This window comes from Petromyzon marinus, chromosome 7, assembly GCF_048934315.1.
Source record: "Petromyzon marinus isolate PM22_M1 ecotype Great Lakes invasive population chromosome 7, UKy_Petmar_22M1.pri1.0, whole genome shotgun sequence".
Classification (NCBI taxonomy): domain Eukaryota; kingdom Metazoa; phylum Chordata; class Hyperoartia; order Petromyzontiformes; family Petromyzontidae; genus Petromyzon; species Petromyzon marinus.
This window is the reverse complement of record NC_133673.1, coordinates 5,183,656-5,327,834: the sequence shown is the minus strand read 5'-3', so window position 1 is coordinate 5,327,834 and position 144,179 is coordinate 5,183,656. Positions and strand designations below refer to the sequence as shown.

The 144,179-nt window shown below is 47.5% G+C and overlaps 1 protein-coding gene across 1 annotated transcript; it reads right to left on the bottom strand.

Moving 5' to 3' along the window:
- Nucleotides 1–61,337: 61,337 nt before the first annotated feature.
- LOC116939871 (uncharacterized) lies at nt 61,338–131,986 on the bottom strand. Its single transcript, XM_032948818.2, has 4 exons — nt 131,079–131,986; nt 109,930–110,423; nt 102,623–102,751; nt 61,338–64,466 (listed from the first exon to the last, which is right to left on the bottom strand). Exons 1-4 carry the CDS (start codon nt 131,443–131,445, stop codon nt 64,026–64,028), a joined length of 1,431 nt encoding a protein of 476 aa, XP_032804709.2. The 5' UTR covers nt 131,446–131,986; the 3' UTR covers nt 61,338–64,025.
- Between the last annotated feature and the right edge of the window lie 12,193 nt (nt 131,987–144,179).

Below are 144,179 nucleotides of genomic sequence, written 5' to 3'. Positions count from 1 at the left end.
AACATCACTTTCGACGTTTGCGTTATCCACACTCTGGGTATGCCTGCTATATTCCCTGAGTGTTTGTCAAATGTCAATCAAACCGAAATGTCAAATACGCAGAGCTGGAATGCGCCGCATCGAGCGAAAATCCGGATTTAATGCGATGGGGGTTGATTGTGCAAGCCATTTGCGGTCAGGTTGAGGCCATCAATTCACTACACTGCAGCACCAGGTGCCAATCACGTGCGGCTGAATCCCGGATTCCAACCCATGATTTCGGCGGTGCCAGCTCAGCGTCTCTGACCTCTGAGCCACTTGGCCACCACTGGGCCCTCCTCATTGCCACAGGAGGGATCGTGGGCCGAGTCGACCGCTGAGCGTGGATTTTTTTTTCTTTTCTTCTAAAAATAAAGTCGCGAGTTCCAGTCCCAGCAGTTCGTTGGCTGGGCCCCTTTCACGTGGGAATGATTTCGACTGTGGGGGCGGTGGTGAGGAGCTGTGTGGTGGATCCATGTTGAGTAGCTAAGGGACCGATGAAGGATATTAATCGAGGAGGCACCGCATGTGGCTTGCTGCTTCCCCTATCGAAAAGGTTGGGAGGCAGCTGCCTGCCCTGCCATGTGTGTTTCCACACCCATTTCTCAGCTCCATCATCATCATCATCACCCTTCTGCGCTCTCGCACAACAATTTTTTTTTTGGGGGGGGGGGGTGCGGGATTACTGAGGCAACGTACATTATGCGAGCCCTTTGAACTTGTCCTTCCTGTCTATTGTGTTTATTAAGATAGCCGTACCAACGGTAATCCCTATTGAAGTACGCTGCCCTTTGTAGGCATGCATTTAAACAATGTATTATTTGATGATTCGCTTCCACGCAGCACTAAGACGGTAGCTATCCGAACGGTTCAAGCTATTTTTATTTCTTTCAATTTCGATAGATTCTCTAATTAGTCTTGGCCAGTAGTAGCTAATTTTGCACACAACTTCAACATTGTCACAATCAATTGAGTGTCCTTGTTGGCACGCATGCTCTGCTACTGCTGACAGTGGCATTTGGGATGATTTAATATTTCTCTGATGTTCTTTTAGTCCCGTGCTGATCATTCTCCTGTTTGCCCAACATAACATTTACCACACGTGCACTTAATCCTGTACACAACTTCTGTTGAAACAAATACAGCCCTACATCGGTAGGACCTCTTCGTTAATCAAAAACTCTGAACAGCTCGTAAATATAATTAAATATATTAAGCTTAATCCTGATGATATTCTCGTAAGTTTTGATGCGACCTCTCTGTTCACGAGGGTTCCGGTCAACGAGGCAATTAAATTACTCGACACTCTGGTAACGAACAACGGTTTAGCCAAAAATATCCCAAGACTAGCTGAACACTGTCTAAAGAACACCTACTTCTTGTGGCAAGGTGACTTCTATAAACAGAAGGAAGGAGCAGCAATGGGCTCTTCTTTGTCTCCTGTGATAGCGAATTTGTACATGGAAATTTTTAAAACAAAAGCAATAGCTTAAAGCAAACTAAAACCATCTGCTTGGTTTTTGATATGTGGATGACACATTGGTGGTCTGGCCACACGGCAAAGTTACACTGAACGCATTTCTAAATCATCTCAACTCGCAAAACCCATCCAGAACTCTACCATTTCTGGATATTCTGCTCGGACGGGGTAGAAATGGTAAAATAAGACAGTGTTTACCGAAAGAAAACGCATACTGTCGCCTCTCTAAATGCAGAGTCACACCATCACCCCGCACAGAAATCTGCTCTTATCAAGACGCTCATTCATCGAGCTAAGAAAGTGTCAGATAGTGACAGTCTGAGAAGTGAAATACCAACATGATAAAGAAGCGCTGCAAATGGACGGTTACAATGATGCACGAATCAGCATGGCATTGAATACCAAAACCAAATAAAATAACAAGAGCATTGAAACTGCCCGAGTAATTAAAACGATCAAAATCCCCTAAAATTGCAGGAGTAACTAATAAACTAGCCAGACGTTTGGAAAAACAAAGCATCCGAGTCAGATGTGGCACGATACATACAATACACAAATTCATATCTGGTACAAAATATGTATTACCGAAGCTATCAACAGAAGGTGTGTACAGGATTAACTGCACGTGTGGTAAATGTTACGTTGGGCAAACAGGACGAATGATCAGCACGAGACTAAAAGAACATCAGATAAATATGGTAAAATACCAGCACTGGTTCTAGGGCCTGTCCAAACAATATTTATTGACTCTTGGCGCCACCGCAGGTGGCCACGAGCACCGTGTCCGCCTTGAGCGGCGAATGGGATGCAACCGCACGGGGTACTCGTCCGGCACTCCAAGTGGCGTGGTCGCTCGCTCGCACGCTCAGTCGCTCGCTCGGTCGCTGCTCATTATTTCTGGCAGGGTTCGTTTAGCGACAAAGTGCTCACAGCGGTGCTGGTGAGCAAGCGCCGCACGTTTACGTTCATGGCTTCTCCCGGACATAAAACACCGCGCTCGCAAACAGGCCAGCATTATTCTCACTGCACAGTAAAACTAAGCACGCGAAAATATTGCATTAATGTATTCGACCGGAAGGAAATCACAATTATTGCATCGTGCCGTCTGTAAAAGGCATTGCGACGATCAATCACCGTTGGGTTTTTGTTGTTGTTGTTGCGAAATCATAATTCTGTACGAGTGGATCTCGGTCCATTATCTTCAGCGCAAAGAATGCTTGGGAAATCATAGTTGCACAAGTTCAAAGTGTCTTCTTTTGGATACGAGCCTGGTGCTCCATCTTCACTGACAGCCCTCAGCCCTTGCTGACTTCACTTTATCACACACACACACAAAGCAACCGTCCACATGTCCCAACATAATAATATGGTGAACGCGTCTGCAGTGTGAAAGTGTTCACAGTGGGCATGCTAATCTAGAGGTCGCCAGTTCGATTCGATATCTCGACGCTTGCGTTGTAGCAATGCGGCACGTTTCTTAAACCCTCTCCACCTCTGTTCACCCAGCAGTGTGAATGGTTACAACTACAGTTAGTTGATGAGCAGGTCGTGCGTGGTGGTGTGAAGTGTCGGTAAACTTCACACCTCTTCCAAGATGTCTGACCAGCATGGAACAGCAGGAGGACAAATGCCCTCTAAAGGGAGTCTACAGCTCGCTCGAGTGGAGGACGTTCGACTAACAGTGCAGTGGACAAGAAATTGCAGGGCTGCACTTTTCGCCTGAACAATATTCGCCAGGTGGCACTGGCAGAGCGATCGACTCGGCTGGGTGGTGACTCAGCCCATCATCTCTTCCAGGGTGGATAATATAAACGTACCACATTATGGGGAATCAAAAAGTATTTTGTCCTGTGCCAACGTTGGCCCTGGCCGTGAGAATGTGAAGTCTCCACCGCTGGCGTGTTAGGGTGGCACTCAGCTCTGGGTTGAGACGCGTGCCACACCCGCTTGCTCCACGTTCCATGTGACAGACAGGGCAGTTGTGTGTGGGCAAAGCGGTGGAAGTGCAAGCATCGATTCTGATATCACTCGCCACCGATGTTAGGCGTGGCCGAGAAATGGAATTGGCGTATTACTTTCCGGAATTATAGCAAGCGTATGTATTCATCTTCTACTTCTCGTTGCTATTATTCAATTCTGGCAAATCGCATGATGAGACTGGCTGTAATCACCGGTGAACTCAGATCGTAGTGGGTTTACTCTCCAACGAAATCGGTGTTTTGAACTAGTAACTAATTGGCACGTTTTGTTAACGTGACAAAGCTTACTAATTGGCTGTGTCGGGTGGTGGTGGGTTACCAACACATTTTATATTTATTACGGATCTTTTTCATCGTTTATATAACATATTTGTAAATTTTGATTTAAAGCTTTCGTGACTGCAGTAATTCATATTCTTAGTTTTTTCGGTAAAGTCACGTTGAAGAGAAACAACAAAATAACAAAATATATATAAAACAATACATTTTTATTGTAAATAAAATTTTTTTATATATATTTTGTTATTTTGTTGTTTCTATATAACATATTTGTAGTTTATATATAACATTGGCGCAAGATGCTCCTTGCAATTGTTTTATGTTCTTCTTGGCCTGATAACGTATGAGAATATCAGCTGCTGAAAACGACCGCGAAATGAATTCCCCTCCCATAGGAATCATTCTCCCTCCGTCTACGCCCAGACAGCGAATCCGCCCCACCACCCATCACACCCCAGCCCCATCCATGCCGCACCACCGAGAGGGAGAGAGCGAGGGGAGGAGGGAGCACGCTACAGCGGCCAGAGTAAACACTGTCACACCTCCGCCCTCCCGGCATCTCAGCCGTCTCTCACAGAAACACAGTCTGCAAGACGCCATCACGGCTGGGGAGTGCAGGGAGAGGCAGCCACCAACAATAACAGATAAATACTCGCACGCTGACAGCATCGGCGCTGCGGTGGTAGACCCGGCACGCTCCGCTCTGCCGTCATGCGGCATTCGTGCGGCCGCCGCTGCTACTTCTGCAGCAGCTGCTTCATTGCCCCGCTTGTATGGATTATTTTCTGAACCGGTCCCGGGCCTCCTCTAGGTCGACTCGGACTCAAATGAGTACCTGGTGCGCTGTGCAAACATCGCCACTCGAGGAGACAAAGGCGGCCGGACGTGGTGTTGGCCACTCACCCCGTCGTGTGCCTTGCCGTCCTCTATAGGCGCTCGCTGACAGCACTTGTCCCAACAGTCTGTTCAGGGCTATACGAGGAATCTATGTTTTTGTATTTCCCATGATGCCTCAATTGATTCATGTTAATATATATGTAGTGTATAGAGGGTGGCCCAAAAATGGGTTATTTCATTTAATTTAACACTGGCAATGAAACATGGGCATTGTTTATTCGCAAAGTTCATGTTTCGTCTATTATTTTAAATACTGTATTTGTCGTATTCCTTCTTTTCAGAGGACGTTTAAAAATGTAAAGAAAGTTGACTAAAGACAAACAAGTTCACTTAGTTTTTTCATCTTTTTTTACGTCCTAAATTAATTGCAAAAGATAACTTCATACGTGTATGTTGCACTTATTTCACAGCGCACGCAACCAACTGTCCTCATCGGAGGTGCGGGCGAAGGACAACAAACTATAACACAAAAAGCAGTTTTAAAGAAATTCGTTTTTTTTTAATTAGATTTAAAAGTGCATGGCTCAAGTGGATTCCTAATATTGGAAGGAAGAGCGTTCCAGACGGCCGCAGAAGCGCATCTGAAAGCGCGAGAGGCAGTGACCTCCATTGACATCAACGCACGATGCATTGGACATCTTTGCAAAGATGTCTTTGCAAAGATGTCTTTGTAAAGACGGTTACTATACTCTTTGGTTCTTTCGGTAAAGTCAGGTAGGTATCAAATAAAATAAATCACGACGTTTCGGTCGCAGCAGCAGACCATGCTTTCCCACCTGATGACGGACGCGTGTGTTGCGCCCGAAACGTCGTGATTTATTTTATTTTATACCTACGTGACTTTACCGAAAGAACCAAAGAGTATGGATTCCTGCAGTCACGACAGCTTCAAATCAATACGGTTACTGTCTTTGTGAAGACTATGTCAATGGAAGTTAGTTTGAACATTTGTTAAAATAAATATAATAATTATATGTGTCCTGACTGTTTGACCACCCTGTATAAAACTAGTGCATCTGTTTTCACGGTTGTGCTGTATAGCTCTAAGATGGATTATGTATGTTAGTTTTCAATTCGGGTTTTAGCGTGCACTATTCAGCACGATGTCAGGAACTGAATGAGCTACGTGGAGCGAAACGTCAAACGTCATCCTTAACACAGCTTTAGTCGCATCAATTTATTTATATGGCGAATGACACTGAATTATTTAATAATCCACTTATTTCAAATTGTTGTCACGTACATTCGTTGTAATTGGCCACAAAACACAATTTATGCCACTTCAGGTGGTACAGGCAAGAGCAATGTCTTGGTCTGGGCTCTTGAACTGAGGGTTTGAATCCCAATCATGGCTTCACTTGGCTCACCATCTCTCTAGAGCAGTGGTTCTTCTTAACCTGGGGTGCACGCACCCCCTGGGGGTGCGTGATGCCCTTTCTGGCGGTCCGAGACGTGCCAGATTATTTTAGAAGGTAAATCGTCGGAACACCATTAAGCAGGGCACGTAAGTACAACTGATTTGTTTCATCAAACATGTGTATTTTATTAACGTTATAATTTTTTCTAACGGTTGAGAACCCAAAGGGGTGCAAAGCTGCAATAAAAGGTGAAGAACCACTGACATGTACTGAACACCACTTTGTAGGAAGCCATCAGCAGTCATTGATCACAGAGACTGACCCCTGCCATGATACTGTGGAATGCCCCCACTCTTATGGAACCAACTGCATTAAATGCCTTCATTTTGCACGCTTGATGTCCTTTAATATATTTTTCGTCTGGTACAATATCGATATGCACACTGAAAAACACGGAGGCGTCATCCGCTGTTGACCAATCCTAATTGGACAGCAGTGTGAATCAAACATTATTTAGCATAGGGCCCTTCACAATAAAAAAAATACATTGTCACAGAGCGCTTCACAGATGGACACATTTAAAAAACTTAAATAACATTACATCAATACAAATATAAATAACGCGACGCAATAAAACATCAGTTAAACTTTAAAAAAAACGGATTTTCAGCCCACTCCCCCGAGTGGGTAAACAGGCCCCATGAACCGAACATCAACAGTGGTGCCGAGCTGACAGACAGAGCAACCCACAGGGATTTGTGTCATACCGAGGAGATGTGTCTTCAGCAACCGTTTAAATGTTGCTTACCGACTACCCGCTTCTCCTATGTCAAGGGAGAGGCCTGGGAACTGCGTATTTGAAATGTTGGCCCCAAAAAAAAAAGTTTAAATCCTAAAATACTCGAGTTGATCTTCAGTCATACATAACAGGCACATTCGAAACATCTACACCTCAGATGTTAGCAAACGCCTGGGACTCTCTCAATTCACGAGATGTAATGTGTGAAGCCAATACCACGGATGTGGTAATTGTGAGGGATTTTCGTACGGCTGATGTTGACGGTGGAGCAGCTACCATTATACTCTGATGTCGTTGAAACCAGCTCTTTTCAGGACTGAAACGCGTACTATAATATAATTATATGAGCAAGCGTGTGCGTGCGTAAATGTATCCTCGTTCATGCTGCCGGATAATTATTATATTCATTTAGAAATAGATGTGTCTATGGACAACGTATAATTTACATTTTTACAAGCCTTTAAAAACAATATCCATGCTTACGTGAGAGCACTGCGCCATGACTGCTGGAGTCTTGGGTGCGACTCTTCGGTGTTGACCAGATGTACAACAACATTGTTGAGCGTAGGGAGCTCAGTGGCCCCAGGCCGGTCACTGGCTATCTGTGAAAAAGAGCTTCATTGCTCATCGGATTTCTCCAGGATAAATAAAAACTCGGGTCAAAGTGTCTGCCTCATCAAAGGCGAGCAACTGGGCTGTATTCAGCACTGTTGGCAGCCTTCATAAATAAGTGGTAAAATTCCACATTCTCATGGCAGGGGCCAGTTTATTAATAGGATGACTGCTATATTCTTGGTTCTTTCACTTTTTTTGCTGTGGTTTTCACGCCTGATGATGATTGCTTGTTTTGCAGTCGAAACGTCGTGAGAATTGTATTGTTTTATGTTTTGATTATTTCATTGTTTCCCTGCTACGTGACTTTACCGAAAGAACCAAGAATATGAATCCCTGCAGTCACGAAAGCTTTAAATCAAAAGGATGACTGCTGTTGATTTCCTTTAACAAAACGTGGTACTGATTTTATTGAGCCTGAAGAGATGATAGGCGAAGACATCGTCATCGCTGTCGTCAATTATGATTCGATATTGCATCTCACGCAAGCAGATTAACATGTCGTGGAGCGCCAATGGAATTACGGAGCACAGTCTAACAGAGCGCTGCACATTAGCAGCAGAACAGCGGAACTGAGAATCACACGAAATACAAACTTTCCAAGACAGCCAATGACGCTGTATAACAATGGACACACGATTACAATTTAACGCGAAGGATTTCGCCAACACTATTATCATTCATAATTAGGTTTGTTGGCGGGATCGTGGCGAGTAATATGTCTGTCGTAAACCCTCGGCCACCAGACATAGCCAACTAATAAAAGTTGTCACGTGAACAAAAGTGCCAATTTTATTTCTGCATCAGCGAACCAGTGTGTGGCAGAGCAATCTCACAACATTCAAAGGTTATTCATTGAAATGTAGGCTACAATAATATTGGATTATTAATAATAGAGGTACCGTGAACTCTATCGGTCGTGCCTTACGCCGACAATCTATATTCTAAGCCAGCATAGTAGCAGCATTCCAGAAAACATGGAGTGAGAATGAAGTCCTACTGGCGTAATAGTATTTTTTTTTCAAGACTCACAAACATTGGTTCAGGCTCCCAACCTTGTAACTGTGATTTGATGGCTCTAACCATAGCAGCACCACATGGCTGGATAGCATTTCACAGTAGCAATGAGTTCACTATGAGACCTCCTTTGCCAGTAGCACGATATAGTAATAGGTTGTTACCCTTTTATCTGGCACCAAAACTGACACTTTTATACAAGGCATCATGTTTGCAATGACCACAACACAAGCAGTCAAAAATGCAAACAAAATAGAGACAGCTCTGATAATGATATGCACTGTCCTTGAAATTTGATTGGTTCACACCCGAGACGGCTTTTCTTAGAGCCTTAGTCTCCACTGGTGTTGAACCAGATGACGCCAAAAGGCAATGAGTTCATTACAGAAGTGGTCACTGTGACTTGTTTCGCCTTTACTGAGTCTTATCAGCAAATTGTGGTTTCCATAGCCGGATGCCACTGGGCAGCCCGATGCGGTAATGAGCCATCACCAATGGACACTTTTATTGGACAATAATTCACTGAATAACCGTAATCATTTTAAAAAGAACTACATTTTGAGTATTTAAGCAAAGCAAGAAAAAGCTCATTTTCCTTAACAGACAGTTCGCGGTGGCTGTGTTTTTGGTGACGCGACACGTTGGGTAAACACAACACTGTTGTGTATTTAAAGTCTTCCCTGCCAGCGAGTTTTATGACATCATTAGAGAGCCGACTTAAACCTTGACACGGCCCTTTTATTGTTGGCCTCATGCTGGGCGCTGCCCCATAAATGCGAACATCACACTTTCATCCCGGCGTTCACGAGGAATTTATTAATGTTGAAGCTTGCACGCAAAAGGAAAACCGTATCCCCCTCTGAAGGGACCATAAATTATTATTAGAGCTTTGACGGCAATGTGTTTTCAATTGTCTGCACACCGGTTTTGCTGTTTACTTAGTCTTAACTAGTTTAAGCTTTCCATTACAAGGATTTATGCGCCGAAGACCCGAGGGGGGGGGAGTGCAGGAAACTTGCGTTACAGTCGGACAAATCCATTCCGAAGGCCCCCCCCCCAGACCCCGGGCCCTAAGTTGGTGTCGCCTCGGATGTGCCGCCGTGCTGACGAGGACGCGTCACCGGCGCGCATGGCCGCCGGTCCACGTGCTGCGATGGGAGCTCGCAATGGCCTCTGAAGGGTCAGGTTTGAAAGCGAGCCAAGTCGTCATTGCTGCCCGTGATTCGGGGTTTTTGTTGTTGTTGTTGTTGTTGTATGGAGTAAGGTGAAGGCGCAGCCCTGCAATTTGATTGCTCACGCCAATTTTCCCACTCGCGGGAGCTCAATAATGCCCCCATCTAGATCATGTTTTGACATACTCTTCCACTCCTGAAGAGGTTGGGGGTAATCAGAATTTACCCCGACAAAAGTGACCAGCGCATCGACGGACTGTGGCGGGTGCCGTCTACGCTGCTGGGTGGACAGAGTCGAGCTGAATTTAAGAAACGTGCCCCCATTGTTTCAACTGTAGAGGCGGGAGACTGAACAGGTGACATCTGGATCGCAAGTCGCGTGTGCTAGCAATGACCCCACGGCAGCATCCCAGAGAGTATGTGCACAGGTTTTAATTATATGACTAATTGTGTCACAATTGTGCCAGGTTGGGTGGTGGTGCGCCTCTGGTACAGCGATTCGAAGGCAAGGGTTGGTCCATCACACAGAGTTCACTCCGTTGTACAACGCTTAACACTGCTAGAGGTGTTGAAGAGATAACAGTACAGAAAGTAGGTTCGGGAGACTTTTCTTGCGCGTTTGCACAGGTTTCTCAGCGTACTCCGGTTTATTTTCGCATGCAAAAGATGCTTCGAGATCGGGATTGGCCAAACAACGTATTCATGATGACGATGCTTGTTTACCTGAGAAAATCTCACCGAGTGAAAATAATGTTTTTCAGGAGGGTCCTGCCAAATATTCGCAGCCGCGGGGTGATGTTGCTGATGTGTGTAATCCCAATAGAGTAATTTGCAGGCGATTTTTCAGCATTTGGATGTTTTTGGCAATACCAGTTAAATCGTTTTTTTTGTTGGACAGAAATCAAACAACCCTGAAGGAAACCCCTGCTGAACAGGGAGAGAACATTTAAACTCAACACAGAGAGCACCCATGTCAGGAATCAAATCCAGTGCCTTTCTGTGAGCCACAAGTGGTTACCACAGCGCTGCCCTGCCAATCAACGCTTTCCTTAAGACCATGGTCAGGTAAAATAGTCTGCATGCTGCAAAAAAGCAATGGGCATGAATAATTTCCATTGGTGGTCTTAAGGCATTTGTGTAAATTCCACATTCCCAAGGCGGAATCAGTTTTTTTTTTTCCACTGGAATGTATGCTATCAATCCCAGAAGTATGCTGGGCTGGATTGACACTGGTTAGGATTTGAACTTGCAACCTCGTTGCGAGGAAAGTGCTCTCCCATGTGGGCATCAAGGGTACAACTGAGTCCCGTGTCTCAGCTGGCCCATGCAGACTTATCTTCGCTCTTATGTCTTTGCTTTGGTCCCCACTTATTTTGAACAGATGATGATGTGTGTACGTTGCACTTCTTTCGCTCCATACGTAGCCAACCGTGCTAATCGGAGGTGCGGGGTAAGAGACAACAAACTAAACACAAACGTACTTCCTTCGATCATCAGATGATCCCTTCAGAGATGTAAATGACTCTCCCATTCCTCATATATAAAGAGATTTCACTCTTGGGCCAGAGTACAAATTTCATTTGCAAGATCACACTTTGTTTGTGGATTGACTCAGCCCACCATCCATTTGAGCTTCATAAACTGTGTAACACTTTCTGAGACGTCACCAGTGGTTGTCTGATGGATATGCCCATCCCTGCCATTGGAATGTGGAATTTCCACAATTGACTCAATGTTGTGTAACAGGAGACGACGAGTGTCACAAAATGAAAATATGAGCAAGGCAGTTTTTGTTGTTGGTTTTAAATCCAACTATAAGCTTCGAAGATCTGGCATCTGTTGTTGTTTGTGACCCAGCGTTGATCCTGAAGCAGCAGCGGTGTTAGTTTTGTTTTAGGCTGCGTATTGATCTATGTCGTCATTACACGGACACGCTTTGTAAAATGCCGTGAAACGAGCGTGATATAAATAAAGCGGGGTGGTAATGATGATGATGGAAGCAGCCATCTCTGTAAAACAAACGTCTTCACTGGGCTGCTCCTCGCCCGCTGCTTGTTAGGGGCCCCGCTAATGGAACAAACATTTTCTTTCCCCTTTGACTTTTTAAGACCCCCGACTGTGTAAACAATGAACGTAATTAGATGCCGCTAGTTATTAGCATCCTCATCATCAGCAGCCATTGTCTCTCCACTGCTGGATGAAGGCCACCGCACTCCGTCACCGTCACTCAGTCCAGTGCTGCTTACCATCCATAAACTCCCGCACATGAACTTAGCCCACCGCTCGATCTCCACGTTTTTCCTCCTTTGGCTGCCATTCCATCACCAGTCTTGTTCATCAACCATCATTCTGCCTCGTGATGTGTCCTTCCCAAGGCAATTTACTTCTCCTAACTGTCAGTATGATGTCTCTAATTTAGGTTTGTCCCTTATCAACATATTCCTGTTTCAGTCTTTCAGTTTAATTCCTAGGAGGGATCTCTTTGCACGCTTAATTTTGACCGCTCTTGAGTATTAACTCCCTTGGAGCAATGCATTCATCTCACGTGCAGGGGCTACATGGATTGTTGCATCGCAGGATGGTGATTGCTATAAGCAAGCACCGTTGAAATCCTGGGATTGAATCTGGGTTCAGCCTCCAATTACCCAGTGAGTTAATATCCTCCTCTGATAGTTGTATATATATAGAGGTGGCTGGATGGATCAGGGGGCTTCTGATTAGCAAGGTTGGTGACGTACGGTGCGAAAGAAGTTCGACATACAGAGCGCCGTGCCAGCTTTGCTGAGATCCTGGGATTGACTTTAGGTAAGCGACCCTGTAATAAAAACTTGTGTCCATCAGTTTGTTTGTCCTTTTTACATTTTGATTATTATTTGAAATGGTTCGTTTTGTGATGATGATGATGAAGTGTAACAAATTATGGTCTCAGCCTGGTCGAAAAAGAATACACAAAAGCCACCCGTGTTAAATTGTATTAATCACAAAAAATGATAAATAGAACAATAATGAATATTTGATTGAAACAGTTCATACTGAGCCAAAGACTGTCCTCGAGTAACTAAGCTCTACCACAATGTGTATCGTACTCATTTTATCGACCGTATAAGAATTTTCAGCAGTCGCCAGATAATAGACATTCTGGGAAGTCACAAGTGGCTGCATTATGTATATAGTGGCCCATACCATGGGAATGTGGAATTTCCACCAGCGGCTCACGTGACATGAGTGCGACAACATTGCTTATTTGAACAGGGGCCCGCCACATTGATTGACCCTTCAATGAGTTTCCACTTACTCGGAAAAGGCACCGCTTGAGTCTTTTGACCACTTCAGGAAAGGGGGGAGTCCTCATCACGATGCTGTCGCTTGAGTTACCCATGGGAGGAAGCCACCGTGCCACGTGTACAATATACAGGCGAGAACGCAGCAACACTCTGCGCTGTAGAAAAGCCCGGTTAAACTCCTACCTGCCCCAGCGATTTCCACAGGCGCGCCCCCGTCAACCTGTAGGTGGGGGAGGCGCGCGCACGCGCTGCTGATTCCACCTCTTCGCGTTGCCCGCTGGGCTGCGCTTGCTCGTTTGACGCCCACTGCAGGTGCCTTCACCCCCCCCCCGCCGCCGCCCCCTCTCTCTCACCCAAGCGCCCGTCCGCGCCACACTTATCTATTTACACCGGCTGAGCACAAAGCGCGACAATTATCGTAAATCGGGGCGTAAGGGCCGACGTTTATGGATGCGGGATGTACTTTAAAAAAAAACAAAAAAAATTGTAAACGGTCTTTGTACGTACGCAACGGCAACACAAGTCGAAATTAAAGCCGAAGGAAGCCAATTTTATGGGTTCTTCAGTTTAGAAGCCAATAAAGGCCGTGGTATTTTTTTTTTCTAGCCCTGCTCTGCCCGCCGCTCCGCTTAAGATAAGGCTTCCGACTGGGGCAGTAAACCTCGTGGGTCAGCTCCTGCGCCACGGGAACCAGACTCCTGGTGGGAGTGCCGAAAATCTGCTGTAACATTTTAATAACTCTGCGGGCTCCTAAACCGCGGGATTGCATTACTTGGGTGGAAGAGCCCTCCCTCCCCCCCCCCCCCCCTTATTGCTCTGGTTGTGGGGCACACACACAACACAAACGGAGGCGGCGGTTTCTGGGGGGGAGGGGGGTGGCTTCATTTCATTATCTCGATGGCCGTGGATGTGACAGCACATGCAAGCCACATGCAAGTCGCCGCACGGAATTGTCCGAGCGGGTTCTGGAGGACGGGAAGCATGACGAGCGACGTGCAAGCGACGCCTACGGATGGGGATATTCGTGCGGCTAGAGGTTTATTGTTTTTTTACAAAAAATGTCTATTCTATTTATTTATTTCCTGCGGTTCGAGATTTGTTTTAATTATCATTTTTAAAATCGTGTTTATTCTATTTATTTATTTCGTGCGGTTCGAGGTTTTTTTTTAATGTCAATTATATTTCGATTTAAAGCTTTCGTGACTGCAAGGATTCATCTTCTTGGTTCTTTCGGTAAAGTCACGCAGAATGAGAATCAAACAATAAAAGAAAAATAAGACAGTAAAATTCTCACGACGTTTTCGGCCACAACACACGTGGCCACAACACACAACACAAGTGGCCGAAACGTCGTGAGAATTTTATCGTCTTATTTTTGTTTTCTTGTTTTATTCTCATTCTGCGTGACTTTACCGAAAAAACCAAGAAGATTATAAATGTTATTTAGTAAAATATATTTATTTATTTGCGGCTCCAGGTTTGGTGGCTTGCAGGTCGTGTCGTCGGCCCGGCTTTGCGGGATCTTCCGGGCGAGCCTGCGCAGCGGCTGCAGAGCGTTCGCGCGGTCGCTTTCACAGCGCGCGGGGCGGTTGCCGGTTTCGAAAGGGAGGAAATAATAAACGAGCGCGTGCAGGAACATACAATAAACACGTGAAGTGTACCCGGTTTATTTTCTTTTTTTTGTACCGCTTTGCCGGATTTTGTTTGGCTGTTTTTTTGGAAAGCTTAGATAAACAACACATGCGCGGCGCATGAACTGGCGCTTGAGGCTGCCCGCGCCCGAGCTATTTTTGTTGCGCCAGTGCAGAAACTTTCACAGTTTCATCGCGGGATCCTCCCAATAAAGCCCGCGCAGGCGAAGGTGAAGGCGCAGCCCTGCACGTGCGTTTCCTCGCACTGATTTTAGTGGAAGGGCCTCCACTGGAGGGAGTTCTGGAGAGCCCCTCTCGAAGGCATTGTCGGTCCACTCTTCGACAATGGCCAGTCATCTTGGAAGAAAGAAGCGGGAATACCCGGTTACAAAATAAGATCAATGTACATACACACATACATGCCAACATTTTACCCCACCACACGCGATCTGGATGTCTACTGACCATCGTGTAATTATTTATATGGCCGAGTGGACAGAGGCGGCAGGGATTTAAGAATCCCGTCCCATTGTTTCAACTGCTGCAGCAGCAACCGATGACCTTTGCATCGCAAGGCTAGTGCTGCTGACCATTACTCCAATGGCAGCATCCCCAAGTAGGACCCTCATGCAGAGAGTCTTGGCTCTCAGTTCAAGATTGTTCTCACACAAAAAAAGTACTATCGCTATCATTGAGCAAAGAGGCGTTTACGTTTTTAAAAAGAGTATTGAATGGGTTGGGAGCGCGGTGGTTAGCGCAGTTTGTGATGTATCCAGCAATGTGAGTTTCATTCTTTACTGGATCAACGGTGAGCGATATCTGAGCCAATCCCGGGCCTCCTGCTTCATCATCCCAAACTGACCGGCGTGGGTATAGTCATACAGCCCCCTCGCTGACAAAGTATAGGGAGGCCTTCAACCCCATGTGCCACGGTTGCGAGATGTTATCACCCTCGCCTGGTATGCAGGAGGTCGTGGGTTCGATCCCAACCATCACGCCTGGATATTTGGAGTGTGCATGTCTCTCTCCCCAGCGTGGCGTAGATTTTTCTCCGAGACTTCCGGTTTCCCCCTCCGCATTTAGAAACACGCGTTTAGAGTATTTGGTGGCAATACATTTCCACGTGAATAGCCACTAAGTTGAGCTATGATTTGTGGCCAGGTCGTTTCTGAAAAAGAGCCATATTGCTCAGTGGGCCTAACCTGCTAAAATGAAAAAAAAATGTTTAGTTTTAGATTCCTTTGGTGATTAACAACGGACTGTAAATTATGGCATTCTTAAAAATACCGGCCATTCATGAATCAGATATATGAAAGAGAATTATTCTTTTAAAAATTAATTTGCATCGAATATTAGCACAGACTCAACTCCTAATAAGCACGAAGAGCTAATTACTCTCCAAGTCACACGCACATCCCGTCCGCATCCTCTCTCTCTCTCATCAATTCCAACTTGGGCAGTGATGCGGCACAGCGTGGCGCGTTCGCCGTTTGTTTCCGAGGTTCACGGTTCGAATCCAGCAGCCGCCCTGGTTATCACTGCGGCTGTGTATTGATCGTAATCATACACACCGTCTGCTTCACGGGGGACATTAAAGTACCCATGATATTAATTCACAAGAGTAGGCCTTCGTGCGCCGGTGTCACTGTATAAATTTGACAATTTCGAGAATCACCTGCAATTTCCTCAACCGGGAAATATACGCAGCAATCACCGCCCTCTGCTGAAAAAAGAACTTGTCAGGACCCTCATAAAAATGAGTCACGAGGCTCTCCTAGGTAAAGAATCATAATGATAATTACGTTTGTCTCTAGTCTATAACTCTCATTTCACTGCACCTCATCTGTATTGTTCTTCTCTCATCTGACTACATCTCTATCTCCTCTCGAGATCTAGTGTCACCTCACTAAAAGTGAATAAATTGAAAAGGAGGGCCTCCCAAAACAACTTCTGATCAGGGACCCCATTTGGCTAACACCACCACTGCCTACAATCCCAGTGGTCTGAGTTGAGCCCCCTGGTCATGCACACTCATGGCTGACTGGACTTACTCTGGCCCTCATCTGGGTTGACACAAACTCTGTCTTGGTGAAGAGCACCAGAGGATCAAAGGTAGCCAGGCGTGGTGCTGCCCTCACATTTCTGTCCTTCTGAGATATTACTTGGCCTTAATAGGTGCTCACTAACGAACGCTGTTCCAATAATCTTCCATTCCAAAGGAGGGAATATCTCTTTAATCACTTTGATATGTGCGTGTGGAAATATAATTTAACTATGTAGGAGCCAATATAAAAATCTGAATCTTTATTTAGACTGGAGAAATCCGATGAGCTATAACGCTCTTTTTCACAGATGTTATGAACTCATGTTTCACCTGCAGCGATGGTTTGTGTACGAACACACTCAAAACGGTTTATTACAGAAGCCACGTATTACACGTGGTTTATGGGTGTGGGAGGACCTTTATTGCGTTAGTAATCAGCTGTAAACAATTAGGCTACTGAGCAGCAATTATTGTGATTTTCTTTATGGGACCGGTAGCTTGAAGAGAAGCGAGGCTGCTTGAGTTTTACGACGTTGGATAAGTCCATATACACTTTATGTATTGAGCACGTCACTTAAATTTAGTCCAGTTCAGGATCAAGAGCTCTGGCTGAGCCTCGCGCACTTAAAATAATAATAGGCTTTCCTACAATAAGAATAACAAGGTGGCTGTGGCGTGATTGAGAAGTCTGTGGCCAAACTTCGAAAGCACTGAGTGGCTGAGACGGAGAAGTGTTACATCTCCACGTGGTTCCCTTTGAAGTGGAATGCAACATCTTCATCACCAACATCTTAATTATCATCATTATCATCATTGGCAATATGCCAAAGATTTTAATCCCCACCCGTAAAACCTCTTTGCTCTGTTGCTCAATTTCCTCTTCCACAGCACACGCCACCATTGTGACTGCGTGATGTAATGCTATCCTTTACCAAAGGGCGATTCTTGAACTCTTTGTAAACATGTGAAAGGCACTGGGAGCGACTTTGGGTGGATCTGAGTTTTCTCCAGATTCATTCGGCTTTTCTCAATAGATTTCGTTACACTTTAGGCCCGCTTGTATGCCGCGCAAGACAATTCTTATCCTACTGCTGAAGCTGTATATTATTTTAATCGAGGTTGTTAATGCGGATTAAAAATCGTTTTTTTTATTACAAAAGCAAACAGACAATGAGAAATAATGACGGCGAATTGATAGTTGACCTATAATCATAAGCTTGCAATCCATTAATGTTTAATAAAAATGCATGTGTTATTTTTTTAAGTCGACAGCGTTCGTGCTCTACACCGATAACCATCGTGGTGGAAACGTGGAACTTCATACAGTGGCCTGGGGCTGCCTACAGTGATGAGTACCACCCAACGAGATATGAGAGGGGGGAAAAAAAAAACCTGGAACGACTTAACCTGCTATAGATGGGGAACATCGACGAAGGACGCTCTGTAGAAGAACTCTGCCACTCTGACAAAGAGGAGGGGAGATATTCCTAGTAATAGGGTCGGCTCAGCGTGGCTGTGAGATTCGGGTGTTTCCACTGATATTCGAGGAAATCCTTCAATTTGCTTCAGTTTAGCTCCGAGCCGTGGGAGTTTGTGATTGAGTACGTGGGGCTGGATCACGCGTTCCTAACCTCCGGGTCGCCTTCCACTGTTTTCGTGACTCACTTTGTATGGAGAATGCTTCAGCTCCGTTTTCGTGAATGGAATTGGTTCTATCGGGTTAATTTTATAAACGCTACGGCTATAAATTAGAATGTACTTTTTTTCACAGTCTAATGAATGATGATGAATGATTATGAGACTGTAATCATGATCATTATCATTATTACGATCGTGATTGGTGGTGTTTAATAGGGATTTAAGCCAGACTAAAGTGTAACTTTGCCTTGAGTAATAAATGGAAAAGTATCTGCACCCTCAAGTGAGCATAGCCAATGCTCATCTCCATTGGCAGCCCTGAGCCGAACTAGTGGTGGAAACTCCACATTCCTGTGGAGTGGTGTGCTTCCCTCCATATGCCAACTACTGTTGCATTCCCACAAAGTAGTCATTATTAAATTAGACTGTGAACAAATTATGAGCTGGACCAATGTAACTCTCGGCTGGATGAGTACATCATCTTTTTAGATGCTTATTTGAACGGTATGTAAATGTAATTTTTACATTCATATGTTTAGTAGTGATTACTTCATCGAGTTGGCATAAACGGATGCGGCCATTATGACTTCCTGATCTTGATTCATCTTTGGGATTTTTTGGATTCGGCAGAAGCACCCAATAGTCGGAGCCAAACTAAGGCAACTCTTTTGAGAATTCCCAAGGAGGGGGAGAAATCTCCTAGGCAGGTCTGTGTGGTTTCCTTGTGTGTGCGTGTGTGTCTGTTTTTTTTTCTTTCTCCTCTATATAGATTAGTCAAGGGAGCTCCTGGTTTTTGCAGGCCCAGGTGGTTCCCGTCGAAGTACAGAGGCAGCCGAAGGAAATTTGAGTCCTGGTACCAAATCATTAGGAAGGTTCCCTCTAGCCCACGAGGAGCGAGATGAACAATTGCACCCATTTGACCTCTTGCTCTGCTCTCACCTTTTCACACAAAACGTTCTTCTTAGATCGAAGAGAATGGCCTACATCGCATGGCTGCACCTCAAAAGTGGCACTCGGTAAAAAAAGGCCTTAAATTTGAAATAATTCGGCAAAATAGGCTTTAGATCGTGTTGAAATACAGCCACATGCACATCTGTCATTTTCGTGGAAAAAAAAAGTCCTTTGATGAACAAAACGTTGCTCTCTTTGATGAAAATAAATGCGACGATGAATCTTTTTTTGCGATATATTAAGCAGGCGCGTTGTTAAAATGCAACCATTGCTGGTATATGCCCCGCGTAGGAATTTGAGGGAGTTAGAGTTGATTAATTGTGAGCGTTGTGGTGTAAAATTGTGTAGGAATATTATTATTATTATTAAGCCAAGAAATGTGGTTCCGGTGTTATTTTTTGTTATATAATAAGAAAAAGCTATTTTGCCCCAGTGAAATATTACAATTAACTTTTTGGTAACATCAGGTTAGGCTTACAGCGATGATTGTAACAAAATGTTCCTATGAGTACATGTTATTTATTAAGCAATTCTTTTCCAAAAGTTTACATGATCAAAACAATGCGTGCTCGAGACCAATTTGTCAAGAAAATAACTGCACTCTTATAAAGCCAAGCCGTTGATATTAATGATGGATTTTGACATATATACAAATTAACATTATTTTCTAGTTATTTTTTACAATTTACTACACGTGTTGAAAGTTTCACTTACAGTACATTTTATATCTAATTTTATATGCAAGTTTGATATGTGCTATTAGAATTTCAAATACCGTTAAGCACGCCGTGGCATAGTGCTTGAAAATTATCTTAAATGGACTTTAACGTCTACAATAGACAAATAGTCGTTGGTTTTTATATACACATTGATGGAAAATAATGGACAATGTAGCCGTCAACTTAAGCGATGAAATTGTTTATGCAAGGATAACCGGAAGTGAAATGTAATGAGGAAAAAAATCACTTACCAAATATTCCCTGAATATAATAAAATACAATTCAATAACGCGGAAGACAAATAAATATTACAATTTAAACAGCGAAGATTTTTTTTTACACCAGCAAATGTCAAGTCAAGGAGTCCTGGTTGGTGGAGCAATGCAAAACTCGTTTTTCACTCGCAGGAGAATGATTGTTTGAGTCAACTTCTGGCTGACATTTTGACTCACAAATCTCCAGATTGTGAGTTGAGCGCTATGCAAAAGTGCTGCCCTACCAGTTTACAATTTGGGAGGCAACGGTGCAGCCCTGCAACTTCTTGTTGACGCCACTGCCCGTGAAAAGCTCTGCACTTAAGGGGGCTCTAGAGAGCCCCTCAATCGGGTATTTTTGCACAGACTGTTCCACACTGGCCTGATGTCTTTGAAGAGGTGGGAGTACCCACACTTGACCTCACCGCACACGAACTGCCGATCTACTAACTTCTGCGGCGCACCCATTTACATCGCTGGGTAGACATATGAACGGGGGGGGGGGGGGGTGGTTGGGGGGTGAGTTGAACAAAACACAAAACTTGCCCCGTTCTTTCAACCCCCACACCGGGAGATTGAAGCAGCAACCTCCGGATTGCAAGTCCAGAGCGCCGACTATTTCACCGCAGTTGGCAGCAACGCCACAACAAGTTCGCACGACGTCACATTTTTTAATAATGTAGCACTAACAGAGATGAAAGTGCTGATGCTATTGCCTACATCGTGCGCTTTTATTTTTTTTATTTTGGGCCGGGGCGTTGGAGTGTGCTGGGGGCAACACGGCGACATCAGAGGCAGGAACGCACGCAGAGAGGTACAAGCCAACTGGCTTCTGAGATCTCCTCCATCTCATTCCATGAATTCCACCGGAGCGGGCGCGCTCCCAGGTGGCATGTCATCTGAAACGAAGCTCACCGCGGTCACGCCGTGAACATTACCCGTGGTTGCCAATGAGCTGTAGGGCCCTATCCGGCGACAAATGCGGGAGAAGAGGTAGGGGGTGGCGGCGGCGGCGGGGGGTGAAACAACTGCCGAACCCCACGGCGGCGAGTGCCCTTTGACGACAACTGGCGCGAGGTTGGGGGTGTCCAGGCTAATTGCTGAATGGCTCCTACGAAGATGGAATGCCTTGGACGATGATGGGGAGCACGTGTGTCGCGGCTTCGCGGAGCCTGCCGTTGGGGATGCGGTAATCACGTCGGCTTGGGGCGCAGCTCCATCACCCGGCTCCTTGTACAAAGAGGGCTCCACTTTGTTCCCTTCCAGCTCCGCTCCTATTAAGCGGTGGCCACCCGCAGTGGCAGTGCCCTTGGATGTGACGCTTATGGCCGGGCTCAAATTAGACGAATGTTTTATATGTTGCGCGTGCGTGAGTGCGTCGGGTCGACTCAGCCTCAGATGAGGACCCGATGCTGCGTGCGAGCGTCAGCGTCGGGGAAACGAAGGCGACCGGGCGTGGTGACCGGCCGCCTACCCCCTCGTGTGCAGCGCCGGTCGTAAGCGCTGCCAACGGCACTTGCCCCAACAAATCCTTCAAAGGCTATACGGGAAAAAAGTATTTGATCCCCTGCTGATTTTGTACGTTTGCCCACTGACAAAGAAATGATCAGTCTATAATTTTAATGGTGGGTTTATTTGAATAGTGAAAGACAGTTTAACAACAACAACAAAAATCCAGAAAAACGCATGTCAAAAATGTTACAAATTGATTTTCATTTAAATGAGGGAAATAAGTATTTCAGCCCCTCTCAATCATAAAGATTTCCGGCTCCCAGGTGTCTTTTATACAGGTAACGTGCTGAGATTAGGAGCACACTCTTAAAGGGAGTGCTCCTAATCTCAGCTTGTTACCTGTATAAAAGCCACCTGTCCACAGAAGCAATCAATCAATCAATCAGATCCCAAACTCTCCACCATGGCCAAGACCAAAGAGCTCTCAGGATGTCAGGGACAAGATTGTAGACCTACACAAGGCTGGAATGGGCTACAAGACCATTGCCAAGCAGCTTAGTGAGAAGGTGACAACAGTTGGTGCAATTATTCGCAAATGGAAGAAACACAAAATAACTGTAAATCTCCCTCGGCCTGGGGCTCCATGCAATATCTCACCTCGTGGAGTTGCAATGATCATGAGAACGGTGAAGAATCAGCCCAGAACTACACAGGAGAATCTTGTCAATGATCTAAAGGCAGCTGGGACCATAGTCACCAAGAAAACAATTGGTAACACACTACGCCGTGAAGGACTGAAATCCTGCAGCGCCCGCAAGGTCCCCCTGCTCAAGAAAGCACATATGCATGCCCGTCTGAAGTTTGCCAATGAACATCTGAATGATTCAGAGGACAACTGGGTGAAAGTGTTGTGGTCAGATGAGACCAAAATGGAGCTCTTTGGCATCAACTCAACTCGCCGTGTTTGGAGGAGGAGGAATGCTGCCTATGACCCCAAGAACACCATCCCCACCGTCAAACATGGAGGTGGAAACATTATGCTTTGGGGGTGTTTTTTCTGTTAAGGGGACAGGACAATTCCACCGCATCAAAGGGACGATGGACAGGGCCATGTACCGTCAAATCTTGGGTGAGAACCTCCTTCCCTCAGCCAGGGCATTGAAAATGGGTCGTGGATGGGTATTCCAGCATGACAATGACCCAAAACACACGGCCAAGGCAACAAATGAGTGGCTCAAGAAGAAGCACATGAAGGTCCTGGAGTGGCCTAGCCAGTCTCCAGACGTTAATCCCATAGAAAATCTGTGGAGGGAGCTGAAGGTTCGAGTTGCCAAACGTCAGCCTCGAAACCTTAATGACTTGGAGAAGATCTGCCAAGAGGAGTGGGACAAAATCCCTCCTGAGATGTGTGCAAACCTGGTGGTCAACTACAAGAAACGTCTGACCTCTGTGATTGCCAACAAGGGTTTTGCCACCAAGTATAAATCATGTTTTGCAGAGGGGTCAAATACTTATTTCCCTCATTAAAATGCAAATCAATTTATAACATTTTTGACATGCGTTCTTCTGGATTTTTGTTGTTGTTATTCTGTCTCTCACTGTTCAAATAAACCTACCATTAAAATTATAGACTGATAATTTCTTTGTCAGTGGGCAAACGTACAAGATCAGCAGGGGATCAAATACTTTTTTTCCCTCACTGTACATTTCCACATGATAAACCACTTATTTGAGCCCACTGAGCTAATAGAAGCTAATAGCTATTACAGTGTAATCTAATAGCTCAATGAGTTTTACCTGCTAAGATAAAAAACTATAGTTTTTTAAAATATATAGTTGTATTGGTATATACTTTTTCAGTGATTTGTTAACCTTTCCTATACTTTGCACTCCTATCTTGTTTGTTGTTGTGGCGTTCTCACGCGAGCCTACTGGACAAAGGATCTATTACACCCCGTCGGATTCCTCCAGCGTAAATAAATATTCCGATTCTGTAAACGTCAGCCCTGGGGCAGACAAAGGCGACCGCGTGTGGCGCTGCAACACCTACCCCTTTGCGTGCGCTATGGTGCTCGCTAGTCTCCGTCCTTTGCCACGCGCGGGGCAGCAGTGGCATGGCGATGGCACACCTCCGCAAGGCGGGCCCACCAGGCTGGGGCACGTGTTGTTAGCGAGAACCGAGTAAACGTCGACAAGGAGCTTTGGGGGGGGGGGGGGGGTATCCCTTCGCCACGCTTGGTCACATTTACCTCCCCACTGCTCGTGTTCACAACAATTGATCAGGCGCTCATTTGAGGTTGAGTAGACCGAGGAGGGAGGCCCAAAAACGGTGGGTTATGTACGGGGAGAAAGAAGTTCAACATACATATCTGTCACTGAAGTTGGTCGTGAGTGGGAATCGAACTCATATAATCAGTTTTAAAGCACAATGACCCACAGCACCACTGCACCCCACTCCGTACAAATCAGATCCCTCTTAACAAACTGAAGGGGCAAGTGATGTTAGCGAGAACATATTCATGCTTACACGGCACACAAAGGGGTGGGTGGCCAGCACCACGCACAAATACAAAGATCCCCCGTTTAGCCTTAACAGACTGCGGGGCAAGTGCTGTTAGTGAGCAGCTCTGACGGCCGGAACGGAACACGAAGGGGTGGGTGGCCAGCACCACTCCCGACCGCCTTTGTCTCCCTAGCGGCGATGTTTACACCAGGTATTCATTTGAGGCTGAGTCGACCGAGGGGAGGCCCAGGACCGGTTCAGATAATCCTCACTGGTGTTCGCCGTGAGCGGGAATCGAACCCGGGTCGCCAGGTTCGTAGTGCAGCGCGCTAACCGCTACACTACCGCTCCCCACCACGCACACACACACACAACAACAACCGCCATTCGCCACTAAGTGGCGGTGACGTCACCACGACGCTTGTGCCAGGCCATGTGCACCTTGAGGCCACGTGAAGTGTTGAATGCCCGCTGGCAGGAGGTCACAGGGCAGACCCAGGTGCCACGGGTCGACTGACTGAGATAAATGGCTGATGCACCACCTGTGCCCCCTACTGTGCCAACCTGCTGTGCTTTAGCCACCCGGCGCTCCGCTCGTTGTTGTGATCGTCGCTCCTCTGCCCTCCGTTGTTGTTGGAGGGCGACTATCTCAAACTCCCCAGTAGCGTGCTTCACTAGCCTCCTCCACAGAGGCCGATGTTGACACCGCTGGTACCAGTCATTGGCAAGTCCACACAGCTCCACGTCCTCCTGTACCACATCACTCCATCTCTTCTCTAGCTAGCCCGTGCCGCGCCCGTTTAGCCCCCTCGTTCCGGCCAAACAAAATCTGTTTCGGCATGCGGTGGCTGGGCATGCGGGCTACATGACCCAGCCAACGCAGCCTTGCCTGCCGGAGGTGCTCACCGATGGGACCTTACGCAGACACAGACCCACGCACACACTTTCACCCACCCACAGAACCCCCCCCAAAAAAAAATGAATAGAGCAGTGGTTTAAGGGCCGGCAGTGGCTCAGACTGTGACCTCCTGACCTTCGGGGCCATTTGGTCTCTGCCTTGGCACCATCACCAGCGGCGCGGGGCGCAGCGCAGACAAGTGAACGCCGTGCTGTCTGCCCCGTGATCGCGCAGAGACCTCCTGGGGGACAGGGCCAAGGCACGGCAAACGCTTTGCGGCAACGGTGGTGGGATTGGGGGAAAAAGTTCTGGAAAAGGCTGACATTTTAAATATGTACGCGCAACAACAAGGAATACTAAAGCACGTTCGCCGATAACGTTGCCTTAAAAGGAAAACGGTATGCGCTGCGAAGAAAGTGTTCGAATGTAGGGCCATTTCCCGAAACGTCGCCTTTTATAGATTTTGTTTTCCTGTTTAGGAAACTAATCTCGAATGTTTTTGCTTTGTTATTTGTGCACCTTTTGCCAAGGCAGTATCACTCAGGAATTCGTATTACATATTTATATACACTCTGCTTTACCCACATTCTCAGCTCCTCTGATTTGGCTTTTGTTGATCATTTTTAGGCCTGTGTGTGTCTATCTGCGTGTCTTTGTGTCTGTGTATCCACACTGCATGGGGAGCGGTAGTGTTGTGGTTAGCGCATTTCACGAAGAACCTGGGGACCCCACTTTAATTCCCGCTCATGGCCAACATTGGCGACGAATATCTGAACCGGACCTCGGCCTCTCCTTGGTTCACTCAGCCTTAAACGGGTCCCTGGTGCAGTGTTTAAACATCAGCATGGGGGAGACAAAGGTGGCCGGCTATGGTGCGGAACACCCACCCCTTCTGTGCCGTTACAGCCTTCGTAGGTGCTCGCTAAAAGCACGTGCTCCAACCGTCTGCTCAGGCTAGACGGGGGATCTGCAGCAGAAATAGTTATTCATTACGAGTTGGATAAATTGACTTTCTACACAAAGACTTAGCTGACACGCTAATGCACTTGGGTAATCGTAATGTAAATGCAATGTGTTATTTCTTTTTTGTTTTGTTTTTAACTGTTAACATTACCACAGACGTAAAATAAGCACTTCGAATGCGATTTCTGGCGGCAAATGCACGTAACTGTTTATTATATTTTGCCACTTTGAAAATAATTTTTTGGCATGGTCTGTGGAAAAGAAAGCCTGACTTGTTGTGTGTCCTTGCTCCAATCAGCAAGTCCTGGAAATCGTACGCCACCTAAAATTTGTCATGAACACCCATCACGTTACAAAGCATTCCTGTGCTGTTCTTAGGTAATCACAATCCACGGGTCGTTTCGCCTTCAAATCACGTAGGTCATTAATTACCAAAAGTGTTATGTCACAAGGAAAGAGGAAGAGTGTTTTAAAAAAATCTGGTAATAATAATGCCCATAATGATTTGTGTTTTCATAAGCGTTCTATGCACCGAGCAAGTCTCAGAATGATTTGTATTGCATGTCATCTCAACACATTTGCAACGACACCCAATGGCAGCTGACCCTGTGGGCGCTGGGTGGCTCAGCACCTTGCCTAGAAATGGGGAGGTGGGTGGGGTGGCGATGATTGCTACGAGAAATCCCAATTGAGCTACTTTTGCGGATATTTTGGGAACTTGACAAATTTGAAGTCAAAGTGGTTTCCTTGCACAGATTAGCAGGATGAGTCGCTCACGTCCTATTCGCAGTGGTGGAAATTCCAAATTCATATGGTCGGGGGCGGTGGGGGCGGGGGGAGGATCACGAATCTCCCCATAACCCAACCACTGTCGACTTGCTTAACCCCTTTTGATTGAGCCTTAGACCGTGTCCACTGCAATTCACCCACGTGGCCCACACAGCGGTCAGAGTAGACCCACACGGACGTCTTCTCCCACGTGCTCTGCTTTAACATTGGGTGCCGTACTGCTCTGTGAGTGTTCTGAACGGGCACCCCATCTCGACGTGGTGCTTAGAACGCACCTTCGGCATTAACATGAGGGTTGATGAAACTAGCAACGCAGTGGTAGCCAGCAGTGGTTGTCAGCCGACATCCTTAAATTCTCAACCCATCAATTGAAATACCACAGTTCGCTGCTGAGTAGTTTCCATGTCGTGCGATGATTATTACCGGCCAACTGTGTTATTTCCTCTTGTACGTTCGACATGGTGGTCACTGTTACGAGATGTGTTTGCATGTGGTGTAGTCTGGGGAGAGACCGGACGTGCAAATGTGAAATTTCCACCGCTGACTGAGTCCACAATAGATACGAGCACTGCCCGATGCACTTGAGTAAAGACGACTATTGATTATTTTGAAATGTTTTTATTACTTTAAAATCCACAATGCTTTATACCAAACTATGACGAAAAGACCAGCATGCACCCAATCTCACCAGGACTTTGGAGATAAATGGGGTCGAGTCCTGCCAGCGGGCAACTGCCATACATACCAGGTGTTATAGGCTGTGGGGTTGTGGGTAAAGCTTGGCTGTGCAGAAACACATATTGTTGCACTATACTTCTATGCACCCACGTCTATGCTCAGTACCTTCACCAATCCACACAGGCCAGCGTGGGGTAAAGTTACTACCTGTTAGCTACCTCGCCTGTCAAATACAGGAGGACGTAAGGTTCGATCCGGACCCTGACGCCTGCTGGATGTTTGGAGTCTGCATATTCTCCCCCTGGTGGCGTGCATTTTTCCTCCGGGTCATCCACTTTTTTTCCCGCCCCATTAAGAAACATGCGTTTATAGTATTTGGGCTGCTGTACATTTTCACACGATAAGCCACTTTGTTGAGCTATGCTTCGTGGTCAGGTCGCCTCTTGAAACAAGAGCTTTCGAGCTCAGTGGGTTCCTAACCTGGTCAAGTAAACACAGACAAGTAACGATAGCGAGCATGGTCAGATAACCCCCCCCCCCCCCCCCAAGAAACACGCGGCGCGGGGGAGGATCTCATCCAGCAGTGGATTGACAAAACGGCGAATCGCGTTGCGGTACTCTGGGCGCGCCATCGTTACACTTGACTCCGCAAGCTGCCCTCGTTCGGATATCCTCACGCGGCCTCACCGCGTGGACGGTCGGAGATTCCAAATCGGCCGCCGCGCGCTTCTGAAATGCAAGCCAGGGTTACATAATGACAACAACATTGTCTCTCTCTCTCTCCTGTTTCTTTTTTTCCCCTTCTTTTTCCGCCGTGTGATTTACAATCCCCGACGGGCGAACGCATTCGCGGGCCTCTCGGCGCAAGCGGGCATTGGTAAGGCGCTCTTCACGATACTCAGACCTACCCGACCACCCCCTCCCACCACCAGCCGCTTCCCCAGCACTTCCACACGCAGGCGAGGCAGCGCTCACCGCGGATGCTGGGAGCTCCTTCTTCGGGGGATTCCTACGCGGCGTTAATCACCGAGAATGTGCCGCGCAGTGGGATGATGTGCGGAGTCGGAGGGCGGTGGCGGGGGGGGGGAATAAGAAGAAGAAGGAGGAGGAACAGGAGGAGGAGGGAGGAAAAACACACAGTGGCTCTGCCAAAGTTTCGGACAAACGATCTGCTTTGGCTCGCCGATGCGCAGCGCGCGCGTGGGTCCAGCCTCGTCGCTCCGTGTGCTGGGAGCGTCTTCAGGAATGTAATTCCACCTTCTGGGTGGGTTGCATCTTCCGGCTTGGTGGATGCGAGAGAGCGGAAACCGTTTGCCGCTGGAGCAGAAGTGCAGCTATCGTTCCGATGTGTTGTCTGCGCAGGTTGAACCGCGCGTTGCTCGGCGCGATGTCCGACGTTTTGCTCCCAGCGCTGAATTCAGTTCCTGAAGCGCATCCGAGCATGTGTTGAGTGTCTGTGAGTGTGTATGTGCACGTGCGTGTGTGTGTGTGTACGGTAGTGTAGCTGCAATATGAACCCGGCGACCCGGGTTCGATTCCCGCTCACGGCCAACAACAGTGACGACTATCTGAACCGGTCCTGGGCCTCCCCTAGGTCGACTCAGCCTCAAATGAGTACCCGGTGCGGTGTGTAAACATCGCCACTGGGGAGACAAAGGCGGTCGGGCGTGGTGCTGGCCACCCACCCCCTCGTGTACCGTTCCGGCCTTCATAGGTGCTCGCTAACAGCACTTGCCCCTACAGTCTGTTAAGGCTATACGGGGCATCTATGTCTTTGTACGGTAGTGTAGATGTTAGCGCGCTGTGCTACGAACCCGGCGACACTAGTTCGATTCCCGCTCACAGCCAACATGGTGACGAATACCTGAATACGTCCTGAGCCTCCCCCAAGCCGACTCAGAATCAAATGAGTACCTGGTGCGCTGTGCAAACATCGCCACTGGGGAGACAAAGGCGGCTAGGTGTGGTGCTGGCCACCCACCCCCTCGTGTGCTGTGCCGGCCTAAATGGGTGCTTGGTAACAGTACTTGCCCCAAAAATTCGCTTAAGGCCACACAGGGGATCTTTGTCTTTGCCTTCTGTGTGCAAACATTCGCTGAATATTTCGCCCGAAGCCTTATAGGTATGCAGAAAGCTGGCATTCACTTTGTGTGACCAGTCTCAATGACGCTTCGTGTCATAATTCCCGCGTTAGGGAGTATATCTGTAAAAGCGAAAGTCCTCTTATCCGATTTCACGTTTGGGGTCAATGGGGAACGCTCCTATTGTGAGTGTAGCAAAGTGTGCATAAGCGTGGGATATTAGGATGACGCTGTCATCACTTCTGGGTAACCCACGTGAAGGCTCGAATAACGGGATGATTCTCGGGCCACGGGGTCACTTCTGCGAGGTTGACTTGTACCTGAATGTACCACATCTTCCGCTTGGCGCCTCTTGTTCACGAATTCAGTTTTGAAGATAAAGGCGCAGCCCCGCAAGTGCTTGCTCGCGCCACTGCTGGCAGAAGACGTCCACAAGAGGGAGTTGTAAGGATCGGAATCAAAATCATGATTTACACTGGACGAATCCGATGAGCTATCAAGCTCTTTTTCACAGATGTTCAGTGGGCGCGGGTAAGAATGTCACACAAACAAACAGTACAAAAACACGATAGCAGGACGCCTTATAGAGGGCATTCAGTCTTCTCTTTCACGCTGGCCTCGTGGAAACAGTGGGAGTACCCACACTTTACCCCACCACACGTGACATGCCAATCGCCTAACGGTGGGGCTACCCACTTATAATCCTGTGTGGACAGAGGCGTGGGGGATTCCAGTAAACTAGCGCCGTTTCTTCACCCGCCGCACTGGGGGATGGAATCGGACTGGCGACCTCTGGATTGCGAGTCCAGCGTGACCGTTACACCCAGACGGAATCCTGTATCCGTCAATAGTTTTGCATAATAGGTGGAAGTCATTGACTGGGGGTTGTGGGTGATGTGAGTATCGGATAACAGGGATTCAGGCGAGAGGAAGCTCACATGAGATGTGTTGAACGAGCCGCGTTATATTTTGGCCAAATTTGAGAGTACGCATAAATGGCTAAGTGACCATGTGTTTTTTTTATTATTATTCATGTTGTTAAAATTATATTTCCATGTTGTTATTGTGTCCGTAGCGTTCGGCTGTCGGATGAAAATTACGATTTGTCAGGTCTCTTTTTTTTTCCAGACTGTGGGAAAATTCCAGGAGAAACCCAAGAGATGTGACCGCCGGAGTTAAGGTTGGGACCCATTTTGCGAGGAAATGAAATGGGTGGGAAACATGGCATGTTTTGTTTAAAATGTCAAACGCATTTCTATCACTTTGTCATCATCATTGTCACCATTGCTGCATTCATCATCAGCAGCAGCGATAGCAGCAGAAACAAAAGTAGCATCATCATCATCATCATCTCCATGATACAGCAATGAATAGGCATGGGGTCAAGTTTGACATGGAGGCTTTCATGAACTATATGAATGAGAAGAGGTTTTCCACTTTTTTCTGGCAACAAAACAGGTGTTAAGATGTTAAAACACCAAACTGAAACCTTTTACAAGGAACCATGTCTGCATTAACCACAATGCTTGTGGTCAGAATGCAAACAAAAAACGTAATCTGATCATATATGGTGCATTGTCCTTGAAACTGATTCATCCACCCCAGAGACAGCTTTCTTTTGAGCCTTGTCTCAAAACGGTGTTAGACCAGAGGACGCCAAAAGACACGATTCTTTGTAAAAAGTTTTCAGTTTGGTGTTTTAACATCTTAACACCTGTTTTGTTGCCAGAAAAAAGGGGAAAACCCTATTGTCATATTTTGGTACTGGCAAAGGAGGTCCCATGATGTAGAAACTATGTGAATCGTGGTGCTTTGGGTCAATAATAATCACACTTCCGATTAGCGTGCAAACATTGTTGGCTGCGATTACAATTGCAATGCCACTGAAATTGCAGATCATTGCGAATTGTAACCATTGCTTCCTCAGGTCTAAATAACATATTCTGGTTATGATATTGCAATTCTAACTGATCCCCAAGGTGCAATAAGAATACAAAAAATACGTTACTTTAACGTTATCTTCATGGCAGTGACATCTAACACTGTGATCATAATTTTTGAATCACGATCGCAATTTTGCAAGTTCAAATCCACGCCGACGGTCCGCTCATCCTGTCGTTTGTCCCGCATCGTTAAAAATAATTACCGCCTTGCGGTAAAAGCAAACGCAAGTGCAGGTTGGATGGACCGGCCCCCGACATGTGAATGCGGAGTTTCCATCTCTGGCATGAGCAACAACCGCCAGTGGAGAAGATATTGTGCTCTCCCCCAAACAGAAGGAGGGAGACACTTCGGCGTTCTGCCTTGACTCGCTGTGCACATTTCAACGGCTCGGTGAGCGATCTCACGAACAGCCAGTGACGCCGAGGTAACCCCTCCCATTGCAGAGGTTAACAATTCCTCTAGCTTAGCGGTTCTGCTCAACTTTCTGAGACAATAAATCCGACGCTACCGAGGACATGCTTTGTGTGGCAGAAGGTTTCGGTTACACTTTGACGGCAAAAAAAAGAAATTCACAAAGAACAGTGAATTCGATGGGAGAAGCCATTGAGATGTGTATGCGTGTATGTATGTATGTCTGTGTGTGTGCGTGTGTAGGGAGCGGTGGTGCAGCGGTTAGCGCGCTGCGCTACGAACCTGGTGATCCGGGTTCACGGTTGTCCTCCATTTGAGAGGAGTTGGAGTCGAGTCTGGTGCTACGGGTTATTCGGTTCGGCGTGTGCCGTTGTTAAAGTGGCACCTCTATTCCAGGGGGTTTAAATCATTGGGGTCGAACGGTGAGACGCGTGTTCCTTGGATAAGAGTTGGTGGCTACCTTTGAAGTATTTCGACCTGAAATGTAAAACTCAACGTCGTCAAATCGGCCACATCGCAATGTTACATCGGTTGAGGTACATTATTCTCACAATACGTGAATAGAATCGTGCGATTTTCATTGCGTTCATGTGGTCTGTTTTAGAGACGTGACAATGCACGAACGTCGTTAATCATTGCTGGCTTAATTGTTTCGCTTGAACCTGAGAAGGAGGTCACTGACTTAAAGTTAATCGATGTCTGTCTGCTCAAACCGACATCTGGTGAGGGTAATCTTCATTGAAGGCTGCAAGAGCTTGAAATTACATATTTCTATGGCAGGGACAGTTTCTAGTGTGCATGTGTGCATGTTTGCGTGCGTTAAAGTATGTGCATGTGTGTATGTATCTGATCTTGTACATGTGTGGCTATTTGTGCGTGTGTATTCGTGCGTGTATTTTTGTGTATTGGTGTATTTCAGGAAAACGTGTGTGTGTAAGTCCGTCGACTCAGCTTCAAATGAGTACCAAATGCACATCGCCACTTTGGAGGCAAAGACGTGGTGCTGTCCAGCCACCCCTCGTGTGCCGTGCCGGCCTTAATAGGTGCTCGCTAACATAACTGGCCCCAACAGTCTGTTGAGGCTATAAGGGGGATCTTTGCCTTTGTACGTACTGTATGAGTGTTTGTATGTATGCATGTCCTTTGGCTCCCACATTATTTAACATCTATTTCGACCAAGTAGTTCGTGAAGCCTTCAAAAGCTGTACCCATTGGCGGAGCCAGGATTTCAGGTAGGGGGGGCAACCCCTCCAGCAATTAAAAATGATAGAGGAGTTGTTAGTGAGTAAGGAGTTGTTAGTAAGTAAGGAGTTGTTAGTGAGTAAGGAGTTGTTAGTGAGTAAGGAGTTGTTAGTGAGTAAGGAGTTGTTAGTGAATAAGGAGTTGTTAGTGAGTAAGGAGTTGTTAGTGAGTAAGGAGTTGTTAGTGAGTAAGGAGTTGTTAGTAAGTAAGGAGTTGTTAGTAAGTAAGGAGTTGTTAGTAAGTAAGGAGTTGTTAGTGAGTAAGGAGTTGTTAGTAAGTAAGGAGTTGTTAGTGAGTAAGGAGTTGTTAGTGAGTAAGGAGTTGTTAGTAAGTAAGGAGTTGTTAGTGAGTAAGGAGTTGTCCCTTGTTAGTGAGTAAGGAGTTGTTAGTGAGTAAGGACTTGCCCCTTGTTAGTAAGGACTTGTCCTTTGTTAGTGAATAAGGAGTTGTTAGTGAGTAAGGACTTGCCCCTTATTAGTGAATAAGGACTTGTCCCTTGTTAGTGAGTAAGGACTTGTCCCTTGTTAGTGAGTAAGGACTTGTCCCTTGTTAGTGAGTAAAGACTTGTCCCTTGTTAGTGAGTAAGGACTTGTCCCTTGTTAGTGAGTAAGGACTTGTCCCTTGTTAGTGAGTAAGGACTTGCCCCTTGTTAGTGAGTAAGGACTTGTCCCTTGTTAGTGAGTAAGGACTGGTACCTTGTTAGTGAGTAAGGACTTGTCTCTTGTTAGTGAGTAAGGACTTGTCCCTTGTTAGTGAGCAAGGACTTGTCCCTTGTTAGTAAGGACTTGTCCCTTGTTAGTAAGTAAGGACTTGTTAGTAAGTAAGGAGTTGTTAGTGAGTAAGGACTTGCCCCTTATTAGTGAATAAGGACTTGTCCCTTGTTAGTTAGTAAGGACTTGTCCCTTGTCAGTAAGTAAGGAGTTGTTAGTAATAAGTAAGGACTGGTCCCTTGCTTTTTATTCAACGCGTGTGCGGCGATGGCACAGCCATCGATCGAGGGTCGAATTGGAACCGCGTTGTGTGATCGGCATCGCGCTCGCTGAAGGTGCTGATGCCTTCAGAGAAGTCGTGTCCTGTATACACAACTGCGCATAATTCTGAGTCACTTATAACTGCTTTGCCATTACTTATTGACAATAATGGACTCAGACTATTGTCCCATCATCTTATAGAGTCCCTGACACATGATAATATTCTACACCGTGGCAGTGGGGGTTGCAAAATGGCGATTTATTATTAATAAACCCCAATGATCCGATCGAAATTAGGGATTTCGATCGGATCATTGGGGGGGCACGTGCCACCCCACGCCCTCCACTGGCTCCGCCAGTGGCTGTACCAGAGGAATTTCCATCTGGTAGATACAATGGGAGGCTGATCGATGCCCATGTGTGGTCAAGGGATGGCTCCCTATTGCTCAACCAATAGAGAGCAAAGATCTGGACAAAGTCCCATCGGTGAGCTCCTCCGGCAGGCAAGGCTGCGTTGGCTGGGTAATGTTGCCCGCATGCCCAGCCACCGCATGCCTAAACATCTTTTGTTCGGCCGAATCGAGGGGGCTAAACGGGCGTGGCATGGGCTAGAGAAGAGATGGAGTGATGTGGTACAGACGGGTGTGGAGCTGAGTGGACTTGCCGATGACTGGTACCAGCGGTGTCAAGATCGGCCTCTATGGAGGAGGCTCGTAAAGGACGCCGCTACTGAACAGTTGAAGGCAGTCGCCCTCCAAAAGCAATGGAGGGCGGAGGAGCGACGCTCACAACAACGAGCGGAGCGCCGGGTGGCTAAAGCATAGCAAGTTGGCACAGTAGGGGGCACAGGTGGTGCATCAGACACTCATTTCAGTCAGTCGACCCCTGGCACCTGGGTCTGCCCAGTGACCTCCTGCCAACGGGCATTCGACACTTCACGTGGCCTCAAGGTGCACATAGCCTGGCAAAAGTGTCGTGGTGACGTCACTGCCACTTAGTGGCGAATGGCGGTCGTTATGTATGTGTGAATATGTTCACGTTTGAACACATGTTCGCGTATGTACGTACTACGCATGTGTGTGAAGTCACGTATGTAAGTGCACATTTTTTTTCGTGTGCGAATGTAAATGTGTGTGAGTGTGCGTGAGTGTGCGTGCCAATATGTGCGCGTGTGTTTGCCTTTATAAAACTTGTTTCTTTAGCCTCGCAAAAGCCAATGGGAGTACGGCTTGGGTGTTTGATTATTACTGTCTGAATATTACTGTCCCTCTGGGTACCAGCTCCCAGCATCTGGAGGCCCAGAATAAATTAAGCGGCTGACAAGCAGCGCAGGGAATCCGCGCAGAGCCATGGGCAGGAGCTGGTAATTTATAGCTTGGCTCTCACGAGCGCAGCATCATAAAATGCTATAAGGCTTCACTTAAGAAACGGCTAGACCTCTGGAATTTATATATGCGCAACAAGTATTTTATTTATTAAAATAAGAGCCAACGTGTCTCCACGCTCCAATGAATGTTAGGCGGCGCTCATCTCCTCTATTGCCCTGAGCCAGTGGTGGAAATTCCACGTTTCTATGGTGGTCAGGGGTACGGTGGGGGGGGGGGGGTCCTGTTTCTCTGTTGACTTACGACAAAGTCGTACTCAATTCATTGTGTGCGGAAGATGCTGGGCTGCATTGTTCTTGTCTGAAACGATCCTGGGCATACCCTAGGTCGACTCAGCCTCAAATGAGTACCTGATGTCGTGTGTAAACATTGTCACTAGGGAGACAAAGGCGGCCGGGCGTGGTACTGGCCTCCCACCCCCCCTGTGTGCTGTGGCGGCTTTAATAGGTGTTCGCTAACAGCACTGGCCCCAACAGTCTGTGAAGGCTATACGGGGGGGGGGGTCTTTGTCTTTTATATATATGCCCACACAATAGGGGATCGTTTCAGACAAAAACTAAAAATGTATTTCAGATATTTCAGGAAAATTTCTGATTTTCTTTTCCAATTTTTGCAGCTTTACATTTTGTAATAATTTAAATTGTTTCCGTGCTGACAAATGTAACGTCATCCGAAGGCCACTTGAGTTTTGGTGGGAAAAGCATGCAAGTGACGTGACAATTATGAATTAATTGAATGTGACGTCATTTCCCGTGGCGTCTCAATTTCGGATCAATCTTAAACAAACAGCATAGCTGTAAACCCATACGGTTTACCCCGTATTCCTGTACAGGGAAATTGAGTTTTCAGGTCCACACGGCGGACAGCCGTTTCAACACGGGCAGATTTTTTTGGTCTATTTGTGTTTCTCCGTTGTGAATGGACGCTGTAGGATGAACGTTGAGATTTATAAGGGCACGGGGTTACCAATAATATCTCAATTGTTCTGTAATAAGGTAGGCGCTGATAAGGGGTTGGCAGGTATAAAACAGATATAAACTAACTGATGAGTTTTGAAATTCTGATGATTAATCTGATAAGTAGAAACATCCCCAATGTACACGAGTAACCGACAGTGGCATTTGCTCACATTCCACCGACTTTAGTAACACACTCTTTACAATATCACCATAAACAGATTGTGCTATCGAAAATCTAATTTCATATTAGGATCCAAAACGAAATAAATAAATAAAACCCTGTGTGCGCAAGAACTATATTGCTAAATCAAATTAAAAAAAAAGATTCAAAAGTGTGCGTGGCACGTATGCTGGTTTATGGAATTCAATATCTGGTTATGGAATTGTATTCATCAACTTTCACTACAGTATGTCTAAATGTTAAATTGCGTATGCTCGCATGAAAAATGTAAAAACAAAGTTGAGGCGTGGAATACCGAGAACCCATATTCCAAAATGATGATGTTTGTATTTTGCGAGTTACACTCAGACACTTAATTATGTTTGTGCATTTCTTTGGCTCTCAAGCCGTACTTTTGAGGTCAAGGAAAAGGTGACGCCTGAAATTGCTTGATCGTGCCACTGCTAGCTGAAGGGCCTCCAACATAGGGAGCACTAGTGAACGATTCAAGTGTATTTGGTCTACTCTTTCACACTGCCCAGACGTCTTGGAAGGGGTGGAAGTGCCCATACTTTACCCCACCACAGGAGATCTGCCGGTCGACTAACTGCGTTGTATTCTTAGTTCTTTCGGTTGAATCACGTAGAAGAGAAACAATAAAATAATAAAAATATAAAACAATACAATTATCACGACGTTTCGACTGCAACACAAGCAATCATCATCAGGTGTTGCAGTCGCAACGTCGTGATAATTTTATTGTTTTATATTTTCATTTTTTTATTTTTATTTTATTGTTTGCCTTCTACGTGACTTTACCGAAAGAACCAAGAATATGAATCCCTGCAGTCACGAAAGCTTTAAATCAAAATTTAACTCTGGTGTACTGATGTATTGTTTCTATTGCTGCATCAGCGGGTCGAACCGGTAACCTCTGCATTGCAAGTAATCTCCGAGCCCTCTTAAGAACTTTATTACAATTTGCATCACTCCTTCACTCAATTGTGGTTAAATAAATTGATATTGTATGTTTACAATCAAATATAACATTAAAAGCCAAACTCTTGTGGGTTTTTTTTTATATTTACACACATTAATAACACGTAATACTAATCATTACGCTACAGATTTTCGTTCAATTATTACAGCATACATTTTTGTTGTATTGCGTCCGTGCATCTGGCAATATGTCTAGGAGCTAAATGTCAATGTTGAAGTCTGCTCGACACAACGCGAAGGCTTCAGGAGAGGGTTCGTGTCCTTTCTCCATTCCTCCATTGAAGGAGTGCAGACGACAGTGGTTTGCTATATGGTCCATAGTTTTGGTTGCATGGCAATATTTTCACTGCTGTGGCTTGTGTCTTTAATTTGCCATTGATAGAGGAGATGCAATAATCGGCCTGTTGATGTTCTGATGTAGTAGTTGATAGCTCCACTTATTTGGGGAATGTAATTGCCAGGAGGTGCGATGTTTTTGATCTTGAAATAGGTGTTGTTGTTTTTTTTTTCCCGACCTCCGCGTTGTTCCTTGTTGTTTGCCAGCTTTCTTCCTGATCCGGGTGAGATGTTATGACAGTGACAGTGCGTTGGGACATCAGTTCGTGGTGCGAAACATTCTTGAGGCATTGGTGATGGGTAGGTGGTTGTCATTGGCAATAAAAAGCATAAACTTCCTTGCAGTTTGCATCTCTCGGCATATACCTGTTGGCTGAATGTTCAGCAGAACAGTGGGTCGGGAAATTGGTGCCGTGTTCCGGTTGTGATGCGCTGTGGGTTCATTTAATTGTGCATCTTGCAGTTTTGTGTACGAGCTCTTGGAACGGATTGGAGCGCAACATTCTGCTCCTGAGTACATTAGTGAGAGGGAGGCAGTTCGTAGGACTCCATCAATACCTGAGTACGAATGTTGAACTTCTTTCGCACCGTACGTAGCCAACCGTGCTAATCGGAGGTGCGGGGGCAGGACAACAAACTAAACACACACAAAAAACAGTATAGGCCCACTGTGTGTGGTGGCTATTGAAGTCACCCGCATCTATCGCTGGATCAGTGACTGATGGCAGTGGTGGTGACGGCCATTCCCGATTCGGGGCTCATGTACATTGATGACCGTCAAGTGACCAACTGTGGCGAGTATTGTCGATGTGCCGTCACTTGTGGCGGTGGACTTGTGAGCGACGTGGGCCTTTAGGCCTTGCCTGCCGAAGGTGGTGTGAGGAGGCAATGTTTCGGGGAGGCAGACGGGAGCAACGTAACTCGCCGTCCGCTCGCTCTCCGCAAGGAGCGTCTCCTGCGAGGCGGTGATGTCCGTGTCGTTTCTGCCTCGGGTTTCTGGCCAGGAAGTAACATTTAGGTCTTGAGAGTGCCTCAATGTTTCGTTGGTCCACTCGAAGGTCTCGCCTGATTGGTGTCTGGCCATGAGAAGGGCCTTTCCTTTCGCCTTAAGCTCTTCCGATCGTCATCTGGGTTCGAATTATCGACGTCAATTGTAGTAGTTGTGTTCAAGGTGACACAAAAACACGAATGACATAACAGGTGGGCCCACCAGGAGAAGAATACCGTCTCCCTCCCACATTCTTGTCATATTTATTCATAATGAATGCATGTTTTATTGTGTTTTTTTGTTACAGTCTGCTGTATTACCCCTGTGCAATGTAACGTCGTGGATTATATATCGTGCATGATGTATACATTTCAAAACAAGTATAAATCTATACGCCGTATTTACACATTGTACACTGCTGCACATGCTCGAGTTTAAGAAGATTTGTATACAGCATTCACACCAACTACATGGCTCCGCTATTGTTCTTCGCACTTCTGCCAAATCTCCGTTGCAATACGTGTCCCAATGAGCACATACTACATGGTTTAAGAATACCGACCCGCCTCCTCATCTACCTACCTTCATACCTACATACCCACATACCTACTCATAGAACTACCTGTTCGCCTACCGATCTAGCTGCCGACCTACTCTGATACCTTCTCATCTACCTATCTTCATACTTACACACCCACCTACCTACTTTGATACCTTGTTACCCAATTACTTACAATCCCTACATATAGATCTACCTACCTACTCACCTACTTATCTACTAAATACAAACCTACCCACCAACCTACTCCATACTTATATACTTACAATCCTACATCCACCTACCGACTCTCCTACTAACTTCTCACGTAGCTACCTACTTACGTACCTACAAATCATCCTATCTACTCACCTACCTACCTAGCTATACACCTACCTACTTTGATACGTATCTTTCAACCTGCAAACCCACCCACACCCTCATCTGCTCAACTTGTTGCCTACCCAGCTACCTACCGACACACTTTCTCACCCACGTATTCACCAATGTACCGAGCAAGTAGGGATGCATTTTTCGATGGTTCTTTCGGCAAAGGCACTTAGATAGAAAACATAATAACAATAACATATGAAAATAAAGTTAATTTAAAAAAGGGATGCATTCATTCATCGATTGCAGTCAACTCTTAAAACAACAATACATGCACCATCACGTGATGCAAGTGAGAATATTGTTCACGTTTTTTTTTATTTAAGTTATGCGCAATTGACATTGCGACGTTACATTCAGGGTAATGGAGCAAACGGAATTACAAATGCGACAGGAGAAACGAGAAGCAAAGCAAACGAACAAACACGAACGTATGAACGTGATTTGATTTTTAAATTGAATCGAGTACCTCGATTGTGATATTTAATCACCTTGCTCGAAGGGTGAATTATTCCCTACCTTCTATTTCTTATCCTACCCACATATCAAACGTAATAATCTCCCTATCAACCCACCTACCTATCAAGATAGCCTATCTTTCAACCTACCTAGACATCAACAAAATAACCTACCAATGTTCATATTTACCTATCGACGTATGGCCTATTCTGCCACCTACCTATCCACAAACTCAGTCTATGAAGAGCATGCAATCTACACCGACGTGTAAGAGACACTTGAAGGCCCCAACACATTTTCGCACGGCTATCAACTGACGTCGAGGCTGGCTACGCGCCTCAAAGTCAGGCTCATTTACGTCTGTGAAACGTTGCACTGTACGGATTATACATTGCATTATTATCATTACTACTACTACTACCACCAACATCACCTATCAGCCTACTCACCTACCTATTGTCCGATCTATCTACCCACACAGCTACAATGCCTGCCCGCGCACACACGCGCGCGCTCGCACATCACGGCACACGTATGCAATACAGCACGGCGATTGAATGTGAATATTTCAACGCGGCTAGACATTTTCGCTGCGGGGAGTGCTCTTAGCGAGTAACTTACGAGTGTCGGCCAGTTTTAGTCGGCGTCCCAGCATTTCTCTTACTATCGCCTGCCATTGGGGGAAGACTTCAATCTCAGAGTAGCCCCCAGGGTCTCCCTTGATGCACAGGGGGTGCGGCGGGGCAGCAGCGGCGGCGGCGGCGGCGGGAGGTTTTGGTGGCTGTGGAAGGGAGGAATTGTGTTTACACAGGTGCCAGCCACATTTCCCCCGAACCGCTAACCTACCCATGCTACCCCCCACCCCCACCCCCCCGAACAGACATTCTGCTGATGAGCCCAGAGCTGACAGATGCGTACTCATGGTCGTCGTCGTCGTTGGAAGCTCTGAGAACTTCACATCGCTCCTGCGGCGTTAGTCAGGCCTTTGTTTCGTGCGCTCCAAATCCAGTGGTGACATCCAAGGCAAGCAATTAGAGCTTTAACGTGCCTCGTTTCACCAGTGCGAGAGACCAGATGAAGGTCGATTCGTTATACAATTTTGCTGGGGAGTTGTATGCAAGCACCCTCGCAATAAGGTGCCGTTTATATTATGCTAGTTCATAAAGTCTGTCTTCGCCAGGCAAACGTTTTCAATGTATAATAATTAACCTGATTCGATTGTCTTACAAACTGTACTTACGATCAGACACTAACAACTGCTCCAACAATGTGGATTTTTCCGCAAAAATAATTAAATTGTTCACGACTTGATTCAGCTTCTTATATTTAAAGACGTACTGTCGGAAACCGCTCAATTTAAAGATTCCGTTCTTTTTTTATATATATCATAATAACAGAAATTAATGAACTTAATACTCTTTGGGGCGGGAGCTTCTATCTTTGACTGTTTTCGAATTATTACGATTTTAACACTGTAAAATGCGCATTTTTTCGTTCGAAACCACTTTAATCCGAAATATAAAAAACAACAATGGTTTTCACTTTCATTTTAATTGCTGTTTAACGCTTTATTTAAAACCCGCAATCTTATATTTTGAACGGTTTTTGAATGACACGCACAAACCACAAACTATTTCATGGGGCACTTAAAATCGAGATTTGGGGGCCTTAAAATGAAAAATCTCAGAATTTTAAGATTTTTCCTGTTGGGGTTTTCCTAAAAGCTACACATGTACCAAATGTCAGCTTTCTACCTTCTCGGGAAGTACTCTAGACGTTTTTGAGACACGCAGATTAAGTTTTTTTTTTAAATATAGATTCACAATTTGCTTGCGAGGAAATTGTCTCAATTAAGGTTAAGATTATAACACTCCACACAGACAATAGCCTAGGTTGTTGTTGTTGTTGTCGTTGCGAAGAACGTGACAAGGTACGGCTACTACCGCTGCGTAGGTGTTCGCGGTTGCAATGTAGAGTCCCCCGATGTGAATACATTCGGGTCGGCCCCGCGTGTCATTCGGCAATGTCCGTCTCTTTGCCCCCCACCCCCCCCCCCCCTTGTGCTGGGGGCTTCTTCAGAAACCGATTTCTTGAACGTGCAGCAAAACGTCGAGCACCATTTCCGAGCAACACGCAGTCCAGCCCCGAGAACCATATCGGGAAGTTCTACGCAACCGGAGTTTTAAAAAATCCACGTCACGGCGCTTTTGTGATGGCAACGGCGTAGAGTCGAAACGTCTCCCCAGCTCAAACACACGTCCACAATACATGTTCTTTGGGGTTAGATCGTGTAAATATTGAAATGTGTCGTTACATGTGTCAAACAAACGTGCCGCTCGTTTCCACCGGCGGCTCTGACCCCAGTGGTGGAAATTCCACATTCCCATGGCGATGACCAGTCTCTTGCATGGGACAATCACTGGCTGATGACTTCCAGCGAAGTGGATCTCGCAGGACGAGCCAATTTCAGTGCGCTGAGCACAGCGCCCGCTGACTTGGTGGTCGCTGCTGAGAGTGATTTAAAATGCGTCTTTTGGGATCGTTTTCACCAGGAATGAAAAGCGTCGTTATTTAGAGCGAAAACAGCTTCACTCAGTCTCGAGCCTAAGGAGGAGGGCCACTTGGGTTGCGATGTTAAAGGCAGCTCTCTCGCCGAGTACAAGTATTTTATTTTGAATGCGAGATCGTGGCCGAGTATTTGTTTGCTTTATTTAAAGCTTGGGGATGTGTTGGTGAGGCTTAGCGGGGATGCCTAGGACACCACGGGAGAGCCGCCTTGATGCGGCCTTCAGGTGGTCCGAGGCTCGGAGCTTTGGGCAAATCGCGCCTTAGCTTGAAGTGGTCGGGCACCTAAAGCACAAAGCCGAGATGTTAGAGAACCTGGGTTTGACTCCAGGTTTGGTGTCAGCCGCCCATGATCAGTCCAAAGAGGTGGTTGTCTCAACACAGTCACTGATAATTGAACACACACACACACACACAAACATTGGCTTGTCACTGACACTAATTTTGGCCTATTTTACCTATATTGTTTCCGTTTAAATGGCCATGTGCTTACTTTGTAATTTTTAAAACGTAATATCTCTCGATACACATTCTTGGTTCTTTCGGTTAAGTCACGTAGAAGGGAAATAATAAAATAATAAAAATAAAACACAATATAATAAAATTCTCCCGACGTTTCGGCCACAACGCAAGCAGCCGAACCGTCGTGAGAATTGTATTATATTATGTTTTATTTTTATTATTTTATTGTTTCCCTTCTACGTGACTTGACCGAAAGAACCAAGAATATGAATCCCTGCAGTCACGAAAGATTTAAATAAAATAAAAAAAATCTCGATACCTTGCTTAGCACAATTATTTACCTTCATTACATAACATACATTATCACTTCATTGGTCACTGTGAGCGTTTACCTTTCACTTGCAACTCTGTTATATATTTTTTTGTTTTGTTTCAATTGAGCCAAGAAATTAACAGTAGCACAGACCAGCTCAGGATTATTTCACCTGATTGTTCGCTTGAGTTTTCATTTGTTTTGGGTATTTTCTCAGAATCCCTGTAAAACGAAAAATAAGAAAGACCTTATAAATAGACTTCAACTTTTTTCTTCAAGATTTTGCACGTTAAAATAATAGGTAGAACCCCTTTGTCTCCCTGGGCTGTGGACCTTTCCACTGAACCACAGGGATCTTCGATGTCAGTTGTTTTTGCTTCTTTGAGCCTTGGCCATTTTTCACTAAACATTTGGCGTCATCTGGTCGAGCACCAATTGGGTCGACGCTCAAAAGAAAGCCGTCTCTTGGTGTGGACCAATCAGTTTCAAGGACAATGCACACATTATCATAGTGTATGTTTTGTTTGCATTTTGACTGCAGGTATTGTGGTTAATGCAGACATGAATCCTTGTAAAAAAAGGTTTCAGTTTTGTTGCCAGAAAAAAGGGGAAACCCCTATTATTTTATTTTGCTACTGGCAAAGGAGGTCTAATGATGATTTGGGAAACCCATGCATGCACACGGAGACTGTGCGCTGCTCGAACAGGAAGAGCTGTAGCCCTGCAATTCCTTGCTCACACCACGACTGGTGGATGGGCCTCAACTAGAGGAAGCTTTAGCAGAGCTTCCTCTAGATAGTATTGGGCCTCCTCTTCCACGCTGACCCAACACCTTGGAAGGGCTGGGAGGTAGCCACACTTCCAACAAACTGGTGACCTATCAATCGACTACCTGTTGTAAATCCATCTATACTGATTCGTGGACAGGTGGGGGGAATTGAATAAACTTGCACCATCGTTTCAAGTACTGCGCCTGAAACATCAAAACTGCTGACTCTGGATTGCAAGACCACGATACTCACCACTGTCCCATGGCATATGAGGTTAGGGGCAAGCGCTATTAGCGAGCACCTACGAAGGCCGAGACGGCACACCACGGGGTGATGTGGCCAACACCACGCCTGGAAAATCCTTCGTCTCCCCAGTGCTGATGTTTTGACACCACATCAGGTACTCATTTAAGGCTAAGCTGACCTAGGAGAGGCGCAGGATAGGTTCAGATATTTGTTACCGATGTTGGCCGTGAGCGGGGGATCAAACTCGGGCCGCTAGGTTCTTAGTGACGTGCGTCTTATAATCCGGACTATGCATTTATCGATGAAGTCGATGCGTCGTTCCTTCTCTACTGCCAGCGCTGCAACCTGGTGGGCATGGCCAGGTGTCACACCGAGAGGTGATGAGAGGTGAGTTTCGCCAGGTGAGTTATGCCGGGTGAGTTTCGCCAGGCGAGTTACACCAGGTGAGTTACGCCGGGTGAGTTATGCCGGGTGAGTTTCGCCAGGTGAGTTTTGCGAGGTGAGTTGAACCAGGTGAGTTTAGCCAGGTGAGTTACGCTGGATGAGTTTCACCGGGTGAGTTAAACCCGGTGAGTTTCGCCGGGTGAGTTATGCCGGGTGTGTTACGCCGGGTGAGTTACGCCGGGTGAGTTACGTTGGGCGAGGAAGTCATTCATTGCGAGAGGAACCCCCGTGCCCTCTCGGAGCGGGATAACATACGGTACGGCAGTGAGTAAATCTCCACACAAGCAGCTGCTGCTGCTGCTGCTCGCAAGCCCTCCTCGGGCCCTGCCACGATAGCCTTGCTGATTTATGCTCCCCTTGCGTGAGCAGTGCACTTCCCAGGGCCGGCCGTTGCCACAGCAGCGAAGGGCTCATTCTTTATGAGAAAGGTGCGGTGGAATTTCCACGATTCGCTGGCAGGAGACCGGCCTTCACCATGAAAGTTGTCCTCTGTTGATCGGCATGATGTCCCACATTTCGCTTATTGAAGAACCAAATTAAGTTCTTTGGGAGCGAAACGTCGGACTCGGTCTGATTTGAAAACGCATTGGAGAGCGAGCATAAGAAACAATTGGCAGGAATGAGAAGACCATCCCATTACTAGGATGGGCAGCATAGACAGTGGAATACTCTCACATGTAGGGATTGATCGGAACATTTGAGAGTGAGCAGTTGAACTATTTTAAACGATAACCTATTTAAACTTTTATCAGATAAAGCCCAATGAGCTATTAGCTCTTTTTCAGAAGCCACCTGGCCATAAATAATAACTCAAGAAAGTGGATTATCACGTGAAAATTTACAGCAGCCAAATACTCTAAACGCATCTGTCTAAATGTGGAGGGAAAAACCGGATGACCCTGAGAAAAGTACACGCGACCACGGGGATAACATGCAAACTCGAAATATACAGCAGGCGTAAGGGTCGACATCTAATACAGAACCTCCTGTATACCAGGCGAGGGACATAACATCTGGCCACCGTGGCGCCCCCCACGATCTGCCGGAGTGGGTGACACGGTGGTTGAAGGGCATGGCCCATAATCGGCACAAATAACAAATGAGCACCCATTTATTTTGAGTAGAGGCACCAGTAGCCACCCTATGGAGAGCCAAAATTATTATTTTTTTCACAAAAAGACGAACTGAAATGAAGTGGACGAAAAATAGCGCAATCTCAAGCACAAGTTTCGATTTCAATGTATTTTCATTTGCTGTTCGTACGACTACACCGCATTGTGTGTGTTGTCTGCAATCACTGCCTTGCTGAGTAATTATCTTGAATTCCCCTTTGTAGTGGCACTCTGTGATGTACTTCATGGGAGGTATAAATAATTAAAACAGATGATGATGATGAGATTTATCCGGGCAGAATTTAAATCGCTGGCTCAGGGCCGCTAATGCAGACAAGCAATATGGTACTGCTCATTTGAGACAAGAGTCACTTAGGCTTGATTGTGAATTACACTGCGTGACCGGACTAGAAAAAAATGTGAATTGAGGTCACATCTTTACACAATAATGTTTGTTATCCTGGCTTCAATAGAACAAAAAAATCAAGCTCTAGATTTTACTTTGTAATTTACAAAGTATGCTCGTGTTTTTAAACACGTTATGAACGTCTGTTGCGCCTTGTTGCTTCGGAAACCTTTCACGGATGAATTTTGAAATCGAGACAGCCATGAAAATTATTATTAAATTACCGCCGCCTTCAAACTTGTGGATGTAGCAATTCCCGGCGGTTTATAACACGCCGTCACGAATATCGGAGCCGCTGATGCGAGCCGGCTGGAAACATTCACTTTGTGACGAATTGTTATGTTGTCGCTGTGAATCTGACAGTATCTGTCTGCGAAGCGGCGCCATCGTTCAATCGCATGCACGATCGCTTCGCACCGAGGAGCAATTGACAACGGCCACTGCCCAATTTGCCCCCATAGGCATTCCTGCGAAATTCCGTGCGTTGATTCATTAGAGTTTTCCGCACGCATCGCCGGCGCGAATTGCTTGTTTTTTGAAAGTGTTGAGTGTGCAGCGGGGGAATTGCTCGCGCTTTCGAATGCCTTCGTTATTTGAAATTTCCCGTGCAAAATCCCACGGGCCTTTCTGTGACGGCAAAATAATGTCGGAATATAAGTCAACGCCATACAGAACATGAAACTTGTGTGTGTGTGTGTGTGACATCTGCATTGAAGGTCGATAAAATATTTATCCATTTGTGAGTGATGCTTGCCTGGCGCAATGGGGATCCTCGCGAGTAATCCCGAGGTTGCCGGTTCATTCTCTCAACGTCAGTACGACACTTGAAACGTTGGATAATTTTCTTACTCCACCTGCTCCCCCCCCCATCCCTGTCCACCCAGCTGTAATAAATGTGTACACCACAGTAAGTCGTCGCATGTGGTGGGGTTAAATATGGGGATTATCACCTATTGCAAGACCAAAATACAATCGACAGGAGCTCTCTCCAGCTCACTCTGTTGAAGGCCCTTATGCCCGCAGTGGTGTGAGCAAGTCATGGCAGGGGCTGCTCAATTACTTTCTGGGAAGACCGCAGTGGTTATCCTATGGAGACAATGGCCTCTCACGGGAATTGAAAATGTACACCGCTTTGCATGGGTTTCTCTACTCCATTGATCACAGATGCAAACTTATTCCCATTAGCGTCTTTGAGCCACCAGTGGAATTTCCACATTTCTACGTGCGAGGCCATATCACTTTCATTCTACTGCCATCGATGACCTCCCAATGAGTGCTCCGCATTTTATGAACCCAGAGGCATGCTGATTGGCCGAGTCGACGCCCCAATGGGATTTGATCAAGCGCTTCCAGTTGCAAGTTCGAATGCTCTAGCGCAGCACCAGCCAAACCGAAAATTAAGAATAATCCTGGCATTAGCATGGGATTTAATTTGGAGAGCACAACACCGCGATCTCCAGAACTCCTGCAAGCACGTGCGGTGGGTCCGTGCGGGCTATTAAATACGCTCCCGTGGGCTTTCGGCTCGCGCAACGGAGTCGCGGAGATTACGGTGACAACCTCTGAACCGGGCATTCCCCCGCGAGAGCATAAAAGCCTCAAAATGACAACACGTTTTGTCATTCGCCTCCGCGCTAGCTGTGGTTATGACTTTATGATTGTGGCTGTCGCTCCCAGTTGAATGTGGTTTCGCTGTAATTCGCGCCGACTCCGCTGCGCTCTGCTGGGATCTGCAATTTAATTTTTTTCTCGCGCCGTTCGAGCCGCAGCTTAACGGAGTTCAATTGAGACCCGCGGTGTTTCGGGGGAGCAAAAATAAACGGGCGAACCAGTTGCTCCGCTTCCCGCAGTGGATTCGCCAGCTTTCAGGTGAGCCCCGCGCGTTCTGTGTTGCGCGGCGATTGATGGCGTTCCGCTTAACGTCCGTGAAATCTGTTCACTGCACTCCAGGTTGCCACGCTTCAACGACCCTCTCATTTCTTCCCGGTTATTATGATTTGTTGTTATTAATTATGACGCGCGTTTACCTAGGGAAGTCTCCCCGAGTCTCGGGACTTACTTTTTGTTGTTGTTGTTGTTGTTGTTGTCGCAAGAAGGCCCTGCCAATACTTCGTAGTGGAGGGCGATGGTGTTGTTCTGTGTAATCTCAATTGAAGTATTTGCAAAGCAATTATTATTATTCTTGATTTGAAGCTTTCGTGACTGCAGGAATCCATACTCTTTGGTTCTTTCGGTAATGTCACGTGGGTAGAAAAAATCATAGATCACGACGTTTTGATCGCCACACAGGCAATCGTCCTCTCCCACCTGAGGACGATTGCTTGTGTGGCGATCGATGCATCGTCGCCTATTGCACGTGTTAGTTTAACTATGGGAAGAAAGCGATGAGCCCGGAGGAAACCCACGCTGAACAGGGAGAGAACACACAATTTCCACAAGCAAAAATATGCCCAAGTTGTAAATCGAACCCAGGGACTTGGTGCTGTGAAGCATGAGTGTCATCATTGCGCCAATCTGCCACCCACAATAATAATAATAATACTCACTACGTGTTATGGTCGGGTGTGCACAGTTGGGTAATGGTTTAAGCCATCATGAAATGTTCCGAATAATCTATTTTTCAAGAGTTTCTCATCTCCTCCGTGCCGCACTCTGGGCAAATGGGGGTTTGGGGATCTTCCGTGCAGTGTTATGGCCGCTATTTACCCGCAAACAATCTGGCTGCCCCGGTTACAGCAAGTTGGTTCAGTTCCCTACGGGGTGGATGTACAGCACGGTGATCAGCCCACTCAACACTGACTTGAGCCAAAACTGCCCGGTGATTGATGTGCTTCCCGCATGATATGCTGTAAACATACAATGGCTATTAAGGGTCCTGTGACTTTAGTCACTGGAGTGCATATCACGCATTAATCATTGTGGAGAGTGCCAGCAACAAAATACATCAGCAATATGTGTCCCTCAACATCCCATTGGCCGCACAGCCTTCTGGGAGTGCATCATCTTCTCAGCAGCATTGGTTTAATACAAGCAAAGTCTGGACCGGTTTTGAGGGTCAGTGTCTCAGCAGCAGCGTTGAGGCTTGCATAAACCAATGCTGATGAAGTGTATGATCTTTTAAAGACTAGCAGCCTTTCTGTTAGCAATTGATAATTTCATTTATAGCCATATAGATCCGACATCCATGACAACAAAGGTTACATTGCTTTACGATAGATCTGAATGGATTATTTGTCTCGTGAAATCACGCTGATCGCACAATCGGGATAAAAGTAGGGGGGGGGGGGGAGGAAACGGAGCTTGTCCCATGTCAATCAACTGCCCTGTAATTCTGAACCACATTGCTCATTCTGATCGTTTATCCGCTCCGTTCAAACATGCGCAACGTGTCCACCAGAAAACCTTTCCTGGAACAAAAGTGTTCTCATTTTTAGGCAAGAAGCATGAGGAGTGCTAATCTCAGGCAGGAGTCTTCATAGAGAGTGATGCAAATGCAGCATTCCCACGATTGTGCCAAACTCTCCATACGACAATCACCGTTGATTTTGACAAAGTGGTGCTGCTCACACTTTATTGAGCCTGAAGGTGATGGCGACGTGAGCCTGCGCTCGACTTAGATTTTAACTCATGGCTCCGACTGTGAGTCTGGCGCTCTAACTACACGCGACCTTCTTCTTTGATTCTTTCGGTAAAGTCACGTAGAATGAGAATAAAATAATAAAATAAAATAAGACAATAAAATTCTCACAAAAAACTGTCGACAGTTTTGTTACTTCACCTGAAGAGGGCTACTTGTGTTGTGGCCGAAACGTCGTGAGAATTTTATTGTCTTATTTTATTCTATTTTTTTATTCTCATTCAACGTGACTTTACCGAAAGAACCAAAGAAGGTGAATCCTTGCAGTCACGAAAGCTTTAAATCGAAATTTTACACGCAACCTCTCAAGACTTCCCATTTTAAAATGTATTCTCAAGCTCTGAGTGGATTCAAAGCGCATCCCCTTTGTCCCATATCTCTTGCCCTGCAGAAGAAGCCATTGATTAAAAAAAGCACATGCTCTCCTACGCATTTGTTCCGCTACGAGGCAGTGTCAATGCTGTCCGCGAAAAGACCTGGACATCGCTGGCTCGTTTGCTTTTTACCCATACGCAACCATCGCTACGGGCCTGCGTTGCAAGTGCCAGCCACGTGGCCACTTCTTGCTTATTTATTTTGAAATGGCAATCGCGCCGCGACAGCTGCATCCCAAAGTCCACTCTAAGCCACGTAAACTCAGGGAGCAATACATCGAGCGCACATTGAGCGGCGGGGAGGGCCCATGTGGCCGTGACGTGTACGTCCGCCGGCCTGTTGGGAGATTGGGGAGGTTGGGGTGATTTATGGCGGCAGGAGGATGAGGATGAGGAGTTGGAGGGCGGGAGGCAGCTGTATAATGAATGGACCCATTCGCAATAGTGGCCCGGCCATGTGCTCCGCATGCGTAGGGATGGATTGTTGTGTGACACGAGATGCCGTGCGCGTGAATTACCGCGGTGAAAACGCCGCCCTGCAATCTCTTGCACCGCGCCACTGCTCGAGGAAGCGCCTCCACTCGAGGAGAGCTCCAGAGATCTGCTTCGAAGGAGGGAATTTTGGCCTTCTCTTCCACGCTGGCCATCCCTTCGCTCGCCACGCAAAGCCAGCGACGGGCCGTTCTGCGCCAAACGTGTGACCTCTTGCGACAGAACTCGCACACACCGCTGTTGCTGCCGCACCGACGTGTCCAGTGGTTTGTTTAATCCACGGATCACGGCGGCGGTAGGGGGGCACGGGGGTGGCGCCGTTCCTTTGAGGGTGGGGACGCAGTCCACTTAAGGGCTGAACGATTAATCGATTTGAAATCGCAATTTGAAACAATGCGATTAGCAAATCGCAAAGGCTGCGATTTCTTGCAATTTGAAAAGTCCTATTACTTTTTGATTGGAATTGTTTATTTTTTTATTATTATTACAACTTTATTTATTTAACTTAATAATTGTTGATTGTTCTATTTCAATAAAACATTTTTTTTATAAATACATGTTGGAAGAAATTCATATATTTTAAGTTCTCATCCTTGCATTGGAATATATAGAGCAGTTCATATTGTTGACGGTATCACGTGGTAATGCTCCATCACCTGTTTTAAATCTATTACACAGTGAATATTGAACTGAAGCTTGACTTAAAAAAATAATAATCGCAAACCAAATCGCAGTCGCAATATCTGTCAGAAAATTCGCAGTTAGATATTTTCCCCAAATCGTTCAGCCCCTAGTCCACTTCGAACGTCCGAACGCCAGGAGTCTTGGAACAATGTGGAGTACCCACACTTTACCCCACCACACGCTCACTACAGATCGACTGTGGGCGTAACCAAGGTCTGCTTGTGTCTGGTCGGAGGTGGATGTAAGCAATGCGCCTCACTTTTGCAACGTCCACGCAGCTGGAGTATTGAACAGAACTGGCGACCTCTGAATTGCAACTCACACCACGGCTTGAACCCTCCTCCCTGCTTCCTGTCATGAATTGATATCTTAAACTTTTCACGTGACGTTTATATTAGCGTGCCAGTGTGTCCATGCTCACATGAATGGGGGCCAGCGCTCCTCTCTGATGACAGCCCAATATCCCGCATTGCTGCGATCCATGGTGCCGGCTTACCTTGCAGGACGAAGCACTGTTGACTTTCCACAAAGAAGGACCCATTTAATCCAACGGATGGGCCCAATTGACACCGCCTTCACCTCCGACCAATTCAAGCAGCATTCACACACACACGACCCTCCGATTGCCCGACCAGCGCGCCCTGGCCGTAATTTCACTCGGCCCAAAAGTCTGTCGTGGTCGTCTTCGAACGGACGCCACAAAGCAGCAGCGGCTACAGACTCGGAACGTCGTTGGCAGTGCTGGATGAAGCTAGGTGCAGGGTCTGTAGAATATGTTATGAAGGGACCCTGAATATTAAAAAAACACGTAAATATTCAAACACGAATTTTTAACTTGCACAGTAAAGTAATTTGTATTTTCTCATTTGTTATAAAGCCAGATAATACGAGAAATCGCTCACCTTAAACACCCAGTCGTTTATAAAAAAAGTTGAAGGCAGTATAGTACTATAGTAATAGTGCAGAATCACTGAACCGGAATTGATAGCATGAAAGCATTTAGCGCGGGGCCCTTGAAAGTGCGGGGCCTGTAGCTACTACATGTGTAGCTGCTTTTGCTACCGGAATAATCCGGCATTAGTCGTTGGTGACATCTTCGGCTAGCGCATTCGCGCCCCCAGCCTGGTCCGCGCCCCTCAGTGCCAGCGCCGCACAGAGAGCGGGCGTCTCTTCCCCGAGAGATTTGTCTGCACGGGAGCCCCCCTAACCCCCCTCTCCCTCCCACGCGCGCTGACCGACGACCTTCGGTTCAAGTGGCGTGATAGGCGATGGGGCGAAGGGGTCGACGGATCGCTCGCGCGCGGCCCAGACACATGACATGACGGAGATATTGCGGTTGTCAGCGGCCGGGGCGGGCCGGGCGGGCGTGCGGCTTGGTCGGTGAGGAGGGAAGAAGGGAGGGAGCGGTGGTGCGGGACAGGGAGAGAAGTAGGAGGAGAGGGGTGGAGGAGGAGAGGGAGGAGGAGGAGGAGGAGGGGGAGGAGGAGGAGGGGGAGGAGGGGGAAGGGCAAACGAAAAAATAATAATACATCGAGAAGGCCAACTTGCCCCTTCTGACCGAGGGTGCTTGGAGCAGTTGGAAACCATCCGTCATCGAGAAGTACTTAAACAATCATCCTCTTCTCCTGGGGGCGATCCTGTGGGGGGGGGGGGGGGTGGGGGGTGGTGGCGCCCTAGGTAATGATGAGAAAACGGGGAGCGCTTTTGGCCTCTTAACTCGGAAAAAATCCAAATCTCTTCACGTCTTCCAACTTCAGCTTCTCATACGAATAAGTAACTACGCAAAGACAAAGTTAACTTCGGTGCCTGTTCTCATCCCTGCCGCTGGTCCTAAGCCAGCAGTTGTATTTACACATTCCTGCGGTGGAGGTTATCTTATCCATAAAACAACAACTGCTGGCTCCCCACAAAGCAATGCCTATTTTATTGCTACTGGTGAGATGATGGGCTGATGCAACCGCCAATAGGGATTTGAGCTCAAACTGCGGTGCACACCCAGCGCGTTAACGTATGTACATTGAACTTCTTCTTTCGCACCATACGTAGCCAACCGTGCTAATCGGAGGTGCCGACTTTACCCAAATGAATAGGTTACTTTATATGCAGTAGCATCTGGCAGCCCAGCAGCATTTGTTTTACATGCCTGACTCTGCTGATGCGACCTAGAAGGGTTAAAACCAGTCCAGAGCTTCCACGCTTAAACAAATGCTGCTTGGTAATATTTGTGTGGAAAGCCAATTAGGCTAAAGGGCGAACAAATATGTGTGTATATATATACAGTACTGTGTGTGGAGACACAAAGCAGAGTTCTGCTGTATTTCCCCTTACCCATAATGCTCCATTGGCAACGTGTAACGCATTCGTTCGCCGGATTGAAAATGTAACATTTAGGCTCAGCACCGTTGAATCCCGATGTGGGGCCAACGTTCATATCCATAGTTTTTAAAAACAACAAAGTTTAACATAAACGCCTGCCTCCCACCCTCCCTCCCCACAATTTGGGGACAAAAATTAGAAATGTTTTAATTCATCGCCCTGCAAAATATTCACGGGGAAATGCTCACAGAGACAGGCTGTACATTTGGTTTGACGTTTTCCGCCCAAATTATGGGCGGGTCCAAAACCCACAAGGTTAGGGCCAGGGCTTTTAAAACCCGGTGTCATATTTAGATTGATCATCCTTCAGAATCTCCAGATAAGAACATTAATACACCTGGGTTAGGAATGACAAAGTGAAACGTTTTTCTCTCAGTTTTTAGGCAGTCATTTTTTTTTAATATAACGGTTTGTAAGATTTGTAGTCACTTGGCTGGGCAATTACAACGACGGCCAGGAACGGAAGACAACGGGAAAAGCCTTGGCCCAACAGTGGGAAGTTAGAGGATTACAACAACCAGAGTCATATACTCAACTATATTTGTGCCCAATTTCAGCGTCATAATCCCTAAAATAACATTATAAAAATGAATTACTTGCTCACAACTGGCCGGACGGATGCATTGTGCGCTGTGCTGCTACGTATAATCCGACCGCCCGTTTCTGCAGTTTCGTTCGGAGGTTAACTGAGCCCATGAATCCCTACGGAGTCAATAAAATATGGGACGTCAACAGCGGCCATCCTGTGGTGAGCCCAGCCCACGGACACGCTTGGACTTGACTCTCACTCTTAGTGGGTATTGTTACCATATTTTCAGATAGGGGCGCCACAGTGGCGAGATGTTAACTACCTCGCCTGGTATGCAGGAGCTCGTGGGTTTTATCCCGACACTGACGCCTGTTGTATATTTGGAGTTTGCGCGTTCTCACCGTGGTCGCATGGATTCTTCTCCGGGTCCTCCGGGTTTCTCCCTTCACATTTAGAAACATGCGTTTGGAGTATTTGGATGCAATACATTTGTGGCCAAGTCGCTTCTGCAAAAGAGCAATATACCACAGTGAGCCTTACCTGGTAAATAAATAAATAAAGCTTCGCTTATCGTTTAATCAATTGGCTGTTGAGCGTGTTGGCAATGTGCTCACATGCATGCGATGATTTTTGGATGAATACCTGCTCTGAGAATCAAAGTCAAAACATAGATTTGGTTTGAGTGCAATGCGATAAACATTACTCCCGAGTTGCAGAGCGGCAGGTCACGAGCGGTGGGATAAAATGTCGGTACTCCTACTAACTCCTCCAAATTATCGCCCCAGTGGAGAGTAGGCCAAATAACCTCGAGATGGGCGATCTACAGCTCGCTTGATTTTTGGCCCCTTCTACCAGCAGTGGTGTTAGCAAGCCATTGCCAGGCTGCACCTTTACCTTTTATGATATCCAAACATGTGTTGGGCGTATCAAACGGCACTGCGATATATGTTTTTGTGCAGGGGCGTCTGCGAGGTGAGTTGCGATGATTGCCTCAGTTTACATTCCGGTTAACGGGAGCAAAGAAACCTCTAGGAATGAGAAGGTAACAATTAGATCAAGGATTATACATCATTGCGTGGCTCCTTGAGTGCGAGGTGGGGGGGGTGTGAATCTTCACTTGCCGTCTCATCTCTTGTTGAGGCCCGCAAATCAGAAGTGGAAGTTTCACATTCGTCCGATTCCGGGTCGCCCTTGCCATGCGAGGCGTTGCCGTTTCATGCATCAACATTGGTTCATTTAATCTCCTGGTTGCATAAAGGACGCATACTTCCATACACGTTGTGAGTCAAGCGCTCGATCCACGGCGCCACCAGGTGTAAAAACAATGTTCAGCTCTTTGCCAGTCCACCGCTGGATGAAGGCCTCCACGTGTCTACCGCGTCAGTCCTGGGGGTAGTTTGAACATACTTCACCCACGCTAGTCAGTGCGCATTGGTGGAGGCGGGAGGGGGCCCGGACCGGGAGTCGAACTCGGGTGGCCGGACTCTTGCGTCAGTGCAGTGCTCACCTCTGCGACGGACACCGCTCCGCCGGATTTCAAAATACGTGAAGGTTTTCTCCGATGTTGACCTTCACGTGGCGTCGTCAGGCCCTTACAATAACTCTCTCTCTCTCTGTCTCGGAGACTTAACAAGGCAGACCGGACTCAAGACATGTGCACAAATAACTTTTATTTCAATAACAAATCGTCTTTATTTTTATAAAACAAAAAAAAAATAACTTTCAAATGTTTCTCCTTTTTTGGTTGCGGCTTTGGAAAATTATTTTTCTTCTCTGATTTTAGGAAAATAATGTCACTGTTGGCCTTGCTTATTTTTACAGTTAACTGTCAAGTTCACTGCCAATTGACTTCTTTTTTTTGTAGTAAGTCCAATAGAGCTGTATTAGCATAATGAAGTGTGCTCGATACATATTACATTACAGTTGCCCTAGAGCTAAATTAAATTTACCCATGTAATCCCTGGCAACAGGCACCGGATGAATGTAACATGTGTGTGTGTGTCTATATATAGTGTATATATATACATAGTGGGAGCGGGAGTGTAGCGGTTAGTGCGCTGCGCTATGAACCCGGTGACCCCAGTTCGATTTCCGCTCTCGGCCAATAACAGTGGCGATTATCGAAACGGGTCCCGGGCCTCCCCTAGGTCGACTCAGCCTCAATTGAGCAGCTGGTGCAGTGTATAAACATCGCCACTCGGGAGACAAAGGCGGCCGGGCGTGGTGCTGGCCACCCACCCCCCTCGGGTGCTGTGCCTGCCTTAATAGGTGCTCGCGAACAGTATTTGCCCCAAAAGTATGTTTAGGCTAAATGGGGGATCTTTGTCTTTGGTCTATATATACATACATACAATATACACAAGTCTAAAAGTCCACGTCTCCCTGCTCACACAAGCGTGGGTGTTACTCATCTCTGTTTGCAGCCCTGATCCAGTGGTGGAAACTCCACATTCCTATGGGAGCAGTCAGTCTCTCCATTGGACAGCCAGTGTAAACACACACACACACACATATGTTGTGGGTCATGTTCTCTGCCCACAATCCCTTTACAAGAAATTATATGTCTATTGAACTGATGGGATGTTACATTTGTGGAGATACCAGTTGCTCGTTCCTTACAATGATTTTCTGTTGGCATAACCTCTTTCTGATTGGTCAATGTTTGTGTATAAATTGAGGCTGGTGAAATGGGAAGTGGTTGTAGTAGAGCTCCTCTCCAGATGATGAGCATCAAGACATAGAGCCGGATCCCCAAAACCTGTCGAACTGCACTCAGAGGTTCTTCTCTACCGAGGCTGACAGCAAGACCCTGACTGCCCCTGGAATTCCACTCTCATCACACACCGCGTGTCATGAAATGTAATTGTCACAGTCAAAAGTGGTTTCACAACATTGCAAGTATACGTGCGCCTGTAAGACACCCATTATAAGAATGCCAATTTCATGAAGCATGCGAAATAACCACGAAATATGTTTTTGCAGCTGTGCTGTACAGCTCTCTGGATGTGGCTTCCCGGCTGAACGACACTTGCGGTAAAACGTGAACTATTTGTTTTTTTGACAAGAGCGCTCTTGATATTCGCCAGGTTGTCTCATCTCAAGCTTTTGATAGGGCACCCCCAGTGGCAGCTGTCCCTTTGGACACAATGTGACTCGGCGCCTTGCCTGCAAATGGCCATCATTAGCCCTGCCAGAGGGGTCGATGATCGCTCCGTATAATCCCGATAGATTACAATAATTTGCGATGTCATTTTGAAACTTGGCAAGAAAATGTTACCCTCACAGCGGCACACGATACCGCGACGGAAGTTTAAGGGATCTTTAACGTCCACAGTGAGGCAGACGCCGCGTGGCGGTGTGAGCGTTCTTGCACCCCGCAGTATTAATCAGGGTGGCTGCTGGATTCGAACCAAACGCGGGGACGGCTATGATCCAAAAACACACACCAGAGAGCTACATTAGCCACATTACGACGGCGATGTATTCCTAGACAATGTGTATTGTTTGACAATTTTACAAACCCATTATAACGTACGATGACTTTTGGTGCTGTTCAAATGAAAAAAAAAAGTCAAAATATCTCATGGCGCTGCGCAACTCTATTGGATGTTCCTTGATGACCAGTGAAAATTACACATTCCCATGGCCAGAGCCAGACTATACATATAATGACCTCTGGTTAATTGCAGGTGCATGGATTGATCAAAACAAATTGTTTCTTATGCACACGACACATGCATCGATTTGCGAATTTGAGAATCCATTATCTTTGGATCCTATATATTATATGTGACGTGGTATGTTTACTCAGAACCCTGCAGCCACTAGAGGCACTACATTGATGATGATGATGTAAGAAAAAATTAACTCCAAAGACATGTTGACATTGAACTGTTACAATTCATCGAATCCCTAGGAGGGATTAAACGTTGCATGCCCAGTACTTATATTACCACAAATTCTACCTAAATTCCACACTCTATTGATACATTTCGCTGTTAGGAATTAACTTTCTACACATACACGCGCATCAGCGGTGATTTTATTGTCGTGTGTGCATGTATGTTGAGCTTATTTCGCACCGTACGTAGCCAACCGTGCTGATCGAAGGTGTCGGGGAAGGACTACAAACTAAACACAAAAATCAGTTCTAAAGAAATACGTTTTCAATCTTGATTTTAAAAGTGCATAGCTCCAGGGGCTTCCTGATATCGGAAGAGCGTTCCAGACGGCCGCAGAAGCGCATCTGAAAGCAACGCGCAATGCAATAACCGCCTCTGCGAGGATGGCCAGAGTTTGTGACGGTTTCTGCTCCTTGACGATACCAGAAAGGTATCATCGTGGTTAATTTGTGGCGAGCACTTTATGTGTACAGATTGCGTCGTTTTACAGACACACGGAAACAAATGTATCGTTCGGTTTAGATGAGAAAACGTCGAATGGAACGTTTGAAAATACGTTAGCCTGTCGATGACAGAAGTCCAATTTGCACTTTGAATAAGTAAAGAGCATTAATTCTCAGTCCTTAAACTGAAAACGTGTCTTTCAGCGATACGGTGATTCACTTACATAAAATGTTAGATTAATTATTTTCTAAGTGCTCCTGACAATTTTACCGTTTTATTTATTTTCACTACGGACGTGGAAGTAGGATTTTGTGTTTGTTGACGCAGCGGATTCTAAATGCTGCCCGAGAGCGAAAACGTGTGCCATGTCAATAAACAGTCACGCGCACACGCAGGTCTGCGCACACACCATAAACACCTGCCCCGCTCCCCATGGCTCTAACTCATGACACACACGGAGGTGTGCAGTGTAAATCAGCGCACACACAGAGAGAGAGGCGTGCTGCTTCATCCGCGCAGTGACTCGAACAGCTACAACGAGCAGAGCGACGCTGTAAGTGAACGTGCGCAGCAGTTCCTTTCGTCAATCCACAGCTGGATGAGAGGTAGTGAGGCTCGCACTGCCGAGCCGGCTGTAGTGGGTGGGTGGGGGGGTTAGCCAATCTTCACCGTAATAGAGGTTTTTTTTGGGTTAGATCGCGTAAATATATAAATGTTGTGTCATTAAAACCCGCCACCACCCGACACAGCCAACCAGTAAGGGTTGTCACGTAAACAGAACGTGGACAATTCCTCACTAGTACAGCACACCCGGTGTGTTGGAGAGCCAAGCCACAACATTTACAATCTGAGTACGACGTTTCGCCAGTAATTACAACCAGTTTCATCAGGCGACAGCCAGATTTGTGGAGAAGTCCACCTGTTTCGTTCCTTCTATAGAGGCGTAGACGTGTTGGTCAGTGAGTCCCGGTGAACGCAGGTAGCAGCAGACGCGCGAGCATAGTACGGTACAACAACCATGGACCGTTGATTGCTTTGTCGTCCACGGGTCGCGTCGAATCAGAAGGTGAAAATGTAGATTTGAAATGGGGATTGGCTCAGCCCGCCGTCCCCTCTGTTGCCCATAGAATGAGCACTTCAGTGCGGAATCAACACTGGCTGTGTTATAAAAAAACATTTTTACCTTCACCGTAGAAATGTGGAATTTCCACCGCTGGCTCCGGGCGGCCAACAGAGGCGGGAAGTTCCTGATACACGTTTGAACGGAGAAACGGCGTGAACTTGTGCTTTTTTGATTCAAGATTTAAAGCTTTCGTGACTGCAAGGATCCATACTCTTTGGTTCTATTCGGTAAAGTCACGTAGGTAAAAAATAAAACAACAAAAATCACGACGTTTCGGCCACTTGTGTTGTGATTTTTGTTGTTTTATTTTTTACCTACGTGACTTTACCGAATAGAACCAAAGAGTTTGTGCTTTTTGATTCAACGACGGGGGCAATTTGCACAACAATTAAAATGCTCCACTATACCAGGGTACACGCTTCGTGTCTTGTGTTTACATGCCTTTGGTAATTCAGGGCATGAACAGCAACAGGTCGATGCATTTCCCACGAGCGGCATTCTCAAGGCTGCAGCGGCATCAGGCGATGCCGCTCGCGCGTGTGTGTGCGTGCACGTACGTAGCTCGCACTATGCGTGTGCCGCATTCAAGGGGAAACAAAGCAATTATAAATGAATAGAGCCACCTTGAACCGCTTTGTATAAACAAGGAAAATGCATTACCATGCACTCCGCAAAAAAAAAAAGGTGCAGCACTTTAGCAAATGTGTTTCTGCCCGCCCAGTTATTTTAACTGCGCGCTTCCCGTGGGGTTTCTTCGGAACCTTTCGCTAGCCCCCGGTAATTATCGGCGCCGGCGAATTGCCCTAATTGATTTTGTAAATGGGGGGTTGAGCGTTCTTCGGCCGGGATGGAGGGACGACGAACTTAAAATAGCGCACGGACAAGCTCAACGGCGAGTTGAGTTTCGCGGCGAGAGCGCGTTCGAATTTTGCGTCGCCACGCGGAGGACCCGCCGCGGTTCGAACGCGCCTCTGTAATCCAAGCAGGGCAACAGAATAGAACCCCGACGCCACGGTTGCCGAACGATTTGAAACGGAAACACAAGAAGCACTGCGCGCCTATCAAGTGCCGGTTTCTGTTAACCTCGCTCGCCCGCTCGCTCGCTCCTCTTCACCCACGGTCCCAGCGACAACACGAAAAATGGGAGAGAAAAAAATATTTTGTACATACTTACAGCAAATAATTGGACAACCACTTTTTGTTTTTATTAAACTTTAAAATTCCTGTACGCATCCCCTGCGTCTACTTTTATAGCATAAAGCGCGGACAACGGGGTTTCGAGTTAAGCACTTAAAATATGTTTTTTTTTTTCAGCGAAATATTTAAAACGGCGCGGTTCTTACTCGTCAGACCGTGAAAAAATAAGGAGGGGGGCACATTTGCATATAACAACCTTCCGCACACCCAAAGCACTGCATGCGTGGCGAACGTGTCTCGTGTTTAAAAAGAAAAAAAATACGAATTTAACTTCGGAATTTTTTTTATATATACTGGACATACGCCACCAACACTGTGTTAGTACGAGAGCAAGAAAAAAACCCACATCCTTGCCAAGCAAAAGAATCTAAAAATAAAACGGAAACCTTTAAACTTAAACCTTCCACCGCTCCCAAATGCAAACACATCACATCACTAAATATTTTTTCGTCTAATTCCCCAAACCATGGGACTTGGACTTCTCAAAATGTCAGATTGAAGTCGTAGATTCTTTTTGTCAGTGTCTGGATCGTTTTTTTCCATCTCCACTCTTTGCCCCCTGCAGCCCCAACATTGTCCTTCTGGCTGCTGCAGCAGCAGCAGCAACAGCAGCCACAAGTGTCTACCGCCCGAGGAGCATTTCTTCAGAGAGCCAGGTGCTTCATTACTCAAAGAGAGACTTGCCACCTGTACGGCTGCCTTGCTTGAGTTCTGTGCGCGTGTGTGCGTGTGCACGTACGTAGCTCGCACTATGCATTCGAATGCCATTGTCGAGTTGGCAAGTCCGTCCGTTAAAGCTGTTGCCACGCATTTTCTCTTTGAAAAGTCAAAGTGCCTACTTCCTGTTTGGATGAGCGACGGAGAAGCGCTCCCAGGCTCGTTAGCTGTCGCTCAGACAGTGCTGAACAATTCCACACTTTCATGGTAGGGGCCATTCCTATCCCTACGACAGTCGCAGATGCATTCCTCACAAAGTGGTGACTCACTTTAATAGACCCTGGAAGGGATGATGGGCAGAGTTGACGACCAATGGGGATTTGAACTTGCAAACTTACGTCTGTTGGGTCAAGCGATCGAACCGTAGGACCACTTGGGCACACCATTTATAACAAATATCATCTATACGGCCACACATCTGATATTTGATTTTTTTTGTATGTAGTAACTTGGGTAAATATCAGCTCATAGTCCATTATCTAAACACTTGAGATCATTTTGAGAGTCACTGCGTATTTTGCTTGCAAAGCAAATCTACAAGTCCATGCTTATTTATTTATTTTCGCATACAAACAGCAAGTGATGTTGCAAATTTGGGATCTGGATTCCGCACTACATTGGCACGCAATCGCTAGCTCTCATTGCAAGCTGGTATCACTGGGTCTTTAACGTCCACGTTACAGCAAACGGAGCAGCAGGAGGAGGCTGCAATGAAGTCGCGGGGTGGGGGGAGGGGGTTGGGGGGGGCGTGAGCTGGAGGAAAACGATGGGCGACCGAGACCGGCAGCGTCGACAGCTCCCAGGAAATCAGCCACCGAGGGGAGGACGTGAAACTGGGCGCCGTGGTGGCGACATGTTATCCCACTCGCCTGGTAGGCAGGGGGTTCGTGGGTTCAATCCCGACCCCGTGGTCGCGTGGATTTTACTCCGTGTATAGTATGTGGGTGCTATGCGATTCCACATGATAAGCCACTTCGTTGAGATATCATTTGTGGCCAGGTCACTCCTGAAAAAGAGCTGTATAACTCAGTGGGCATTAACGAGTAAAATAAAAAAAAGTTTACTTTTTTAAACTGGGGGAAGGTATGACGGCATCAACTGTATTGGCCTTGATGACCTCTTGACCTTGAGTATGATGGTACAGGACTCGAAGCAAAAGAGGATGCTGGATTTATCTCATTTTTCTGAGCATGGTCCGAAGGTATAAACAATAAAAGACCACTTCGAAATATGTCAAACATCTCAAGAGTGACCTTCCTGAAATAGATAATCTGATTTAAGTCTTATTTGTATTATTATTATTTGGCGGAGTGGCGTTATGATTAGAGCACGTGACGTACGGTCAGAAGGTTGTACAGTCGGAAGTTCAAATCCGTGTTTTGGTTGGTCGATTTTTGCCCGTTATTATCATCCCCCCCAGGGTCAATAAAATGCTGGTGGGAACAGCGGTCATCCTCTCGACGTAAAAAACCTTGCCATAAGATTATGGAATTGACACCATTAGGTCAGGGCTGCCAATGGCAGTGAGCGATGCCCCACGTTCATTTCAGCAAGAGGACACTTTGACCTTCATTTAACACCACGACTCTGCCATAAACCCGAGCGCAGGGCATTGAAAAGAGTCAGTACTGCGGCAGGAACTCATTCTACATGAAAACAATCAAATGATCATTGCATGAAGGCACCCGCTGGCTCTGAACTCCACTACCGACCATGCCAGAGCTCTGTGACCCAGGGCAAAGTTGAGTTGCGGCTGCATCGATCGCAGCTGAGTGGCGGCACTGATGGTGGTTTCAAAGGGGGGCGAAGTAGGGTGGGTTGGGAGGCGGTAAGGGGCGGGGTGGGTTTGGAGGGGGTGGCGGGTGTCACTTCGTCACATGACCTCCCAGCGAATGTTGGCTGCAGCTGTAACTGCAGTTTGCTGCTGCTGCTGCTGCTGCGCGACCCATCGCGGTTACGTGGCCCAGGAGATGGAGGCGCTGTGCTCTTTCGCCTTCATGCGCAGCGCGGCGATGCTGGTGCTCTTGCGCTCGCACTCCACGCTCAGCGTGAACTCGTGGCCGTTGACCCCGGCGGCAGCGGCCGCGGCGGCCGCGGCGGCGGCGGCCGCGGCGGCCGCGGCCGCGTTCGAGATCCCCCCTCCGCCGCCCGACGCCCCGGACGGAGCCGTCCCTCCTCCTCCGCCCGCGCCGAGCCCCACGCCGTTGAAGAGGCTGCCGATTCCCGGCGGGGAGAGGCACGGTCCCGGCGAGGGCATGCCCACGAAGGCGTGGGCGTGGGCGTGCGCGTGGCGCGACATGCAGGACGGCGGGAGGGCGTCGTGCGGGGACATCATGCAGCTGGAGACCGGCGAGCCGCCGGCGCTGCTGCCGCCCACCCAGGACGCGTTCTGCAGCTGCGGAGGGAGGGGGTCGGATGGAGGGTTTGGGAGAGACGACGGGGCGATCGGTGAATGGGGACGGGGTGTGGGGGGTGGCGAACCATCCAACGGTCGGATAGACAATCGAGCGGATCGGTGAGACGTCAAAAGGGTGATTGGCGTGGCCGAATGGTGGACCGAGCGAATGGCCGAACGGAGGAGCTGAACAAACCATCGGAAAAAAGGAAAGTTTGAGCAAATATTACATTGTAAAAGTGAACCAATGACCAATCAATCAATTGAGCGAACAATGAAGCAGCAGCGTTGAACAATGCAGAAACAAACAATAACTTAAAGAAACATTCAATCATAGAAATACGAGTGAAACAATGCAAACGACTGATGAAACAATCACACGATGGAGAAGCAAAACAACTGATCAAATACACAAGCAAACAAACGCGTTGAACAAATAAACAAAGCAACGATCTTGCCAAAAATACTCAACACATTCGTCAACAATAACACTGATATAAAATAAAAAAACATAATCGTTTTTGGCAATGAAAGGGCCTTGCCTATTATTATTTATAAAAAAAAAACAAATTCCGTTTAAGTCCACAGTGGTATTGACCAAAGTGAGTTTTTTTTCTCTCTCTTCCTTGTGTGTCAATGACAACGCAGCAGCAGTAGCATCACCAAAAACATTGTTTCGTCAAAACATGCGTGTAAAACTGTGAACAATCGAAGAAAATAAAACAACAAACGCTCAAATAAATAAATGTGGGTGGACAAAAAAAAATCAACTCCTAAACACAAAATGGAAATCAGAAAATATTGCATGACCACGGTTGGATTCTCATTATGTGGTATCTATTTTTCAGACCCTGATGAGATGATGGGCTGTGTAGACTTCTAATGGGAAGTTAAACTTGCAACGTTAAGGACTGCAATTGGAGCAAGCCATCCACGATGCCATCTGGCCACACACTAGAATAGACTTTATTTACACACTCAGCATAATGCGCGTGAGTTGCCGTACATTACGCTTTGCATTATTTAATTTTGCCCACGTGAAACTACGATTGGAGTGAATAATTGCCAATCAGCAGGTTGCAAGTTCAAATCACGGTTGGGGAACCACAGCCAATCATCCTTCAGGGATTAATAGAGTGAGCACTGCTTTGTGGAATGTCAATAGTGGACATCCCATGGAGAGACCGGCCATTAGGAATTTTGACCACTGGCCCAGGGCCACTAGAGGCGATGAGTGCCACCTGAACATTGAGTTGTTTGTTCACTCGTGGAGAGATGTTAACTCCCTCGCCTGGTGTGGAGGAGGCCGTGGGTTTGAATCCGACCCTGACGCCTTTATATTTGGAGTTTTCGTGTATTTCTGCCCATGATCGCATGGATTTTTCTCCAGGTCCTATAGTTTTTGTTCCCTCCACATTTAGACTAAACGTGCATTTAGAGCATTTGGCTACGATAAATGTCCACGTGATAAGCCACTTCGTTGACCTGTCATTTGTGGCGAGGTTGCTTCTGAAAAAGAGCTGTATAGCTCAGTGGGCTTTACCTTGTAAAATAAAAAGTGTTTTAGTTTTATAGTTGATAAGCTGAGGGAGTGCTGCCTTGGTACAATTGTCTGCACACTGGACTTGCAATCCGCATGTCCACCGGTTTGATCTCCCGGCACAGAAGTTCAAACAATGGGCAACTGTCTGAGATTTCCCCGCATCTCTGTCCACCCACCCAGCAGTATAAACGGGTACACCACTAACATCGTTGTTTTTTTTTCCATCGCTCCCTTAACGGGCAACACAAAGATCCCCCAGTAAAGCCTTAGCAGACTGCTGGCCAACGGGTAACACACACACACGCGCACACGCGCACGTATCCATAGTATTATTATTACTCGTATTGACGCCGTTGCTATTTTTCTCTGCGGCGTGGTACTAACGGGTGCAGCAAAGCGAGGTGATGGGCAGGCAGTGCGTGGTGGGCAAAGTGTGTAACGTGCTCCAACCTCTTCCCAGACGTGGAAGAGAAGGCCAAATAACTCTTCAGAGGGGGCTTCCTCCGGTGGAGGCCTTTCCGCCGGTAGTGCCATGAGCAAGAAATTGCAGCGCTGCTCCTTTGCCATGTTCCAGAAGCTACGGTTAAGCCAAACTTTAAGCCGGAGTGTCTTTGACTTAACTTTGACTCATTACAACAAGAGTGCACCAGTGATCACCTCCGTGGCTCCGAGCCATTTTTTTTTTGGGGGGGGGGGCGGGAAATTCCACACTCGCATGGCGAGGGCTGTTTCCCGTCGAGTAAAATCAAAGTGACACTCATTCGGTTGATCGCAGAGGGGAAATGTGCCGAGTCACAAACCCCCCAAACAGGGTTTGAACTTGTAACCTTTCTGCTCGAGAGTCACGCACAGTAACGCCGCAAGCCGGAGTAATGTTACGAGCGCGAACAATATCCCTACATGCATTTTAATTCAATTTGTATTTGGAAAAAAAATACATTGCGGCAAATTGGAATAATAATAATAACAGAGTTTACTGGAAAAGACCGAAATTCTTGCGGAAATCCATTTGAATAGCATGAGAAATATCACTCGAGTAACGAGCACAGGACAAAAGTATGTTTGCACGCACCCTCTGACGTTTGGCTTAACCGTGTAATCAACACTGAGGTGCTTTATGCAAAGCCTGGGATATATTTAAGCAAAAATTTGGCTGTTAAAACATATACACAACACACACAGTGGGGATGCATTTTTCTGGCTGCATGCGCGCTCTCAGAGGTCTGGAAATCATTTTGTCCGTTCTGCGTTCACCCCTCCACCCCTTCCCCCCACCACGAACTGCCAACAGCAGAGAGGACGGGCAAAGGCGCTCTCGCTCACGGGAAAGTGCCCGCGGTACAGGCCTCGCGCACCACGGCATGGACGGCGCTGACGCTCGCATTCCTCGCTCGAGAAAACGCCCCAGGGCTCCGTCGCGACTGCCCGACACTTTACGTTCAACGCGCCGTCATCCGCTGATGCTGCCGCCGCCGCTGCTCCACTGGCAGCGGTGCAGAAGAAGCACGATTAACGTTCAGTGAAATAAACCAAAAACAAACAACACGCAGGTCGCATCGTGTAGACTCCCGCCAAGGCGCTGTGTCCTGGGCTCCCTGACAAGTGTGAAGTTTCATCTTTGAGAAGAAGAAAAAGGACTTTAAAGTCACGGTCAAGCACGCCTCTGTAGCGCTGCATTGATGATATTGCACTCACGGTACATTGAAGCGCATGGATGTGTGACATCACCGGAGTGCGAACTAACACCCAAAAAACCTCAACACATTCGTCAATTACACTGTGTGACCTTAAAAGGTAAAAACATAATAGGAGACGTTTCGGGCCGTGGTCCTTCTTGATGAAAATGGGCCATGCCACAAATTATCATAAGGCCGCTATGGCTCTGGCCTCTCTATGTATGTGCTCTGATTAAGGTGCATTGCCTGAAACGTCACCTATTATTTATTACATTTGTCGACAATACAGTGTTGCCGACAAATTTGTTGAGTTTTAACATTTTGATGAGACTCACGCAATACCGATTGTATTTAGAAACATGCGTTTAAAGTATCGTATATTTACATGGCGTTTTTATCCAACGCGCTTTACTATGGTTGTGAAGTGGTACATTGGGGTAGCTGAGGGTGATATGGTGAATAGGGATGGGGTATGGGGAAGGAGGTGAGTGGGTACAGGAATTACGGGGGCACCTGGGGATGGAGGGAAGGATGGCCCAGGGAGAAGACGTGTGGGTCTTGAGGGAAGAGCCCAACCTCGACAGGGAGGGTGCTACTTGCTTCGTGTAGAGGGGAAGAAGTTTGTTCCAGTGCAAGGGGGCAAGTAGGGAAAAGGAGCAGAAACGGGATTGTGCACAAGGAGAGGCGGGGGGACGGTTAGGAGTAGGAGGAGAGATTGAGAGCGGAGAGCGGGCGGGAGGGGACATAAAACGAGGTACTGTGGGGCAAGGCCATGAAGAGATGTAAATACTCGCGTGAGGAGCTTGAACATACACCGGTAGTAGATGGGGAGCCAGTGCATTCCTATAAGAGAGCCGCAGGTGGTGGGTTATAAATGAAACGTGCGGACGCATTTTGGATCTGTTGTAGTGGAATGAACGCATCGGCTGGAAGACCGAGCAGGAGGCTGCTATTAATCTCCACGCGACAAGACGCATCTTTGAGCTATCATTTGGGGCCAGGTCGCTTCTGAAAAAAGGGCTAGTACACAGCTCAGTGTGCCTTTACCTGGTAAAATTTAAAAAAAATAGTTTATAGTTTATTCATACCAGGATCAATGTAATGTAACTTGATGCAAACAATCTCATTCGGAACTCTCTGGATGGCCATGCCGTCACCTTGTTGCGGAACAGCGCTGGAAGATGCTGCCACGTTAATAATTCCAAAGTCACTGAAATAGACCTCCTTACCAACACTCATCATCGTCATCATCGGCCATGGTCAATCCACTGCTGGATCACACCTTTGATATCACACCCGTTATATATCAGAATCAGAATATGTATGTATCCTGAATAAATCCGATGAGCTATGGTTGCTCGTTTTCACAAATGTCCAGTTGGGGCAGGTCAGAAAGTTACAACAACAAAATTTTTTTTAAAAAACGAGGGGAGTGTAAATTATAGGAAATATAAGCATACCCCAGAAAAAACAAACTATAATGGTTTCATTTTACCAGGTAAAGCCCACAACTGAGCTATTAGCTTCTCTATCAGAAGCGACCTGGCCATACATAATAGCTCAACAAAGTGGCTTATGTGGAAATGTATAGCAGGCAAATAATAAAAAATATATATAAACGCATGTTTCTACATGTGGAGGGAACAACGGGAGGACACGAAAAAAGATCCACGCGACCACAGGGAGAAGATGCAAATTCCAAATATACAGCAGGCGTCAGGGTCGGAATCGAACCCACGCACTCCTGCGTAGCAGGCGAGGAAGATAACATCTCACCACCGTATCGGCCTTTCAATAAATACATAATGTGCCCGTTCAAATTGCAACAATTCCCATTTTTGAATCAAACCGACACATTTAACTCTTATTATTTCATGGTAATTATCAGAGCTGGAACAAATTACATGAAATGTAAAAATAAATTAATTGATGTGGGATGGTGGGGGGGATGTTCAATTATTCGTGACCTAGCTAAGACCATCAACCCACTACACGCGAAAATCCGCGTTTTTCGTGGAAGGTGGGTGTTGTGACCTTGCTGGGTGTTGTGACCTTGCTGGGTGTTGTGACCTTGCTGGGTGTTGTGACCTTGCTGGGTGTGGTGACCTTGCTGGGTGTGGTGACCTTGCTGGGTGCTGTGACCTTGCTGGGTGTGGTGACCTTGCTTTGTGCAGTGACCATGCTGGATATTGTGACCTTGCTGGGTGTGGTGACCTTGCTGGGTGTTGTGACCTTGCTGGGTGTGGTGACCTTGCTGGGTGTGGTGACCTTGCTGGGTGTGGTGACCTTGCTGGGTGTCGTGACCTTGCTGGGTGCGGTGACCTTGCTGGGTGTGGTGACCTTGCTGGGTGCCGTGACCTTGCTTTGTGCGGTGACCTTGCTGGGTGTGGTGACCTTGCTGGGTGCGGTGACCTTGCTGGGTGTCGTGACCTTGCTGGGTGTGGTGACCTTGCTGGGTGTCGTGACCTGGATGGGTGCGGTGACCTTGCTGGATGTCGTGACCTTGCTGGGTGTGGTGACCTTGCTGGGTGTCGTGACCTGGATGGGTGCGGTGACCTTGCTGGGTGTCGTGACCTGGATGGGTACGGTGACCGTGCTTTGTGCGGTGACCTTGCTGGGTGTGGTGACCTTGCTGGGTGTGGTGACCTTGCTGGGTGTTGTGACCTTGCTGGGTGCGGTGACCTTGCTGGGTGTGGTGACCTTGCTGGGTGTGGCGACCTTGCTGGGTGTGGTGACCTTGCTGGGTGTCGTGACCTGGATGGGTGTGGTGACCTTGCTGGGTGTCGTGACCTGGATGTGTGCGGTGACGTGCAGTAGTAAATTGGTCTGGTGGCATAAACAACATTAGCCATAATGACCTTTTAATGTTAACCTACAGAGTGTGTTAACTGCAATTAAGATGATAATGCAGTTAGTCTATGATCATGCCATCACACATTATGCAATTCCTGTGGTTCATGATAAATACAAAGTGTCTCTCTCCGAGCTCATTAACCCATGACTTTTAGTGTGTTTGTCATCTCCTTCCCGTGTGGTCCCCGAAACGTCTCCTATTATATATTCTTCCTTTAAAGGTTACAAATGCGTTGCATTTTGTTTCATCTGTGCTTGTGTACCACTGCTACCACAGCATCAGCAGCATCACCAAATGCATTGTTTTCCTGTGCCATTTCCCCCTTGGTGGCAACCCTTAGCCAATGGTGGAAAATCCACATTTCAATAGCGTAATCCACCCTCCCCATAGCACAACCACTGTTACCTTCCCACAATGTGGTACTCGTTTTAAAGACCGAGATGGGGGGGGGGTGGGGGTCAAGCTTTTCTGACCGCGAGCTGAGCGCTGCTATGACCGCTATAACCAATGAGCACGGTTGGCTACGTATGGTGCGAAAGAAGTCCAACGTACATACGCACATGTGGACCCCCCCCCCCCGCATCCTCGAAGGGAAGAGAGCGTAGCGGCGTTGCGGACGCCCAGCTCTAAACGATGTTTGCGCTGCCGGCGTGCATGGAGGACGTGGGCTTGCGTGGGCGGATGCGGACACCCTGGGGCCATCGACGTGGACAGCAGCTCGCGAAGACGAACACGCCGATTGCTGCTAGGCTGCAACGGTCACGCAACACAAGCAAAAAGAAAAACCCCGACCGTGTCCGAGCACCGCGATCTTGAGCCGCGCTGGGCACAATCGCCGTCTCGCTGGACCCAGGACAAACACCCACAAAATATTTCCATATGAGCTCATAATTTCTCCACTGATCGAAATCGTGGATGTTTGGTGGTGTCTTTCCCCTCCCCCACCTCCCCCCTTTCTTCCTTTTGCCAGATTAAGGAGGCATGGACGGAGGGGAGTGGGTGGCTCCATGGGGGGGTTGTTTTAGGCCGGCGGCGGCGTCGTGTCAAGGAGCTCACGACGAGGCTTCCAAGAGTCACGTGGCGGAGCTGCTGCCCGGAGCCAGCCGAATGCTCGCCACGCCTGGGCTACCTTCTCGAGTGAGCCCGTGGTTCACGACGCCGCCACTTGTCCACTCGTTTTGCTACCGGCTCGCTCAGCAACGTCGCGAACGGTTGTTTTGTGGTCATGCATTGTATGGTTTCGCGTCGAACTAGGAGCCACCTTCTAACGGGCAGGGTCATTGCCCGTGAACAATCTGCTTGCCAGCATTGATTCAAGCAAGGCTGACTGCTGACGAGACACTAAATGTCGAGGCCGGCCCAGAGCTTGTTCGTGTTGAACTAATTTTGCTCAAATGATGCACTCTGAAAAGGCCATGTAGCTTACTATTTGATGTGTAAAAATGCTGTTATTATTATTATTATTATATTTTTTTACGGAGGGACAAAATATCCGAAAGTGAAACGTTGTTTTACCTGTTGATTTTATGACCATTACATTGAATTAATTCTTACTGAATGTGAGAATATTTTGTTTTAATTCCTATAAGTTTCACGTAGTTGTTGCAACCCTTACAGCCACCCGAAGTGCTACACTCAGCACAACTTGGAGACAAATCGTCGATTCTGAAAATAAAATCGTGACCCTGGATCGTGACCATTCATCACATTGCGAAGAGGGGCGTGTCATCATTGGAAGCGAAGTCAACAACTACTGCAGCGCATTTCACACCGTTCTCGTGTGTGTGTGAGAGAGGGGAGTGGTGGTGCAGTGGTTAGCACGCTGCACTACCAACTCGGCCGCCTGAGTCCAATTCCCGCTCATGGCCAACACCAGTGATGATTCTCTAAAAATGTTCTGGACCTCCCCTGGGTCGACTCAGCCTCAAATGATAACCTGGTGCGGTGTGTAAATATCGCCACTAAGGAAAAGACAAAGGTGGCCGGACGTGATGCTGGCAATTCACCCCCTCGTGCGCCGTGCCATGGCTGTTAAGGCAACATGGGGGGCCTTTGTCTTTGCCTTTGTGAGGGGAATGGTGGTGCAGTGGTTAACGCACTCCACCTCAAAACTAGAGATACAGGATCGGTTTAAGCATCGTTGTCTTCACAGTACAGATTCACAGTCACGAGTGGCTGTGTTTATTCAGCCAGATGGCAGGATCGGTTTTCAACTCAAAATCAGAATTTCATGAGATCAAATCCAGGACGGAATTAGATCAATTTTTATTTAAACGTAATGTATTATTATGACTACACTGTGTAACATTTTTGGTTTTGTTTCTTGGTTGTAAGGGGTATTTCCTAATTGCGTATACCTCAAAAGTACAGAAAATGGCTATTATTCCCCACAAACTTTGCTTTTGTGACCAGAACATTGATATTTGGAAATTTACCTATTTCCCAGAACGTTGCAGATAGATTCAGTGTTGAGTAAACTTGGAGTAACTTCTAGAACATTCTAGAACTTTCCAATAATATAAACAGTAGTATAAACACAGGGGCCTTAAGTACACCAGTTCAGTTTAGTTCCAGCTGCCTAAGTGGATACATATCTGCTTTTTTCTGAGATGGCATCAAAAGGCTGCAAGCATCCGGCAGACGCATTTTGCTACGTCTGCGGCCAATTTATCAAGACAAGAGCGAAAAGTACTCTGTGGAAGCATCTGCTAAGATGTGTGAGGCCTACAAGGCATATTTCGGCATGCCTGTTGGGGATCAAGACAAACCCTGGGCACCTCATTTCACCTGCGAGCAATGCAAAAAAACTCTGGAAGATACGATGAACAATTGTTGCTCGGAATTTTATGTTATAAAATTAGTAAAAATGTTTTTAAAAAATTTAAATTTTTAAATGTTTTACAATTTTCAATGTTGCGAGAATCTCTTACACATTAGTCATGGGTGAAATAAATGTAGGATGGTACAGAGGGGAAAAGAGAGCCATGAAGTTCGCTATCCCGAGAATTTGGCGGGAACCCACTGACTACTCAAGCAACTACTACTTCTGCATGGTGAACCCTTCCAAACGTCGGACTGGCAAGAATGCACCTGCTATCATGTATCCGGATCTTCCTTCATCCATCGCCCCGGTGCCACACTGCCATGAGCTCCCTGTACCCACGCCTCCGAAGAGAGAACAGCCGTCTTTAGAAGAGAGCGGCAAGTCAGAGAGCGAGGAAGACTTTGTAGATCCAGATGACAATTTCAGAGGTGGAGCTGAGGAGAGAAACCCATACTACCCCAACCAAAGAGACCTCAACGACTTGATCAGAGATCTTGATCTCACCAAGTCCAATGCCGAGCTTTTGACGTCTAGGCTCAAGCAGTGGAACTTGTTGGATGAAAATGTGCAAGTCACAGATCAGAGGAAGCATCACCAACCTTTTTACAGCTTCTTCACCCGTCAGGATGGGCTCTGCTTTTGCCACAATGTGACCAGTCTGTTCGAGGCAATCGGAATCGCCAGTAACCAGAAGGAGTGGCGCCTCTTCATTGGCAGCTCATCCAGGAGCCGCAAAGCCGTGCTGCTCCATAATGGTCACAAGTACCAGTCTCTTCCCCTGGCTCACTCGGTGCACCTCAAAGAGGATTACAACAGCATCAAGACCTTGCTGGACGCCTTGAAGTATGATGAGTATGGCTGGGAGCTCATCGGAGACTTCGAAATGGTGGCATTCTTGATGGGTCTCCAAGGCGGTTTTACCAAGTTTCCCTGCTATCTTTGCCTTTGGGACAGCAGGGACACCAAGGCGCACTACCACAGGCGGGACTGGCCACAGCGGACCGAGTTCTCTGTGGGGAAGAACAACGTCTAGTAAGAGCCACTGGTGGACCCCCAGAAGGTGCTGATGCCACCACTGCACATCAAATTGGGCCTCGTGAAACAATTTGTCAGAGCTGTAGATAAGGAGTTGGCAGCCTTCAAGTACTTTCAAAACTTCTTCCCTAAGCTGTTTGAGGCAAAGGTGAAAGGCGGTGTCTTCGTTGGACCACAGATAAAGAAGATCCTGAAGTGCAATGAATTCCCCAAGAAGCTCACTAGTAAGGAGAAAGCGGCTGGGAACAGCTTTGCCGCAGTGGTTCGTGGCTTCCTGGGCAATCACAAGGTCGAAAACTATGTTGAGTTGGTTGAGACTCTGGTGAAGAACTATGGCACAAAGGGCTGTAGGATGTCCCTCAAAGTCCATATCCTTGATGCTCATCTTGATAAATTCAAGGGGAATATGGGAGCGTACTCGGAGGAGCAAGGCGAGTGCTTCCACCAGGATATCCTGGACTTTGAACGCTGCTTCCAAGCACAGTATAACGAGAACGTGATGGGAGACTACATTTGGGGACTGATTCATGAAAGTGATTTACAGTATAATCGTAAATCTAGAAAAACTACTTCCTTCTAAATCTTTTGTAGTAATTTTTGTATTACTTAAGTATAAATACATGTTAATTTTGATGAATATTATGGGTTTTTTTTACTTTATGTGAACGACAAAACACAGATTCGCCCGTTTTCTCATTGAAAATAGGTACATTTCAAAATATCACTGTCCTGGTCACAAAAGTAAAGTTTGTGGGAAATAATAGCCATTTTCTATACTTTTTGGCATAAGCAATTACAAAATAACACTTACTACCTAGGAACAAAAATTGTGCTATATCGTGTTATCATCGTGACATACTTAGAATGTCACGATGATCGTGACATACTTATAATGTGAATTGTAAATTGTAATCATTTACAATTCACATTAAGCCCACGTCCAATGCTGAGATATTCCTCATAAATGCCACTACACGTTTCTCTGAAATACTGCTTTCATTTTACTACGAACCCATCAAATTTTGAAAGCGTTGTCGTTAAATCGAATGTCTTTTTGCCGCTGAACTCAGGAGCCAAACTCAGAATCTTGCCATTGATGGCTCAGGGTTCAGTGTTCTGATGAGCGAGCTGGTTCCATGAGCGACCCAGCTGAAGGCATCGTTTTTCTTTGGCCGCAGAATATATAAAGTGTTTTGTTGCCGCCATTAAAAGAGACCAAACCAACACAAATAAATGATATCGGTGCTAATATCTCTGACCAATAACTCTTCATAGTCCAGAGAATTCCCCAAACTGCGAGCATGGCCTCATCATTCTCACACCACAGCTGAGTCTCTGTTTGTGTTGAACTCGGACCAATTTTGTTTGGCGTTTATCCTTTTTTTCTGTATTCGTTTGAGGCACGCAAAAAAATAAATGCTTGGTGAATTATGGTACGTGCACAGTGCAGCCTGCATTGTTAACAACTTCATATGAAGTAGATCCCACCAACAGCCTCGTTACAAAAACGAACAGTATCATTACTTATTCAGCTTCATTAATTGAACAGACCAAAGGGGTTTCCTTAAAACCTTCTGCTGCTAGACCACCCAGAATATATGGCTTACCAAAAATCCATAGAGAAGGTACACCCCTTCGTCCCATAGTCTCCACCATTGGCTCACCCACCGAGAAACTGGCCCGATATCTGTCTGAGACCTTGCAGTCACTGGTAAGACCACCTCTTATGTACTTAACTCAGCTCACCTGGTATCGTCAATTAAAGACATCTCACTGTCCCCATCTGGCCACATGGCCGACCAGCTCTGAACAAATTCCTCAAACACATCAATTCCATTCAACCAGCCATCAAATTCACCATGAAAAGGATGGCATACTACCCTTCTTGGATGTCCTAATCAAAAAGAGACCTGATGGCTCAATGTGCCATTCTGTCCACAGGAAAGTAACCCATACTGACACCTACCTCAAACATGATTCCCACCACTATCCATCCCAGAATAATTCCCTCATCAAAATTCTACACCCTAGAGCTCAATGTATCTCCGACCATGAACACCTGACCAGTGAACTCAAACACGTACACCAGGCACTCAAGGCGAATGGATACTCTGACAACACAATCCGCAAAGCCATCACCCAACCGTGAGGAAGGAGCCATCTGAGGATCCAATCAAAACCATCACCTTGCCATACATAGTAGGGGTAACCAAAAAGATTTCCAAAATAATTTAACACAGTACATCAAATTCGTGATCTAATCCCATCTGTGAAGGATAAGATTCCTGACATGCAATATCCCGGCATCTACAAACAAAGCTGTATCTGCGACAGGAGTTACATTGGGGAACCCAAGCGACGTGTCTCGGACCGTGTTTGTGAGCATAAGGTAGATTTGACACACGGTAGGACCAATATTTCTGCCGTTGCTGATCATTATTTTAATGCGGTTGGCTCACATGAAATTGATTTCTCTAAGACGATGGTACTTTGCAAGCCTGCTAGGTATCAACAAAGATTTGTTCATGAAGCAATCCATATATACAGACACAATTTCAACCGAGAGGATGGTTATAAGCTCAGCAATCATTGGAAAGATGTAATCAACCACTTTGGGTCATGACTTGATTTGTGTTTTCTTGTCAACCTCCACTGTCATCAGTGTGGGTGTGTGGCGCTAGGTGCAATGATTGCCTGGCAGCCCTTTGATTGGTGTAGACCCACTGCCGGTGTCAGGGTTTTCTACTACATTAACATTAGCTGCCCCGCCCATGCTGCTGACACACTTAGACTACGCCCATCTCTAAACCTTTATAAACAGTTTGCCTTTAGAGGCTAACCCCCCTTTTCCTGATGACGACTGCTTGTGTTGCAATCGAAAAGTCGTGGTTTTGTTTGATTTATTTTTATTCTTATTTTTATTTTCATTACTGAAAGAACCAGAATAAGTCAACATTATAGACTGCCAGTGCGCTCACTCTGGTTAAGAACCAGGCTACAGTATGCATTATAGACTGCCAGTACACTCACTCAGTTTAATAACCATTGCTACAGTCTACATTATAGATTGCCAATACGTTCACCAGCTTAAAAACCAGGCTACAGTCTACATGATAGACTGCCAGTACACTAAGCAAGGTTAAGAACCAGGCTACAGTCTGCATTATAGACTGCCAGTACGCTCACCGAGGTTAAGAACCAGGCTACAGTCTACATTATAGACTGCCAGTACACTCACCAAACTTAATAACCAGGCTACAGTCCACATCAGAGAATGCCAGTACACTCACTCAGGTTAAGAACCCAGCTGCAGTCTACATTAGTTTTTTTGTTTTTATTATTTTTATTATTTTTATTCACTTTATTTTCATTATTATTTTTCTGTCTACGTGACTTTACTTAAAGGACCAAAGAATATAAATAAACAAGCACTCCAAGTAAACATCTTAGTCATCAACCAGTTTTCGTCATAATTGGCTGTGATGTTTCCATCTTGTCACCTTCCGATGTTAGTTTTATTTTACTAATTTCTCCAGAGCTCCTGCGCCTTCCCTTCTCTTGATTCATTAACATAACCATCTCTGCTTGAAGTTGGGGGTACTGATACAAGTACAAAAAGTTGTTAATTTCCCACATTAACATAACCATCTCCACTTGTGCTGGTCCCAGGGCCCTTGTGTCCCGCCCACTTCGTTGGGCGCGCTGCAAGTTGACACTTGGGTTACGCCCATCTTAAACCTTTAAAAACAGCTCGCCTTTGGAAGCTTTCTCTCGTTTTTTTCCACCTGAAGACGATTGCTTGTGTTTTGATCGAAACGTCGTGGGTTTTCATTTATTTTTGTTGTTAACATTGAACCTATCTACGTGACTTTACCGAAAGAGCCAAAGAATATTAAGGTAGCAGACTTTCAGAAAGGCTTAATAGTTTTCATTGCAATAGATGAACCCCTTAGTTTATTTACGGATAATTTGAAATAACCTTGGTTTGCGTATTCACATCCAAACGTGGCTCCCCGTGACTCCCACCATTCGGGGAGTGTGATTGTTCTATTGTCCAGTAAATTGATGAGTGGTTGTGAACGAGACGAGAAAAAAACGTTCTTCCTTGGAGAGACTCAAACTTTGAAAGCACGATGGACGAAGCGCATTGCACCTTAAGGGAACGATGTTGAAATATAACACCATTGTTATCAATCTTTTGTGAGACCGCAAACGTTGTAGTTACCCCTCTTTGTTTTGTTCGTGGTTTTGTCCTCACACACGAAGCGGTGGCGCTCAGAATAAGTAAATGAAGCAAACGCGTCAGGCCCTAAGTAGCTCAAGTGGTTCTCAGATTCATGAAAACCAAAATGCATTTCTGGGTTTCACATCAAATGTGAGCTTAAATAAAAGTTCTGCAATTAATACAAATAGAGGCGGTTAAGTTGTCTCACCTCTATCACGTTAGCATCTCTCTTTCATCGTCTAATCACATCTCGCCCCATCTCCTATCTCTTGCCAATGTCTCTTATTCCGTCATCTCACAAGCGCTCTGCAAAACTAAAGCAGACAGAGAGAAAGAGAGAGAGAGAGATGGGGTTGGTGGAGCGTGGCTCATTTCTGCTCAGGGTCACCCCAATGGTTTTCGGCACCGTTCAAGGCCTCGTGCACGCGCAACAGTTACCACACCGCGCGCCGCCCCGTATTTGTTCATGGGTGGAAGGGGGCGTTTGGGAGCGACAGTCTTTCTTTCATTGGTGGTCCTGCCTCTCTCCTCCGCCTGCCGTGCGTTGTCACGAAAGAAAGCAAAGCGCTTGCCGCTCGCGGCGAGAGAGGCGAGAGAGAGGGGAGAATCAGCAGCGGACCATGGCAAGCAAGCCCACAACAGCTGTCGGCTCATTCCGCTGTGATTAGGGCCCGCGCCGGTTAAGTCAGGTCTCGTTACTCGGGGTTTGATTTTCCGAGCGAGCAGCAGGCACACACACACACACACCTGCAGCTGCCTATTTCACATTTTATTTAAGCTGTTTTTGTGTGTGTGTGTGTTTTATTTTGTTTAAAGCAATCGGGTTCGTTTTAGCAAACAGCGGGCGATGGCAAGATGTGAATTCACTTTCGTGATGACGCGCGCTGTGCTTGCTGTGGAGTCTACGGTTAACTTTGAGCGATCGTGATGACTTTGTTTAAAAAAATAAAATGTATATTAAGATTGTCCCGCTGTGTGGGTTCTGTGTTCCCATCAATCTCTGCACAATAGACGTCGTCTCCTGTTATGCACGTATGTTCAACTTCCTTCGCACCGTAAGCAGCCATCTGTGCTATTCGGAGGTGCGGGGGTATGGACAGCAAACTAAATACAAAAAGCAGCTCTAAACAAATTAGTTTTCAAACTATATTTAAAGGTGCATAGCTTCAGCGGCTTCCTAATATCGGAAGGAAGAACGTTCCAGACGGCATTTGAAAGCGCGCGATGCGGCGACCGTCTTTGTTCCGTGGCCTGCCAAAAGCCGCTGCGAGGATGACCGGAGTTAGCGTGATGATGGTTTATGCTCCACAGTCTAAAATAACCTAACATTTGCAGTTCATATTTTATGACAATTTCTCTTTCAGTTTAAGCCATGAAACAAACAGGGGAAGCTTTCCAGTGGTGCGATGGTTGAAATCTCTCGGCGCGGAAGTTGAAACAAGGGCCAACTTGATCAAATTCGCCACAATCGATCGGCAGGTCATGTGTGATGGGACAAAGTGTGGGTACTCTCACCTCTTCCCGAGACGTCTCGCAAGCATTGAATCGGCCAAATACCGTCTTGAGGGGCACTCTACAGCTCCCTCTAGTGGGGGCCCTTCTGCCGGCAGTGTCATGAGCAAGCAATTGCAAGACAGCACTTTTACTGGACACAAACCATTGGACCCTCTTCAATAAGATCAAAAGTCCTCGTCAATTGTTTTGCTACCTGTATAAATACAAGTGAGAATTTGCGGTGAGTATGCCTGAATTTCCCCACCAACTGTCGGCTGAACAGTCATCAAAAGTAATTCGTTGTTATAGTGCCATGCTGCACTTGTGGATGTAATTCAAGTGGTTTCCAATTAGCGAAGCCTTTGAAAATGTTTTCACAGAAGGAACGGCACAGGGCTGAGCTAACGTTGAGTGCATCTCCAGCTGGGTGGTGCCGTGGTTACAGCAGTTAGTTTATTTCGGGTGAGGCCCATTGAGCTCAGAAACTCTTTATCAATGGTTAGAGCAGCTCGACCCACAATCCAAAGCGCGTGAGTTAAAGTCCCAGTTGGGGGCCGACTTAACCTATCATCAATCCAGGGCCGATAAAACAAGACGCCGCCTATTATTTCGATTTAAAGCTTTTGTGACTGCAAGGATTCATCTTCTTTGGTTCTTTCGGTAAAGTCACATAGAATGAGAATAAAATAATAAAATAAAACTATAAAATTCTCACGACGTTTCGGCCACAACACAAGTAGCCTTCTTCCCAACGACAGTTGGGACGATAGTCCCGACAGTTTTGTCCCTTCACCTGAAGAAGGCTACTTGTGTTGTGGCCGACACGTCGTGAGAATTTTACTGTTTTATTTTATTATTTTATTCTCATTCTACGTGACTTTACCGAAATAACCAAAGAAGACGCCACTTTTTGGGAATGTTCAGCAGTGGTCACATTGCAGATAAGTGGACCCGTGCCGTGACAATGTGGAATTGCCACCGCTGGTTCAGGGACACCAGTGGAGATGAGAACCGCTCATTTGCTCGTTTTGAAAAAAAGGGAGGCAGTTTAACAAGGACTCTACACTCTTCATGCACGCACGTAGATTGAACAAAAGAGAGAAACGGACTCGGCACGAGAGCTTACTCGCGTGTTAGTCTTGGCTCGCAAGAATATTTTGCCGAAGTTGTTACACCAAAAAAAGCGCCGTCCACATGAATCCACTGAACCTGGGTCTCTCCCAGTTCTGGAGAGCCATCCGTGAGCAGTGGAAAAATAAAAGGGGCGGCGCGGGGGGGGGGACCAACTGGGAACCATTCATAAAGCAACAGCGTGAAGTGCGAACGCACGTGACTCTGCAACACGGCCAAATCAGCCGAGGACTGGGGGCAGCGGCACTTATCTCCGATCTGCAAGCTCTGAGTCGCTGGTGGAAATTTCCCATTGGCCATTGTGGGAGGGGGCCAGTCCTGTCGCACGGTGACTGCTGTCCGGCTGGGTGGCGCTGTGATTTAGAGAGTGCTTCCATTTGGTTACGACGTAGCCCATCGAGTGCGCATGTCCGTCGAACTCCGTTCGCACCGTACGTAGCCAACCGTGCTAGTCGGAGGTGCGGCAAAGGACAGCAAACTGAACTCAAAAAACAGTGCTAAATAAATGATTAAATAAGTACCACATTGTGAGAAATCAACAGGAGCCATCCTTAATAATCGACGGTGTTCAACATGAGCGAGAGTGAATTATTTCCAAACACAGTGTGTTAGTTCTTAGGGGATCATTGCGCTTTTGGAAATTATTGTAAATATACTGAAAGTGCGAGCGCGTGGGAACACACGGGCACCGCTAGAGACAGAGAGGCGGTCACGGGGGTGCGGATCCAAGGGGCACGCGTCCGCGAGAGGAGTGGAAACATCCAAGGGGGTCTGGGTCCTCAAGAGGAACGTAACTAGGGGACTGGACCCCTAGCAGCAGGAATGCATCCAAGGGGTCTGGGTCCTCAAGAGGAACGTAACAAGGGGACTGGACCCCTAGCAGCAGGAATGCATCCAAGGGGTCTGGGTCCTCAAGAGGAACGTAACAAGGGGACTGGACCCCTAGCAGCAGGAATGCATCCAAGGGGTCCCAGTCCGCAAAAGGCTCAGCCAAGGCGCATGGATCCCTGTGGACCAAAGTGGTTTGGATCCTGTCTGGCGGTGTTCTTCATTGCAAGGCCCCAGGGCCGCTGGCGACCCCCTGGTGGCCTTTAGTGCGGCCCTTGACGTGCGCCGCCCCGAACATAAACAAATATAATAAGCCTTCGTGTTAAACAATACGCAACATGTGAAAGACACTCCTTGCAGGCGGTGTGGCGGCCCTCCCAATGATGATGTCATATCGGCGAAAGTGGTCCCCCTATGAAGAACACCGCTGTAGAGAAACTAATGCCATCTTCACCGTAATCATAGTCACCATCGTCTCCACCGATGCAATCTCCGTGTTCAGTGTCTGTCGGTGCCTCGCCTGCTCATGCAGATGGTGAAGAATTCACATCGCACCGCGGATCGCTCCAGTGCACCCTGTTATAACAGTGCTTTTGATGCAGTTCAAATGTGCACGTTTTTAAAACGGGATGAATGGCATCCATTCCCTGTGTCAGAAATTTCCGAAACATTCAAATAAAGTGAAATCGCCCGTGGTGAAAAATATTCGTGTGCAGTTGAATCCAGGGTGGATTTATAACCCTCTCGAGCAGGTGCACAAGTGCAGTATTTAAGCCACGAACTTCAACAGCTTGTAAACCCCTCCGTTTAACCCTTTCACTGATCATCCTCGTTTTCACCGAACCCCAGAGAGGAGTATTCTGACACAGGGTGGTGGTATGTGTTCTCCATCTTCACTGGTTGCTGCTGGACAAGTTCTGACGCAATGCCGACCTGAACGCAACGTGGCACGTACAGTGAGGTAAAAAAAAAATATTTGATCCCCTGCGGATTTTGTACGTTTGCCCACTGACAAAGAAATGATCAGTCTATAATTTTAATGGTAGGTTTATTTGAACAATGAGAGACAGAATAACAACAAAAATCCAGATAAACGCATGTCAAAAATGTTATAATTTGATTTGCATTTTAATGAGGGAAATAAGTATTTGACCCCCTCTCAATCGGAAAGATTTCTGTCTCCCAGGTGTCTTTTATACAGGTAACGAGCTGAGATTAGGAGCACACTCTTAAAGGGAGTGCCCCTAATCTCAGCTTGTTACCTGTATAAAAACACCTGTCCACAGAAGCAATCAATCAATCAGATTCCAAACTCTCCACCATGGCCAAGAGCAAAGAGCTGTCCAAGGATGTCAGGGACAAGATTGTAGACCTACACAAGGCTGGAATGGGCTACAAGACCATCGCCAAGCAGCTTGGTGAGTAGGTGACAACAGTTGGTGTGATTATTCGCAAATGGAAGAAACACAAAAGAACTGTCAATCTCTCTCGGCCTGGGGCTCCATGCAAGATCTCACCTCGTGGAGTTGCAATGATCATGAGAACGGTGAGGAATCAGCCCAGAACTACACGGGAGGATCTTGTCAATGATCTCAAGGCAGCTAGGACCACAGTCACCAAGAAAACAATTGGTAACACACTACGCCGTGAAGGACTGAAATCCTGCAGCGCCCGCAAGGTCCCCCTGCTCAAGAAAGCACATATACATGCCCGTCTGAATGATTTAGAGGACAACTGGGTGAAAGTGTTGTGGTCAGATGAGACCAAAATGGAGCTCTTTGGCATCAACTCAACTCGCCGTGTTTGGAGGAGGAGGAATGCTGCCTATGACCCCAAGAACACCATCCCCACCGTCAAACATGGAGGTAGAAACATTATGCTTTGGGGGTGTTTTTCTGCTAAGGAGACAGGACAACTTCACCGCATCAAATGGACGATGGACGGGGCCATGTACCGTCAAATCTTGGGTGAGAACCTCCTTCCCTCAGTCAGGGCATTGAAAATGGGTCATGGATGGGTATTCCAGCATGACAATGACCCAAAACACACGGCCAAGGCAACAAAGGAGTGGCTGAAGAAGAAGCACATTAAGGTCCTGGAGTGGCCTAGCCAGTCTCCAGACCTTAATCCCATAAAAAAATCTGTGGAGGGAGCTGAAGGTTCGAGTTGCCAAACGTCAACCTCGAAACCTTAATGACTTGGAGAAAATCTGCAAAGAGGAGTGGGACAAAATCCCTCCTGAGATGTGTGCAAACCTGGTGGCCAACTACAAAAAACGTCTGACCTCTGTGATTGCCAACAAGGGTTTTGCCACCAAGTACTAAGTCATGTTTTGCAGAGAGGTCGAATACTTATTTCCCTCATTAAAATGCAAATCAATTCATAACATTATTGACATGCGTTTTTCTGGATTTTTTGTTGTTGTTATTCTGTCTGTCACTGTTCAAATAAACCTACCATTAAAATTATAGACTGATCATTTCTTTGTCAGTGGGCAAACGTACAAAATCAGCAGGGGATCAAATACTTTTTTTCCCTCACTGTACGTCCGCTCAGCCACGTGAGCTCACGTGCCAACTACGACCTGCTGTCAGAGGCCCCTTACCGTCGCCACAAACACCCAGGATGTCGCGCAGCAAAGAAGTTCAAGTGGTGATTACGGGCAAATGTCATTTAGTCTTCATGTATCTGGCGTGGAGGAGGCCACGATGGCATGGAGGAGGTCGTGATGGCAGGCAGGAGGCCGTGATGGCGGGGAGGATGCCGTGATACACTCACACATCATACACTGACTCACTCACACATACCCTCACACAACCACTGACCCATTCACTCATCATACACTCACTCATAATACGCTGACTCACTCACACATCATACACTCACTCACACTACCACTGACTCACACATCATACACTCACTACCATTGACTCACTCACACATAATACACGGGGAGTGTCATGCTGACAGATATGGCTGCAAGTTTGTTCGTACATGTTATGTACATCTTTTATTGTTAAATTTGAATCAAAGTTCCTGTGATTACTGTTGTTACATTGTATTTTATAGCTTTATTTTGCTGATTTCTAAAACATATGGTTAAGTCATGTTTCTTGCAGAAGTGCGGAGTTGGCCTGATAACTTGAATCTAAATTGTCTTATGGTTCAAACTCGATTTGAACCACCTCTTCGGGGAGGTATGAATCTGTGTCTTTTTGTTCTCTGCTGGTGTATCTGCCTTTGTGTCTTGAATTGGGTTTATGCCGCTGTGCTGTCTCTGCCTATAGTTGTGTGCCTGGGTGTCTCTAAGTGTGTGCTGCGGCGCCCTCTCTGTGTGCCTGACAACTTGTATCATGCTCATTTGTGTCCCATTGTCTCTGAAACCCAGTCCCTCCATCTCTGGCTATTTAAGGCCTCGGTACAGAGCTGCTTTACCTCTTAACTGTGTGCGTGTCTCCCCCCATAGGTCTCTCTACGGTATGTATTCTATCACTATCTTAAATTTCACACTCAACTTACGATTCTAACAATCTTTGAAATAGTGTATTCAACCAGACCATCCGTTAATTGTGTTTTAACCGACCGTCTGTGTTGCTTTACATAGTTTCCAAATTTTGGTAAACCCTGTTTTGATTTAGTGTGATGCTCCGTCTCTCTGTATCCCCTGGTATATCTGTCTTAATTCCCTCTACTTAAGGTCTGCATATATATTTATCTGCGGTTATGTGTTTCCTCTACCTGATGATGATTGCTTGTGTTGCAATCGAAACGTCGTATATTATGTTATTTTATTTTTTCTTATTTCTACGTGACTTTACCGAAAAAAACAAAGATATCTTATGGTTGTTATTGTTTATCTTGCATCACACTGGGATATTTGCACACAGCGTTGTAATACGGTGTTTTTTTCTGGAAGATGTGCTGGTTTATCCAGGATGTTTCTATTGCGCTTCGTCGCTTTAAGATGTTCTGTGTTCATATTTTGTTTGTTGCGGTTGCACCCGACTCAAGAGCCGCATTGCTCACAGGGCTATACCTAATAAATGAAACTTGAAAAAACTTGAAACTTGAAATCTACTCGCATAGTTACAGAACCACAGGTCACCGCGCGTGTCATGGATCACACAGTATGCGAGGTGTGTTTTTCGCTTACACCCAATAACGAAACTCAATTGGAAGACTGAAATCAACAACAATTTAACACCTTTCACCATCATCACTGCCTAGAGAAGAGACAGCGTACGTGATAGGCGACGTTCTATTCGCAGCGCACAGACACGTCAGGGAGGTGGAGTGAGCTTCAATTGGCCCGCATCAGAGATCGCACAGCTTGGCAAATTTGCAGAGGCTGCGGCCGATGTCAGGAGGGAGTTAGCAGGTGGCCAGGGCCATGTTCATCTCTGACATCTCGCCAACTTGTCTCTGCCCTTTGTGTCCGCCGGGGGTACTCCGTAAACGGCCTTCAATCCCCGAGGAGCCAAGTCAGCAGTCGGACCATCGGCCACGTGATTTGTCCGCCCTGGGTGCTCAATGCAATCCGTAAACGGCGATTGACGGTCCGTCTGTTGGTGGGCCCTCTCGAAATATTGAACAACGCAAATCTGCCCCACCTCGTCGCTATTTGCAACCTAAGCGTCTACAGCCCCGTATTGATCCACCGCTGGACAAAAGCCTCCCCATGCCGCGTTGGACATGGGGGGGGGGATGTCTGAAAGTACTTTACCACACGGGTTAGTGCGGGGCCGGTGAAGATGCCACGTTGATATAACCATAGCCAGGAATCAAACTGCACGATTCATCTGCTGAGCTGAGTTCGATTCCCTGCCACGGCTAACATCAGTGCCGAGTGATAAGTGAACCGGTCCTTGCTCCTGCCCTTTCACTGATCATGGTGAAGTTCAGTTAAGTGACTCATGGCGTGGGTTGAGCTTCATCCAGCAGTGAATTTACAAATGGCTATGCATTATTTATTTTATAGGTGCCCGACATACAAAGGCAAAGATCCCCGTATAGCTTTTTCAGGCTGTTGGGGCAAGGGTTTGTTAGCAAGCACTTATGGATGCCGACAAACTGGACAAGGGATCGGGGTGGCCAGCACCACTCCTGGCTGCCTCTGATCCAGTATGTAAACATCAGCGTTGATCTTTACATATTGGAATCAAGTACCAAATTAAGGCTGAGTCGACCTAGGGGAGGCCCTAGACTGGCGAAGCTATTCGCCACTGATGTTGGGAATGATCGAGAATCGAAGTTTGGTTTCCACGCACTCTGTGCAGTGCGCTTACCACTACACTCACACTCCCTCACTGACACACAAAGGCAAACATCCACCATATAGCATTAACAAATTGTTGATGCAAGTGCGTTTAGCGAGCACCTATGAAGGCCGGCACGGTACACAAGGGAGTAGGTGGCCAGCATCACGCCTGGCTGCCTTTGTCTCCCCAGTGGCGATGTTCACACATCGCACCAGGAACTCATTTGAGACCGAGTCGACCCAGGGCAGGCCTAGGACCGGTTCAAATAACTGTCACAGGTGGAGGCCATGAGCAGGAATGGAACTTGTGTTGCCGGGTTCGAAGCGCAGCATGCTAACCGCTGCGCCACTACTCCCTGACACACAAGACACATGCACACACACCCACACTAAACAGAGGGGATTGTGAATGTTGCGATAGCTTCCAAATGAATTAAAGGCCAGATTCTAGTATTCTACTGGGTGGTCACTGAGGTTGGGTGGTCCAAATGAATAAACCAGCGTGCACACACATTCATCCATTCATAATACTTTCCGTTTGAGATTCATATTAACTTCATCGCTGTGAAATACAATCTGCTATGAGCGTATAAGACCAGGTAAAATGCAACTGTGTACGACAGCGAAACAGACACACACTTATCATCTAACTTAGATAAACAGACAGGATGTCCCCTTCATACATCTGTCTGTTCACATGATAACGTGAAAAACAAATGACACAACCCACCAGCTCCGAAGCCTTCTCACAAAAAGCAGTCCTAAAGAAATTCGTTTTCAATCTTAGATTTAAAAAAAGTGCATAGCTCCAGTGGCTTCCTCATATTGAACGGAGAACAGTGTTGCAGATGACCGCAGAAGCGCATCTGAAAGCGCGCGATGCTGTGGCCGTCTATCGCGAGTTCAAATACTACGTGGCTGTGGTGGTGGTGGTGGCTGGCACCTTTGGGAGGGCCCTGAGAATAAATTATATTTGGGGGTCCCCCACTTTGCAATTTACAAAAATCACAGTTCAGACTTTGAGAGATATAGATGTGAGTGGGCAATACGAATACTATAGACAGCCACAATGCATGTGGCGAGATGAGATCGTAGAGATGCAGAACATTTAGATATGAGAGATGAATTATCATTGCGTGTTTCTCAGCTCATGATGTTTATAAAGGATTTAAAATTGGGCTCATTTTTGATGCACCCAAATTATTATTATTTCGTGAGTCTGGGGTCTGCTTAGGGCCCTGAGCTTTTGCTCGGTTTGCTTAAACCTGGTGCGGCTACTGCTCAGTGGTTCAAAAAAGGAAATATCTCGACCACTTTGTGGAAAAGTGTTTGCGCTGTGGAGGGAACCAGGTAATTAGCTTAATAACATCCCACACATTCACCACGACCACCGTGTGTGCCACTTCACAGAGCCACACCCACAACACCCTGGAAAACTCAAGCGGTCACCCATCCAAGTACTGACCAGGTTTGTAAACCTGCTTAGCTTCTGAAATCCGACGAGACCTTACACATGTCGAGTAATTTTGGTTGTTGACTATGGGGCGTTTGCAGTTGTTTTGGCTCACAAACCCAGACTACTAAGGCTTGTCTGGAATTCTTGGGCTTCAGTGCTAATGCCTGAGGATCAGGGGCAGGCGAAGGGTTAATGTCAATTCCTCGGGTTGACAGAGCCACACTGCGCATTCTGGAGGGTATTGTATGTTTCTCTTCAATATCCTGGCTTCACAGAGCCAGACTAAGGCAACATCAATTTTGCTCATAAAGACGCTATGCTAATATCCAACAAACAAAAAAACCAAGCCGTACATCGACTCGCATGCACCGGTGGAGCGCACAGATTCCGTGTGCTCGGCGCGTATTTATTGCGTTTGTCAAGGCGCACCGCTACGCCTGACGGACTTCTGCAAAACCCGATACTCGGGGTCATGCAAACACAGACCCCCCCCGCCCCCATCCCCCACCGCACATCGCCCACTGCTCAGCGTGCCCCGGGGATTGCCAAGGCGATCGGCGGCACAGAGGCGCCCCTTCCGAGCAGCAGGGGGCGCGCGGCCATCGACGTCCACGACGCATCAACACCTCGATCGTTCGCCCCCCCCACTTCCCACCCAGCTCCGCCTGTGCGTGCACCCCGGCCCTCGTGGTGCCTTCAACAGCCACACTCCAACGCCGCTCCATCATCCAGCATCCTAGCACAGGTCAACGTCGGGCCCATGGTGAAACGTCGTTTGGAACCGTTGTGAGTTAAAGGTCGCCATAACGGTTGGCCCAATGTTAGGGTGGTTGGATACGTACGTACGGTGCGAACGAAGTTGAACATTAATACAAGCAATGATCCACGTTTACGAGGAATATGTGGAGACCGGCAATGTCGAAGCGCAGGAGGCCACCGTGGCGAACGTCGTTACTGTCACCCCACTCCTCTCCCGTCGCGTCCTTCCCCGATATTGAGTGCTGCCACTGAGGATAATGCTGGCCTTGACCTGGCTAGACAGTCTCAGAAGGTACCCCGACACATTAAATAGGAGGCCAGAGGGTCTGTTCACCTACTTGTATTGATTTCTTCCATTTTTCTTGGCGTGAGCCAAGACACCAACTTGCGTCGACAATGAGTGGGGCAAATGTTGCCCAACGCAATCACACATTCACAGCCACCGTGGCACCCACGGTGGCTGTGAATGTAATCACATGTAATCACATTCACAGCCACCGTGGCACCCACACATTCACATTCACAGCCACCGTGGGTGCCAGGGTGACGTGATGTTTACTAGCTCGCCCGGTATACAGGATGTCGTGGGTTCGATCACGACCCTGATGTCTCTTTCTTCCCGTGGCCGTGGGAAATCTTCTCCGGGTCCTCCGGTTTTTCCCCTCTACATTTAGAATCGACACGCATTTAGAGCGTTTCGAGACTGTAAATGATCAGCGCAATAAGCCACTTCGTTGAGCGATCATGTGTGGCGGCTCGGTCGCTTCTGACATAAGAGCTCCATAACTTAGTGGGTCTTCCCTGGTAAAAATAAAATAAAATAGTTTCGTTTCTGCATGTTGAACTTCTATTGCACCGTACGCAGCCAACTGTGCTGATCGGAGGTGCGGGGAAAGGACACCAGAACACAAAAAAAATCAGTTTAGGAGTAGCGTCACCGTTGAACAGAGCGCGAGCTGGATATAAGACGCACACCCTTTGAGAGCAAGGGCAGCTGTGCTTATATCCGAAGTAGTGCGTTGCATCGAACTCAAGACGCCGCAAAAACATTGCGCCCAGTGTTGAATCAGCTTGGAACGCGTTACCTTCACCGTGTGGGGGGATGGGTTGGGGGGGTGCGTTATTGGGGTCGACGTTTACTTAATGATGGCGAGGGCGGTTGCCGTGCCCACGCGGCCGGGCACGGCGTTCGGCAGTCTCCCTCTCACTCGCACGTGCGCCCTCTGGGGCTATTTGTTTCCACTTTGATTGCGAGGGAAAAGACGCGCGATCAGTTTCATGACGAGGCCTCCGCCAACCGGCGCGCGCACGCGCGCAGAAGAGTTCCTCGTCGAGGATCCGGTTTCTGCGGGGAGGGAATTGCCGGAAGCCCTCTCGATACTGCACGCTTGGTGGAATCAGGGGGAGTCCAATGCTTTCGTGAGAATGGGCCATTACGCCCTTTTGCAACAACGGCAAACGTATTCATGATAATAATAATCAGCAGCAGCAGCAGCAAACTGAGCGCAGGCCAGGAGACAACGTATATGTTTGTATGACCACAATGCAGTTCTTCTAAACCGGTGGCTTTGCGTAATGCGTACGCCTTGAGAGGTTTTAATACGTGAAATGCACGTCTTTTTGCGTGCTGTCGTTAAAAAATATATATTAAGCGCTTACTGATATTAATGCTCCCCCAAATGCTTTTGGGGGGGGTTGTAACAGGTGTTGCATTCATAAATTACGATTCCGTTTGACACGAGAAGCTTTCACGACTAACATTATTAATAATTAAAGGTGTTTTGGGTAAGATCGCGTAAGTGGAAATGTGTCGTTTACAATTCTGGCCAAGTCACCTGATGATGCTGGATGTAATTGCCAAGGAAACGTCGTTAACTGAAATTGTAAACGTTGTGTATTTTACTCTCCAACACACCGGTGGGCTGAATTAGTAAATCATTGGCACGTTTTGTTTACGTGACAAACCTTACTCATTGGCTGCATCGGGAAGTGGCGGGTTCACGACACATTTATACTTAAGCGATCTAACCCAAAAAAAAAACTTTATTATGAATCATTGATTACGATTGCATGCCTGGGATAGCCTCACTGAGGCTCAAGACACACTTGCAGGAGGGCCCTGCCAAGTTTCCACACAACAAGGGCGATGCAACCCGCGGTGTAATTTTTCGGCATCGTGGGAAGGAATTGTTAGTCACGATGTCCGATATTTCGCTGCGAGCCTCTGACAGGCACAGCCTGAAAACGCCCCGGAGAGCTAGAGAGCAAAACTCGTACACAGAACAGCGAATTTGTGCAGCGGTAGCCTTCACTACTCCTCACAGAGGTCCACAATTCTATTCCCTTCTCATGCACGTCGACGAGATGCCATTCCCCGGCTTGCCGTGTGAAAGCGGTACAACAGAGTGTGGACAAATACCATATGTCCCTTCTGTATGAGATAGAGTGTTTCCCCCTCGCACACGCGGGGTTGTCTCCGGTTATTTCCGGTTTCCTCTCACGTGTATAACCCCATGTTATTTGTCTGAAAACGTCTTCATATAGAGGACTGCAGAGCTTGAGCAATTGTTGGCACCAGCTCACTGTCTGGCTGCCTTTCCGCTTGTACGTGGTTCCTCAGTAACTATGAGATGCAATTTGCATGAATGACGCGATATTAAACCAAAACATAATGCGTAGACTAATCATATTTTTGGAGTTGATCAAATAAGTTCCATTTTGTGGGAAGTCGGCTGTGGTCAACACATAGAGAACCTCGCACTCGATACGAGAATGTGGAATTTCCACTGCTATTGGAGATTAGAAATGCTACAATCGTCATTGCATAACCATATAATAAGTCAAAGTCAATATTTCATTGTAAATCGGACTTTGGCAGTAAGTAACTCGCTGCATCCATCTGGCACAGAAGTAAAAACGCATGTAAAAATTAGCACAGCCGTATGCATAGAACATCAGCAGCTCTTAAATTTTGCATTTAAACTGTTTATAAAATGTCCTTCCATAAAAGTGTGCATTGTGTAATTACTAACACAGGGACATCATCTAAAATACAACTGTTTTAGAGAAGTGACACTTTAACCTAGTTTTATGTTACGATAATTATTATCAATGTTGTTGTCCAGTATATAACGGTTGGCAGGCTTGGGTAATTCAAGTTCCCAGGCAGTTTTGTGGCAATTTAACCATCGATCATCACATGTAGAGTGGACCAATGTCGCCCGTGCTTCCACTCCAGCCAAGCCGTCACAGCCACGGTGGAACAGCTCCACAAGTTTTGAAAATGGGCGGAAAAAGTTGTTCAAACGTGTCCCCTATGGCTTGAAAAAGCTCAAGAGGCCATGGATTCGTGAATATATATTTGTTTGGGGTGAAATCCCGACAAACATGAGATAATTTTCATGAAGAAAGCCAATTAATCTCTCATTTTTATCCTGATATGCGGCTATCTTATCCCTTTTCAGTAAATATAACATACTTTGTCTAGATTTATCCCATCTCACTAAATGTCTCTCTCTTGTACACACTTTGTTTGGCACCTCTTCCGTAATCTCACTAGGATTTTATTATTTGAAAGGGGAACCCCAAAGTAATACAGTCACTGCTTCGGGTCCCCAGTGGGCCAGTGCCACCACCGTGTACGACAGCCACTGCTGGCTCCACAACACGCGATGTGCCGTGCTGCATCATCCACTGCGAAGGTCAAGAGACCATCTCGGTCACTGTTGCCACTCCCATTTGACCCCTACTCACGACGTTGCCCGTTTCAGCTCTACTCACGATGTTGCCCGTTTGACCTCTACTCACGATGTTGCCCGTTTGACCTCTACTCGCGATGTTGCCCGTTTGAACTCTACTCACAATGTTGCCCATTTGACCCCTACTCACGATGCAGCCCATTTGACCCCTACTCACAATGTTGCCCATTTGACCCCTACTCACGATGCAGCCCATTTGACCCCTACTCACGATGTTGCCCGTTTGACCCCTACTCACGATGTTGCCCATTTGACCCCTACTCACGATGTTGCCCATTTACCACAAAGGAGATGATGCAAAAATGGTGGGGGGCGTTAACCTTGCAACATCGTCACCCTTTCTCGATCACCATCGCCGTCCGGCATTCCCTGCTCACCCCGAGCACCGCATCTCAACAACAACGTGTAGCCGAGCTGCCGCACAAATTTAAAGCGCTTCACGTTTGCAGTTCACGGGCGCCCGGCTGTCGTTGGGGAGGAGATAATTTAAACTCGCTTAATTGCACCCCAGGCGTCAGGCGGCTTCGTGGCCCCGCGAAATGAATCCTCCGCTGCTCGTGACGGAGCACAGATCTTTTTCGAGCTCTTCCCGCGGGGGGACGCCTCCGCTGGGCGGGCGGGCGGGCGGGCGGACAGGCGCTCGCGGAAAGCTCGTTCGGAGAAATGCGAAGCGATTTATTACGTGGATGACGTATGTAGATATATATGTTGTGTGTACCGCGCGGTGAGGGCCTCCAGCGAATACGTTCTGCGAGTAAACACCGCGGGGCCCGTCGGCACACGACACGCCTCGTCTTGGTAGCGCGCACTGCCCGTGGCTGTTCTCGCAAGCGGTCGCCACGCAGTGATGCGCGGCTTCGCAGTTTTGGCAGCGCGACGCTCTTGTCTGCATCGTGTCATGTGCTGCCATGAGCCCCAGATGCGCCGTAACGGGAATGGACGCAGGTCTCTTAATGATCAGCCAGAGAAATGGAGTGGTTCTGAGAACGTTTGGTCGATGTTTTTTTTGTTTTGTTTTGGCCCATGTGAACCGATTCAGTCCAGGGCTCTTTGTTAAACCAGGTGGAATGTTTGTGAGATTTATGATCTTCCTGGCAAGCAGTGTGGGATTTTGTCAGCGCTGGTGGGAATTACAAGTTCCTCCCACAAGGTCCCGTCTTTCCGTAAGACGAACACTATTGACATCCTATACAATCCTACGCATTTAATCGAGCCTGGAGAGATGATGAGCTGATGTTGAAACTCACGAATTTCTGTCCGTGAGTTGAGGGCTTTAACCACATCACCACCTGGCCGCATTGCATTGTAGTATTAAATGCATATAATAAACCAATATATGTACAGGAAAACTTTGCCCAACACTGCTTTATCAAATGCGTGTTTTGGCTACACACGTTTTACCGAATGAGGTCTGTTATCCGAAACACGGGAGTGATGTTTCGGCTGTACACGGTTTGACGCTGCTAAGACTATCATCACCACATCCACAAGTAGCGTCGTGAGAGTGCGGAATCTGTTGGAAGGTGTGAATGAATCGACCGTGACAACGATTCATTTGGACACATTTACCCGCATGTGTGTTTTTTCGTGGAGGCTTTTGCGTGAAAAATCTAACACACTCACCACTCACACTTATTGAGGACATTAGTCACACGGACGCTGAGATGGCCAAACATTCACGTTCAAGTGACAGTGTCAGGGGAGAGCGTTGTGCGTGAGTGCCGCGGTGAGGGAAGATGAAACGGAGACGGGGGTTTTGTGTTGAGGTGAAATTGAAAAATAAGAGTGGTGGACACACACACACACAAGCAATGGAGAGCGGCTCAGCATCCTTTGGTACAATAACAAGAGTGGACATCGTATAGAATTAGTCAAACAAAGAGGCAGGGGGTGATAATTTCAGACTCATGAAGATAAGGTCTATTATTTGTCGAACGTGTGTTTTTTTTCCCAACGCGGTATTTTCCAGGAATGTAACTCGCGTGTTCGGCAAGGTTCGCCTGTATATCATATCCACTCAAATACCCATTTATTACAGCTGCATATTATCGTGGTGTTTGTCTCAAATATTGATGACGTTCCTCAATGAAATAATAAACAAGGGAATTATTTGCTAATGTTAGCAGCTGTTGTTTAAAAAGGTTGTCTTTATATACCGATACATTAGCAATCCCCATTCAATGCATACTTTAGAATACACGTAAGAGCTATTATTTCCAATAAGCATGCCAATATTCTTGCCAATTTTACATAGAGTACTGACTCTACAATTTAGTAATACAGTATTGTAACATTACACATACTTTGATTCAAAGTTTAACCATCTCAGCAATAGCTAATGATTAAAACACTTATTTTGAAAAATGTATCGTTCCTCAATCAATTTCAAAACTACACTCACCATTTTCAATATTCTCCATGGACTATCCCCTCTCATCTCACTCTACTCCCCTCCACGCACTCTCCTACCTCTCCCCTCTCATCTCACTCCACTCCCCTCCACTCACTCCCCTACCTCTCCCCTCTCATCTCACTCCACTCCCCTCCACGCACTCTCCTACCCCTCCCCTCTCATCTCACTCTACTCCCCACCACTCACTCTCCTACCCCTCCCCTCTCATCTCACTCTACTCCTCTCCATGCACTCTCCCACCTCTCCCCTCTCATCTCACTCTACTCCCCTCCATGCACTCTCCTACCTCTCCCCTCTCATCTCACTCTACTCCCCACCACGCACTCTCCCACCTCTCCCCTCTCATCTCACTCCACTCCCCTCCACTCACTCCCCTACCTCTCATCTCACTCCACTCCCCTCCACACACTCTCCTACCTCTCCCCTCTCATCTCACTCTACTCCCCTCCACTCACTTTCCTACCTCTCCCCTCTCATCTCACTCCACTCCCCTCCACTCACTCTCCCACCTCTCCCCTTTCATCTCACTCCACTCCCCACCACGCACTCTCCCACCTCTCAGCCTCTCACCTCACTCTACTCCCCTCCACGCACTCTCCTACCCCTCCCCTCTCATCTCACTCTACTCCCCTCCACTCACTCCCCTACCTCTCAGCCTCTCATCTCACTCCACTCCCCTCCACGCACTCTCCTACCCCTCCCCTCTCATCTCACTCCACTCCCCTCCACTCACTCCCCTACCTCTCCCCTCTCATCTCACTCCACTCCCCACCACGCACTCTCCCACCTCTCTGCTCCTCTCCACGCACACGCTGCTCCAGCATCCAAGGTTTTCTATCAAGTACCCCGTTAACCGTCTTCTCTCAGTGGGAGGTCGTCCATTCTCCTCTGCTGCCCCCAATGTCTGGAACTCCCCTTTCCCCAGCCGTTTGCGCTGTTGACTCCCTGTCCCTGCACAAGTGTGGGCTCAACACCTTGCCCTTCTCACCTGCCTATGCAGTGCCGGATTAAGCTAGTGCGGGGCCTGTAAGATATGCTATAAAGGGGCCCTAAATAAAAAAAACACACAAAACCACAGCAAGAAAATTTAGCGCTGTGGTTTTCACACCTGATGATGATTGCTTGTGTTGCAGTCGAAACGTCGTGAGAATTTTATCGTTTTATATTTTTATTATTTTTTTGTTTCCCTTCTACGTGACTTTACCGAAAGAACCAAGAATATGAATCCCTGCAGTCACGAAAGCTTTAAATCAAAATTTAACCTGTTTTGTTGCCAGATAAAAAGGGAAAACCTATTATAATATTAATTTACCGCACTATGATCTGCACTGACGCCGCAGATTTTGACTGCACTAGTTCACGGTTGGCACGGCTGTGCGCAGTGGCTTTAGTCGAGCCATCAAGCGCTTTCAGATGCCCTTCTGCGGCCGTCTGGAATACTCTCCCTTCCGATATCAGGATATCAGGCAGCCCCTGGAGCTTCGCACTTTCAAATGTAGATCGACAACTAATTTCTTGAGAAATGCCTTTAGTGTGCTTAGTTTGTTGTCCTTCCCCCGCGCCTCCGAGTAGCCCGGTTGGCTCGCGCAGGTGCGAAAGAAGTTCAACGTGAACACGTACGGCGCGCCTGCATGGCTCCTTCCACACGCACAGGTCTCCCTGATTGTCGCAGCACGCTCGCTCTCTCTCGCTCTCTCTCACCTGGCTCGGGAAAAAAAGTCTACTCCATTTGGAACCGCAAAGGCAACTAACGGCGAGGCTTTCCATACACGCCGAGCATGCGACGCCGACACATTCCCAGTGTCCGCACCCGTGTAACTCACGACCCGTAATGCGTCCCTTGCCGTTCGTCAGCAGGGGGGCTGCATTATATATATCCTTTATATAAACAAAGGACGTGGTGCTCACGTCAGCGCAAAATGCCAGCGAACTCAGGGCGTGATGTGCATGTGTGCACGTGGGTATACGTTCGTGTGTGTGTGTGTGTATCTGTATGTGTGTGGGGAGGGGTCGAGTAGCGTTTAGCACGCCTAGGATCCCAGTCACCCGAGTTCGACTCCTGCTCGCGGCCAACACCATTGCCCAATATCTGTGAATCGGTCCTGGGGTTCGCCAAGGTCGACTCAGCCTCAAATGAGTACGTTGTGCAATGTGGAAATATTTCCACTGGGGAGACAAAGGCTGCCGGGTGTGGTGCTGGATACCCGCCCCCTCGTGTGCAGTGCCGGCCTTCGTAGGTGCTCGCTAACAGCACTTGCCCCAACAGTCTGTAAAGGTTACACGGGGGGTTTTGTCTTTTTTTGTTGTGAGGAGCGGAAGTGCTTCGGTTTAATACACTTCGCTACGAATCTGGTGACCGTAGTTCCATTCGTGCTCTCGGCTAACATAAAATAACAACATCTGAACTGGTCCTGGGCTTCCCCTAGGTTGACTCCGCAGAAATTGAATAGGACCTAAACATCAGCACTGCTGAGACTAGGGCTGAACGATTTGGGGAAAATATCTAATTGCGATTTTTCTGACAGATATTGCGATTTGATTTGCGATTTAATTTTTTAAGTCAAGCATCAGTTCAATATTCACTGTGTAATATATTTAAAACATGTTATAGAGCATTATCACATGATGCCATCAAAATACGTATGAACTGCTCTATATATTCTAATGCAAGGATGAGAACTTAAAAGATATGAATTGCTTCCAACATGTATTCATTAAAAAAAAAATTGAAATAGAACATAGAACAATTGTTAAGTTAAATAAGTAAAGTTTTAATAATAATAAATACTAAAACAATTCCAATAAGAAAGTAATCGGACTTTTCAAACGGCAAAAAAATCACAGCCTTTGCGATTTGCCAATCGCGTTGTTCCAAATTGCGATTTCGATTTGAAATCGATTATTAATCGTTCAGCCCTAGCTGAGACCAAGACGTCCGGACGTGGTGCTGACCACACACCTCCACCCACCTGACGTGCCGTGCCGAGTTCAATAGGCGCTTGCTGACATCACCGCTGGCGCAGCCTATAAGGCGACTCGATGTACCCGTTGCGTTACACGCGCACGGACATGAATAGCCGTCCGTCGGCCGATGCTCAATCTCACGCCGTCGCGGTGGGCGTTTAGCCTCGCAAGGCGGCTTCACGTAACGGATATAATTGAATGCGCAACCGTCTCACAGGATAATTCCACACGTGGGTGGGGTGAGGGGGTGGGGGAGGGGCTCCGTGTCTCTCAAGCCCCCCCCACCCAACCCCCCCCCCCAACCAACGTATCGTTTTATCGCTCTCGGTGCAGATTCTGTGTCGCTTAAAAAATAAAATAAAAAATTCGTCAATTATCACCGCTGCGTCCGCCTGCCACCGTGCGCATCGTCAGCGGGGGGGCTATTTCGGAACCCTCCCGTGGTGCCTCCCGTTGGCAGCAAATGCAACACATCCTGAAGCTGCGCTGTATTCGTAATGCACTTACCAAAGTACACGCAATCGGGCGCTGTCAAATCAGCGCAATTAAAACCCGCTGCCTTTGCGCGCTGCAGCATCAGCGTGCTGCAGAGACATTTGGTAGCGTGGGGAGAGCGTGGGGAGGGGGGAGTAGCGTTTGTGAATGGTCACAGTGGTGAGGTCATCGATCGCGGTCAATTATTGTTTTTAATGACGCTTATTTACAGAGAAATGCGCTCAATGAGTCTCGAGGCTCTTTTTTCAAGAGGGCAATGTCAAGTTTTTTTGCAATGGTGGGTGATGTTGCTGCTGCTGCTGCTGTGTGTAATCCCAACTGAGCAGTTTGCAAGTAATTTTGAGGCATTGGGATGGTTTGGCTAATGCCAAGTACATTATATGGGTGGGTTTTTCTTTTGTTTAACGATGGGAGGAAACCGAAAAACCCGGAGGAAATCCGTGCAGAACAGTGGCAGGACATCATACGAACTGCACACAAAGAGAGGGAATCGAACCCAAGAGCTTCTTGCTGTGAGGCAAGACGAGCCACGTGACCAGGCTATTGATGCCAGCCCTCCTCAACATCGCTCTCCATCCTTTTTCTCATTGTCGCATTTCACAAGTCGGTTTTTTGTTGTTGTTGTTCAATTTTATTCCAGCTGCGGAATCCTGGAATCGCGTCACGAAGCAAAGAGTCCGGTCGCAACTCTCGCACAGTGGCGCGCCAACCCCGTGTTCGAGAATGGCCCACGGAAGGAGATGTTGCAGAACTACTTCTGTAAATCCTTCAAGTGCCCCCCCCACCCCCCCCCCCTAGGAACGCTGCACTTTATACGTAAATATATGTTGCGTAACTCAACACATTCCTCGATAACACCGTGGCCTTAGCAGGAACATTTGGAACATCCGGCGTTTTGGGCGATGGCCCTTCTTCACAGCACGTAAAATAACAGATGCTTTGTGTTTCATTTTCGTTTATTGTGCTTGTGCACCTCTCTCAATGCAGACTTACACGGAGAGAAATAGGAGCGAGCACGTGGATCGGAGAAGAAACACAACTTAGAGACATCACAACGACGTCAAGGGAAAGGAAGTGGGCCTGGGGCAGAACGCATCGCAAGAAAGGGACGTTTGTCGCTGGACGAGACTGGTGACGGGCGGATTGATAACCGCACGGTCACCTACAGGAGACAACAATCCCGGCATGGCCGACCACTGCGGAGACGGAGCGATGAGCTCCGCTCACGTGCAGGGAGCGAGGAGAACTGTGGGATGGCACAACCGTGAACAATAACGGCGGTGTGAGGAGGCCACTATCCAGCAGTGGGTGGACCAAAGTTGACGACAATGTTGAGATAGTGCACATCATTGTGTGTGTATGTATATAAAAGAACCTTACACGCATACGGGCTGGGTGCACGCATCTGTGGCTGCTGGGTACTGGGTGCACACACCTGTGGGTGCACACACCTGTGGGTGCTGTGTACACACACCTGTGGGTGCTGTGTACACACACTTGTGGGTGCTGTGTACACACACCTGTGGGTGCTGTGTACACACACCTGTGGGTGCTGGATGTACACACCTGTGGGTGCTGGATGTACACACACTTGTGGGTGCTGTGTACACACCTGTGGGTGCTGTGTACACACACCTGTGGGTGCTGTGTACACACACCTGTGGGTGCTGTGTACACACACCTGTGGGTTCTGGATGTACACACCTGTGGGTGCTGGATGTACACACACTTGTGGGTGCTGTGTACACACCTGTGGGTGCTGTGTACACACACCTGTGGGTGCTGTGTACACACACCTGTGGGTGCTGTGTACACACCTGTGGGTGCTGGATGTACACACACCTGTGGGTGCTGTGTACACACACCTGTGGGTGCTGTGTACACACACCTGTGGGTGCTGGATGTACACACACCTCTGGGTGCTGGATGTACACACACCTGTGGGTTCTGTGTACACACCTGTGGGTGCTGGATGTACACACACTTGTGGGTGCTGTGTACACACCTGTGGGTGCTGTGTACACACACCTGTGGGTGCTGTGTACACACACCTGTGGGTGCTGTGTACACACCTGTGGGTGCTGGATGTACACACACCTGTGGGTGCTGTGTACACACACCTGTGGGTGCTGTGTACACACACCTGTGGGTGCTGGATGTACACACACCTCTGGGTGCTGGATGTACACACACCTGTGGGTTCTGTGTACACACACCTGTGGGTGCTGGATGTACACACACCTGTGGGTTCTGTGTACACACACCTGTGGGTGCTGTGTACACACACCTGTGGGTGCTGGATGTACACACCTGTGGGTGCTGTGTACACACACCTGTGGGTGCTGTGTACACATACCTGTGGGTGCTGGATGTACACACCTGTGGGTGCTGTGTACACACACCTGTGGGTGCTGGATGTACACACCTGTGGGTGCTGTGTACACACACCTGTGGGTGCTGGATGTACACACCTGTGGGTGCTGTGTACACACACCTGTGGGTGCTGGATGTACACACACCTGTGGGTGCTGTGTGTACACACACCTGTGGGTGCTGTGTACACACACCTGTGGGTGCTGGATGTACACACACCTGTGGGTGCTGTATGTACACACCTGTGGGTGCTGTGTACACATACCTGTGCGTACTGGATGTACACACCTGTGGGTGCTGGATGTACACACACCTGTGGGTGCTGGATGTACACACCTGTGGGTGCTGGATGTACACACACCTGTGGGTGCTGTGTACACACACCTGTGGGTGCTGGATGTACACACCTGTGGGTGCTGTGTACACACACCTGTGGGTGTTGTATGTACATACACCTGTGGGTGTTGTATGTACACACACCTGTGGGTGCTGGATGTACACACCTGTGGGTGCTGTGTACACACACCTGTGGGTGCTGTGTACATACACCTGTGGGTGCTGGATGTACACACACCTGTGGGTGCTGTGTACACACACCTGTGGGTGCTGTGTACACACACCTGTGGGTGCTGTGTACACACACCTGTGGGTGCTGGATGTACACACCTGTGGGTGCTGTGTACACACACCTGTGGGTGCTGGATGTACACACACCTGTGGGTGCTGTGTACACACACCTGTGGGTGCTGTGTACACACACCTGTGGGTGCTGGATGTACACACACCTGTGGGTGCTGTGTACACACACCTGTGGGTGTTGTATGTACATACACCTGTGGGTGTTGTATGTACATACACCTGTGGGTGCTGTGTACACACACCTGTGGGTGTTGTATGTACATACACCTGTGGGTGCTGTGTACACACACCTGTGGGTGCTGGATGTACACACCTGTGGGTGCTGGATGTACACACACCTGTGGGTGCTGTGTACACACACCTGTGGGTGCTGGATGTACACACACCTGTGGGTGCTGTGTACATACACCTGTGGGTGCTGGATGTACACACCTGTGGGTAGGTGTCGGGCTGGGGAAGCAGTGGCAAGGCGCAGGCGGCCGCCAGGTGGCTCCTCACCTGCTGCATCTGCCCGAACCTCTCCCGCTTGCGCCACTTGGCTCGCCTGTTCTGGAACCACACCTGTGTCCACCAACATACGGGGAAGAAAACAAAAACTGATCATTCATCCAGCAGAGGATTGGACATGGCTGCTGTTGGTCATGATGATGATGATGATGCAACAATTTGCTTCAAATTCACATTCCTATTCCATGCACTCAGGGATGCGTCTCTCTCTCTCTCGAGATTTTTTCTTGCAACGTTGCTTGGAAGCATTAAATTATTAATAATTATTGGCATAAGGCACCAATAATTGAGTGCAAAGTACACCTATCGATACATATCCTAGTACTCCCCTTCAGGGCATCTAGCAACCGTAATTCATATTCACACACATGTGTTTGTATGTCACTACTGTGCGCACCACTACACACACCACCAAAGACAAAGATCCCCCCTATGGCCTTTACCGACTTGTGGGGCAAGTGCTACTTTGAAGGCCGGCATGGAATATGAGGGGGTGGGTGGCCAGCACCATACCCGGCCGCCTTTGTCTTCCTAGTGGCAATGTTCACACACCACACTAGGTACTCATTTGAGGCTGAGTCGACCTAGAGGATGCCCAGGACCAGTTCAAACAATCGTCACTGGTGTTGGTCGTGAGTAGGAATCAAGCCTTGGTCGCCAGGTTCGTAGCACAGCGAGCTAACCACTACACTACCGTTCCCCACTGTACACACAACCACCCACACTAGCCACACACACCACCGTGGTATTGCGAGTACTATGGATGTGGCTGGGTGCCGAAATCATTCGCAGAGCAGCTTTCCGGAGGTCTGCTCCGACTGAAATGAAGCACTGCGCGTATCACACACTTGCCATCAGTGTGTGTCTACAGAGTGGAGTACGTCTACGCATCACGGGGTAGGATTCCGCGGTTGTGCTGCTCCGCTCTCTCGGATTGTGCATTCAGTTCCTGAAGAAGCTCCCAGCACGTGGAGCGAAACGTCGGACATAATGCTGGACAACACGGGGTGCAACCCGATGCCACATCGGGGGAGAGAGAGCTGTTTTTTTTTCCAAATAGGTATAATAATATTCCTAAACGGTCTTCCACACAATGTATTCGTATGTGTGAGTAGGCTCACTTAATCGCTTGTCCGATGAGCCCTTACACTTGGACTTCAATGAACCGATTGCAAAACGACATTTGTACCAAACCGACCTGAATAGCGATCTCACCTTACAGCACTTGTACCAACAGCCGACTGAGTTACTCTGCCATTCACTTGTGTTTGTATGAAGAGCGAGCGGGTGACCGGGTGAGTGACTGAGTGCGCGACTGAGTGATAGTAGAGTTGCGAGTGAGCGATCTCAACTCCTCCACCCTGGCTATTCAGGCGAATATTCCGTTTGGATAAATAGATAAATGTGTACGGTAAAACGTAGCATGTCAGACCGTCGCGTGTATCCACCCGGACTAAGTAGCCGCCCACACAGAGGAATGCATTTGTGAGCGGTGCAGCACTGCCAACTTCTAGAGACGTTCGCATATCCGACCTTGTCACAAACCCGCCTACACCTCACTCACCAAGCCAGCTGCGTGTGCGAAGTTGTACTGTTCCGTAAAGTACTGAATGGGGTTGAATATCACCCGTGCAGACTGTCACCATAAGTTTAACACGACCAATATTATCCACAATAACGGTTTTTTTTTTTATTTGGGGGGGTAGGTAGGATCGGGTAAATATAAATGTGTCGTTAACCCACCACCAGCCGACACAGCCAATTAGTAATATTTTTCATGTAAATGAAACATGCCAAATAGTTACTGCTTCAGCACGCCGGTGTGTTGGAGAGTAAACCCACAACATTAACAATTTGAGCACGACGTTTCGCTGGCGATTACAACCTGCCTCTTCAGGCGATTTGCCAGGAAGCTTCCACCGTAAATACACCACCACTTTTAGTAACCCAACTCTTCACTTCAGCCACCGTCAACTAAAGTGCTACTCTATGATGAGTGCCAAGCGCCTTGGGCTAAGGCGCGACATAACATCTATATAAGATAGAAGATAACATCGATATGGGGCACAACAGCGCGGTCTCATTACTCGAATGTGGCAATGTTCGCCTTTCTTGGGGCAAAAATTTCCACCAATCATTTTGCGTCATTCGAAGGAGCCTCCCGCCTGCTGCCTCGTTTTCAGGGGCGCCCTTCGCTCATTCGCACAACGAATGAGCGAAACGCCACGCGCTTGTGAACTTCCAGAGTCTGAGACCTACAGACCTACGCGCGTACAAGTTGGGCTCCCTGCGCCGGGTGCAGGTGTAACGTCGAGGGCACACCCTGGGGGAGGGATTTGTCGTCCGACTGTTGCCGAAATGGATACCCGCCGGACGGCGACTCCCGTTGAAGTGCTCTGCGTCCCGTCCTTAATTCATATGAATATCAACAGCAGTCCAAGCCAGCATGTACACGCAGCGCTATCCATAAACTCGCAAGCGTACTCACGCACAAAGGTCTCCTATTTAGCCAGAGCAGGCTGGTGTTGGGAGTGCAGTTACGCGAGGAGGACCTGTTAAAGATCGGCATGGAACACACGAAGGGATGGTGTCGCCAGCACCCAAACCCAGCCAGGTTTTTCTCTGGTGTTTACACACTGCACCAGTTGCTCATTAACGGCTGGCAGAGTCGATGTAGGAGAGAGAGAGAGAGAGACCCGCTACCGGTTTGGATGACACTTGTGGATTGGCAGGGTTGTATTGCAGTGTAGTGGCCCATTCTGCAATTGCTAATCATACACACACACAACAAACCTTGCATGTGACTCGTTTCAACTGTGTAACTTCAGTTGATGTTAAGTAACGTGCACGACATTTCTAAATTTGCGAAGTTGACAAAAATATGAGAAGAGTGAAATCTAAATGCATTGTGCAACACGACGTGAAGCTCACAGTCGTGTTGCATTAGTAATACTTGTCTACAGCTATGAGTAACACGTGTACCTTCAATACTCAAACGAGTGCCTGGTGCAATTTGTAAACATCGCCATCGGGGAGACAAAGGTGGCCGGGCGTGGTGCTTACCACCCACCCACCCACAGGTGCTCGCTAACAGCACTTGCTCCCACGGTCTGTTCAGGCTATACGGGGGATATTTGATGTATGTTATGTTGAACTAGTTTATTTATGCCAACTGTGCACAAATATAGTTATAGTCATGTAAAATAATCTATTAAATAATCTATACAATAACCATAACCCTACGCATATGCATTCTACATTCAAACAAATTCAACGAAAGATGTTACATTTTTATTAAAATAATGTCTTGATTTACTTTATTTAGCCAGACGATATTGCTTAGATATTTTGCAGGAAATAGATTGCACGTATTTATACACAGTACATGCATAATATACAATGTCAAACAAATGGAGAGATGCCACTGGAAACCACGACAGATTATAATCGGCATTATTTAAGTGTGTATGTATGTACGTTGCACTTCCTTCGCACCGCATGTAGCCAACCGTGTTAAGGTGGGTACGTTGTGCACAGTCTTCCTTCACTCTCGAAGAGAGAGAGAAGAGAGGCAGAGACGAGCGGGAATGCGGTGGGCAGGAGGCGAGCCGGCACCAACAATTGTCCAAGATCTGCGGTCCTCTATTCAAGGGGGCTACACTCCTTCCCATACAGGTGGAGCAGATGAAGTCCCCAATGGCTGCAACGCCTTCTCCGAGGCAAGCCCAGGCTATGATACCTCGACGCCCACGGGGAAGGGAGATTCCCGACATCTGTGCGATGATCCAGCAACCCTCGGCTGCTTCCACCGTGCTGGACTAGAGGCTACGTCCGTATCCACCACCACCCGGTGAACTCGTGCGCTCAGGGGCAGCATGGAGTGCTTTTAGGGAAACTGCACTTGCACGTGAGAAGCAACACTGAGCCGAGAGAAGAAAGTCGATGACAATCAGAGCGCGTTCATTGCCTGCCGGACACCGACATGAAGACAGTGGGACAAAAGATGAAAACGTGCGCAGAGGAGGATGGAGAGATGCGCGCTGGCAATGACACCGAGCGGCGGAAGATGAAGGCGCGTCTCCGGAAACAATCAAACAAATTCGTGAAATCACTGTCAACTGTTGTAGCAGCCTTGACGGCACCGTGGGAAGGGGAAGCAGAGTCAAGAAGGTGATGCACCGGGGAGAAAAAAAAAATTTGGAAAGGTAAGAGAGAAGAACATATTCTTGGTTCTTTCGGTAAAGTCACGTCGATAGAAACTGAAAATTAAAAAAAAATCATAAAATAAAATTAAAAATAATAAAATAAAAACACAAAAAATAATCAATTTCATTTATCATTTTTATTTTTCATTTGATTTCATGATTTTTATTGTCAGTTTATATCGACGTGACTTTACCGAAAGAACCAAGAATATGGATTCCCGCAGTCGCGAAAGTTTAAAGTCAAAATGCAAGAGAGAAGATAAAGAATGGTGAATAGGGGAACAAGGATGGACAAGGAATGGAGACACGTAAGGAAATGGCCAGGAAAGCAGAGGACAGGAAGGATGATGTTACATCAGGGCATAGACGCTGCTGCTGCTGCTACACAGTGGAGCAACGTGGGGGGTGATCACACAGAAGTCACGTGATGTGCGGGAGGCTTGAGCTCATTTCCACGGAGAGATGTTGACTGTTAAGGAAGGTGAGTCGACTTGGGCAAGATGTGTGCATGTATGAGACTGGTGACAGTATGAGCAGACACAGAGCATGGCGATGACATGAGGAGGCATTCATCGATAACATCATGACAACAAGGATTACACGTTTTGTAAGCTATTCTGTGTAAATTGTCAATGGCAGATATTATTCTAAAACGCTGTACGATATTTAAAACATATACCGTATTTCAATATACTGTATATATCGTTTTTTTATTATCGTATTTCAATAATTGTTCATTCAGCATGAATGAGAAAGTGTAATTTTATAGTTGACGGGTAAGTGCTGAAACATTATCGCCTGTCAGTGTGACAGCACGAACTCAAATGCATCGCGAGTGGACAGCTTACAGTCAGTTAATTGGATTTACAGTTAAAACTCGTATTTATTAAAATTGCCATGTATTATTTAAAATAATATTTACGTACTCGGAGCAACGTTTATGTTACCGTCTGCTACTCTAATACTGTATATATATAAACACGGTTTTAAACTACCTCAACAAAATAAATAAATATTTCGGTGATATGTGTGTTATGTTTAAAACGTAGAATTAAATGAGCCTTAACCCTTACTAGAATGTTATTTAAAAAAAAACACACACACAAACAATAAATATAACTGCGTCCTGAATAGATTTACCAGCACACAAGGATGTGCATTGCGTGTGCAAAAGCTCCCAGCCTTGTGCAAACCACCAACTCAGCAGAACTGCATACGCGGAAATTTGTCACTTTCGAATTTAGACGACCAACTCAAAGAAAGTGTTGGCAAAGTGTGACCTCCAACCAATGTTACGAACGTGATGGGTTATCTCTCATAATTTACAGATTTGAATTGCGACGTCCTAAATGCTACGTATTCCTCAAGATACAAAGGACCTGTACATAATTGCTTTCTTGTTTTTTTTTGCGAATATGCTGAAGCGTTTAGAAGGACGTACCGAGCAAACGCGCAACGTTGGGTCAATTTGACTGCAGCAGGATGAATAATTTCTCGGAGTGCCCAATGTAAAATTCGTTGAGACCTAACATTGCATGTTTACTCAGCGCACTTTTCGCTCAACCTATTCAAACAACGAGGGCACGAGGTTATTGTTACAGATTCTAGCACCGCTACCAACAACGGCGTTTCCATTCGGCAGTGCGAGCCGCGACCCATTTCTCTTCTTATTATTATTATTCGAGTCTCCTTGTAATTCAAACAAGTTCATTGCTGCTCTTTGGTTCTTTCGGTAAAGTCACGTAGAAAGAAATTTAATTAAATAAAAATAGAATACGACGTTTCGATTGCAACACAAGTAACCACCATCAGGTACAAATGAATGAGAAAACAAACCTAGTAAACTTGGAAATATAACGCAATACAACACAGGGAGTCGGCTAGCACAACAGTCAACACCCTACCTGGTTGATTACGTTCTTCCAAAGATTGCTAAATTTAAGAGAGAGAGACAAAACACAGACACGGAGACACACAGACATATACTGCACGTGTAAACATTGTATGAATATGCATATATACATACAGTATTAGGTAAAGGAAGCAATGATTAGTAAACAGGCTCAACTATCGTCATTCAGAGTGTGTGTTTTACTCCGTAACCCTGTCGGAATTCCGGACCAATACTGCCCGGGTAAATTCTGGACCGGTTATCAACTTCCTAGGTCCCATCATCAGTAAATCGGTGCCTGTTACCTTTGTCACGTTGCTGGTGAATTTGGCGGACGTCATAGACGCATGCACAATCAAGATGCGTAACCGTTTTGAAAGATGATGAGAACGCGATGGTGGTGGACGGCAGGGAACACCTCGAAGGGGAAGAAGGTGGCGAGATGCTGAGTCGGTACGGGGTGACTCATGTCGGGGAGGCGACAACGGGAGGGAGGTGAGCGTTCGATCGATTGGTCGTGAGAAGAGACGAAGACGCAACGAGGAGGGCTACGGAGGGAGTGGAGGGGCGACACGCAAGTGCTGAAGGCCGGAACGCTACGCGAGGGGGTGTGGGTGGCCAGTACCACGCCCGACCGCCTTTGTCTCCCCCAGTGATGACGATGTTTACACACATCTCACTGGGTACTCAATTGAGGCTTAGTCGACCTAGGAGAGGGCCCATGATCGGTTCAGATAATCGTCACTGGTGCTGGCCGTGAGCGGGAATCGAACTCTGATCGCCGGGTTCGTAGCGCGGCGCGCTAACCGCTGCGCCACCGCTCCCCACGCACAAATACATACGCACATTGACTCGCACAGCCACTCACAGCCAAGCACACACAGACACACGCACAGTCACTGGTAGTCTCGCAGACACAGTCAAGCACACACACACACACCCACAGTCATGCACACACACACACGCACAGTCACGCACACACACACGTGCACAGTCACGCACACACACACACGTGCACAGTCACGCACACACACACGTGCCCAGTCACACACACACGTGCACAGTCACACACACACGCACAGTCACGCACACACGTGCACAGTCACACACACACACGTGCACAATCACGGACTCGCCTGCACTCGCGCCTCGGTGAGCTCCGTGCGCAGGGCGAGCTGCTCCCGCGCGTACACGTCGGGGTAGTGCGTCTTCTGGAAGATCTTCTCCAGCTCCTCCAGCTGGAAGCTCGTGAAGGTGGTGCGGTTCCGTCTCTTCTTGCCCTTCCCTCCCCCTCCTCCTCCTGCTCCTCCCCCTGCTCCTCCCCCTGCTCCTCCACCGCCGATGTCTCCACCACCTCCGGCCTTGATGTCCACCGAATCGGGGCTAGTCTCGCCCTTGCTGCTGCCGTGCTGCTGCTGCTGCTGCTGATGGTGATGATGGTGCTGGTTTTGGTGGTTGTGGTGTTGGTGGTGGTGATGGTGGTGGTGATGGTGATGAGGAGGAGGAGGAGGAGGTTCGGACGAGTCGTGGTCCCGTAGGGATGACACGGCCGCCTGCTTGAGGCTCAGGTAGTGCTCCATCTTGAGAGCCGGCATGCAGTAGCGGAGTGCACTCAGCGGGGAGCTCCCGTCTGGTCGGGGAGGGTGGGTGCCGAGCGGAGGGAACCAGGAGGGAGACAGAGGGGCGATGAAGATGGAGCAACAAATGCGAGTCGGCGGATTGGCGAGGATGGAGACGCGGAGGGAGGATGAAAGAGAAACATCGGAGGGAGACACGGAGGCGTGGAGGATGTAACGTGAACGTGGAGAGAAGAAGGAGTCGGGAGAACAGGGAGACACAGAGAGATGCAGTAATGAGCGACAAATAGGGTGGCACATGAAGGCAGGTGAGACGGACGGTGGATGGAGACAGGGAGACAAGAGAATCGACAAGAGAATCGACAAGAGAATCGACGAAGAAGAGACCGGAGAGACATTGGCGTCAGAATAATAACAAAAACAACGGAAGCACAGGAAGATGTGAATAATCATCGTGCTCTCTCACAATTGGAGTCGTTTCCAGGCACAACGATTCATAACGATGGTCGCAACCACGGGAGGGTACTCATTTAGGCCGAGGGTACTGAGACAGTGGCGGCCATTCCGCGTTCCTATACCGAGGGCGAGTCGGTCAATAGTGTTGACTTCCCATGAGGTGGTTATTATTGTGTCGCCCTTAGAAGACTGATAGGCTGAGTTGGCCCTCGACTGACAATAAAAATCGTAAGATTGTCATCGTATGTCGAGCCCACTGAGAACCAACCCTGTATTTTTATCCGGGAAAGCCGCGGTGAGTTGCAAGACCGGTGGGTTCCCAACCACGGCACTGACATCAGTGGTGCGTGGTATCTGAACCGATCCAAGGTCATCCTCCGCCCTCACCAACACGCACTCACCAGCGTGGTGAAGTGTGGTCTAGCCATCCCCATTTGTGCAGCAGCGAAATCACTCCAAATAGACACACACAGGGCCGGATTAAAGATTTTTGTAAGGCCCCTGGGCTACAGGTACTGTGAGGCCCCCAGTAATATTTTCAAAAGGAAAACAAAGTTAAATAAAAATTACGAATATTTTTTTTTTTCACTTAATCTCTGGAGGCCCTCCGGCTGGCGGAGGGCCCCTGGGCTGCGGCTCCTAAAGCCCCCGCGCCTTAATCCGGCACTGGACACACCCAGTGCAGGACATCAGCAAGTCTGCATTAGCCACACGAAATACTTGCGGTAAAACACGCGAACAAACGTGCTCGTATACTAATTTGCCCATTGTCCTCGGAACTCATCGGCCGACACCAGAGGGCTTCTTTCATTGCCTTGTCTCACCAGTGTTAGAGCAGAGAACAAAGCCAAAAAAGCGAACAGTACAAGGACTAGGCACATCTTGACTTAAAGCTTTCGTGACTGCAGGAATTCATACTCTTTGGGTCTTTCGGTAAAGTCACGTAGATAGAAAAATAATAAAAATCACGACGTTCCGATCGCAACACAAGCAATCGTCTTCGGGTGAAATAATACAGCAGGCGAACTGCTGAGGCAGGAGAAATATGAACTGCCTCAGTAGTTCGACGACTATGCGCATATCAAGACATGAAAGCTCGGATTTGAACAGGCACAGTACATCTATGGGACCCCTTTTTCTGCTATCATATTGATAACGGCAAAAACCGTCCCATAGTGAAATCACTACTATGGTGTATAATAGATACATATATATCTAGTCTGTACATGTGAGCAAGCATTGTACATTACGTACGTTGTAACACTCATGTGTGTGTGGTGAAATCGTACGCACGGCATGTGAAGTGTTCGTTGTCAGGGCGAAACCGCCACTCACTCACTCAGGCACTCACTCACTCAGCCACCCACTCACTCAGGCACTCACTCAGCCACCCACGCACTCAGCCACCCACTCACTCACTCAGCCACCCACTCACTCAGCCACTCACTCACTCAGCCACCCACCCACTCACCCACCCACTCACTCAGCCACCCACTCACTCAGCCACCCACTCACTCACTCAGCCACCCACTCACTTAGCCACCCACTCACTCAGCCACCCACTCAGCCACTCACTCACCCACCCACTCAGCCACCCACTCACCCACCCACTCACTCAGCCACCCACTCACTCACTCAGCCACCCACTCAGCCACCCACTCACCCACCCACTCACTCAGCCACCCACTCACTCAGCCACCCACTCAGCCACTCACTCACTCACCCACCCACTCAGCCACCCACTCACCCACCCACTCACTCAGCCACCCACTCACTCAGCCACCCACTCACTCAGCCACCCACTCACTCAGCCACTCACTCAGCAATGGACCCCAAAAGATTGTGTTTGATACATTTAACGTTGTGCGGGGGATATCTTGAATGCCGCGTACCTTGGACAGCCTTTGAAAACCAGGTGTTCCATTTCGAGAGATTATTCCCGATAAGATATTTCAGTTATGAAATGCCTATTTGGTAATACCACTGTACCTATACTCTTGAACGGTGGTCGATTAAGGAATATTAATGAGCTGTCATTCGAGTGGTTGGGCGCGTAATTGCAACGCAAACATAATAATCACGGCGTCTCTCGCGGGAGTCATGAACGTGTTGTGTGTTTATTGTTGTTACCTTCGCAAACATTTGGGAGAAATCCATCATTAGCCTCGCCGCTTCACCTCCTCAACTTATCCATCATTTGCCACGCCATCGCCTCCTTCCTTCTAAAAAAAGATTTCTCAGCTGCTGCACAAGCGACGTACGACTTCCAAAAGGGGTCTAGGCACGTGCATTATCATCCCACAATAAGGATTAAAGGTAATCTCCTTGCTTTTGTAAATGTGCCTTACTACTGCATAATAGATGCGATAGCATTATATCCTGACTACAAATATCCCTCATCAACGACTAAAAAGGTGTACGGGGAAAATATGAAACGTCAATTGACTAACAGCTAAGGTGAGAAATTGTGTGCACAATCCTAAACGCATTATTAAAACAAATGCTTAGAAAGAGACAAGCTCGAATTTCAATCTATAGCAGTCAAACAAACGTGCAGCTGGGATGCAGCTGCAGGACGACTTCCACACAATTGCGGCACACCGCCCGATGAAGCTGGTTGCAATCACCGGCGAAACGTCAACTCAAATTGCGCAATGGCGTCGGTCTTGCTCTCCAACACACCGCTGTGCTGAAGCAGTAACTAATTGGCACCTTTGTGTTCACGTGACAAACCTCGCTCATTGGCCGTGTCGGGTGGAGGCAGCTTTACGACACATTTTATGTGTACGCGATGTAACCCACACAATGTACTATGGGATACGGCGCTTGTAGGCAAGAGGGTGGTGGGTTTCCCGCTACATTAACTAGACACCACGCGACTTTCTCCTTTTCATTTGATAACTAATTTCTTTAGAACTGCTTTTTGTGTTTAGTTTTTTGTGTCCCCCCCCCCCCTCACCCCCCGCATCTCCGATTAGCACGGTTGGATATTTACGGTGCGAAATAAGTCCAACTTACATACACCGCGAAACGCCATCATTAAAATCACCAATAACCCTGTCATTGTCACCATCATCATCATTATCATCACCACGTGGATGAAGGCCTCGGCAGGCAGCACTTGTCCCACGATCCTGCGATGTAACTAACGATCAGCCCGGCGCTCGCTACACGAGCTGATGTCCATCGCTCCGTCTCCTCGCGTTTCACGAGCACCGTTTTTGTGGTTGTTGTAAACCGCGTGGCGCCGCGGTGTGAGATGACTCGGCTCACAAATGTACAGACAGTTATAAGTTCAACCCCCAGTGAAGAGTCGACTCGGCAAGGCAGCCCGTAATCCTTCCGGGTTCGATTAAAACAAGTAACACTTTAAGGGGTAAACATATGTAGGTGCCGGCACCCGCCATGAGAATGTGGAATTGTCACCGCGAGTTGGAGGCTACCAACGGAGATGTGAGTCGCCCCTTATACCCGTTAGAGCGGTGAAACAGGTCGACATTAACTTAGTTTCGTTTTAGTTTAGTCTAACTTGATGCCGCATGCATACGCGAGACACGTTAACTGTTGCTTGACTTCACTGATTTGAAACTACTATTTTTACTTTACCAGGTAAGGCCCACTGAATTGTACATTATTGCTCTTTTTCAGAAGCGACCTGGCCACAAATGATAGCCCGATGAAGTTACTTATCGTGTGGAAAGTTGTAGTATCGAAATACGCTAAATTCATGTCGATTATAAAAGTGGAGGTGAAACAACGGAAGACCCCGAGAAAAATCCATGCGACCACGAGGAAGCGAGACGCGTAAACTCCAAATATACAGCAGGCATCTGGGTCAGGATCGAACCCACGACCTCCGGTATACCAGGCGAGGTTGTCAACATCTCACCACCGCTGCTGCATCGTAAGTGAAGCAAAAGCACAGCTAACAACACAGCTCAAAACGTCCGTCAACAACACCGTCGCCTTCAAAGAACAAAAAAAGATATACCCAATGTGCGGACAACATGTTAGCTTTTAATATAAATTAATTAATATTGCATTGGAATACCTTTTGATTGTTGAAGTGTTTGTCGAATGTAGTGTACTGATGGTGCAACTATTCATCCGCCTATTTAAAAACTGGCCAGCACAAAACACGTTTTTCAAGTGAATTCTCATCAGGCGGTAAGTGCACTCTCCAACCCTTATAAACTCAATCTCTTTGGCCTCTCTTATTCACGTGTTATGAAGAAGGGGAATTTCCCAAGACGTCACCTACTAAAACATACGTATTTTTTTTATTTTTAGGGCAGAGTCTTGTTAACTCCAACGCATTGCTTATATATATTTATTGATGCTATTGGTTATTTCGGTAAATTCACGCAGAAGGGAAACAATAAAATAAAAATACAAAACAATACAATTCTCACGACGTCTCGAATGCAACACAAGCAATCATCATCAGGTGTGAAAAACACAGCAAGAAAATGTTCTTGCTGTGAATCCCTTGCAGCCACGAAAGCTTGAAATCTAAAATTTATATTTATTGAGTCGAATATTTCCTATTTCGAGGCTAGTGCGTCGCATTACCACTGTTAGGCCAAAACATAAAAATAGACACGAAATCCGACAAAACGCTGATGGGTTCCGTCTGGTGGGCGGTCTCAGATCGTCCTGATTTAGTGCCCCCCCCCCCGATCTGCCAGCCCTGATGCGTCACCTCCGAATCCCAAGCCTAGGGGGTGTTTACTTCTGAGTTGTCCCGCTTGCTCTCGAGAATCGTTCGCCGTACGTTGCCAGCACGAGCGTTGGTTGCACCCGCATGGAATGTTATCTGCGGGCGTGTACGCCACGACACAATCACAATGAAGACCCATACAACACTGGGTTCTCACTGGCAGTCTGTAGCAGGGCATAGAGCTCTTTGATTTCCCTATAATAATTGTGAAAATTGCCCGGTGGTAATCCTGTGGACAGACTGCCCCACACCCCCCGGCATGGTAACGTGGAATTTGATCAAGTTCGCCACGGTCAGAATTGTGTAACGCGGAGCGCGTGCATGCGAGACACAGTGTGTGCATGAGGCCGTGTTCCGACCCGTTTGAGTTCTAGGTTCGGTGTTCTAGTGCCACTAGAAAGCTGCTGACATCTGAGACTAATTGAGTGGGGTCTATGCTTGTTACGAGAATAATATGAAAACCCTGGATGTGTATTGGTTTCACTCGCAGGGCAGGCAGGGACAGCCCACACAGTTCTACGCGTATTTCATTATGGAGCCAAGCGCTTCTTCTAAATGTAAGAATTATATATTTTTTTTACGTGGAAAGAAGGATATCATAATTAGATGCTGTCTGCTTATTAGTGTGTTGCTATCCTGAGTGTATCGCTGTATAATGTTGTGCCGAACATAGACACAAGATCGTGGTCATTGCCTATAAGATCGACTGTCCACCAGCGTTGATTCAAGCAAGCCCGACTCTGCTGATGAGACACTGTGTGTCGAACCCGGTCCAGGGTTTGTTTGTCTTGACACAATGTTGCCGACGTGTTACATTCCCAGAAGGCCGTGCAGCTGATGGTTTGTGTAAAAAAAAATACTTGATAAGAGACGGATACGAGACGCATTGTCTGCTCGCTTATTTAATTTCATATAAATACGATCGCCTTCATCGGTAAACCAATAGTACGTTTCCTAACGTGAAGTGTGAATCTTAAGCCGATAGAAAGCAATTCGATACGGATTACGAATACATTTCACACAGACGTGAATTAAACTTTTACATAACCAAACATATTTTTCTCTACTTAAATTATTAATGCAATGTGCCAACAACATTTTATAATTTCCTTTTCAATAAAAGTCAGTAATCCGTTTTCATGATTGAATGGTGTATCCGTTACCCACTATCTAATTATAAGCTAAATTATTCATACGCCTGTTTCAAAACTGATCATTAGAAAACATTTCTACATTTTAATTTCCATCGGTGCGATCGCCAACACTTACTCTATCTTCCCAGTGTCTCTGTGTGCTATGAAGAAGGGTCATTGCCAAAAACGTCGATGATTACATGTTTTATTTTTATTTTAAGGCAGTCATTGACGAATGCTTTGAGTTTGTTCTACTTAATTAATGTATCCATATGCAGTATCTAATCTTGTAGGTTACACAGATACGTAACACGTTTATCCCTGCACGCCACCATAAAAATCTCGAGATATATATCGCTCGTGGTGTATCTACACCAGTTCGGATCTTCATTCCACTCTTCTGACGTCAGTGCAAATATTTATTTGCAACGTATTGTGTGCATGTGTGTACGTGTGTGTGTGTACGTGCGTGTGTGCGTGCGTGTGTACGTGTGTGTGTACGTGCGTGTGTACGTGCATGCATGTGTGTGTACGTGTGTGTACGTGCGTGTGTACGTGTGTGTGCATGTGTGTGTACGTGTGTGTATACGTGCGTGTGTACGTGTGTGTATACGTGTGTGCATGTGTGTGTACGTGCGTGTGTACGTGTGTGTGCATGTGTGTGTACGTGTGTGTATACGTGTGTGTGTACGTGCGTGTGTACGTGTGTGTGTATACGTGCGTGCATGTGTGTGTACGTGTGTGTACGTGCGTGTGTACGTGCGTGTGCATGTGTGTGTACATGTGTGTATACGTGCGTGTGTAGGTGTATATACGTGTGTGCATGTGTGTGTACGTGTGTGTGCGTGCGTGTGTTGGTGTGTGTGCATGTGTGTGTACGTGTGTGTGTACGTGCGTGTGTACGTGTGTGTGCGTGTATGTGTGTGTACGTGTATGTACGTGCGTGTGTACGTGTGTGTGCATGTGTGTGTACGTGTGTGTATACGTGCGTGTGTACGTGTGTGTGCGTATGTGTGTGTACGTGCGTGTGTACGTGCGTGTGTATGTGTGTACGTACGTGTGTGACGTGTACGCGTGTGTGTTTGTGTGTGTGTTGGTGTGTGTACGTGCGTGTCTATGTGTGTGTGTACGTGCGTGTGTGTGTGTGAGTGCGTGTGTACGTGTGTGTGTTTGTGTACGTGCATGTGTTCGTGTGTGTGTACGTGTGTGTGTACGTGCATGTGTGCGCGTGTGTGTACGTGTATGTGTGTGTACGTGTGTGTGTAGGTGTGTGTGTACGTGTGTGTGTACGTGCATGTGTGCGCGTGTGTGTACGTGTATGTGTGTGTATACGTGTGTGTGTAGGTGTGTGTACGTGTGTGTGTACGCGTGTGTGTACGTGCATGTGTGCGCGTGTGTGTACGTGTATGTGTACGTGTGTGTGTAGGTGTGTGTACGTGTGTGTGTGTACGCGTGTGTGTACGTGCATGTGTGCGTGTGTGTACGTGTGTGCGTGTGAGTGAGCGATAGTGTAGCGGTTAGTGCGCTGCGCTACGAACCTGGCGACCCGAGTTTCGATTCCCGCTCACGGCCAACACCAGCGACGATTATCTGAATCGGTCCTGGGACTCCCCTAGGTCAACTCAGCCTCAAATGAGTACCTGGTGCGATGCGAAAACATCGCCACTGGGGAGACAAAGGCGGCCGGGCGTGGTGCTGGCCACCCACCCCCTCGTGTACCGTGCCGGCCTTCAAGGGTCCTCACGAACACCACTTGTCCCAAAAGTCCGTTAAGGCTATACAGGGGATCTTTGTCTTAGTGTAATTGCAAATATAGCGTAGACTAGCAATGGTTTTGTAGACTCGTATAACATAATCCACATATCCAGGTCTTAATTTCCCACTCCATATTTTTGTATGAACGCAGCTAGGCTCGTTTGCAGTAAGACATTATCGGCATAAGGCACTATCACTAGGATACACGGTATGAGGTTTATCCATAATGTTCACGAAAGCTTTTTTTTGCCACCAGAACAACATCGAGCGAGATGGATGTGGATACTGGATGTCCGCCGACATTATTCCCGCAGCAACTTGTGATTTCTGTGGCCAAGCGATATCTAAATTGCTTAAGCTAATTAATTAGTGTTCAACGGCTCATCCCAGCGGCTTGGAATAAAGCAAAACAAGCAGACCGCCCGATAGCAATCGCGTTGGCGTTATGGGACAGTAACGCCCGGCACGCATGGATTCTCGCGATTCGGTGTGCATGTAAATAGTTTCTAACGAGAACCCGGAGCGACGTGTAAACGTGTGTGTGCGTTAAACTTCTTCCGCACCGTACGTAGCCAAGCGTGCTAAGCGCAGGCGCGATCGCCACTCGCGAGACAAAGGTGGCCGTGCGTGTCGTGGTGTCGGCCCACCAACCCCCTCGTGTGCCGTTCCGGCCTTCATCGGTGCTCGCGAGCAGCACTTGCCCCAACAGTCTATAGGGTTTATACGGGGGATCTTTGTCTTTGTGTAATATATACATAGACCGGCAATCGTTGCGCGCACTCGTATAATATAATTCATATGAAATCCATAAATCCGGATTCGCATGCGAGCTTTGCATCATTGTTTTAACTGCCGCGCCAGGAGATCGAATGGACCCGTCGACCTCTGGATCGCAAGACCAGTGTAGTACAGCTCCCGGTGTGAATGAAACGCGACTAAAACATAACTGCATTAACTTACGAAATATATGTTTAAAGTTGTACGCTGCGTATCTTGAAATATGGTGTGGAATGGAATATTTGCCCGGCTTGGCTCGTTGTGTGTAAAAAAAACACATCTACTTTATATTTTAATGTGCAGAGACAGATATTGTCTACGTATCGATTGTATTATTTTACAATTGATCTAATTTAAATAGTCAACATAGCACTTCATTTCTCACTTCGTATTTCTCCTGCTCGCTGGTAGACCGGAGTAGGCACGTGACAAGCCTCCACGTCCATAGCCAGAGATGCGTTACTGGATGCGGTGTGCCGTGCTGAAATTAAACCCTCTCTATTCTACCGCTTAATAGAGTTGCTCGATGTACATATTAAACGTTGAAAAAGCTGTGGCCAATGTGCGGCGAGACTGCGGTCACCCAAAAAGAGAATCACGGAGCGTTTTATTTTATTAATTTGCGGAGACTTAAATGCCCGATTCACAAACACGAGGGAGGAGGAATCGTTTTGGTCATCACCACCACAGCGATTCACTCCACCCCGCTACTCCCAATGCAATTTTCAGGCCCGACCGTCACGTCTACAGCAGCCACACGACGAGCAAAGGTGGAGCGAATGGTATTCGCTAATTAAGACGACATTAAACGCGTATCTTACATTGTAAAGGGACACAAACTGTAATCGCAGCGTGTTCTCTAAACCCTGTTCATCTCGTTCGCTTCGTGTCGTCCAAAGAAATGTATTTTATCAGAATGCACGCACAAAATCTACATACACATGCGTTAACGTGTTCCCGGTCTACGATTACCAACTTTACGTGTGCATTCCTCTGCATGAGCAATACGCGTATTGCTGTATATCCGCTGCGGCTTCTGAAAACGTGAACGTGTCCCCATAGAGAATAATACTCGTAAATAACAACACATTAGTCATGCCTTGTCCGTAAATATATGAAGACAAAGATTCCCCCGAATAGCCTGAGCCGACTTTTCGGGCAAGTGCTGCTACGAAGGCCGGTACTGCACACGAGGCAGTGGGTGAGCAGGCACCACGCCCGGCCACCTTTGTTTCCTTTGGGGAGACCCAGGAACGGTTCAAGTTATTGTCACTGGTGTTGGCCGTCAGAGGGGAATCGAACCTAGGTTGCTGGGTTCGTAGCGCTGCGCGCTAATGGCCACGCGATCGTTCCACACGTATACACACACAAGTATGCGTGATGTGAACAAGCCTGTTCTTAATACTTTATCATACTTGTAAACACACACACTGGAACATCTCGATTTGAAGCTTTCGTGACTGCAGGAACCCATACTCTTTGGTTCTTTCGGTAAAGTCACGTAGGTAGAAAATAAAATAAATCACGACGTTTCGTTCGGAACACAAGCAATCCTCATCAGGTGGAACAACCACTACATCAGCATTTTTTCTTGCTGTGGTTGTTCCCACCTGATGAAGGTTGCTTGTGTTGCGATCAAAACGTCGTGATTTATTTTATTTTATACCTACCTGACTTTACCGAAAGAACCAAGGAGTATGTTGCTATAATAACAAGCATAGCGTCTTTCCAGTCTTGGGAGTATCAACATTTACACAGTGCACACTTTTGGTCATTACAATTATTGTCACAAAGTCCGCTTAGCGTGTAAAAATAAGAGAAATAATTTTATATAAATAACCTTACATCGGCAATGGTGTACAATCATAACAACATCCACCCTTCATCAACAACACTGCGTTGCAATACATAACACACATATCGTAGGTCGCTAACGTTTCAGGCAACGGGCCTCTTTCAGCGCAGAGAGACTGATTGTGTATATATAGTTATGAGAATCGTACCTCGCGGTATGGTGTCCGATATAAATAGAGAGAGTGGAACGATTTACACGACGCAATTCTACAGATTCACAAACACGACAGCTTCTACGGAGACTCACGTCGTGAATCGCGTTCCGTTGGCAGACACTGAGCGGCAAACTCCCACGCGGCTTAGAAGCAGCGCGCGCCTGCGGTTCGGGGCCTGCGGAGGCCAGGGTTGGTGGATCGCTTGGGGATTATTGAACCTTCTAAGCCATCCCTACCCCCCCCCCCCTCCATGTACAAAGTGGACTTTGGCTGGCCATCGAACCAAGACAGTCACAGCATCGCGCGCTTTCAGATGCGCTTCTGCAGCCTGTCTGGAACGCGCTCTTCCTTCCGACATCAGGAAGCCACTGGGGAGATATGCACATTTAAATCTCGACTGAAAACCAATGTCTTTAGAACTGCCTCTGGTATTTAGTTTGTTGCCCTTGCCCGCAGCTCCGATTAGCGCGGTTGGCGACGTATGGTGCGAAAGAAGTTCAACACACACACACATAACACCCTCGCACGCACACGAGTGTGCGTGGGTGTTCTGCGGGTACAGCAGTTTCCTCCCTCACGAAGCATTAATTTCGCCTTAAATGTAAAGAGGCGTCGCCAAACAGCGTCACAGCATCGGCACCAGTCGGCAAAATAAGCCTCGAGATTCATCGAAGGCTTTCCTGGATAAACAGCTCACGCTGTTGAAAGTAGATCCACATGTACGCATCACGTTTTTGTCCGCGGACCTGCCTCATTCTGTTGACATCGTTGGACCACCCCACCCCACCCCCCGATCGTTAAGCTCAAGGGAAGATGCAACTCAATGAACACGCAGGCCGTATCGTGTAGACTCCGCACCAAGGCGTCGTGTCCCGGGTTCTCTGACAAGTGTGAAGCGTCAATCGTCGAGAAGCAGAAGGAAGACGTTGAAGTCGCGGGTCAAGCACGCCTCTATAGCGCTGCATTGTCGTGATTGGCCCTGCATTGAAGCGTCTCGTTGTGTGACTTCACCTGACTGCGGATGAACACAGTGAACTTACATTTATCAATATCACTGTGGCTTTGAAAGTAAAAATATCTATTTTTTTACCTGATGACGATTTTGCGATCGAAATGTTGTGATGGTTTTTTTTTTCTATCTACGTGGCTTTACCGAAAGACCCAAAGAATAAAATATATAGGCGACGTTTAAGACAATGACCCTAATTTAAAGCGCATAAATGGACCATCGTGCGAAAGTTCACGTAGATATTGTTGTGTTAATTGTGTTTCTGCACCACTGCCTACGCAGTAGCAGCATCACCGCATAGAGCGTAAACTCGCACGCTTCCATAAAAAGCGAAACTATTTAAAACTAAACTATATATGTAATGTTACTAGGTAAGGCCCACTTGAGCTTAACAGCTCTTCTTTCAGAAGCGACCTTACAGCTATGACAATGATAGCTCAGCGAAGAGGCTTGTCGTGCGGAAATATCAAGCAGCCAAATGCTCTGAACGCGCGTTGATTGAAAATGTGGAGGGTAAAAACCACGGGGACAGAGAGACACGCAAACTCCAAATTCGCAGGCGTCAGGGTCGGCATCGGACCCACGACCACCTGCATACCAGGCGAGCGAGTTAACATCTGGCCAACGTCTCATCCTGCAGCTTGGAATGCACAGCCCATGGCGTGTAGCGCCAAGATAAGAGCTGTTACAATGATGGTCAAATTAATGTGAATAAATAAAAACGCACGTAGCTATACGCTTGACCCGAGCAATGAATGTTTTAGTGTTTCCATTATCCCTGCACTTCTCGTATTTCGGCGGTCGTTGCTCTATAGTTCTTGTGAGACAACGGCGAAGCAGGGGTTATCTTTAATGCAGGCCAATGAGTTCCAAAGGGAGTGCATACAGTATCAAAGCATATTTGTTCGCGTTTAATTGCCACAAGTATGTGTGGTCAACGCAAGATTTGTGTTGCCTTGTAATCGGTGTCTATTTGGTGTTAAAACATCTAAATACCTTTAATTACGCCAGAAAAGGGTAAATCAATGACGCACATTATATCGGTAATTACATTCACCGTTACTATGTCGATAGCCTGTATTCCATTCCGTGGAAAATCGTCATCATCATCATCCTCATAATTATCAAACAGGGATGATCAATTCCACTGCTGGATGAATGACTCCCGAAGCCGTATCGTACTATCGTCCCCGACGGTCTAAAATATCGCAGGAACAGCAATGACAACGCAGAAGGTGACCACCTCTCGACCGTAGGATCGCTCCTGCCTATCGAGCCACGAATCCTAGCGGACATCACCCCTCCCTCCCTGCCCACTGCGTGACAACACCTGCAGAGTTTATCATCATTGTACACATTTTGACTTGAAGCTTTCGTGACTGCAGGAATTCATATTCTTTGGGTCTTTCGGTAAAGTCACGTTGATAGGTTCAAATTAATAAAAAAAACTCGTTTTTACTACAGTTTTGTTTATTTTATTTGTATCAATTTGAACCTATCTAAGTGACTTTACCGAAAGACGCAAAGAACATTGTACAAATTGTTTGTCGAAGAAGAACCATTGCCTGAAGAAAGACCATTGCCCGAAACGTCGCCTATTTTTTTTTTTACTTTAGGTCCACAGCGTTATTGACGAATGCGCTGAGATGATTCATCGTTGTACACAAGGCGTGAGGGTTGGTTGACATATCGGAGGCTGAGTTACTGACTGGGAGAGTTGCGTCATGTGTGCCTGGCTGCTCGGGCTCATTCGTAACGAAGGGAGGGTCGCCTATCCCGCATCTCCTGCTCCACCCCCTTCCATCTTTCACTCAGCACGCAAATCCCCCGTGTTGACTTAACAGACTGTTGGGGACAAGTGCTGTTATGAGCATCTATGATGGCCGGAATGGCGCACGACGGAGGCGGTGTAGGCCAACACCACACCCTTCACCGATGTTGTCCGTGAGCGGGTATCGAACTCGGGCGGGTCGCACGGGGCAGTAGCGCAGTGCGCTAATCGCCGCGCCACCGCTCCCCACGCGATCACGAGGGGCCTTATGCAAGGGCGATGAGCGAGGGATTTTGGGGCCGTTTCTGAACCGTGGATTCAATGTGCTTACATTGCCAAAAACACTCGGAGAATTGAGTTTCCACACTTGCCGACGCAAGGACCCTCCTCTGAGCATTAATCTTGAGACTCCGGTGAGGTTTTCCCCATGTTTTTTTGTTTCCGGAAGGGCTATTATAAAGGCTGGCTTGCAATAGGGATCGTATGCGGAAGGCACTAGCAGGAGAGTATAATGATCCTATATAATCGTAATCTATATTCCCGTAATCCTATAAATTGTTTGAAAACATGCTTTAGATGTATTGATTGACAAATAAGGCGAGATGGATGTGATTGGATGCCACAATCATTTCCCGGGACAGCGTTCAGCAGTGTTCAGGATGAAAGTAAGCACTGATTGTAGCAATGAGCAATCTACACTACTATATAGGACGCAGCTATTGTTACCAGTGTATGTGGGAATAGTTGATTAATGATCGGTGTATGTTTATGTATGTGTTTGCGTTTGTTTGTAATGTACGTATATCTCCGTATGGAAAGTAGTGATTTCGGAGTTAACGCATTACGCAACAAACCAGGCCACCTGAGTTCGATTCCCATGACTAATATCTTTTTGCGAGTGACATACCGGTCCTGGGCCTCTCGTATAGGTGTGGTCGTGTACGTCTGTGCAAATGTGAGCGGATGTGTATGTGTGTGTGTGCTCGTGCCGGCCTTCACAGGTGCTCGCTAACAGCACTTACTCCAAAATGTTTGTAACGTCTATACGGGGGGAACTTTGTCTTGGTCTGTTGGAGTCGTGGGACGGTGGTTCGCAAACCTGCTACGATCCTGGCAAACTTGGGTTAGGATTTCTGCACGTCTATTGTCTAACATTCGTTTCAAGTTATATCTGAACCTCGCCTGGACCTTCTTTGGTCAGCTCAGTCTTAAATGTCTACCCGACGCCCTGTTGTACCGATTCAGAACCAGTTCAGATATCACTCGCCACTAACGATGTTAACCCCGTGATCGGAAATCGAACTCACATACAGCGCAGCGCTAACTGCAGTCTACATGCAAATACAATTAACGATTGCGATGATAATTATACTAACATTACATGGGGATTACGGGGTTGTATTCATTGGAGTGGCAGGCAGGGCAATACGCTTCCGCTTAAAGGTAGGGCGCCACAGATGTTGACTACCTCGCCTGGTGTACAGGAGGTTGTGGATTCGATCCCGACCCTGACGCCTGCTGCTGTATATTTGGAGTTTGGATGTCTCTCCTCCGGTGCTCGCGTGGATTTTTCTCCGGGTCTTCCGGTTTTATTCCCCCTCCACATTTAGAATCAACACGCGTTTAGAGTATTTGGCTGCTATACAAAAAACAAAATCCGCATGATAAGCCACTTCGTTGAGCTATCATTTGTAGCCAGATCGCTTCTGAAAACGAGCTATATAGCTCAGTGGGCCTTACCTGGTAAAATAAAACATAGTTTAAATTGTTGTACTCGTAGCAATATTGGAAGACGGGATTTCACACTCACGATACACAATCAGCGCAACTTTTGTTTGACAACTTCCCATGGCCTGATGCTGTGTTTACATACAACGATGCTTAATTTCAGCCGGAAGCTATTCTTTTAACACATCACATCCATCTCGCCTCACTATACTCCCACGACACTACGTTGCGGTATAGGATTGTAGAACTATCGGGCACAATGATGTAGAATTATGATGGATAGCCGTACTCTAGTGGAAGTACCTTACGCTAAAAAAACCCAAATCCAAGCCAGTCAAGCATCGTCCCGGAACATAGCGAGTGAGAAATTAAGTCCTGTGCACGTAGATACTTATTCTGTACATTGCATATGTGTGTACATAAGTACAGACGCATAGCCAAAGATCCCCCGTATATCCTTAAACGATTACTGGGGCAAGTGCTGTTAGCGAGCACCTATGAAGGCCGCCACAGCACCGGGTCAATATGAACAGACAAATGGGAGACACAGAGACACGGAGACACACCAACACGGAGACACACACACAAAGACACACACGGACACACAGACACGAATACAGACACACACACACAAAGACACGAATACAGACACAGAGACACACACACACAAGGACACACACGGACACACAGACACGAATACAGACACAGAGACACACACACAAAGACACACACGGACACACAGACACGAATACAGACACACACGGAGACACTTAACTGTATATTTTGCACTCGGAAATGGTACATGCATTATCCTCATGTTTGTCCTATTAAAAAATACAAATGTTACATTTTACCACAACTTAAGTATAAAGGTTACTTGTTATACAACCCTCATGTAAACACCCCTATCGAATAACTGCACGTGGCATATATGTGGCCAGTTGTAACATCATTCATCTGTGTTTGTTAACTGGCGAAATAAAATACATTCAGTGATGTGTTGACCCTACGACAATAATATCCATCATGATCATCGGCCACGATCAATCCACTGCTGGATGAAGGCCTCCCATAGCTGTCACGATCTCTCTCCAAGAGTCGCTCCGTCTCACCGCATGTTGGGACGAAACTTACTTTCGGGCGCGTACAATTGTTGCTGTCTATTTTTCTTGCTGCTGCTGCTGCGGCTGCTGTTGTTGTTGTTATCTCGTTATGCTGGATAGCCGTACTCTGAAATCCGCCTTCAACCGCGAAACATGGCATTGTTGTAGATTCTAAGTAGAAGGTGCAAATGTCGCCGCGTGTGGTGGACCTTCAACAACATCGCGACCGGTCTCTCTGTCTCTGTCTCGCGGTTCACATTCTGAGACGCTCGCTCGTCACCGTGGCGTGCGCGATGACCACCACCACCACCACGTGACTTTTCTTTCGTGTTGTGCGCGCTGCATTTAGCGCCACAGCGCGTGGATTTATAGCGTTTGTTATTTGTGTTGCTGGCGACTGACTGTGCATTTCATATCGGAATCGCCTCCAGTACTGTTGCTGCTGGCGGCGATAAAAGTTGTTTAAAAGTCAAAAGTCTCTCTCGCTCGCTCTCTCTCGCGCTCCCTCGCACGCGAGAGGCGCTTGGTCGTGCGTCGAGTTGCGCCACGTTGCGATTGTGCAGCGCGATCCGTTCACAAATACCCCCCCACCCCACCACCGACTTGGAATTGACGCGATTTAAACTTCATCGACTATACCGGAGGAGACGAGCGCTGTGTCGCTGGACTCCGTCCCTGAAGATCGGCGTGGAGCGACGCGCACGGAGAAGGCGTTGATTACAAATACGCGCGCGCGCACACACACACACAGCACGTTGTTTTCCACGTACAATGTAAGAGCCGTTAATTTGGTGGGGTGTCTTCAAATGGATCGCGCTTCAAGCAATCAATACAGCCCGAGTCGAAGCGCCTCTTGGCTTGAGCGAGCAGTCGGACATTCCCTGCATGTGGCCACTGCATTTTCTCTCCCCACCCCTCCCCCCTCGCGGAAAAATATGGTATTAATTTTAGCGACCCTGTAGAGATGATGAGCTGCATATTTTATTGTGTCTTGTTTTGCTGTATGCTAAATATTAGGGTTAGGATTATTAGTTATATCATCGTGGTAATTACTCTTTTGCCGTTATTTTATATATACCCATATATACACATTTGTATATGTAGGTATATATATATATACCGGAATAATGCCAGAATATACATTATGTGTAGCGATATATCTGCACATAATAAATAAAGGACATTTTGCAATAAATGTCCTTTATTTAACCGATTGGCATTGTATTGGAATTCGTAACACGTAAGAGTCAAGATAAAGTTGGTCGACTGGAGTGTAGTAAGCGCACATGAGACAGTGTAAACACATACTAATATATATCGAGAGCCACGTAGCGTGTGGAGGTCCATACACACATATAGTCAATAGTATGTACGTGTATTATATATATACACATAGATGCAGTGTGCGTATAAAAGTGCAGTATGCACCAAAATATGAAATAGGTGCTCACGAACAGTACTCACTGCTCCAGTCTGTTTAAAGTCATCGCGATGATCCTGTGCTATTTGAACATAGAAAGCTTGCACATGTGATTTTTTTATATAAATGTATTATATGAGCATATATATGCGTGTATATATGTGTGTTTGGGGAGCGGTAGTGTAGTGGTTAGCGCGCCCCGCTACAAACCTGGCGCCCCGAGTTCAATTCACGCTCACGGCCAACACCAGCGACGATTATCTGAACCGGTCCTGGGCCTCCCCCCCCTAGGTCGGCTCAGCCTCAAACGAGTACCTGGTGGCGATGTGTAAAAACATCGCCACTAGGGAGTCAAAGGCGGACGGGCGTGGTGCTGGCCACCCAAACCCCTCGCGTGCCGTGTCGGCCTTCAATAGGTGCTCGCTAACAGCACTTGCCCCAGCAGTCTGTTAAAGGCTAGCCGGGGGATCTTTGTGTTTGTATTTAGAAAAGAGTGGACGTAAAAAAACACATTTCGTTAAGCCGTCTGTATATCTCAACATTAATATATCAACTTATTTGCGGCAGTTCTATATACGTCTCGTTCTCTCGTATGAATGCAAAATGTTCTCTCTATAGATGTAAAATCCGCCTTATATAATATTATCCGGATTATAAGACGCGCTTTGTGTTTCAAAGCAAAAGCTCATGTGCGTCTTATAATCCGGTAAGCGTGTGTGATTGTGAGTGTCCGTGACCAGATTGTATAACTTTATTTATTGAGGTGCGTCTTATTTCCCGGAGCGCGTCTTATGATCCGGTCAAACCAGTAAGCCAATGAATGGTTTCCAGTTAAACAAATACATCGATAGTGATTGTAAGAATTCTGCTGTCGATTAATTATGCGTCTGCGTGTGCCTGATTTAAATATGCGTTTAAAGAAATCTGTCTTAAATAGAATACGAATGACATACACGTCAGAGATTTAATTACATTAAATACAATTTAAACGACACAAGCGTGTTTCGTGTGCGTAAAGCAGAACTTATATTTATAAATTATTTGTTATTTATTTTTTACATATATATAACAACTAATTTTATGATAGTGCATTGACAATGGTACACAAGCACAAATAACAACAAGCAAAAAACAAATATATATATCGGTGACGTTTCGGGAAATGACCCTTCTTCATGGCACATTATTAAACAAAAAGTGTAAATCACAGCACACGACGCCGCTCGTGGCCGCTACAGAAATACATCTTTTAACTAAGTTACGTAATTTATTCGAGTAAAAACATAACAAAAATACATGTTTCGAATACCTGGAGTCAATTCTGCTATTTGATAACGGAGACCTATGAACGTGCACGCATCAGTACAGTATATATACTGTATAGCTACAGCACAGAGGGCAATTCTAGAAACAAGTCATGTATATTTGCGTACAAACAGCATCACCATTTCATGCAAATTATAATGAAAATTTCCATCGTGTAGATATAATTACAGCCAGCGTGATAGCTACCCCAAAAAGCGTGTTGGAAAGGGAAATTAATGATATAATTAATTTTAATTATACAGCACATAACCTCTACACTTAAACGCACCTCCGATTAGCACGGTCGGCTGTGTACGGTGCGAAAGAAGTTCAACATATGTATATATATACACGCACACGCTGGACGCACGCACACATATGTAAAACACAACACAGTAAAGTAACGTAATGATCTCACTAAATGGGGAATATATAAACTAGACGTTTCGGCCACACAGCCACAGCTAGCTTTTTCTAATAATACAATTGTAAGTTATGCAATATTATTTGAAACATTATGGTTAAGGAGAGTCAAATCATTACATAGGTTCGCTTGACTGTCACAAGACATCAACGTTTCGGCAGAATGGCCTTCTTCAGGAACCATTGATGTGTAGAGGTATTGAGTCTAATATATGAGGAACTGTGAGTGGGATTTGCTGGTCGGTGATGGTAGATTGGGCAAGGAATATTGTTGGTTTTAATCGGGGTTAATAACAAGTACCAGGAGGCATTCTGAATTAGAATGTCTGAGCAATGTTAAAAAACTGAAATTGTTTAATTCTTAGCCTATCATCCATTTGAGCCCGATAAAACGATTACTAATTTGCCAAAGATATGCAATACAGTTCCATCAATACTTGCAGTCACTCACCCACCCATTGTCTCATCTACATACTGAAACACTCACTCGGTTACCCACTCACCGATTCACATGTCTCCTCGACTATTCAGTCACCCACTCGTTTACCAATTCACACACTCCCGACCCCACCACTCATTCACTCACCTTTTGTCTGCACTCATTCAATCATCCACTCACCAGCCCACTTAATCATCTGCTCACTCACCCACCTACATATCCACTCACCCACTCGCTCACACACGCATCCCCCTAACTCACCCTCTCTGTCGCTCATTTACATACTGAAACACTCACTCATGTGTTCACCCACTCACTGACTCACCCACGTACTTTACTACTCGACAATTCAAGCACCCACTCGCTCGTCCATTCATCCACGTATCCACTCACTATCCTACCCACGCACTCACTTTTTTACGCACCCATTCAATCACCCACTCACTCACCCGACTCACCCACTTGTTCTAATCACCCGTTCAATCATCCACTCGCTCACTCATTCACTCACCCATTCACTCTCCCACCCACATACTCACTTGTTTACTCACACAATCAATCACCTATGCACTTCATCCACTCACCCACCCACGTATTCATCCGCTCACTCACCCACCTACTTACCCATCCACTCGCTCACTCACTCACCCACCCACTCACCGTCCAACACGGACAACCCAGGCTTCTGTTCCCGGCTCCTGTCACAATGCAGTCCAGAACCGTAAGCACAGCTGCCTTGCTGCTGCTGCTGTTGTTGTTGCTGCTGCTGCTGCTTGCAATTGTCCTCTGCACCTCCGCTACCTCCACCTCCTCCGCCGCTGTTGCTGCAGCTGGGCTCAGGAATCGGCGCGTAGCTTGGCTGCTGCAGAGTCGGGTAGCCGGGCAGCATGTCCTCAACGTACGTTCTCCCCGCCACAGGAACGGTGAGTTTCGCGTAGAGACCCTCGGGGAAGCAGCATTCACGCGTGGCTGGGGCGCGACGGCCCTGGAGAGAAAATCCAAACTCTGTGCCTTCCATGGTCGGCATGTTCCAATGCGCCACTGCTACCACCAGAACTACCACCACTGCTACATATAGCGCTTGCAATAGCACGCGTGCCTGTGTGTGTGCAGGATGCGCGCTGGCCACTGTGTACGCCTACGGACGTACGGGGGTCTATGTGTAAGATGCGTGTGTGGTGCTAGTCACTACCGCCTCCGCGTTGCGCAGTGCCGCGTCTTAACAGATGCTCGCTAACAGTGCTTGCACCCAACAGTCTGTTGGTGAAGGACTGTACGGGGTTATAATCTGCGTGTGCGTGTACGTGCATGTGTTCGCGAGTATGTGTGCGTGCGCGCGCGCGTGCGTGTGTGTGTGTGAGCCGCTACTGGAGCACAGAGTCCAGATTTGGGGCTGTTGAGTTGAGTGCCGAGAAAACCCTCGCCTCCTAAATAACGGGGGGTTCCACACTGAGCCTCGCAGTGGGGTGTCGCGAGTTGGGAGATGCAGGGAAGCGGGTGGTGGGGGTGCCTAGGAGAGGCGGAGCTGGGAGGAGAGGAGGAGAAAGGAGATAGGGGAGGAGAGAGGAATGGATAGGAGGAGAGGGGGGGGGAGCATTAAGGGCACTGGGAGTTTGTCCGTTAGAGGGAGACGATCTGGAAGGAGAGGGGAGGAGAGGAGGGAGGGGGTGGTGGGAGAGAAGGGAGGAGGAGAGGGGGGGGGAATGGAGAGGGAGGGGCATGAGTTGTTCCGTGATTTGGTCCGTTAGAGCGAGATCATTTCCGAAGGCAATGAATATATGTGTCTGTGTGTCTGTGTGTATGTTTGTGTGTGTATGTGTGGGGAGCGGTGGCGTTGCGGTTAGCGCACTGCGCTACGAACCTGGCCACCCGGGTTCGATTCCCGCTCACAGCCAACACCCAGTGACGATTATCTGAACCCGGTACTGGGACTCCCCTAGGTCGACTCAGCCTCAAATGAGTACCTCGTGCGACGTGTAAACATTGCATTCAAGGACACAAAGGCGGCCCGCGCATGGTTCTGCCCACCCACCCCATCGTGTGCCGTGCCGGCCTGCACAGATGCTCGCTAACAGCACTTGCCCCGACAATCTGTTGAGGCTATACGGAGGATCTTTGTCTCGGGTTGCTGGTGGTGGCAGTGAAAGGGAGAGTGTGAGTTGGGTCGAGGAGGCAGAGTAGAGTCGGGTGAGTTGGGGTAGGATCTGGAAGCTCTATACCGTTACACCTCTCGCAATATTCACAATCTGCTATCGACGTACGGTACCTCGCCGTCGACCTGTGCGCCTGTGCGCGCGTATCGATGAGCGCGGGGTTCGACTCCCGTTCGCGGCCACCACCAGTGACGATTATCACCACCAGTGACGAACAGGGTCCTCCCCGAGGTCGACTCCGTGTCGCGGTGTTGTCACACATCGACACACTCGGGCGATGGCCACCCACCACCTCGTGTGCCGCGCACATCCATAGGCGGTCGCTAGCGGCGCTTGCCCCAACAGTCTGTTGAGGCTACACGGGGGATCTTTGTCTTGGTGCGTGCGCGTGTGTCTTGGGCACTCGCGCGTTGAGAAGTGCCGAGTTCAATTCCCCGCTCGCGACCAAAAAAACGGCGACAGAAAATCTTTGAACCCCGGGACTCGCCTAAGTCGACCCAGCCTTAAATGAGTGCCTGGCACGGTGCATCCAACATCAGCGCTGGGGAAGACAAAGGCTGCCGGCCGAGGCGTTGGACACCCACCCTCTCACGCGCAGTCGCGGGACTTAATGGGTGCTCGCTAACAATAATTTTTTAAAGGCTATATGGGGGGATCGTTGTTGTGTGATCGCCAACATGAGGGTGTGCGTGCACGTAGACACATGTATGTTCGCCTGTGTATGAACGTAATGTCTGCATGTAACGTGCATTATGCAAGTATTGTACATGTTTGCGCGCGTGTAATTATATTCCAAGGAGTGTACAAGCGCTGTGTAATAAACGCAGCACACTTCTCAATAATACTGTCGTGTGGTCTTAAAGGAAAACAATATTTAATAGGCGGTGTCCCTTCATCATAGCACATCAATAGAGACGGCACAGATATACCGCGATAATTACATGTTTAAAACGTGTTTTTGCAATGAGCAACTTTTAACAAATATATTCGACAATAATTCTCCCCGGGCCCTCTATCGTTCCGCGACCTCTCCTTTAATGTTGTTATAAACAAAGGGCGGTTGCCTATATATTTATCTTTTCCCGTTGAAATCCACGCAGTGCGCTACCGCTCAACGTAGCAGCACCAACACCAATTGGCGCATCTGTGTGAAGATACGCCTGGCCGTGCATGTGTGCCTCTGTGAATGATTGTAATATTTGCATGTGATACTTGTATTACGTATCTCGTACGCGTGTGCGATCGCGTGCGAGTGTGTGCGTCTGTGTCTAGGTCGACTCAGCCTCGAATGGGTACCTGGTGCGGTGTGTGAACATCGCCGCTAGAGAGACAAAGGCGGCCGGGCGTGCTGCTGAGCACCCACCCCCTGGTGTGCCGTGCCGCCCATCATAGGTGCTCGTTCACACCACTTGCCCCAACAGTCTGTTAAGGCTACACGGGGATCTTTGTCTTTTGTATATGAATGTGATTTAAGTTATGCGTACGTGTATGTGTATGTACGTGTGTATGTACTCGTGTGGGGAGCGGTAGTGTCGTGGGTATCGTGCTGCGCTACGAACCTGGCGACCCGAGTTCGATCCCCGCTCACGGCAAACACCAGTGACGATTATCTGAACCGGTCATGGGCCTCCCCTAGGTCGACTCAGCCTAAAATGAGTACCTGGTGCGTTGTATAAATATCGCCACTCGGGAGACAAAGGCGGACGGGCGTGGTGCCGGCCACCCACCCCATCGTGTGTTGCGCCGGCCTTCATAGGTGCTCGCAAACAGCACTTGCCCCAACAGTTTGTTCAGGCAATACGGTGGATCCTTGTCCGTGTGTGTGTTTGCACGCGCGCGTGATGGTCCATGATTTCACCACTACCAATTGATACCTGAATCTGCGCTCGACTCGGCATTAAATAGGTGCCCTTGTGCAAGCCCTGTGAACATTCTCCCCGGGGAGACAAAGGCGGCCGGGAGCGGTACCGTTCACAGCCAGGTGCCCGAAAACAATTGTCCCCAACAGTCTAAAAATACCAGACGGGTAATGTGATATTTGTGTGTGTGTGAGAGAAATATGCAATGAAACGAGAATTTAAATGCGTTTGTGAATAGCGTTTTGTGTTATGTACACTGCAATTTACACGCGTGTGTACATAAATGTAATTATAAATTAAATACATCGACTTCGTTTCATTCTGTATTAATTGAGACGAGTACGTTGCAAGTCTCGATATATGTCCATTGCTGTGATAGGCCTGCACGTTGCGCGTGAACCCGGCAATCAGAGTTCGATTCCCGCTCACGGCCAACACCGGTGACGATTATCCTAACCAGCCATGGGCCCTCCCCTAGGTAGACTCAGCCTCAAATGAGTACCTGGTGCGGTGTATAAACATCGCCACTGGGGAGACAAAGGCGGCCGGGCGTTGTGCTGGCCACCCACCCCCTCGTGTGCCGTTCCGGCCTTCATAGGTGCTCGCTAACAGCACTTGCCCCATCAGTCTGTTATGTCTATACGGGGGATCTTTGTCTTTGTTTTTTGTTGCGCGTATACAAAGTGTGCATAGAATGGCCAATGAGACACTAACATGCTGTTCATGCGTACATTAGTAATGTCAATAGACATTTGTACAGATACACTTGGACGAAATAAGCATTGTATTATATAGCAAGTGTTACTAATTAATCTATCCACGATAGATTCATTAGTAAAATACAATCGTGTCATGTTATATTTGTTACGGTAATACAAAATTTGACGTTAGCGGATGTGTAACAATGTGCGTCTTTGTCCTTTCTCTACATGTATAGCGGCGAATATTCTAACCGGTACCGGACCTCGTCGCGGTCGACTCAGCCTTAAATAGGCACACCGTAGTGCGAGTGTCGAAACATCAGCACTGGTGACACAAAGACGGCCGGACGTGGTTCTAGAAGCACCACTCACGCCCTTGTGTATCCGTGCTGGCCTTCATAGGTGCTCACTAACATGACTTGACCTGAACATTGTATCAAGGATATACGGGACATCTTTGTCTGGACGTGTACATCTATCTATATATATGTATGAGACTTCACAGGGGTTTGCTAACAGCACTTGGCCCCAACAGTTTACGTAGGCTATACGGGATGTATTTGTCTTTGTACGTGCGAATATTCGTATGTGCGTGTACGTGGCCATAACTATTGTGCGAATGTGTTCGTAGCCCCATGTGCATGTCACAATAATGTCCGTGTGTATCGACTGTTTGTGTATTTGCTGGCGTGGATGTATATGGGGAGTGGTAGTGTAGCGCTTAGCGCGCTGCTCTATGAACCTGGTCCTTGGCCTCAGCATCGAATTGAGCACCTTGGTGCGACGTGTAAACATCGCCACTAGGGAGACAAAGGCGGCAGGGCGTGGTGTTGGCCACCCACCCCTTTGTGCGCCGTTCCGGCCTTCATAGGTGCTGGCTAACAGCACTGCCCCAACAGTCTGTTATGGCTATACGGGGGATCTTTTGTTTTTCTATATATATGTGTGTTTGTGTGCTTGTTATTGTGTTTTTGGCACACATGTGTCTTTGTGTGTATGTATGTGTGTTTATGTATGTACTTTAAACTTATTTCGCACCGTACGTAGCCAACCGTGCTAATCGGATGTTATGTGTGCGGTAGTACAGCGGTTAGCGCGCTGCGCTATGGACCTGCTCACCCGGGTTCGATTCGCGCTCACGAACACCACCACCCAGTGACAATTTTCTGAACCGGTCCTGGGCCTCCCCTAGGTCGACTCAGCCTCAAATGAGTCCCTGGTGAGATGTGAATATAGGGAGACAAAGGCGTCCGGGCGTGGTGTTGATCACACCCCTCTCTCGTGCCACGCGCAGGCATTAATGTGTGTTTGCTAACAGTAATGTGGAGCACTCGTTACGTCGCCAGGGTTCTACAAAGACTATATTTTTTTCGAAGGAACATGTCGAGCCTTCTTCAACAACTCAGACACTCGGGGTACGCTTAACGGTCAACGTTATAACAACTTATTTGGCGGTAGCGCTGGGTTGGCGTTGGTGCACGCAGACACAACGAACACGAACAACCAACAACATTCGTCAAGAACACTGGTCTTAAATATACGTTAAATGTAAGTTATATCGGTAGCCCAATGGTGCTATGAAGAAGGACCACGACCCGAAACGTCGCCTATTATATAATTGTTATTTTCAGGCAATATTAGAATGTATTATTATTATTTTTACAAATATATTTGCTCTCAACATATATGTACCAAATAAAATCAAACACAGATAAATATATATGTATGTGTGCATTGCAACGCTAGTAATAACGAGTCATGTACAAAGTAGTGCCCTGAAAATGCTTCTCAAGCATGAGTGCTGGATACCACCACATTTGCAAATGTGATTTATAACTTTGATCCTTAGCCCGTGTATCGATAGTTCAATTTGCAATGTGCAATTTTATTGAGGTGCTGTGTGTTGTCTTGCTGTGGTCTGCGACTGTTGGTTGTTCTTTTGCTGCTTCGCCCTCGCTTGCATTTAGTGTTGAAAATTCGGCAGGATTTTATGTGCTTACGCAATTTGTACTTCTAAACGATACTTTGTATTTATGTTCATTCATTGTGTCTTGCTTAGCTTTCCTGTACGTTGCACTCCTTTAAATATTTTTTTCTTCCCCGCGACTGTTTGTTGTCGTAACTTTCTGACTCCGTGCCCCTACTGGAGATTTGTGAATAAAAGAGCTTCATAGCTCATCGGATTCCACCTCCAGTCTAAATCAAGATTCCGATTCTGCGGAAGCTGACTCCTCAGCAGTGTCCACCGCTCGACGAGCCACGGGTCAAGGCCGCACGTGCGCTGCACCGGCACGCCAGTCGGCCTTGATTGCACATGGCCTGCCCTTTTATCAATCCACTGCTGGATGAAGATTTCGCTGGTCAGTGCCCGAGATTGTCGAAGAGATGAGTTATGTCGGTGCGTGCAATCTTGCTAATGCGAAGCGCCTCTCGTTGCGTGTTTTTTTTTTGCGTTAGCAATGTACATTGCGAGTACAGCTAAAGACCCACCACAACAGCGGGAGCGATTAATGTCTCCCACACGGTCTTCCACCGAGCTGGGTCCTGTCAGAGATTACGTGGCTGCGATCGTGACCGTGATATCTGAGTGATATGAGCTGGAGTGGTGGTGCGGTGGTTAGTGCACTGCGCGATGAACCCCCCAAGTGGTGCGGTGGTTAGTGCACTGCGCGATGAACCCCCCAAGCCATCCTGAGTTCGATCCCCAGCCACGGATAATATCGGCGTGGGTGGAGTGATTTTCGCACTCGCGAATGGACCAGCGCGGTGAAGTATGGCCAAGCAACCCCCAAGACCGACGCTGCGTTGGGGAGACCTTCATCCAGCAGTGGACTGAGCATGACCCCAGTGGTCATAGCGCTGTACGATCATCATTATACTCGGACGTTTGCGATTCCAAATCGCGGGCAGGTCTCTCGATCCCTTTTGGGGAGGATAAAACCGGGGGTGGGGGGGGGTGGGGGTACCCATTTGGGTGAAGCCAACGGTGTCGTCGTTTATCACTCCGGTGTGACTGGCCACCGTCATGGGAACGTGGAATGTCCACGAACCGGTTCGGAGCCGTGCACCAAGGTAAGCACCGCCTCGTACGCACGCTCCTCCTGATTCGCGCGGTTGTGTTTCGCACGGCGCAGAACAAGTTCAACATACACGTGCGTTGTTTCTGATGAGACGTGGAGCTTTGTCCTTGCGAGTTGACGTGCACATTGTTAACATTCACATGGCCCCGTGATGGAGCGGATAGTGCTCAGAGTAACGGGAGGTGTGGTGGAGTCATCCATCGCACACACGGTGGCGGTGACTGTGTAACTGGCTCGGGTTCGCTGATCATTCATTCGGATACTGCTCAGAGTAACGGGAGGTGTGGTGGAGTGATCAATCGCACACGGTGGCGGTGACTGTGTAACTGGCTCGTGTTCGCTGATCATTCATTCTTAATATTTTTATATATACACAATGTATTCTATATACAATATTGGTTTGTGACTGTGAATGGGAAGGAATATAAGGACGTGTCTCAGACGAAGGGTTAATCAATGCTTGTATTAATTTATTAACTGAAGGAAAGACGTTCATTGCATTATGTTGATTGTATATTTGTATGAATCTTAAATCATCGATAATGATTGGTATATGTATAGAGAGGACTTAATTTCTCACTCGATATTTTGGCGGAACGCTCCCTCCTAGGCTGGACTTGGAGTATAGGGATTATAGGCGTAAGGCACTACCACTAGAATACACTAATACGAATCAGCACATATTATTGTACCACCGTATATGAATGTATAGCTGGGTGGCGAAATTATAACTCCCGGAACAGCGTTCTGGGGGACTGTTCCAGCCGAGATCATGCACCGATTGAAAACTCATTTCTTTGGAACTGCTTTTTTTGTGTTTCCTTTGCTGCCCTTGCCCCCGCACATCCGATTAGGACGGTTGGCAACGTACGGTGCGAAAGAAGTTCAACATACACACGTAACGCGCGGTTCTGTGTCCGAACCCCGAGGATGATGCTGTTTGCCGGGTTCGACAAAGAGCGTGTCCCAAGTCGCGGCTCTCCGTCGGACATTGCAAGTCAAAACGAGCGTCTCTGTTGCGCGATGTCTGCACGTTGAACTTCTTTCCGCAACCCGCACCGCAGTCAACCGCAGCTCGACCTTCTGCATTGGCTACGCAAGCGAGCAGTGAGGAATTCCACATTCCTATGTCGGGGCCATGAATGCCAGTATATCCATATGAACGGGGGGGGGGGGCGCATGCGGCTCTTCGAGGCCCTCGTTCGCGTCTTTTGAAATATTGAGGGCCTCCTTTTATATTCGTACCGAAATCGAAGAAGAATAAACACGTGTCCCTTCTTGTTATGTTGATTGGCGACCCGCTGCACATGACGGACAGTATTGGAAAGTCAACAATGTTCGTAATATTTGTGCTAATACCTTCGATGCCATCGACGCTTTACACGTTAAATGATTTTGAAGATGGCAATCTGTAGAGTGTACAGCGTGGTCAATAGTAACAATAATTCGTGACCTTGTTTCGTGACCATGGAGAGAGTGGTGGCAGACTGGTTTGCGGGCTACGCCGTGTCCAACCCCAGTGGCGAGTGATGGTGAACCCCGAAGCGGCACCACCCTAATTCACGGATCTGCACGAACCAGGGTGGAGAAGTATGGTCAAACAACCCACGTGTGCGACACGTGCGGACTTGACGCACACAGCCGTCGCGAGTTCCACTACTTCGGGCAGCCTGATGCAACAGCGCACTGTACCGTGAAAATAAGTTTAAGAGCTAATTTAGATTCATGCAGCACACTGCCTATTTTTTTTTAATTAATACTATTTGCTAGGATGTGCATCATATTCTGCGTGAAGTTAAAATTATTTTTTTGGCCTACCGTGTTTACCGGATTTTCAGACGCACTTTTTGACCCCCTCGATGTTAAAGCCAACGTGGGAAGGGTGCGTCTTATATTCCGGTGTGTGTGTGTAAGACTGAATTTGTAACGTGTTATTGACATCGGGCATAATATTTTGGCGTGCGTCTTACTATCCGGAACGTCTTATAATTTGGAGAATAGGGTAGTTATAAAAAAAACATTTTTAGCACTAAACGTATAATTATTATGCATACAGCAACGTATAATCACATGCACTCATAATGAGTCGGGTTTATAGATTGTAGGTGAGAAGTGATGTTAGCGAGCACCTATTAAGGTCGGAATGGAATGGGAGGGGGTGGGTGGCCAGCACCACGCCCGGCCGCCTTTGTCTCCCGAGTGGTGATGTTTACACATTCGCACCAAGGTGCTCATTTTGAGGCCGAGTCGACCTAGGGGAGGCCAAGGACCGATTTAAACAATCGTCAGCCCAGCGCGCTACCAGCTGCACCACCTCTCCCCAACAAAGATCCCCCGTGTAGCCTGACTAGACTGTTGGGGTAAGTGCTGTTTGCGAGCACCTATGAAGGCCGGCACGGCACACGAGGGGGTGGGTGGCTAACACCACGCCCGGCCGCCTTTATCTCCCTAGTGGTGATGTTTACACACCGCACCAGGTACTCATTTGAGGCTGAGTCGACCTAGGGGAGACCCAGGACTGGTTACTCGTGTTGGCCGTGAGCGGGAATCGAACTCGGGATGCCGGGTTCGCAGCGCAGCGCGCTAACCACTGCACGCTGCATCACCTCTTTCCCAACACAAAGACCTTTAAAGATCCCCGTATAGCCTTAACAGACTGTAGGGGCAAATGCTGTTAGCAAGCACCTATGAAGGCCGGAACGGTGCACGAGGGGGTGGGTGGCCAGCACCACGCCCGACCGCCTTTGTCTTCCCAGTGGATGATGTTTACACACGGCACCAGGTACTCATTTCAGGCTGAGTCGACCTAGGGGAGGCCCAGGACCGGTTCAAATAATCGTCACTGGTGTTGGCCGTGAGCGGGAATCGAACCCGGTTCGCCGGGTTCGTAGCGCAGCGCACACTCACGGACACACACCAACAGCCTCCCCCCAAGCCGTCGCCACATCTCACGACGATCCGATACAACAATCCACGCCGCTTAGGCGTACACGAGCCGCTCCATCTCCTCTCGGTGGTCGGTGTCCTCTCGTACGGATTTTCCATCCATTGCACGTATCTAGCGTGAAGCGTTAGATCGGGTTGCGCGCGATGGAACGGGTCGGAGGGAGTTTGAGACTATAGCGAATTGAGTTGATGTGATATTGATACACTTTAGTTAGTGACGCTCAGAACTGTCGAATCAGCGTCCCCTTTATTGCTTCTGCCTCCGCAATTGGATTTAGGGTTCTCGGAGTAAGTCACCATTTGGCAAACGTGGTTGCTAGGTTTAAAAAAAAAATCTAAGCGAACGAATGCGAAATCTCTCTGCTTCGCAGGGTGGTGAAGGTTATCGGCGTCTTGGGGACGGTTCTATCCAGCAGTGGGTTGATCTTGGTGGTGGTGGTGATGGTGCGGGCACCAATAACAAATACTTAAAAAAATAATTTTACGATTCCAGTTTGCCGCTTCCATTCGTCCTGTGTTTCACGATTTTTGTAAGCATGCCGCACTTCTATCGCACATCACGCAGCCAACCGTACCGCGATCGCGGTTGCTGTATGCTCTTTACAAACAAACGCAGCGCACGCGAGTTTATGCTATGCAGGTGCAAATAAAGATCAGCGCTATGTGGTTCATTAGTTATTTGCACGCCGCTGTTAAAATGCGTGTTCTATATAAAACTAAACACAAAAATCACGGTTGCCGAGTGCAGCGCCAAAGCTTTCCTGCGTCCAAACGCCGAGCGACAAGTTGTAACAAACAGCACGGTTACAGCGGGAACAATCTTTTAACAACTGTGCAACAGTTCACACACGCTTCTTGAATAGGAGCGAGGCTGTCTGTGAGAATTTGCGAAAGTGACCACGAAGGGGATGGAAGTCCAACGTCGAGCAGCGGGACGAGGGAAGGAGCAGCAGTGTGGTGAGCGAGTGAGTGGGTGATTGAGTAGGTGATTGTGTGAATAGGTGGGTGATTGTGTGAGTGGGTGGGTGATTGTGTGAGTGGGTGGGTGATTGTGTGAGTGGGTGGGTGATTGTGTGAGTGGGTGGGTGAGCGAGTGAGTGGGTGGGTGAGCGAGTGAGTGGGTGATTGTGTGAGTAGGTGGGTGATTGTGTGAGTGGGTGGGTGATTGTGTGAGTGGGTGGGTGGGTGATTGTGTGAGTGGGTGGGTGGGTGATTGTGTGAGTGGGTGGGTGAGTGATTGTGTGAGTGGGTGGGTGATTGTGTGAGTGGGTGGGTGATTGTGTGAGTGGGTGGGTGATTGTGTGAGTAGGTGATTGTGTGAGTAGGTGGGTGATTGTGTGAGTAGGTGGGTGATTGTGTGAGTGGGTGGATGATTGTGTGAGTGAGTGGGTGAGCGAGTGAGTGGGTGATTGTGTGAGTAGGTGGGTGATTGTGTGAGTGGGTGGGTGATTGTGTGAGTGGGTGGGTGGGTGATTGTGTGAGTGGGTGGGTGGGTGATTGGGTGGGTGGGTGGGTGATTGGGTGGGTGGGTGATTGTGTGAGTGGGTGGGTGGGTGATTGTGTGAGTGGGTGGGTGATTGTGTGAGTGGGTGATTGTGTGAGTGAGTGGGTGAGTGAGTGGGTGAGCGAGTGAGTGGGTAGGCGAGCGAGTGAGTGGGTGATTGTGTGAGTAGGTGGGTGATTGTGTGAGTGAGTGGGTGATTGTGTGAGTGGGTGGGTGAGTGAGTGGGTGATTGTGTGAGTGAGTGGGTGGTTGTGTGAGTGGGTGGGTGATTGTGTGAGTGGGTGAGTGAGTGAGTGGGTGATTGTGTGAGTGGGTGGGTGATTGTGTGAGTAGGTGGGTGATTGTGTGAGTGGGTGGGTGGGTGATTGTGTGAGTGAGTGGGTGAGCGAGTGAGTGGGTGATTGTGTGAGTGGGTGGGTGGGTGATTGTGTGAGTGGGTTGGTGGGTGATTGTGTGAGTGGGTGGGTGAGCGAGTGAGTGGGTGATTGTGTGAGTGGGTGGGTGAGTGAGTGGGTGATTGTGTGAGTGGGTGGGTGAGCGAGTGAGTGGGTGATTGTGTGAGTGGGTGGGTGAGCGAGTGAGTGGGTGATTGTGTGAGTGGGTGGGTGAGCGAGTGAGTGGGTGATTGTGTGAGTGGGTGGGTGAGCGAGTGAGTGGGTGATTGAGGGAGTGGGTGGGTGAGTGCGTCAGTGGTTGAGAGAGTGGGTGATTGTGTGAGTGAGTGGGTGATTGTGTGAGTGGGTGGGTGAGTGGGTGGGTGGGTGAGTGCGTGGGTGGGTGATTGTGTGAGTGGATGATTGTGTGAGTGGGTGGGTGAGTGCGTCAGTGGGTGAGCGAGTGGGTGGGTGCGTGAGTGGGTGAGTGAGTGAGTTGGCGAGTGAGTGATTGGGTGACTGGGTGCGTGAGTGAGTGGGTGAGTGTGTTGCTGTGACCTGCAGTGTGGCGAATGAGTGAGTGGGTGGATGGGTGAGTGAGTGGGTGGGTGAGTGGCAAAGTGTATGGTTGGGTGAGCGTGTTGTTGTGACCTGCAGTGTAATGAGTGAGTGGTGAGTAAGTTAATGTGTGGATGAGTGAGTGGATGTATGGGTGGGTGAGTGTTGTTGTGACCTGCAGTGTGGTGATGGTGGTGGTGGCTGCACACCGTGTGGTGGATCAGATGCACGTGTGAGTCTGCAAACACGGAGGCCTCAACGTGGGTGGAGGAATCGTCGGGTGAAGGTCACGGCAACAGTCACCACGTGTTGTGTCGAACGACATCGCGGCATGGTGGCCTGTCCACAACAATGTCATCACAATGACGGTGATCGCGAGTAATTATTCCCCTCGTGTTGTCCCAGGTCTACTTTGCAAGAGTGACGCACGGTCACAGCGGACTCTCAAATAAAGAAATAAAAAACGCGACAACCGGTGTCGACATGCGTTCGTAACACGGAACAGATCCGCGCATACGGCGAATGTGAGCGTCTTGTGGTCAGATCTCATCGGCCAGGGTCTATCCACTGCTGGGTGACGGCCGCC

Coding starts and splice junctions, on each gene's coding strand:
- LOC116939871 (XM_032948818.2), bottom strand. CDS start 131,445: ATGCCGACCATGGAAGGCACAGAGTTTGGATTTTCTCTCCAGGGCCGT. Junction 110,424..131,078: donor TGGGTTGTCCGTGTTGGACG/GTGAGTGGGTGG, acceptor CTCCCCGACCAG/ACGGGAGCTCCCCGCTGAGT. Junction 102,752..109,929: donor TCACCGAGGCGCGAGTGCAG/GCGAGTCCGTGA, acceptor TGGTGGACACAG/GTGTGGTTCCAGAACAGGCG.